Source organism: Stigmatopora argus, chromosome 11 (genome assembly GCF_051989625.1).
Source record: "Stigmatopora argus isolate UIUO_Sarg chromosome 11, RoL_Sarg_1.0, whole genome shotgun sequence".
Classification (NCBI taxonomy): Eukaryota; Metazoa; Chordata; class Actinopteri; order Syngnathiformes; family Syngnathidae; genus Stigmatopora; species Stigmatopora argus.
In genome coordinates this window covers 16,153,048-16,297,226 of record NC_135397.1, presented here as the reverse complement: position 1 = coordinate 16,297,226, position 144,179 = coordinate 16,153,048, and the positions used below count along the sequence as shown (strand labels likewise).

General features: G+C 42.6%; 2 protein-coding genes across 3 annotated transcripts in view; one reads left to right on the top strand and one right to left on the bottom strand.

The window, feature by feature from the left end:
* The window catches only part of ncapd3 (non-SMC condensin II complex, subunit D3), a 61,723-nt gene extending 16,813 nt beyond the window's left edge, over positions 1-44,910 (top strand). The window contains exons 14-35 of the mRNA XM_077612751.1: positions 1-52; positions 1,731-1,865; positions 1,986-2,206; positions 8,085-8,276; positions 8,368-8,465; positions 8,702-8,811; positions 8,888-8,995; positions 12,144-12,258; positions 12,627-12,722; positions 12,810-13,048; positions 16,533-16,612; positions 18,845-18,982; positions 19,119-19,252; positions 24,055-24,257; positions 27,358-27,468; positions 27,619-27,786; positions 33,080-33,192; positions 40,078-40,145; positions 41,918-41,965; positions 42,205-42,267; positions 42,867-42,915; positions 44,597-44,910. The exon at positions 1-52 is cut by the window's left edge and continues 22 nt beyond it. Coding sequence (XP_077468877.1) covers positions 1-52; positions 1,731-1,865; positions 1,986-2,206; positions 8,085-8,276; positions 8,368-8,465; positions 8,702-8,811; positions 8,888-8,995; positions 12,144-12,258; positions 12,627-12,722; positions 12,810-13,048; positions 16,533-16,612; positions 18,845-18,982; positions 19,119-19,252; positions 24,055-24,257; positions 27,358-27,468; positions 27,619-27,786; positions 33,080-33,192; positions 40,078-40,145; positions 41,918-41,965; positions 42,205-42,267; positions 42,867-42,915; positions 44,597-44,669 — 2,614 coding nt within the window. The 3' untranslated portion in view covers positions 44,670-44,910. The remainder of the gene's footprint in view (positions 53-1,730; positions 1,866-1,985; positions 2,207-8,084; positions 8,277-8,367; positions 8,466-8,701; positions 8,812-8,887; positions 8,996-12,143; positions 12,259-12,626; positions 12,723-12,809; positions 13,049-16,532; positions 16,613-18,844; positions 18,983-19,118; positions 19,253-24,054; positions 24,258-27,357; positions 27,469-27,618; positions 27,787-33,079; positions 33,193-40,077; positions 40,146-41,917; positions 41,966-42,204; positions 42,268-42,866; positions 42,916-44,596) is intronic.
* Positions 44,911-68,294: 23,384 nt separating this feature from the next.
* On the bottom strand, positions 68,295-138,206 carry prkg2l (protein kinase cGMP-dependent 2, like). Of its 2 annotated transcripts, XM_077613105.1 has the most exons (21): positions 138,111-138,183; positions 137,682-137,793; positions 137,424-137,608; positions 131,410-131,766; positions 127,566-127,732; positions 126,753-126,866; positions 125,717-125,822; positions 124,629-124,692; positions 124,449-124,526; positions 118,995-119,089; positions 116,886-116,954; positions 116,006-116,104; positions 115,707-115,854; positions 114,575-114,711; positions 113,998-114,087; positions 106,690-106,831; positions 106,457-106,620; positions 87,206-87,328; positions 83,615-83,677; positions 71,217-71,283; positions 68,295-70,367 (listed from the first exon to the last, which is right to left on the bottom strand). In XM_077613105.1, exons 3-21 carry the CDS (start codon positions 137,504-137,506, stop codon positions 70,272-70,274), a joined length of 2,262 nt encoding a protein of 753 aa, XP_077469231.1. In that variant the 5' UTR covers positions 137,507-137,608; positions 137,682-137,793; positions 138,111-138,183; the 3' UTR covers positions 68,295-70,271. The 2 variants fall into 2 exon arrangements, with proteins under 2 accessions (XP_077469231.1, XP_077469230.1); XM_077613104.1 differs by lacking the exons at positions 68,295-70,367; positions 137,682-137,793 and having other exon boundaries at positions 70,684-71,283; positions 138,111-138,206.
* Between the last annotated feature and the right edge of the window lie 5,973 nt (positions 138,207-144,179).

Genomic DNA, 144,179 nt, shown 5'->3' with positions numbered 1-144,179 from the left:
TTTGCGACGTGTGCAAGACTCCAAGGCCAATGTTCGCAAAACAGCACTGCAGGTATTTGGAGGTGATCATTCCATGCTCGATATTCAACTTCATTTGTATGAAGCTTGGGCAATAAATAAACTTGATAAAATATTTGTTTTCTTTGAAGCAGTTTGAGACCAGTAATCAAACAACTTGTTTTGAGATTTGTATGTCTTTTAGACTAAAAAAGTGGGGGGAAGGAGCAAAAAAATCTAAATAGATTTTTTGGGTGAAATCCAGTATTCTATTACAGGCTGAAGGCCATTTCCCCTCAACTGCATTGTTCCTAAATTACAGCTAAAGAGTCTTCAATTAATGATCAGCCTGATACAAAAAGGAAAAAAATCAGACGACAAGGATTGATGGATGCATGGTCATTCATTCATTATCCGTAACTTGCATCGTCATAAGGGTTGCGGGGGATTGCTTATCCCAGCTGACTACGAAAGGCAGACTACACCCTAGACTGGTTGCCAGTCAGCTGTAAGGCACAGAGATAGGCAAACATACGCACTCATAATCATATCAACACCGAGTGTGAATCGATCCCATGGTTGCCTGCATTGAAGACAAGTGAGTGTACCGTATTTATTCGAGTATAATGCGCAAAACTTTGTACCAAAAAACTGAAGCAAAGTTCAGGTGTGCGTTATACACGAATCCCGGTGAAACACTGCCCTTAGCCGGTGAAAAAGTCCCCTCTGCAGCCGTTATGTATAAAGGGAGACATAGAACCTGTCTTTTTCCACCAGATGGTGACAATCTACCTTCTTTTTCATAATATAGGGTTGTAAAAATAAAAATTAATTGTTCCAGTGAAACGAGTCTGCCCAGGGAGCGCTATCCTGGCTCAAGAAGAATGGAATCAATTGTTTGGTGAATCTGATGGTGATCAATCAGACTTTGAACATTTAATATTATGATGATGAATTAGGCTTTAAGGATTTAAAATTATAAATTCCATTTGATAATTGTGTTCATGTTGGTAGTAGTTTGTTTCACCAGGTTTCCATACCATATGTTGTGAATATGTTTTGTCATGGCGACATGTGTTCAGCATTTGCCTGTTACCAGTACTGGTGCAATCCTTGGTGTGAGCTGAGAAAAACCTAAAACAAAAATGTTATACCAAATTTTAGTCACAAATTATGGGTGCGCATTATACCCGAATAAATACCGTACTACTATAGCATCAGGTGGTTGATCGATGCATGGACATCTCCAAAATATATACAGTCATACCTCTACTTACGAAATTAATTGGTTCCAGAAATTTTTTCGTAACTTGAAAATTTCGTAAGTAGACACCTATAGAACGCACCGCTCCACCTGAAAGGGTGCCGTCCCAGTTGCAGGTGTATTCTGAATCATTGATTTTTACTATAAATAGGACAATGCCCGCGGCGGGCCGGATTTAAAATCCTAACGGGCCGTATATGGCGAACTGTCCGTCTGTCAAACGTCCGTCGGCGAAACGTCTTTAGGCGAATCATCCGGTCATGCATTTGCATATAAAAAGTTTTGTATCCTGAAAATTTCGTACCTACAGGCATCATCACTAAGTCGAGGTATGACTGTACCTGGGAAATATTAGTGACCTTACAGGGAATCTGCCCCTAGTAAAAAATTGAAATGTTATTTTGAGGCCATATTTTCTAGACCTACTTGGTATCAATGATTTATTTCCAGTCTTCATTCCCCTTTGCAGGTTCTTGTTGGTTTTCTCAAGCATGGTGTGATCCCCATGACCTGGGAAAACGTGTCTGTGCTCTCGGAGCACTGCAGAGACCCAGCTATATCTGTGAAGAAGAAAGCACTTGAGTGTTTTGGTGAGGTGCTCAATGTGAGTTCACCTTACCAGTTGAGCAACTCTCCAGACATTTAACAATTATGTATATGTAAAGCTTTGCATCATTTTGCTACAATGTAAGGTAGGTGTGTGACTGTCGATTTCCAAAACTAGGTCAAGTCAGATTATAGCCTTGTGCTAAAGGCATGGCTGGAAGGTGTGCTTCCAGCTGTGGTGGATTCAGAGACCTCTGTCAAAGAAAAGGCCCTGGAGGCTCTAGAAAACGTCTTGCTCAGTCAGGTCAAACCATATGCTGCATGCCGCCATCTGGATACTCGCCAGAGGCTAACCTGGAATTTGCTGAAATTGCTCTGTCACGAGTGTCGGAACCTTAGGTTTGTCTTTCCATCATCAGAATGATCACATTCTACTTATTGCCTGTTGTTGTTCGCATTTAAAATTGTTTTTAAATGAGTGAAAATGTTTTTTTTCCTTTTTTGGTCTACAATGTTTATCTAGACATTGTTTTTAGTGATTGACCAATGTATGTATGTATGTGTATATATATATATATATATATATATATATATATATATATATATATATATATATATATATATATATATATATATATATATATATATATATATATATATATATATGTATGTGTGTGTATATATATATATATATGTGTGTATATATATATATATATATATATATATATATATATATATATATATATATATATATATATATATATATACAGTTGTGGTCAAAAGTGTACATACACTTGTGAAGAACATAATGTCATGGCTCTCTTGAGTTTCCAGTTTTTTCTACAACTCTGATTTTTCTCTGATAGAGTGATTGGAACAGATACTTCTTTGTCACAAAAAACATTCATGAAGTTCGGTTCCTTTATGACTTTATTATGGGTGAACAGAAAAAAGTGATCAAATCTGCTGGATCAAAAATATACATACAGCAGCGCTAATATTTGCTAACATGTCCCTTGGCCATTTTCACTTCAATCAGGCGCTTTTGGTAGCAACCCACAATTTTCTGGCAAGCTTCTGGTTGAGTCTTTGACAAATCCTCTTGACAGAATTGGTGCAGTTCAGTTAAATTTGATGGTTTTCTGACATGGACTTGTTTCTTCAGCATTGTCAACAAGTTCTCAATGGGTTTTAAGTCAGGACTTTGGGAAGGCCATTCGAAAACCTTAATTCTAGCCTGATTTAGCCATTCCATTACCACTTTTGATGTGTGTTTGGGGTCATTGTCCTGTTGGAACACCCAACGGCGCCCAAGACCCAATCTTCGGGCTGATGACTTTAGGTTATCTTGAAGAATTTGAAGGTAATCCTCCTTCATTATCCCATTTACTCTCTATAAAGCACCAATTCCATTAGTAGCAAAACAGCCCCACAGCATAATACTATCACCACCGTGCTTGACGGTACGCATGGTGTACTTGGGGTTAAAGGCCTCACCTTTTCTCCTCCAAACATATTGCTGCGCATTGTGGCCAAACACCTCGATTTTTGTTTCGTCTGACCACAGAACTTTCCTCCAGAAGGTCTTATCTTTGTCCATGTGATCAGCAGCAAACTTCAGTTGAGCCTTAAGGTGCCGCTTTTGGAGCAAGGGCTTCCTTCTTGCACGGCAGCCTCTCAGTCCATGGAGATCCAAAACATGCTTGACTGTGGACACTGACACCTGTGTTCCAGCAGCTTCTAATTCTTGGCAGATCTGCTTTTTGGTGATTCTCGGTTGAATCTTCACCCTCCTGACCAATTTTCTCACAGCAGCAGGTGATAGCTTGCGTTTTCTTCCTGATCGTGGCAGTGACAAAACAGTGCCATGCACTTTATACATACAAACAAGCGCCAAGAAAATCCAATGGCCTGATCTCGAACTGGATTTTCGGAAGGAGTACTCTTTGAGGGAGAGGATTCGTTGGCGCAACCTTGTAGCAGAGCTGGCAGCGAGGCGGCAGAAGGGCGAAAGAGGTCTGTGCATCCGCAACGGCCAACTAGCCCTGACAAGCTACATCCACCCGCCACTGAAGGTGACCACAGAGACTCAAAACAACTGGGTGACGGTGAGGGAACAAGGGATGGCGGTGGTCCACCCCTAGTCATCATCTACACCAACGCGTGCAGTTTGATCGCCAAGTTCAGTGACCTCTTCAGTATTGTATCAGGACTCAAGCCTGATTTGATCGTCATTACTGAAACTTGGCTAAGCTCTGAAGTGCACGACGCTGAGATAAACCTGATGGGCTACATCCCCTTCCGGTGCGACAGGCGAGACAGACGTGGTGGTGGAGTTATCATCTATGCTAAGGGCGAGCTAAAGCCCTCCCTTTGTCCTCTCCCTCCCGCTGCTCAACAGACCGACTTCTTTGAGGTTGTGCGATGCAATGTAACTGTGGGCGGAGTCTGTCTGCCTATCTTGGGAGTCTACCGATCTCCGCAAGCTACCGCCGAAGACGACAACCACGTAATCAGTGCAATTCGCTCGGTCTCATCACACCAGGACTGCCTTATTGTTGGCGACTTCAACGCACCATCAATAGACTGGAGCGATGTCGTCTGCTCATCAGCCGACCGGTTCGACCAGGCACTCCTCGACACAGTTGATAACTGCTTTTTAACACAGCATGTTGCAGCTCCGACACGCTTCCGCAGTAACCAACGCCCGTCTCTTCTGGACCTGGTACTCACGTGCTACCCGTCGTCGGTATCGTCTCTCATCATCCTCCCGCCGCTCTCCATGTCTGACCATGCGGTGCTCAAGTTCAACTGGCACGCAACAATTCCGGCCTTACAGAGCGTGATGCTTCCGAAGAGAAGGTTTGCTACCCTGAATCATCACGCACTGGAGGAGGCTTCCGAGGCTGTTGACTGGGCTTCCTTCATGGAGATCACTTCAGTCGGCGAGCTGTGGGCATTGTTCAAACAATCCATACTCCGGGTGACTGAGCGCTCAGTACCATTGTCGATGCCACGGCACCAGAAGCACAAACCCTGGGCGACGCAAAAGGTGAAGCGGGAACGGACTCTCAGAGACGTTGCTTGGCGCGAATTCCAGGAACGAGGCACGGCAGCTGCATTTGAGGTCTATAAGCAGCAACGAAATAGGGCAGTGTTCACTGAAAGGCAAGAGCGGAGCAAGTATGAGCTGAGGTTGGCGCAGTCATCTCGTGCAAACCCCAAGCGCTTCTTCGCCCATGTTCAAGCCAACAAACGTCTGCACAATCAAGTGGTTAAACTCAGGGATGCTGATGGAGTCGGTGTCACGGATGCAGAGGGGCAAAGCTCTCTTTTTGCTAGGGTGTTCGCAGGCATTTACAAAGCCGATGATGGGCGACCAGCACCCCCATTTGCTCGGGATGTTCCCCCAATGCCTGCAGTTGCCATTACACCTCCTGAAGTCTACCGAGCCTTGATGTGTCTGGACGCCACTAAAAGCCATGGTCCGGATGGTATTCACCCGAGGGTCCTCCAGGCACTCGCTCCGACCATAGCACTTCCCCTCGCATATCTCTTCACACTGTCCTTGCAATCAGGTGAAGTCCCCGAAGACTGGAGACGGGCCGTCATCTGCCCTATCTACAAGAAAGGAGACCGAGAGGACCCGTTGAATTACCGACCGGTCTCCCTCACTTCAGTAATCTGCAAAATGTTAGAATCAATTATCAAAACGTCCATGATGGCCCATCTCCAGATCACAGCGGCGATCTCCGATAGTCAGCATGGATTCGTGTCCAACAGATCCTGCCTCACCAACTTGCTGATGATGGAGGAATGGGTCACTCAATTAATGGACGATCGACAAATTGCCGACCTGGTCTTCCTGGACTTCGCCAAGGCGTTTGACTCGGTCAACCATCGCTTGCTACTCCGCAAGTTGGAAGCGTATGCGATTCACCCAGCGGTCGTGAGGTGGATTGATGCGTTTTTGGCTGGCCGCACCTTTCAAGTACAAGTCAATGGCATACTTTCAGAGACTCACAACGCCCCCAGCGGTGTCCCCCAAGGCTCCGTTCTTGGACCACTGCTGTTCGTGGTGTTTGTAAACGACCTGCCAGAGCACATCTCCCAGCGGGTTCTCCTCTTCGCCGATGATGTGAAGCTCGTTGCTCCCCGGAGCGACTACGAGGACCTGCGTAGGTGCCTTCATCATGTGTGGAGTTGGTCGAACCTGTGGGACCTGCGGCTCAATATCACGAAATGCAGTCATCTGGCTATTGGGGCTCCTCCTGATTCACCTCTTGACTTTGAACCGGGACGCCTGGAACTGGAACAAACTCAACGGTGCAAAGATCTGGGCATCATTGTCGACGACACGTTCAAACCAACGGCCCAATGCATCCAAGCAGCCAACAAAGCTCGCGGAGTTCTGTTCCTAATGTTCCGGTCCTTTGCCGTCATCACAGCAGACATCTTCCTTCCGTTGTATGTTTCCCTGGTGAGGCCCATTCTCGAGTATGGGATCCAAGCCGCATCACCGTACCTCGCCAAGGACATCCAGCATCTGGAGCGGGTCCAGAGGCTTGCAACGAGGATGGTCCGCGGCCTCAGGCTATTGTCCTACGAGGAAAGATGCCAGCGACTCAACCTGCCGACCCTTGAGGCTAGGCGTCTGCGAGGGGACCTAATACTGGCCTACAACATCCTCCACGGCATCTACAGCGTGCCCCGCGACCTCTTCTTCACGCCCGCACCTGATCGTGGTCTGAGGGGTCATCCGTGGAAGCTGTACCCTCGCGGGTTCCGGTTGAATCGGCGGAAGGCGGCTTTTTCAGTGCGCATCGCCGGTCCTTGGAACCGGCTTCCGCAGGGTGTGGTCGAGAAGCCGACGGTCGCCCAGTTCAAGCGGGCTCTGGATGACTTTTTGGCCGTGAACCAGTGACTACACCGCGTTTGTTGCACATTTCTTGTGTCTTGTTACATGGCCCTTAGCCTAGTGCTTTTTTTTTTTGCCAAATAAATTGAATTGAATTGAATTGAAAAAAACAATTGTTTCCACTGTTGCTCTTGGGACCTGCAGCTGCTTTGAAATGGCTCCAAGTGACTTTCCTGACTTGTTCAAGTCAAGGAAGGATTCACTTTTTCAGAGTCATGTTGAGCTCCTTTGACTTTCCCATTGTAACGTTTGTGGGCGTTTGCATCCAATTAGCGCTATTTAAATGGCCTTAAGAGAAGTCACCAGCTGTAGTCACTCATAATCACTCACAAGAAGTTAAGAGGCCATGCTATGAAGCTCATTTCACTGACACAACTTTCTAAGTCACCAAAATTGCTAATTCGTGTTGCTGTATGCATATTTTTGACCCAGCAGATTTGATCACCTTTTCTGTTAACCCATAATAAAGTCATAAAAGAACCAAACTTCATGAATGTTTTTTTTGTGACAAAGAAGTATCTGTTTCAATCACTCTATCAGAGAAAATCAGAGTTGTAGAAATAACTGGAAACTCAACAGAGCCATGAAATTATGTTCTTCACAAGTGTATGTAAACTTTTGACCACAACTGTAGATATTGCATGTTCTCCCCTGCTTGGGTTTCCTCTGGGTACTCCGTTTTCCTCCCACATCCCAAAAAGATGCATTGTAGGCTGATTGGACACTCTAAAATTGCCCCTAGGTATGGGTCTGAGTGTGCATGATTGTCCTTCTCCTTGTGCCCTGCGATCGGCTGGCCACCGATACAGGGTGTCCCCCGCCTCTGGCCCGGAGTCAGCTGGGATAGGCTCCAGCACCCCCCGCGACCCTTGATGGATTGGTTCTAATCTTCAAATTTAACTCAAATGAACTTGGATTCCTATACACACACACACACTTAAAAAAGTTTTAATCTTAGGTTACACAAAATTTAAACCTTCTTGTGCAATAACCAAGGCAAAGAGGTTAATGTATTCCACTGCGGCTTTCGAGGCAAACTTTCTGCTTCTCCATATGTATTGGCGAGCCAGCTCAGTCACGCGTACACTACTCATGGTTTTTCGATTATTTTGTGCTTAATATCGATGGTCATCATACGCCTTTTCTTCGCACTACCCTTCATTGCACCGGCTTGTTTTGGACCCATTGTGTTTCCCTAAATTCTGCACTGACTAACGCAAAAAAACATGGAAAAATACAGCGATAATCGAGGGATTACTGTACGTCAAATGTCTAAATATCCGCCCCGATAATCCATTATCGGTTGATCACAAATTGTTTGGCTTTAATGTCTTTCAAATTTTATCTTTTGTGCTCTAGCTACTATTTCAGTCAGGCCATCACCATCTGGACAAAACAAAATAAATTTGATGCAACATTTATAACAAACTTGATTTCACACACTGAGGCGGATCATAGTTCTGGAGCTTGGCTGTTCCTTTCCAAGGTAGTGACTGCATCACCCCAAATTCCTTATGGAAAAATCCTGGATGCCTGGGACAACATGGTCAGGTGTGGTGGGCTACGTGTAATTACTAAATTTGTTGTTACCCTGTCTTTATGAATTGTGAGACTGCAGATTGTTTTTTGTTTTTTTCCTTAGTTCAAAAGATGTGAGTGTGACAACCTGTTGTAACATGATACGTGTCATTGGAGATATTTCTTCGCACTTGAATGAAGACACAAAGGATAGGATTGTTGGTGGGTGATCGTTTACAACACTGCTGTCAAAACCAATTGCACAATTGGTTGCATTTATGTGCTGTTTGCTTCAATTCATTGTATAAACTGTCTGCATGTATTTGTCCGAACAAAATCGAGGACTCTCTAGGACCATTGTGGAATTTGTTTGAAACCAGGGGTTTACAGTGATGGTACATGTAACAATTCCTTTGATTTTTTGTTGTGACTGACTCAATTGTTCTGTTTGTATGCAGATGATCTTATAAGTTGGTTAAAATCCTTTACGATGTCTCTCGAGGTTATAAGTGCTGCGATAGATACACTTTGCCAATTTGGCAGCAGTGACGATGTCAAACAGACTCAGGTGGGAGATGCTACCATTTTTAAATTTGAAACCAGATACCTACAAAATTTTTTGCATAACTTTTGTTCCTATTTAGGTTTTCCTGAATCAATACTGCGGTGAACTAATGTCAGTATGTGAGGAATATCTAGCTGGTGTCTTCCTGAGTGAAAATGGAATGCAAAATATCCATGAAGAACTAATGGTGACAAGTTCTTCTCATTTTTTACACATGCAAGCATGTATATTATAGTAATATTTCAGTTCACTATTCGGTGGCCTGAAACTACCTACTGTTATACCTTGAGATATGAGCTTAATGTGGTCCGGGACTGAGCTCGTATGTCGATTTACTCGTATCTCAATTCAACGTTTCCCATAGAAATGAACTGAATACAAGTTAATTAGTTCCCACCCAGCTCAATCACGCGCACACTAATAATTTTCATTTATTTCGTGCTTAATCTCGATTGTTATCATGCGCCCTTTCTTCGCACTATTCATTGCAGTGGCTTGCTTTGCACCCATTGTGCTTCCCTTAATTCTGCACTGACAAACGCAAAAAAACCACAGGAAAATCGAATGCTCGGCCCTAGTTCTCATCTTTGGGAGAGGAAGATGCGGCGAGAAAGACGGTGCACTGAAATCATAAGCAGCCTCTCGCGTGTTGGCCACCTGGCTCTTTCATATGCTCGTATCTCAAAATTTGCCTCGTATCTTAAGGCAAATATTAGTTCGGAATTTTTCTCATATTTCAAATTCCTCATATGTTGGGGTACTCGTATGTCAAGGTATTACTGTACAGTAGTACCTATACTTGCGAATGTATCTACATACGGAATATGAGGCGGGGATTTTTTGCACGGCAACGCACTCGTAACATAACATAAACTGACTTTCAGATGCAGCTAAAAGGAACCTATCGTGGGTTGTTTGCTTTTGTATTCCTTCAAAATATTCCGAAAATGATGCACACAAATGTCCTTACAACAGAATAACGCACTACCACTTGCCAAATTGCCCGGGAATTAGTACTCACGTATTAGCGATGGGATGAAAAAACACTGAAAAAATGCAACACTCCTTCCAGTGCTCGTAGAGACATTACACGAGGGAGTTGGGACCAGAAAGACAGTGCCCATTATGTTCTTATGAGCAGCCTCTCGCGTCTGCCGTATGCTCGGATATCAAAATTGGTTTCGTATCTCAAGATAAATATTTGCCCAAAATTTTACTCGTATCTCAAATTGCTCGTATGTCAGGGCTTTCGTCTGTCAATGTACTACTGTATATGGTAGCGGCAACTGGCGGAGTATGAATGAGCATGACTGTCAGACCAAAAGCTTCCTTTCTGGGCACTTTTTCATTTTGTTACGGGACTACAAACAGAAATGCTTAGCTGGTGAGATCCTGAGTCATGTTTTTTCAGTTTTTCTTAGTGCGTGCTTATTGCAGCTTTGTTCTTTGCTTTTCATTATGGACCCAACAATGTTCAGTCAAAAGTCAAAAGAAGAGGCGTGCCATTATCAAAGTGTTCAGGAATTTTGCTATCGTCCAGTTTTTACAAAGAATGCCTTGTGCATTTTTGGAAAATTATGAAAAGTTTTCAAAGGCAATCATCATTTGATCGATAGATCACCAATAATTTTAAGGTGTTAAGTGTTGTGTGTTTACTCAGCCGCCAAATGTTTGTCTCCTTCGCTGTCACCTACCCACAGGCCCTTCCACCCCAATGGAAAGTGTCTATTACGTCTTAATTTCAATGGCTCAATTAATAATTTTCCTCTCCTTTGTTTTCTCTGTGTTTTGCAAATTTCATACAGAACTGTGACACTTTTTAAAAGGATTTTGGGTGTATAGTATTGGTGATCTTTCAATGGGTTGGAACAAATTAAAGCTTCTACGTGTAAAATGCGTCCCTACTTATGAATAAACCTACCGTATTTTCACGACTATTTGGCGCATCGTATTTTACGCCGCAGTTTCAGTAACGAGTGCTATTTCTGTATTTTAGACACAAAGCACGCACTGTTTCATTACACGCATATATTATATGTTATATATGGATGAACATCGAAACGCAATAGCGCTCGCTACCGGAAGCAGCTTATTTCCGGGTTCCGGTGCGCAGTGACTGCTGGGAAATATAGTTCTTGCGCGCTACACCCACACGCTACAAACACGCTTTAAAAAGGCAACGGAAGCAAAACTAAGTTCGGTAGTGCTTTATTTGGACATTTTACAATTTATTCAAGTCATCATCACCTTCAAATCCCTCAAACTCCTCATCTTCTGTGTCAGAATTGAACAATTGCCCAAACGAGCCTTCCAAATAGCCGCCCCCCCCCCCCCCCCCCTCTTCGTTCTCAGAGTCACCGTCATTTCCATGTGGCTCCTTAGAAATTATGCCGGCTTTGGCAAAAGCTCGAACAACCGTGCAAGCAGACGCGTTCGCCCAGCCGGCAACGATCCATTGACAAATTGTAGCGTAAGAAGCCCGGCGCTGCCTGCCACTTTTCGTGAAGCTGTGTTCGCCAGCGATCATCCACTGCTCCCACGCCGCTCGTAACTTTGATTTGAAAGCCCGGTTGATGCCGATGTCCAGCGGCTGTAATTCTTTGGTCAAGCCTCCGGGAATGACGGCAAGCTCTGAGTTCATTTTCATGATCTGGTTTTTAACTGTTGCTGTGAGATGAGCACGCATGGAGTCGCAAATCAAAACAGACGGCGAGCCGTGAAAAAATCCATCTGGTCGCTTGACATATACGTCACGAAGCCAGTCTCGCATTTTCTCCTCATCCACCCAGCCCTTTGGATTCACCTTCACGATGACGCCGGCTGGAAACTTGTCTTTAGGCAGAGTCTTTCGCTTGAAGATCACCATTGGTGGTAGCTTCTGCCCATTAGCATGGCAAGCGAGAACGACAGTAAAAGCCGACTTCTCGTGCCCCGTTGTTCGTATCGCCACCGTGCTGGTCCCCTTCCTCTCGACAGTGTGGTTCATCGGGATGTCAAAAGTCAGCGGCACCTCGTCCATGTTGGTTATGTGGTTTGGCTGTATAATTTTGTCGGCTGTATAAGTTTGTCGGCGCCGCCGCGAGCGTTCCCGCTCGGCGCTCACACAGGGCGCTCTATATTATAAGGCGCCCTGTCTATTTTGGAGAATTTTTTTGACTTTTATGCGCGCCTTATAGTCGTGAAAATACGGTAGTTACAAAAACACTTCTGGAACAAATTTATTTCGTAAGTAGTGGTACAACTGCTTACCAGTAATTAACTGAAATGGTGCACTGGTAGTTTAGTCATTAATTTGGTCATTTCGAGACATACTTGTGAATTGATGTGTCTTTCAGGTGAAACACCTTCACACCTTTGGTAATGCTTCGCTCAACTGTCCTTCTAGAGTGACCAAAAGAATGGTTTTCCTTCTGGAATCTGTCCTCACCACACATTTAGACAAACTCCCAGGTATACTATGGATATGTTGAATTTAATGGCCAAAAGCGAAAACCTAAACACTGTTATTTGTACTAAGTTCAGTTTTTCTTCTTATTATCTATGTTTAGACTGGTTTGCCATTACAGCCCTTGTATTCACTTCAACTCGATACAATCATAATACAAGCTGACGTTTAACCCTTTCTAATAAATTTATATGAAAATATTTTAGACTCTTCCTGCACACTGCAGCATAAAATTTTTCGGCATATAAAGCATGGCCTTCATTAAGGAACTCTATTTTGCATTGTAAAATTAGTTGAATCATGGGTTAAAAAATAGAACAGTCTTTAGATTCTCTGAAAAGCAAACTTGAGCCTCTGCCTTCATCACTGACAGATTGTCAAGATGAGCTTCTAGCCTCACTGCCTGTCTCTCAGTTCAAAGAAACCGCAATGCCAACCAAAGTCCGAGCACATGGTGTCATTACCCTGGGTAAGCAAACTCTTGTACCCTATTCTTGATTTGCAAATACAATTCTGAGGTGTGACTCTTTCTTTAATGTTGTCTCGCTGTATTTAGCTAAACTGTGTCTGCACAATGATGAACTGGTCCAGAAGTGCCTTCCTGTATTCGCCAGGGAGCTAGAGATTGGCAAAGAAGTCACTGTGCGCAACAATCTTGTGGTGATAATGTGTGATCTATGTGTTCGTTACACGAACATAGTACAACACTACATCCCCAACCTATCTACCTGTCTTGGAGACAATGAAACAGTCATTAGGGAGCAGACTCTTATCATGTTGACCAACCTCCTACAGGTAGGTAGAGACAGGTTCTGCATGAATGAATATTATTTGAAGTTTAGTACAGATATGAAAAGTTTAGTAAATTTATTTTTTTGTGGAAAAACTAAAGACAAAGGACCACAATGGTCAGTTAATTATAATCCAGCTACAATGGTGTAAAGTACTTCCCCTCCTATTTCTCCCAAGTTTTGGGTTGTATGTGTATTCACATTTTATTTCTTAAGTTGTATTGCACTTGATTCCAAGGGCACGCATCACACAGGCGCACGCACGCATGCACACGCACGCATGCACACGCACATGCACACACACACGCACACACACACACACACACACGCACACAGTGGTAACTACTTATGAAAGTGATTGGTTCCAGAAGTGGTTTCGGATCTTGAGTAGTCATAAGTAGAGATGCATTTTACATGTAAAAGAGCTAGTCTTTTGCAAGGTCCCAATGCTACCAACTAAATCCTTTTAAAAACAAAGTAGTATACCAATTTTGTATGAACTATGTGAGAAAAATACAAAAAGAGAAAAAAGTACGAAAGTTTCAGGGTACAAATTTTTTAATATGCAAATGAGTGACTCGAGATACAAAAAAGATCCAAGTTACAAAATCCCCCAAAAAGTAAATGCATTTCCTTATCCGTTATTTTATTTTGAATTCCCCTAATTAAGCAATTAAAAATTGTACAAATGCAACGTGGCGTATATTTTCACACACACACAAAGTCTAAAATGTACTAGAAAGTGGGCGGCTGTCGGCCATGGTAGAACAGGCTCTTGCCGGCATCTGGCGGGCAAACACGGGTATTACATATATGATTGCCGCGGAGGGAGATATTTCAGCAGCGCAGGGCACATTTTCACATGGTTTGTTTTAAGACATTAATAAATCATTTCCTCATAATTTTCTCTCATTTTTGTGTTTCCTCACATCTTTCATACAAAATCTGGACACTTTGACCAGTTTTAAAGGGTTTAGTTCAGGGGTCCCCAAACTTTTTCCTGTGAGGGCCACATAACTTTTCCCTTCTCTGATGGGGGGGCCGGTGTCAGTTTGTAACAGAAAAAGTGTGACAATCGTAGGGGAGCTTAAAAAATGTATTGTTTTCCAGAAAGCCACACATAACCAAATAACCCTTTCCAGGTTCTTTACAGAAAAAAAAGTCAGGAAACAAATAACACTATTAATGAAATAAATAATAAAAAATGCGAGGTGCCATTTCCATTCTGGGTCGATCAGCTCTGGGACCGTTTTGTGTTTTAAATGAAGAAATGCGTTAATTTCGGGTAGCAGCTCGTAAAAACGCCTCAAAACTGCCCCGGCTCAGCCATCGGACCTCTGTGTAGTACAGCACATCTCCGTGCGTAGACTCCAGTTCAGACAGGAATTCTTGGAACTGCCTGTGTTTAAGTCCCTTTGCTCTGATGAAGTTTATGCACGACACCACAACCTTCATTACAGAATCCCACGTCAACACTTTGCAGCACAGTGCTTGCTGGTGAATTAGGCAGTGGACTCGTAGCACGGCGGTGAGACCCCTTTTTTCCAACTCCCGGTTCATGCGTCCTATTAGACCGCAAGTTTCGCCCACCATGCTAGGAGCCCCGTCAGTCGTGATGTTAGCTAGCTTTGACCAGTTCAGATCCAACTTCTCCATGGTTTGGCACACTGTCAAAAATATCCTCTCCCGTTGTAGTACCTTTGAGACTTCGGAGGGCTGCCAGCTCCTCGCATATCTCAAAGTGCGCTAACTCCACGAATAAAAATGAGCAGTTGCGCTGTGTCTTGCGCGTCCGTGCTTTCATCCAGTGCTAATGAAAAAAACGCAAATTCTTTTGTCTTCTGCTGCAGCTGGACATATACATTACTCCCGATTTCTTCAACGTGTCTGGTGATTGTACTCGCCGACAGACTTACGGCGCTAAATGCATCTTTCTTCTCGGGACACACCTCCCCCGCGACAGCATCCATACATTTCTTAACAAACTCTCCGTCAGTGAAAGGCTTACCGCTGCTTGCTATCAGTTTAGCAACCCGAAAGCTGGCCCGAACGGATGCCTGGTTCAGCTGACCCTGGCGTACAAATGTATTCTGCTGAGATAGTAGTCCACTTTTTAGCTTTGAGAGTTTGTCTGCTCGTATTTGGCCTTGCAAGCTATCGTACTTGTCTTTGTGACGGGATTCATAGTGTCGGCGAAGATTGTATTCTTTGAATACCGCCACCGTCTCTTGACAGATGAGACAAACAGCCTTTTCTTTGCATTGAACAAAAAAAATAATCGTTTGTCCACTGCAGGTTAAGTACCCTGCATTCTGAATCATTTTTTCTCTTACCTAACTTTTTCGCCATTATTCCGTTCTGTCTTTGACAGGATTTTTTTTTCTGGAGGCCAAATAGGAAAAAAATCCGATAGCGTCTCTGGTATTGTTCAGGGGGCCGGGCCAAATGTGCTGATGGGCCGTATCCGGCCCACGGCCCGTAGTTTGGTGACCACTGGTTTAGTTGGTTGTCGTGTGAGGGCCGTGGAACCAATTAGAGAATTTACATATAAAGTACACCTCTACTTACGAAATTTTCAAGTTACGAAAGAAGTCCTTTAACCAATTAATTTTGTAAGTAGAAGAACGACTGTATTCTGCTTGATATCCTATCAAAAGTTCGCCGCTCATGGCAATATTAATGCTGCTATTAAACTTTTTCCAAAGACCATGTAAGTTCACGACTGTTCGCTGCCGCCATCTTGGTCTCCAAATATTAAAATATTGCCTATGGCTTTTCCGAGCATTAGCTGGGTAAAAATACTTACATACGGATTGTTTTTTGCATCCAGTGCCTGAAAGAAAAAATAATACGAAATTGAGGAGTTTGTGGACAATAGTGTAAATAAATTCTTAACGAAATAACTCCAACTCATTTGATGGCATTGACGATGATAGACGGTGGTCTGTTTGCCGCCAGCCTCCCAGCTCAAATAGGCATCTAGCACCATCAATGGAAGACTATGCATTAAATGACTTGATTTGTTTTGTAATACTAATGGTATTTATTTGTTAATAAATTATAGACATTTTAAAATATTAATTAATAAATATTTATGAATATTTTGCTTATTGCACATTAAATTAAATTTAAACAATATTACACACCATACATTTTGAACGATTTATATATAAACTAACACCCAAGGCAGGTTCAAATCAGCACTAAATCTAAACTACTACTTTTATTAATTGTGATGTAGTAAAGTAACGTTATTTGTAATGTTCATATGTAGAGCCACCACTGCATATTTAAAAAAAAAATCACTGATTTGAAGATCAATTTTGGCTCCACTGTCCGAGGGGACCAAGGACCAGAGAGACAATGTAACCAACTCCTCATATACCTTGTTTTCCCTTTGCTGATCGGACGTTCTGGATGCTTGACTGTAAAATGATAATTATTGTGCTACTTATTGATGATCACAATCCTTTTACTGGTATTTTTAGGAGGAATTTGTGAAATGGAAGGGTTCTCTTTTCTTCCGATTCATGGTCGCGTTGGTTGATCCTGTCCCAGCCATTGCCAGGTAAATTATTTTCTTCCCATCTTTTACATTTACATGGCTAAAAAATGTCTCAACGTTGTGTAGAATCATTCAATCAAACATGTTAAGCCAATCAATCTGGCCATTCATTTACACAAGAAAAAAGTTGCCTGCAATATGAAATTGTATTTTATTTTTTTAAATAAGAGGGACCTAATTAGAGCTTCAGAACACTTTTTGATTTACTTTTCCACTAGACTTTGCCCCTTGTTCCTAAAATACGGGGTAATGTTGCCTCTTGTTCTGGTTATCTTTAAATGTGTTCGATGAGGTCTTCATCAGTCGTGTTCACCTCCTCCGCCGTCATCTCCGAAAATACTTCGGTGGCTACGGACCGAGCCAGCACTACTGCCTGATCAACAGCAGAGGCCTTACTCTCCTCAGGGGTGAACCCCTTAAATTCCTGTGACTTTTTGTGGCCACAAACTTTTCCAGCTGGAAATTAAGGTCTGCTCCTTCATGTCCCCAATCGGCCTCTGGATGTTCAACAGACATGTGGTGCTGGTGGTCTGATTGGACCGGTCAATTAATGAAACCAGTCCCTGCATTGTGGATTTTGTATACCGGGCTTTAAATGCACGAATGACCCCCTGATCCATTTTGGATGAGTGAAGTGTTGGGGGGCAGGAACTGCAATTGAACCCCATCGCATATGGGTTGGGTGTTATGTCCCCCGGCACAGTCCAATAAGAGGAGGACTTTGAAGGGCAGCCCCTTTTTTGGCGAGGTCCAGCTTGACGTTTGGGACGAAGCAGTAATGAAATCACTAATAATGGAGACCTCTCGCCACCCAAGCTATTCTTTTGCTCATCCAGTACACAGGCATTATTGTTCTGTTCTTGTTTTTCAAAGCGTAGGGACGGTTAAACTTATAAAAAACCATGAAGCCAGCGGCATTTCCACACAAGATCAGTGTCAGGCGATCCTTGTGAACTTTGTTACCTGGTGCTTTAAGTTCATCTTTGAATAAAAATGTGCGGTAAGGCATCCACTTCCAGAAAAGGCCAGTCTCGTCAATGTTAAAAACTTGCTCCGGAAGATAACCTTTGTCGCTAATTATTTTAGGAAACACTTCCCCAACGTACCTTTTTGCTGCTTTGTGGTCTGCAGATGAAGCTTCTCCGTGGAGCGAACCACTGTGTAAACCATGCCTCCTTTTGAATTTTTCGAACCAACCCTTGCTTGCTGAAAATTCACGAGGCTCACTCGCGCCACTGGTGCTGGGCTGAGGCTCGCATTCTTCGTCAGGAGCAAAGCTATCATACAAGTTTTTGGCCTTGGTTTGGATGATGTTGGTATCCAGAGGAAGGTTTTTCGCCCTACATTCCGAGACCCAGACTGAGAGGGCATTCACTTTTTCAGCAACCGTCATCATCTTCCGGTTTTTATTTGCATCAGTTGATGCCTTGGGTCATCCTGAACGCTTGGTAGCCATTTTTAGTTGTGTAGTTGTAATTGTAAAATCCAAACAAAGAAAGCTGGAATTCACTCTTCGTACGCCATGCTAAACGCTATACGCAGGAAACAGAAAACACCGACTCGGGTGTTCAGAGAGGCATTTATACTTTGTTTTTTTTCTTTTGGTTTCTTCTTGGTATGGTCAGAACCAATCACTGCAGCGCAGATTAGGGGGTGGTACCTTGACTTCCGCCATTTGCCACCGCCATTTTCGCCGCCATTTTCATCTGTTTTCCGGCTGCAAACTTTTTTAATTTTTTATAATTAATTTTAAAAATCGCAAAGTAGTGAATTCGCGATAAGTGAAGTCGCGATAATTGAGGGATTACTGTATGTGCATGCATGTGGCTTGGATCTTTAGCCAAGTAAACACATTTATAAAAGTGAAAAACGATGAGGACCGAAGTGTCAGGAAGCCTCTTGGAGCGTCTGTGGTGGTGTGCTCAGTCTTCGCTTAGGTGCGGGTACTCCGAGGCGCCCTGGCACCTCTTTGTTTAGACTAAACAAGGGTTTCAGGAGCAAAGCTTATACTTCGTTGCAAGTATGATGATAATAATGTGCACCTAGCTAAAGGTGAGCAAAGCGTTCTTAAATAGCAAGGCCAAGCTTATACTTCATTGCAGGCAAATGTATAATACAATAAAAATAAATAACTTGGCAATTACATTTTAATATACCTCGTTCCGGGCATGATTGAATAAGCTGAAACATCCAGTTGAGAATAAGAAAATAACACCAGTTAATTTTCTTTCACAGTCTGTGTGAATATTGCCTTCTCCACTTATTGCTGCAGAAAACCCCAGAAATGTTTAGCCAACATTTCATTGAGTGTATCTACCACTTCAACTCGTACAATGGACACAAAGCCTACAACAAGTTCCCTCAAACTGAAAGGTGGTAGTATGATGATAACCTGTCAAGAAAAATACATTAACTTCTAGTTCATTACTTAAAAAAAATCTTTATAAATTGACTGGTCTCTGCTCTTTACGCTAGTCTGTTCATCCTTCCATTTCTCAAATATTTCCAGAGAAAAGGTTAGGTTCTCCCTAAAAGGGCCTCAGCACCGTGAGAAACGTTTCAGGATTTACCGATTTCTGCTACAACACTTCACTGATGCTCAGCGCTTCAACATCTCCCACAGGATAAGTCAACATGTATTGGGTAAGCATTGAAAGGCAATTTCACATGCAACTTATAAACCAATAAAAAATAATAATAATTCTTGAAAAACAACACAAGGCCCTGTTTCATCCATAAATAAATGTATTTGCGTTCTTGTTAATAAAAAAATGATCTAACACATTGTGACACATTGCCCATTGACTTAATATTAATTAACCTGCAAGGTCAATTTCAATTTTTTTTTCTAAATACGTGAAAAGTTTTTGGAAATGTGTGCTGAAAACATTTGCGCAAGTTAGTGCTGAATCTGGGAGTTATAGGCATAAACTATTTTGGTCTCTTATTTGACATTTTTGTTTTAGTTGGGGTTTAAAACGCAAGCTATTGATTAAGCCTGTCGCGATATTCAATAAATCAGTTGATCGCATGTTAAATAAAAATTATAGATTGACCGATTATCGACGTCGATATTTGGACATTTGACGCAAATTGGTATCTGCCTTTCTTTAATCTGCCCGGCCAAAATGAAATCAATTAAAAACTGCATCTCCCTCGTGTAAAGATCTGTACGAGCACTGGCCGCAGCATTGCATTTTCTTCCATGGGTGGTGTACGCGTGACGGCGCTGGCTCGCCAATCCGAGAGTTTTTCAACAATATGCACCATCCTGAAGCAAAAGGATGCTATTAAGGATGTCAAGCCTTCTAAAGACTAACCATAATTTCCAAGCTGCGCAGTAACATAATGCGATAGAGAGCTTTCTTTTAACATGGATAAAAGATAAACAGCTAGCGTGAGGTAGCGTGACCAAGTCGATAGTATGCGAAAAAGCAGAATTGACATGGATTTAAAAACAAACCAAGCATCTGAAAAAGGGGAGCCTTCAACACCACCAGAACTCTTCATTTACGTTAAATTTATGTTTACGTATGTCACGTTACGAACGCATTGCCGTCCAATCAGTCTCGCGCTCTCTCGCTCTCTCGCACTCTCTCGCGCTCTCTCGCACTCTCTCGCGCTCTCTCGCACTCTCTCGCACTCTCTCGCACTCTCTCGCGCTCTCTTGCGCTCTCTCGCGCTCTCTCGCACTCTCTCGCACTCTCTCGCGCTCTCTCCCGCTCTCTCCCGCTCGCTCTCTCGCTCTCTCTCGCAAAGATTGCTGTACAGTGGAGCCGCGTCCCCAAGAGTGCCGAAACCACCGACGGGTCCTTCCGTCCACGACGTGGGCTGAAAAAAGTGACTCGGACCAAAACCAAAGCAATGACGTAGATTCCCTTTGTCTCATGTTGAAAAGACGGAAAGCTGTGAAAGTCCATTTAGTATAGTTACTGTGTAACATTGTCCACGTTAAGATTAGCTTCTTTCTTGCTAGCTCGATGTTGCCTTGCTCTCTTGTGCTCTCTCTCGTGCTCTCTCTCGCGCTCTCTCTCGCGCTCTCTCTCGCACTCTCTCTCGCGCTCTCTCGCTCTCGCGCTCTCTCGCTCTCGCGCTCTCTCGCTCTCGCGCTCTCTCGCTCGCTCTCTCGCGCACTCTCGCGCTCTCGCGCTCTCGCGCTCTCGCGCTCTCGCGCTCTCTCGCTCTCGCGCTCTCTCGCTCTCGCGCTCTCTCGCTCTCGCGCTCTCTCGCTCTCGCGCTCTCTCGCTCTCGCGCTCTCGCGCTCTCGCGCTCTCGCGCTCTCTCGCTCTCGCGCTCTCTCGCTCTCTCGCTCTCGCGCGCTCTCTCGCTCTCTCGCTCTCGCGCACTCGCGCACTCGCGCGCTCTCGCGCGCTCTCTCGCTCTCGCGCGCGCTCGCGCGCTCTCGCACGCTCTCTCGCTCTCGCACGCTCTCTCGCTCTCGCGCGCTCTCGCTCTCGCGCGCTCTCGCGCGCTCTCTCGCTCTCGCGCGCTCTCTCGCTCTCGCGCGCTCTCTCGCTCTCGCGCGCTCTCTCGCTCTCGCGCGCTCTCTCGCTCTCGCGCGCTCTCTCGCTCTCGCTCTCGCGCGCTCTCTCGCTCTCGCGCGCTCTCTCGCTCTCGCGCGCTCTCTCGCGCGCTCTCTCGCTCTCGCGCGCTCTCTCGCGCTCTCTCGCTCTCGCGCGCTCTCTCGCTCTCGCGCGCTCTCTCGCGCGCTCTCTCGCTCTCGCGCGCTCTCGCGCGCTCTCTCGCTCTCGCGCGCTCTCTCGCGCGCTCTCTCGCTCTCGCGCGCTCTCTCGCTCTCTCGCTCGCTCTCTCGCTCTCGCGCGCGCTCTCGCTCTCGCGCGCTCTCTCGCTCTCGCGCGCTCTCTCGTTCTCGCGCGCTCTCGCGCGCTCTCTCGCTCTCGCGCTCTCTCTCGCTCTCGCGCTCTCTCGCTCTCGCGCTCTCTCACTCCCTCTCTCTCTCCCTCTCTCTCTCCCTCTCTCTCTCCCTCTCTCTCTCCCTCTCTCTCCCTCTCTCTCTCCCTCTCTCTCTCCCTCTCTCTCCCTCTCTCTCTCCCTCTCTCTCCCTCTCTCTCTCCCTCTCTCTCTCCCTCTCTCTCTCTCTCTCCCTCTCTCTCTCTCCCTCTCTCTCTCTCTCCCTCTCTCTCTCGCTCTCACGCTCGCGCTCTCACGCTCGCGCTCTCACGCTCGCGCTCTCTCGCTCGCTCTCTCTCGCTCTCTCCCGCTCTCTCCCGCTCTCTCCCGCTCTCTCTCTCTCTCTCGCTCACTCTCTCGCTCTCTCTCGCTCTCTCTCTCGCTCTCTCTCGCTCACTCTCTCTCGCTCACTCTCTCTCTCGCTCACTCTCTCTCTCACTCACTCTCTCGCTCTCTCGCTCTCAACAATTCATTCCAAATCGCCACGTAACTCGTGCGACGCTGCTTGCCCAAACTACTATGTTGACCATCCGTTAGCAATCCGTTAGCAAAGCTTTTAAATTGTGTTCGATCCATGGCTTCAGTCCATTTTCCAAGTGTTCACACCCGCATTCTGTTGTCATTCACGTCAGGCATTTCCTCTGTATAGCTCTAATATGCTGTTTCTTTGAGTATTGAGTGTTTTTGAGGGTTAAAAATGCTGCGAGCACACGGAAGTCAGATCCCTTGCCACGTCCTTGAACGTCCGCTGGGTTGATCGAATAAAACCAGTCACTCAAGCGGTCAGGGCCATACAAAAATTGAATTTAGTGCACAGACAAGGAGCAACGACCGATTGGGCGCATCGACCATTTTAGAGAAAATTTTAGACTTTTAAGTGCAACCTATGGTGTGAAAATACAAAAGTTCCTCTCGCTTTATATAAATAAATTAAAAAAACAGGTTAATGGGAGTCTTTTGTCCAAATCCTCCTGCACAGAACCAGACCTTTAAATGCAGCCCCATTTGAGCGAGGTACAGCTTTGCGTTCAGGATGAAACATTTTGTGAGGGCTGTTGTGATCCAGGCTTTCCGGTTAAACTGCCCATAACGCTCTTCTCCTGGTCAGAATTGAACCATGCATCGATGGATGTGTGACGGGAATGATGTTTTTATTTCCTCCAAGTATGATAATACCGTGAAAAACTGAAACGACATAAATATTACAGCACAAAATTGTTATTTACAACAAAGGAATCTTCTAAACAAATAGACAACTACAATTTTCTTACCGTGTACGCTTTCTGACTTGAATTAGGAGCTGCTAAGCCCTAACCAAATTGTTCCACGAGTCCTCTTTCAATTGTAACAAGTCAGAACAAAGCACGCCCTTCTCAACAGCCCTCTGTGTTGTTCACATGACCACTCTTTCATGTCCTGACGTCATTTCTAAGCTCAAAATTGTACTACACGGTTTACATTATGAAATATAAAGAAAGAAAAGGAACAAAATTCACATATAACTCAAAACATTGGATGAATACAATACACAAAAATATCAATGGAACACCTAAATTGGCACACCCTCTCAGGGACAGCTACACCGGTTGCTCATTCAGTAAACAGTCAGCAAGGCTTTTTTCTTGTTTTTAAAGCATGAGGATGGTCGAATTTGTAGATTAAGCCAGCCAGCAGCATCCCCACACATGATGGGTGTCAGGCGATCCGTGTGAAACCCAGCGCCTTTAGTTCATCTTTTGAATAAGAATGTCCGTGAAGGCATCCCCTTCCAAAAACGCCCAGTCTCATCCATGTTTAAAAACTTGCTCCAGGAGATAACCAACCTTTCTCTTGAATTATCTGAGGGAACTCAAATCAGCACCGAGGGAAAAAAATTGTGGGCAGCGGGCGGCGAACGTCATTTTTATCCGAAAATAGAGCTTTCTGAGCGGCCGGCAGACTCTGTGAGGGTGGGTTTTTATAAGAAATGCGAGCCCCGAGCGACGTTACAGCGGACGCTGCGGTCCTAAACCGAACACAGAGCTCGCTTAGCGGACTCCGGGACCCTCATGGTAAAATGAAAATTTGCATTCTAAACATTTTGGGCCAAGTTAATTATATCACTTTAAGTGGTACACCCTTACTGACAGATAAAAATTCGGAACATACAGTACATCATAATTATTGCTCTATGTATTACTAAGATAACCTGAAATCCAACCAACTGCTGGCTCTGGAATTTCTGACATAAAAAAAATCCAAGCTTTAAATTTGTTCCATGTCGAAAGCTTTTGACAGGTAAATAACAACCAGCACAATCCCATTTGCTATCCAGTTTAACTAAGATCTCGTTGTCTACGTTCATAAATTTGTTCTATCCTGAGGTCAGACTAAATGTGCCGATAGTGAATATAAAAAAAATAATACACCCATGTTTCACTCCTTTTTGTGAAAATAAAAAAGGGGCAAAATTATTTTAAAACTTTTGCAACCTGTGCAACTTGTCTTGGCGATGTGCTCCATCACAAGCCTTATTTTGCATTTTTGTATTCCAGCGTGCTTTGCAGATGAGGAGCTGCCTCTTGATGCAGATGGTTCTGACATTTTATCGGAGACCTTCCACATACTTACCCTTAAGGAGATGAAGCTGCAGGCCATGTTTCAACCACTTACTTCCGGGGACGAGCAAGAAGAGGCAAACATGGCCACTATGGCAAAAGTCGTTCTTCAGACTGCTCAAAATAAGGTGGCCTCTCAGGTGATAGAGTGATGCAAAAAGACTTGTTTGACTGTACAGTCGTACCTCTACTTATGAAATTAATTGGATCCAGAACTTTTTTCGTAAATTGAAATTTTGGTAAGTAGAGCAGTACTTTATTCTCTAAATCAGGGGTCCCCAAACTTTTTCCTGTGAGGGCCACATAACTTTTCCCTTCTCTGATGGGGGGCCGGTGTCAGTTTGTAACAGAAAAAGTGTGACGATCGTAGGGGAGCTTAAAAAAAATATTGTTTTCCAGAAGGCCACACATAACCAAATAACCCTTTCCAGGTTCTTTACAGAAAAAAAGTCAGGAAACAAATAATAACACTATTAATGAAATAAATAATAACTAAATAACCCTCTCTGAGTTCTTCACAGAAAAAAACAGGAAATAATTAACACTATTTATGAAATAAATAATAACTAAATAACTCTCTCTGGGTTCTTCATAGAAAAAAAAAGCCATGGAACATTAACTTTCTGTTGTGCCATGCACAATCTTCTCCCTTTGCTCTGAAGTTTATGCACGACACCACAACCGTCATTACAGAATCGCACGTCAACATTTTGCAGCACAGTGCTTGCTGGTGAATTCGGCAGTGGACTCGTAGTGGGGCGGTGAGACCCCTTTTTTCCAACTCCCGGTTCATGCGTCCCATTATTAGACCGCGAGTTTCGGCCACCATTACGATCGACCAGATGTCTCGGTAACAATGCTCGTGCATGCAACGGTGGACGTGCCCGCATGCATCAAAGGGAAACACTCTCCCTGCGCGTGTCACCAAAGAAGCAATGCGAAGCCCCGCTTCACTGGGATGATTTGTGGGCTCAGCAGGGGTGCAATGAACCAAACACAAGATTAAAACGTCCCAGTCTTCAAGGCCAAATTGGAAAAAAATCCGATATTATCTCTGCATTGTTCAGAGGGCCGGTCCAAATGTGCCGGCGGGCCGTAGTTTGGTGACCCCTGCTCTAAATCGTTCCACGGTCTTCACAAAACTACCAACTAAACCCATAAAAAATTATAAAGGTGTCCCAATTTTGTAGGAAAGGTGTGAAGACACAAAAATGAGATAATGATCATAGAATTATTTAATAAGCCATGAAAATGAATAAACATGCAAAATCTATTTGTGTTGAAGTGCATGTGCAGGACTCTCAGGAAGCTAACGTTAGGCAACAGAGGCAGAGAGCACAAGACATGAACACACATCTAATAAACATAAAATTAAGAACTCAAAACAATATTACATTGAACTTTCAATCTTTTTCATTAGCGTTTTTTGATTTCTTGGCATCAAATTTTTCACCCATTTAATTTATCGCCACTGCTTCTTAACTGTTTGGATTTAAGTTCCCCTTCGGTGGTGCTTGTTGACAGACGTTTTGAGAAAAATCAATCTAAACACGATTGCCTTTGATGACTTTTAATTTTGTAATTAAAATGTACAAGACAAACGTCAAAGTGGGCGATCGCAACACTTTCAGGATGTTTTTTCCACTAAGTCGGAAAGTTCGTGAAAATTTTCCCGTTTTTTTGTGCTGTTGGAATGATGGCTGCTTCCTCCTCAGCCGCCTTCTCGTTGAATTCCTCGTGTATTGTCGAGCGTTGCATTACCGTATTTACTCGTGTATAAGTCGCCCCTAATTCTTAATTTTCACCTCCATAGTCATGGTTTTAATAGGGAGTACAAATTTGTTACTTTGAAGGGTAAAGCACATGATTAGGATCAATATTATAAGTAAGTTAATATGCCTGTCTTTGTAAATGCAAAATATCAAATTATTCAATTTGAAAATGGAAAAGTATCTTGATGGGAACCTGATGCTTTCTAATTACAGAAATTACAATTTTCTTACCAGAAGTTTAAGATGTTGTGGCAGTCATATTGCTTCTTTTGTCAAAATATCTCAATTCTTTCGATGTTTCATATTACTCCAATAGTTGTCACTTTCGAACAAGAAATAAAACGAAAAAAAAGTGGAATTTTGTTTTATTTCAAAATCAAGGCTACTCGCGTCTGGCCAGTCGGAGCACGTTTAATTCAGTTTAGAAACATGGAGGGTTGTTGTGAGACAGCCAATGAGAGCCCAGTAGAGTAGGAAAATTGTCAAGCAAGAACCAGTGGATCCTCAAAAATGTCATATTACTGTATTTTCACACCTATAGGGCGCACGTAAAAATCGAAAATTTTCTCTGAAATGGACCGGGTGCCCAATCAGGAGGTGTGCCTTATTAACGCACTTCTTGCCGACATGCTACTTAGTGAGATCAACCCAGCGGACGTTCACCCTAAACATAGCCTCTCCGCGTATTTCAAGCATTACGGTAAATCCATTCCAAACATCCTAGACGAGTGGCAAGGCAGGTGCCTTCTGTGTGCTCGTAGCGCTTAACCCTCCATACAAAGGCGGGCAGACAGCGTCGCACGAGTTACGAGACGATTTGGAATGGATTGTCGATGCCTGGGCCAAAGTGCCGGCAAGCACTGTAGTTTGAGCTTTCGTCAAAGCTGGAATCACTATTACGAAACCCCACGGCGACAAGTCTGACCCTGACAATGAGCTGGAAACCAGCATTGTTGGCAAACTCGCCCACATTGATAAACACTTTGTCGTATACAGAAGATAAGGACTTAAGACAGATTTTTAGATGTCTGAATACTTAGACTTATATTTTCGTGAATACACTGTCAATAAAATAAATTCACTCAGTTTTGCTCCTGTTGCCTTTTTAAAACATACACTAGCATGCATGCTAACGTGTGTGTCATGCTAGCACAACCATTGCAGCGCATCCTTTGAAACGAAGCACCTTTTTGTATTGACAAAAAACTGAAAATACACCCGCAACTGAGATGGCCCTTGGGGCGGGTGCGTCCGTCCTACAGGTGTGAAAATACGGTAAAATATTTTTTTCCGTATCTTGACGCACTCATTTGCATCCCAAAAGGTTTCGTAACCTGAAAACTTTGTACGCAGAGGCATTCGTAAGTAGAGGTATGACTGTACTGCTTTTTACCTACCAGCAAACAGTATTGTCAGGTTAAGTTTAGCTTGCATAACACCATTAAACTTTTTTTTCTTGGGTCTTCAGGTTAAAAAGAAGGCTTTCATAGAGAACACAGTTCCCCTAATTATAAACTTAAAGCACTTACTAGAGCAAAAACAGTCCCCTGTCCTCAAAGATCTCACAGCATACCTACAGGTCAGTACATTTGAAATCCCAATTCTTATTAAAAGCTACTGCTTATTCAGTCTAATGTCGGTCATTAACACAACAATAAAATCCACAATGCCACATGGCATCATTTGTTAAAGGCACTGCACTTGTGAGGTGTTATGCAATTTGTTTTAGGTGACAATGCAGGACTACCGTAATGAAGTACAAGAGTTTTTTGCTGGAGATGACCAACTAGCAGCAGAAGTCGAGTTTGCCCTGAAGGAAGCCGAAAAGCCTCGCATTATGGAGAAGCAGATGGACAACTGTAACCTGAAAGCAAACCAGAAAATACTTTTTTCTCAGGTATAAGTGCCGCTTGAATAGCTAATGATATGAGTCACAGTCCTTATATGGGCTCACCACCTTTGTGGGGGGGCCAAAGAGGTCGGGTGCATCGACAGTTGGGCGGCAGCCAAAAGAGTAATCTTTGGCATCTGATCCCCGGCTGCAGAAACTGGCTCTTGGGACGTGGAATGTCACCTCTCTGGTTGGGAAAGAGGCTGAGTTAATGTGTGAGGTTGAGAAATTCCGGTTCGACACAGCTTGGGTTCCGGTACCACTGCTCTCGAGGGGGGTTGGTCACTCTTCCACTTTGGAGTTGCTCATGGTGAGAGGCACCGAGCGGGTGTGGGCATACTTGTTGCCCCTCGGCTCAGTGCCTGTACATTGGGGTTTTCCCCGGTGGACGAGAGGTAGCATCCCTCCGTCTTTGGTTGAGGGGACAGGACCTAACTGTTGTTTGTGCGTATGCACCTGACAGCAGTTCAGAGTACCCACCCTTTTTGGAGTCCTTGGAAGGGGTGCTAGAAAGTGCTCCTTGGGGGACTCCTCAATTCAATGACAGTGAGACCTGGAGGGGAAACGCCTGGCGGAGTGCCATGTCAGAAGGAGTTTTCATGCCCACCTCGGACAGAGTTTCTCTAATTTCCGGGAAGAGGCGGGGGACATTGAGTCTGAGTGGACCATCTTCTGCGCTTCTATTGCTGAGGCGTCAGACCGGAGCTGTGGCCGCAAGGTGGTCGGTGCCTGTCGTGGCGGCAATCCCAGAACGCGCTGGTGGACACCGGCGGTAAGGGATCCGGAGGCAGCTCACGGGTACCGAGTGGCCAAGCGGCATGCTGCTCTGGTGGTCTCCGAGGCATGGGAGGAGTTCGGTGAGGCCATGGAGAACGACTTCCGGGTGGCTTCAAGGAAATTTTGGTCCACCATCCGAAGTCTCAGAAGGGGGAAGCAGTGCACCATCAGCACAGTGTATAGTAGGGATGGGGCGCTCCTGACCTCGACACGGGATGTTGTGAATCGGTGGGCCGAATACTTTGAAGACCTCAATTCCATCGACGCACCTTCCCATCAGGGGTGGACTCTCTTATCTCTGGGGTTGAAGTCACCAAGGTGGTTAAAAAGCTCCTCGGTGGCAAGGCTCCGGGGGTGGATGAGATCCACCCGGAGTTTCTAAAGGCTCTGGATGTTGTAGGGCTGTTTTGGTTGACACTCCTCTGTAACATCGCATGGACATCGGGGACAGTGCGTCTGGATTGGCAGACCGGGGTGGTGATTCCCCTTTTTAAAAAGGGGGACCGGAGAGTATGTTCCAAATATCGGGGAATCACACTCCTCAGCCTCCCCAGGAAGGTCTATTCTCGGGTACTGGAAAGGAGGGTCCGCCGGGAGGTCGAATCTCGGATTCAGGAGGAGGAGTGTGGTTTTCATTCTGGCAATGGAACAGTGGATCAGCTCTATACCCTCAACAGCGTCCTCACCCATCCAGTCTACGTTTGCTTTGTAGACTTGGAGAAGGCGTTCGACCGTGTCCCTCGGGTAGTCTTGTGGGGGGTACTCCGGGAGTATGGGGTTTTGGAACCCCTGTTACGCGGGGTCCGGTCCCTTTATGACCGGTGTCAGAGTCTGTTTCGCGTAGCCAGCAGTAAGTCGGTTACGTTTCCAGTGGACTCCGAAAGGGCCTCCCTATGTCACTGATTCTTTTCATCACTTTTATGGACAGAATATCTAGGCGCAGCTGTGGCGTTGAGGGGGTCCGGTTTGGTGGCCTCAGTATTGCGTCCGTGCTTTTTGCAGATGATGTGGTTCTGTTGGCTTGATCAAGCCAAGATCTCCAACTCTCGCTGGAACGATTCGCAACCAAGTGTGAGGCGGTCGGGATGAGAATCAGCACCTCCGAATCTAAGACCATGGTCCGAAGTCTGAGAAAGGTGGCATGCCCTCCCGGGTCAGGGATCAGGTCTTTCCCCAGTTGGAGGAGTTTAAGTACCTTGGGGTCTTGTCCTCAAGTGAGGGAAGAATGGAACGAGAGATCAACGTCTTCCCCACGACTGACCAGTGCAGGGTCTGCAGTGATGCGGACCCTGCACTAGTCTGTTGTGTGGAAGAAGGAGCTAAGTGAAAGGGTGAGGCTCTATTTGCCGGTCGTTACGTTTCTACTCTCATCTATGGTCACGAGCTGTGGGTCGTGACCGAAAATGAGATCCCGAATACAAGAGGCTGAAATGAGTTTCCTCCGTAGGATGTCCGGACTCTCTCTTAGAGATAGTGAGAAGCTTGGCCATCCGGGAGGGGCTTGAAGTAGAGTCGCTGCTCCTCCGGATCGAGAGGAGCCAGATGAGTTGGCTCGGGCATCTGGTTAGGATGTCCCCTATATGCCTCCCCCGGGAGGTGTTCCGGGCACGTCCCACTGGTAGGAGGACACGGGGCCGACCTCGGACACATTTGGGAGACTTTGTCTCCCGGTTGGCCCGGGAACGCCTTGGGATACTCCAGGAAGAGCTGGATGAAGTGGCTGGGCCTCCCTGCTGAAGCTGCTTCCCCCGCGACCCGACTTCGGTTAAAGCGGGAGAGGATGAGAGGAGATGACATGAGTCACAGTACTTTATTTTCTGGATCAGTCAGTTTACAAGTTACTTTGCATTGAATTCCAGAATATCACGAGTGAGATTGATTAAAACTAATGAATTCGATTTTAATCGCTTTTGTAAGTCAGTCCGCTCTGATAATGAGCAGATTTCAAACTAACACAATGAAAATATTCATCTAATTTGGCACAGTGTCCTATGTTGATATCTTCCATCTTTATAACCACCCTAACGATTGCCTGGCGATCGATTTAGGTTTACCCAAAGTCAGCTGAGATAAGTGCTACACAAGATGGATAGCTTGCTAAATAAAGCATTACCATTCTACTTCCCCAATGAATGTGATAATTGTCCATTCAATATTTACTTAAGATTCTTGTGCAAGCCATAATGAATAATATGCTACCAGTTGGCCCGCAGGCCACAGTTTGGACACCTCTGTTTTAAATCCAAGATGTTTTGAAGCATGGTCCAACGCGCCAGTTCTTCCTGACCTATTTCCTACCCTTTCAACAATAACATTGCATGTGAAGCACAATCTAAATCCACAGGTCTCCGTATTAACTCGCCGCCATCTGCTTATCTGCTGCCAATTGCAGGGCGTCCCACACTCTGTCAGCTTACAGTCACTCTCAAATGACAATAAAGGTCTTGACACACCTACCTGCCAGCGGTCTATCAGAGCCAAGAGTTTGAATATACAGTGGTACCTCGAGATACGAGCTTAATGCGTTCCGGGACTGAGCTCGTATGTCGATTTACTCGTAACTCAAATGAACGTTTCCCATTGAAATGAATTAAAAACAAATTAATTTGTTCCAACCCTCTGAAAAAACACCAAAAACAGGATATTGGATTGGAAAAACATTTGTATTTGTTCTAATTCGCCATCTATTAACAAAGTAACAAACAACTAGTGGTTTAATAGTACTAAAATGTGTTTAATAGTACTAAAATTAGACAGATCTCGCTGATGGGAGAGAGAGAGGGACAGAGTGAGAGGGGGGAGAGAGACAGAGACTTTTTGCACGGCAACGTGCGCGTAACATGACAAACACATAAATGAACTTGATTACGATGCAGACACTCAAAAATAAGTTTAATCCAACCTTACACTAAACTTAATTCAAATGTTGTTTTAGATTTTTATACCTTTCTTCTTTTTCTTCCGGGTTCGCTCTATTTGCCTATCGAGGGTTATTTGCGTTTGTCTTCCCTTCAAAATATTCCGAAAATTATGCACACAAATGTCCTCACAATAGGATAACGCACGGCCACTTCCCAACTTGCCCGGGAAGTAGTACTCCACTCGTATTAGCGAACAAGCTCCGTCATTCGCACTGACTAACGGAAAAAAAACACTGAAAAAAATGCAACGCTCCGCCCAGTGCTCGTAGAGACATTACACGAGTGAGTTGCGACCAGAAGGACAGAGCCCATGATGTTCTTATGAGCAGCCTCTCGCGTCCGCTGTATGCTCATATATCAACATTTGTCTCGTATCTCAAGATAAATATTTGCTCAAAATTTTACTCGTATGTCAAATTGCTCGTATGTCGGGGCACTCGTATGTCGAGGTACAGACACTCCCCTACTTACGAACGAGTTAGGTTCCGAGCGATTGTTCATAAGTTGAATTTGTTTGTAAGTTGCTCAGTGCTATATTTTGTATTATAATTTATGTTTAAGGCCTATATAAGTATATTGAAGGTTTATATAAGTGCATTTGTATGTTTAAGGCTTGTATAAGTAACACACATTGGTTTGTACTGAAAAAAAACATTTAATAACATTGAGAGAATACATACAGTACTGTATACATACATTAGAGAGAGATTTACTAGAAACTGGCCGAAAGAAGCTATCTAATGACAATTGCAGTTTTCTTTTTTTCATTATAAATGATGCGGTAGCACTGTATGGCATCATTCAATTGATTTGCAAACTTTGTGCAACGTTCAATATTTGGGTCCTGCTGCTCGATCTTTGTTTATAAATGGTACTGACGGTCGAACGATTCAAGTTGTATTCACGTGCAACGCTCACCACTTTCTGACGCGCATCAAGCTTCGTTATTATTGCCACTCATTTCAAATGAAATGGCTTGCCTCTTCCTTGCACCTCCCTCAATAGAAGCCTTTCGCTTTTCACCAACCATATTCAATAATGGATGCACGAGATATTTAATGATAAAAATGAAAAAGGTTCTTTGCGCACTGGAGATACGTTCACGCACTTCCGCACTGCAACGAAGTGAGCAGAAGAATGTAGATGCTGGATGAGCTGAGCTGTCACAGCGCCAGGCGTCGGTATTAGCGGCAGAAAGAAGCACTACTCGGAAAAAGGCGCGCAATACAAAATTGAACTTAAGAACATTTTTCGACATAAACGCAATTTGCAGACATGTTCGTATGTACCGTTGTTCGTAACTCGAATGTTCGTAAGTAGGGGAGCGTCTGTATTACTGTAAGCTGCAAGCTAACAGTTAGGGCCAAGCTAAGACAACCATTAGAGTTCACTTTTTCATTGAAAAAAGAATGTGCATATCAATCACAAATATGCTTTTCATTTCTTTTGGTAAGCGTCATTTTTAAGTGTGACAACCCCCCTTCCCTTGCCTTTGCTCCTGGTTGTTTTTCTTGTACACATCCACCATGAAAAGGTTGTGCAGAAAATGTGCCAACTGTTTGCAGCCATCTTTTATTTATTTATTGGTTATCTTCTGGCAGGCTTCTATCCATTCCTCTCCTGTTAGGCCAAGGACTATGCATTCTATCAACTTCGCCACCCCACAGCCACTGCATCAAAATCACCGACTTGGAAGACATGTCTATAGTGAGAGGTATGCTTGCGTAATTTGTTTCTGTAATTTTACTGCTTTATTTTTGTGTCACTGTCTTAACCATTTTTGACTTCCCCCAAAAAATGAATAAGTTCTGTCAAACGATTAGAATATTAATCCCATGCGGTCCATAGTTAACTTGCATTTCATCCTTTTTAATACAAAAAATATTATGGACGTGGTCCTTCACTAAGCAAACCAACCACCCACCCTACATTCATTTTTTTTATGCAATCTATAAAAGTTTTTATTTTCACATCTTTCGTGATCCTTCTCTTTGCAGCTTCAACTTTCGCGGCTTCGCGACATCTGATTTTTTTCTGGGGGGGAAAGTTCATAAAAATGTCAAAATCCACACTGAAACTCGCAAGTGAAAGCACTTTCCTGTCTTCCGGTTGCCGCTAAGAAATGGTGGAAGACAGAGGACTGTCACTCAAATCAGCACCGAGGAAAAAAAATGGCAGCGGGTGGTGGCCATGATTTTGAAAATAAAGCTTTCTGAGCAACCGGGAACCACTGTAAGGGTGGATTTTTATTAGAGATGCGAGCCCTGTGCGACCTTACGCTGTGTGCTTATTTGAAAATAGAACTTGCTCGGTGAATTGCGTACTCTGCCACCTGGCTGTCTCGTATGCTTGTATCTCAAATCTGTCTCGTATCTCAAGGCAAATATTTGCTCAGAATTTTCCTCGCATCTCAAATTTCTCGTATGTTGGGGCACACGCGTGTCAAGGTATAACTGTATGTATATATGTGCAGTGGGGCAAATAAGTATTTAGTCAACTACAAATAGTGCTAGTTATCTTACTTGAAAACATTAGAGGCCTGTAATTGTCAACATGGGTAAACCTCAACCATGAGAGACAGAATGTGGAAAAAAAGGAAAATCACATTGTTTGATTTAAAAAAAAAAAAAAATTGCAAATCATGGTGGAAAATAAGTATTAGGTCAATACTAAAAGCTCATCTCTATACTTTATGTACCCTTTGTTGGCAATAATGGAGGCCAAACGTTTTCTGTAACTCTTCACAAGCTTTTCACACACTGTTGCTGGTTGTTAGGTTTATCATTATTATAAATGTGTATCAATATTATTATATTATATGTGCTTGCAACGAAGAGTTATTGACATTAATACAAAGGGCATTTTAATACATCTCTTGCAAAAGTAATGACTGTGGTTCGCATCAAGAGAACTGTGCATCAAGATGGTTCACATCGAACTGTGGATTGCTTTGGGAAGCATCAAGATGGTTCACATCGAACGGTGGATTGCTTTGGGAAGCATCGGCTTCTCAGGATGGCTCACAACAAGAACTGTGGATTATTTTGGGAAGCATCATCTTCTCAGGATGGTTCACATCAAAACTCTCTTGGGAAGATTCAATAGACCTGCAATTGTTTTGAGAACTGAGATAAATTGTTATGAGACTCTAAAAATGTTTAGACTTCTGTGGGGCATGATGTTAAAATCTTATGAATAAGTTAGCGAGAGAGACATCGAGTTATTAGAATGATCTTTACCGGACACGCGGGTGGATGCATTCTCTTGCAAGAATTAAAGGATGTGACTTCAGATGCCTCTTTTATTGAAAGGTGAATTTGGAAATACCTAAGGATAAACTTATCATTTTTGGTCCTTCGAGCCGGATACTTTTTTCTTTTGTAAAAACACTTTCCCCAAAGAATGGTGATTGAGAGAGATGTTATCTCCGATCGCATTTTCCCTCGTCTGGTCGTTTGTTTTAACCTTTTGTAAGAAGGTTTAGTCTCAATTGAAACGTTTGAACCATTGAAACCATATGGAGACAATAAAAACAATATACAAAGTTATTTCCAATTAATATTGGAGTGGTTGCATTTTATTGGGTCAGAAAGTTTATCTTACCCGTCTCCTCAAACGTTTCAACTGAGGGTACCTTCTTACAATGCAAAAGGTGGCTCCGCATCCCTTTCTCGGTATGCTGGTGCTTCTTCTTTATACTGCAGGTTGAGCACCACCGTTGGTCCAGTCCGTTTCCTGTTGAGAAGCACAGTTTCCTTCTGCTAACCCAATTTGAATGCGTTTTCTTGAAGATTTTTCCAGTTCCATTTGTGCAGTGAATAATGGCGATGTATGGTCTACTAAATAGGATTTCCCTATGTTGTTGTCCTGTTGAACTTGTTATGTAGGCAGTGATTTCATAACGAGATATGGAACCTTCTGTCCATCCAGCCAACAATTTTGTTAACACAATTTGGGTGCCATTATCACTATAAATCTTTGGAATTTCAAATTGTGCACTGATATTCCGAGCACAGGTTGAGCATGCTCTGCCACCAACTTAACCCTATAAGTTGTGTAGTGGCACCGTACCGAGGCCACCTTCCCCCTGTCGAGACAAAGGACTTCCCATGACTCAAGCTAGCTTTGTCAAAAGCAGCTCACCCAAGTAAGCTGAGGTACCAATTTGTTTTTTGTTTTTACCTCAGTGATCCCAAATTTCACATTTCGCAGAGCAGATTATTTGTTTCTCCACGTTAAGTTTCAAATGTGGAGTATTGCTGCTGCATTCCTGTCAAAAATTTCATTTGGTGATTTTTTTTTTCTTTCTTTTTGTTTTTGTTTTTGTACTAACCTGCCGCCGCCATCCCCGAAAGGCTTATTGGCGATTTCAGAAATCAATATCAAATTTCCAAATCCTTTTCCACCTTGATATTTGATTGATAGATTATATCTTGGTGGCTAGCCAATCAAAAACACAAAAAGATCATCCACGCTCACACTCATAATCAAGGGTTCAACCAGTCTAGCATCCATAATTTTGGTTTGTTGGAGTAAACTGGAGTACCCAGAGAAAACCCACGAATTCTCGAGGACACCAGGAATACCCCACACTGGAAGGTCTGGATCCACCCCGCTTCCATTAGTAGATCCTCGAACCGCAAAGTTGATGCGTTATTTACTAGTCTTTCAATTTGGGTCGTTTACCCATACATCAGTGGCCCGTAAATTTTCATCACAGGTGTAAACCACCATCCCCAGTGGGGCTTCTTGGTAGTTCACCCCCTTTGCTGCCCTATCAGCAATAATCATTCCAGAAGGAACTGGGCAATTAATGTATAATATTCGCGTGCCACACATCTACAAGTAGAAATTTGTTTTGGAAGTTCAATTGCCGCCGTTCGTGGGTGGATGTATTCTCTTCTTGCAAGAATTAAATGGTGTGACTTCTGATGCCTCTTTTATTGAAAAGTGCATTTGGAAATACCTAAGGATAAACTTATCACTGGTATTTTGGCCCATTCCTCCATACAGATCTCTAGAGCAGTGATGTTTTAGAGCTGTTGTTGGGCAACATGGACTTTCAACCCCCTCCACAGATTTTCTATGGACTTGAGATCTGGAGACTGGTAGGCCACTCCACGACCTTGAAATGTTTCTTACGAAGCCACTCCTTTGTTGACCTGGCTGTGTGTTTGGAATAATTGTCATGCTGAAAGACCCAGCCATGTCTCATCTTCAATGTCTTTGCTGATGGAAGGAGATTTTCACTCAAAAGTTCTCCATACTTGGCCCCATTCATTCTTTCCTTTACACAGATCAGTCGTTCTGGTCCCTTTGCAAAAAACAGCCCCAAAGCATGATGTTTCCACCCCAATGCTTCACAGTGGGTATGGTGTTCTTCAGATGCAATTCAGTATTCTTTCTCCTCCACACACGAGAACCTGTGTTTCTACCAAAAAGTTCTATTTTGGTTTCATCTGACCAAAACACATTCTCCCAGTCCTCTTCTGGATAATCCAAATGCTCTCTAGCGAACCGCAGACGGACCTGGATGTGTACTGGCTTCAGCAGGGGGACACATCTGGCAGTGCAGGATTTGAGTCCCTGGTGGCGAATTGTTTTACTGATAGTAGCCTTTGTTACTGTGGTCCCAGCTCTCTGTAGGTCATTCACTAGGTCCCCCCGTGTGGTTCTCGGATTTTTGCTCACCGTTCTTGTTATCATTTTGACGCCACGGGGTGAGATCTTGCATGTAGCCCCAGATCGAGGGAGATTATCAGTGGTCTTTTATGTCTTCCATTTTCTAATAATTGCTCCCACAGTTGATATCTTTACGCCAAGCGTTTTACCTATTGCAGATTCAGTCTTCCCAGCCTGGTGCAGGTCTACATTTTGTCACTGGTGTCCTTTGACAGCTCTTTGGTCTTGGCCATAGTGGCGTTTGAGTGGGAGAGATTTAGGTTGTGGACAGGAGTCTTTTATACTGATGAGTTAAAATAGATGCTATTAATACAGGTAACAAGTGGAGTCCTCGTTAGAAGAAGTTAGACCTCTTGACAGCCAGAAATCTTGCATGTTTGTAGGTGACCAAATACTTATTTTGCACTCTAATTTGGAAATAAATCATTTAAAAATCAAACAATGTCATTTTCAGTTTATTTTTCTTCCACATTCTGTCTCTCATGGTTGAGGTTTACCCATGTTGACAATTACAAGCCTCTCTAATCTCTTCAAGTAGGAGAACTTGCACAATTGGTGGTTGACTAAATACTTGTTTGCCCCACTGTATATATGCTTGTGTGTGCCTGAGTGTGTACAAATGTGTATGTATATACAGTATCCCCCCTGATTTCTGCAATTTTTCATGTCTTTTATGGGTTAAAAAAAGAAAGATGCTTTCTTGCTATGTAAAGTAGTCACTCTTAAGCTTGGATAATAGCAGAAATGTATTGTATCCTCAAAAGAACTCAAAACAAAACACAGCAATGACTATGAAATGCGGCCAACGAAAGTGAGTACTGTGATCCTTCACAACTTCCGTTGCTTAAGTACATCACAGATTTGTTTTCTTAAGTATATAGATAAACTACATAAAAATGTCAAAATTCACACACTCAAGCGGAAGTCAGATGAAAAATGGTGGAAGTCAGGGCACCGCTCCTTCGGTGCTGAAATGGTTGGCACTCAGCCCCAAAGAACAAACGTTAAGCGAGTTACACTACGTCTTGCCATTTCCTGTTTTGTTGCGAGGGAATTTCACTTCGCGTACATCACCTGTGGAGAAAGATTTTTTTTTAGTCGCCGTTGAAAATACCTTCTAATGACTGACGTTCCTTGATATGCTAAAGGCGTAGCACACCATTGCGGCATAAATGAATATACTGCGGCGTTCTTTTATACATAATTCAACTGGTGTTAATGCGCTCCGCCGTGCAATTAAGAGGAGACACAGGAAGTGAACGCACTTCCACTCTGGAAATGCATGCGTGTTGTGGCGATCTGTATGCTGCGAATATATGAAAAAAAAATTCTCGGGAGATGAAGAGCTCCGATTTTTTAGCGGTTTGTCTCTACGCCCAGGTTGCCGTGCTGCACGTTGCAGCGACCGTTCTTCTCCACAAAGTTCTGCCGCTTTTGCTTGGCCCCACAGGCCGCTATTCACCGCCCAAAAGCTTGCACCCAAGGCGCGGAACTGCTAGTTCTCGTGTTGACTAAGACACCCCGAGTAATAAAAAATGAACCAGCATTGTGAGGGATTTGGGCCGTAGATACGGCCGAGACGCTGGCATAACAATAGGACATCAACACACTGCATTGAGGCACTCAGAAGGTGACTGATGACAACATGGTCACAACCTTTCAATTTGGCAATTGTCTTGACAGTGTCAAGACACCAACAGCAGCAATATTTGTACAAGAAAAATACTTCTAGAATCTGATGAAGAGGACTTGGACTAAAGCTCTAATAACCAGTTTTTTAAATCAATATCAAGTAGCGAGAAACTATTTAAGATTTTCTGGTGCTCTAACACTATAAAAAGAAATTAAAAATGAAACCTGAAGAAAATTTAGATGGGAATCTTTATTTTTATAAATTTGTCTTCAAAACTGCTGTGCAAAATGAAATAAAATAACAACAATGATCAACTGAAGAAATCACCTTTGGCAAGCAGACTATTTTCAGCCTCACAAAAAGAAACTATGTATGTAAATTAACCCTCCATGTGGCCATTTAAAAAAATGGATGAACTTAACCCAAGTTTTAACTAACGTTTGATTTTTGTAATGTTTTGATAACATTTGCATAAAATGGGGAAATGTCTTGATATCCACTAAGAAAACAATTCCAGGCTATCCTCAAATGAGAAGAGTGGGTTAAAACCGGTTAAGGAAATTTTCAATAAGGCTACCTTCTGTGGACAGGTTTTTAAGAGGGATTTTAAAAAGAAAGCAATCCTTTGTCACTTTGTTTAGAAGAGGATGGGATAGGATGTGGAGCGCTGTCGGGGGGTTAGTCAATCTGTGTGCCTCACGTACATTCATAATTACAGATAAAGTACACGACAGGGTTAGTTCACTTGGATCTTTTAGTGGGTAAGTTCGGTGTTGTCCTGCATCTCATCACTCATTGTTGTAGTCCTTTTGCTTTCATGCTCTGTGTTAGCCACTCTATTGATAACTTCTAATTGATTAGCTGTTCCTCACCATCTTCATCTACTGAACGTTTGTCTGGAACGAGCGTTCACCTTGCATCTGCGGCCCCGTTCTTTGTGGTGTTTGGGTGGTGTAATTGCAGTTTATATTTTAGTCGATTTTTTTTCACAAATTGTTATCATTTTTGACAAAAAATATTTGATGATAATTATCACTATCATTTTATCGCTCAGGTCTACTTTATAGGGTTTAGTTGGTAAAATTGGGAAGGTTAAATGAATTCGGGCTATTACACGTTAAATGCGTTTCTACCTACGAAAAATTCAAGTTACGCAAGCACCTCTGGAACCAATTTAATTTTGCCTACCTGCCATCTCATTAATCGGTGATGCTTCAAATTCATTGATATGTCTGAAAACAAGTATGAATAAATTGTTAATGAAAAGGAAATGTGTGTTTACAGCCGTATGTGTGTCTGGCCAAGAATCAAGTCAAACCAGCAGTCAAACTCTCTCACTTGCGAAGGAAAAGGTATTGGTGTTTTTTTATATTGTAACATTTCATCAACACTTTTGACCTATTTCAGTCTCAATTGCTTTGTTTTGCTGAAAAAGGTTAGAATATTTTATGTTGTCCTATCCTATATTGCCTTTCTTATTGGCTTCATGTTCTACCACAAGTCAGGATACTAGGCTAGGATACAAGTCATACATTTGAATCATTCATTTTGTCAACATATATGTGTAGTCTATTTAAAAGATTGGAGAAAGCTAGTGTATCCTAATGTTGCTTCACACACATGATGAATCATCATGCAGCATGTGCATATTACTGCAATCATTTTGAATAATGACAGTACGAAAGAGGACAAGGGCTTGAAGTCACAGTTCTTTGAAGACAGAATTCTCACTTCAAAATTGACAATCCTGCCAATTATTTTTTATTCATTCGCCTTAATTCTATTCTATACGACACATGCGGACAGTCTCTACTCCAGTCTCTGTACCAATAACATGTTCCCACCAAAATCTTTATCGTTTCTCTCTATGGTTCACTTCAACATGCTCTAGTTTCTTGAGACCAAGACTTCGCTTTTGGCTCTATCCTCAATCATTTTAGAATTGCCCCTAAACTGTCAGGTTGGCCAGCAAATGAGAATGTCCTGTTTTCCTGTTTTTATTCCCCCAAATTGGGCAATAAATAGGCAGGTACACTGTATTTCCTCCGTGTCACTTTCACCATAGATTTAAAAAAAACGCAAAGTAACACCCTGAACACCTTGCTTAACATAATGTACTTTTTTCACACTCTAGAAAACCTAGGTATACAGTGGTACCTCGAGATACGAGCTTAATGCGTTCCGGGACTGAGCTCGTATGTCGATTTACTCGTAACTCAAATGAACGTTTCCCATAGAAATGAACTAAAAACAAATTAATTTGTTCCATCCCTCTGAAAAAACACCAGAAACATATTGGATTGGAAAAACATTTTTATTTGTTCTAATTCTAAATCTATTAACAAAGTAACAAATAACTAGTCGTTTAACAGTGCTAAAATGTGTTTAATAGTACTAAAATTAGACGGATTTCGCTGAGGGGAGAGGGAGAGAGGGACAGAGAGGGGGGAGAGACTTTTTGCACGGCAACGCGCTCGTAAAATGACAAGCAAATTTAAATGAACTTGGATTACGATGCAGACACACTCAAAAAATAAGTATACTAAACTTAATTCTAATTTTGTTTTACATTTTTTCCTTTCTTCTCCCGGGTTGGCTGTATTTGGCCCGCCTCCACCCTGACTTTCAGATGCAACCTATGGAGGGTTGTTTGCTTTTGTCTTCCCTTCAAAATATTCCGAAAATGATACACACAAATGTCCTCACAATAGGATAACGCACAACCACTTGCCAACTTCCCCGGGAAGTAGTAATTCTCTCGTATTAGCGAACAAGCATTCGCACTGACAAACGGGAAAAAAAACACAGAAAAAATGTAACGCTCCGCCCAGTGCTCGTAGAGACCTCACAAGAGGGAGTTGCGATCAGAAAGACAGTGGCCATGATGTTCTAATGAGCAGCCTCTCGCGTCCGCTGTATGCTCGTATATCAAAATTTGTCTCGTATCTCAAGATAAATATTTACTCAAATTTTACTCGTATCTCAAATTGCTCGGATGTCGGGGCACTCGTATGTCGACTTTTTTACTGTACAAGATATTGACACATTACCTGTATGTTTCCCCCAAGTATTCATAAACATGAACTTCACATATGCGTGTATCACTATGGTTTTCTTTTTTCAGTAATCTCTCAAGTTGGTGTGAGTAACAGAGCCATCAGTACACCCAATGGTATGTCACTCAAACCAGGTTTACGCGGCTTTCAACAAGGCCCAAATTTGAAAAAGCATAATTTCTTTATTTCTTTAAAAAATATATATATATAGCTATAGAACATCATGTTAAAATAAACTAATTTAGGCTGCAGTCTTTTTATTGTGAAAAAAAGACAGCTATGAAAATTTGAAGAATGTTGTTTCACCCTGTATTAATTTACAATATTCGTTCAGTTTGTCCACTTTTTTCCCCAGGTGATGGCGTGAATTTAACTTTTGAGGAGGGAGTCAGTTGTATTTACAGCGATAAAGCAGCAAGTATGAATTTTCTCTTACACGTACTATTCCTAAATTATATATTGACAAAAACTTGTAGCTAATAAGTCTTAAACACGTCATGTGCTAATGAATAAATGTTTATTCTTTCTTCCCAACCACTGTAGTGATTGCATGTGTCAAGCAACGTTGTCTTGAATATAAGTGCTGTTTCGGTCCAATTCTCGGTATATAATCAGGGCTCATTTTAATCCAAAAAAATAAAAACATGATTTGTCATTTACAGTAGCAATCCCTAGCCAATCTGGTCGGGGCAAGAGATTATCTGATGGGATCTTGCCTTTTGTGATTTTCAGTATCTCTGGAATCTAATAGACTCTTAACAAATTGCAACTTGTGTGTGAGTTAATCTTTATTTCAAGGGTACACATCTTAAAACGCTAAGGCAAATTATAAGAATGTATAATTAATCTGATTTCCCTGGGCAACATTTAGGGTCCTTATGGATTTCCAGGGAAACCTAAATTTCCGATGCCCTTAAAATCTAACCTAAATTGTAGATTGTTTCATTTCCCCTTATAGCATGTCAATTACTTTGGTTTGCATGAACATAGGTAAATAAAATTTGTGTTCCCTGACAGGTTCACGTGAGTCGAGCATTCTTCAAGTACGGTCAGGCGACGAGCATAGGTATGTTTATCCTTCTTTGCTTGCTTTCTTGGCTTTATCTGAGGTTGGGTCATGGAGGCAGGAACTCGGGCAGGGAATCCCAGACTTCCCTCTCTTCAGCAACTTTGTCTAACTCCTCCAGGGGCACCCTAAGGTGTTCCCAAGCCAACCGGTCAACATAGTCTCCCTACCATGTTCTGGGTTGTCCTTAAGGGCATATCCTAGTGTAAGGTGCCAATGAGGCGGCCAAAAGGCATCCTAATCAGATGCCCGAGCAACCTTATGTGGCTCCTCTCAATGTGGAGGAGTAACAGCTCTACTCTGAGCCACTCCAACATGGCAGGGATTCTGGCTCTTATCTATAAGGGAGAGCTCGGACTCACCGCTGAGGAAACTCATTTCGGCCCCTTTTATCTGTTTCTTTCGGTTTCAAACTTAAACTACCGTATTTTCTCGCATATAAACAAGAAATTGAAAAATTAAACGATTTTAAGGCAATTTTAAGAGTGCGGCTTATACACGGAGCGGCTTATATGCGAAAAAATACGGTACTTGAGCATCGGTGTGGGTAGGAAGATAACTAGAGTCATCAAATCTGCAGAGACTGCACCATTGGGACAAAAAACAGGACCCACAGCTGCCCTTGAGAACCGATTTGGCATCCTGGACTTTGTTCCAACCAATCCAGCATAGACAAATTAACAAATGTGGTTTCTGCGGGAACAGGACGCACCTGACTGCAATCTTCTGATATCACTTAAAGGACCACAGATGGGCAAAAAGGAATCCTCTTGATGGGTTGGAACAAAAACCCGCACCCACTGCTGCTCTGTGGAATAGTTTTCCCACCATGAACCCTAACACTTTCGATACTCCTGACCTATTCGTAGATAGCTTTAAAAATTATTGTCATGCTGTTACATTCCGGTGTGACTACGGTGCATGGAATGGTTGAATAGAGTTGCACGACAAAGTTTCTCACTCGCACACTTTATTTCTCTTCAGTACAGGTTAGTCACATGCACATCAGATGGTTCATGTATGGTATTGTGCTTGCTTCTACCTCTGGCATAGACAGCATTTTGGTGTCCAGGCAGAGTTGTGAAAACCTTGCAATACCCAGAAATAGAACAAATCTCGTGATGCAAACGTATACATACAACTGAGAATACTTTAAAATCAATCAAGTCCCTTAAAAAAATTCTATTACTACTGAAGAACTATGAATAAGTACAAACTGTTTTGGAAAGTTTTCAGTTCTTTTTGGATGCTTGTTTGAGCAGTCAAGCCCCTCTACCATTATAGCATTTTAAAAAGAGGATCCTGTAACATTGCCTTAAGGTTACTGTCATGTACAAGGTGCAAAAGTAAATTCAGCCAAATCCATCCGAGCGACACAAAATGGGCCACCACCCAGTCTGCCATTTCAGAAGAACTTTCCTCATTGTTTACGGGATGTTACTGAAAAGTTTCAACCAAGACAGTTCTAATAACTTTCAGAGCCATGAGGAACTCCGGGCAAATCTGATCGATCTTCTCTGTGCCACTGGTGAAATTTTTAAACAAACTTAGAAGCCCCCCACCGTCCCATTTAAAAAATAAAATAAATAAATAAAACAATAAAAATAATAATAATAATAAAACTACAATTCAGGCACATTGATTATTCTCATGAAATATCTTAAGCTTTTCTGTTTTACAGACCTCCTAAACCAAGACAGTGGAACGTCGATTCTCCTCTGCGTCTTAAAGAGAGAGCTCGTATGAGTGTTTAGTCCGCATTTGGTTGGAGATCTGGGTATGCATTGTCCTTCCCCTACTTTTGTTAATTTTGCATTTAATTTTGGATTTCTTTTTATTTACCTGCTATGTGACAATAGTTACGTTCTGAATTGTATTATTATTCACTCAAAAACAGTATTTGTTTTGCTTAACCCTCACACCCTTTTCTCGGTTGATTCTTCTGAAACTATAATTTCTTTAAAACGAAACAATAAAATGTGTATTTTACCTTGATACTATTTCAAATTTATTTGTCATTTTTTCCATATCTAGCACAGGGGGGGTAAACATGGGTGCCGGCCAAAATTAATGCACCTCTTTGCTTCTCATCATATTTTGTATATACCGCTTCATGTTTCTCTTATTTTTATTCTTCAAACACACTCAAATTCATCAGAGCCCATTAAAAACAAATAATTATATTCAAATAGATATTAATAATGTAAAACAAGTTTTTCAACAATATGCACCACCCTGAAGCAGAAGGACGCTATTAAGGATATCATAATTTTCAAGCTCTGCAGTGACATTCATAACGAGATGGAAAGCCTTTTTTTAATATGAATAAAAGATAAACAGTTAGCAGGAGATAGCGTGACGGAGTCAATAATATGCGAAAAAGCCAGCGGAATTTGTATGAATTTAAAAGCAAAGGAGGCATCTGAAAACAGGGAGCCTTCAACACCACCAGAACCCTTCATTTAAGTTAAATTTATGTTTACGTATGTTATGTTACGAGCGCATCCGTTAAGTCTCTCTCTCTCTCTCTCTCTCTCTCTCTCTCTCTCTCGCATAACATAACAAACAAATTTAAATGAACTTGGATTATGATGCAGACACACTCAAAAATAAATTTAATCTAACCTTACACTAACCTTAATTCTAATTTGATTTAAATTTTGATACCTTTCTTCTCCCGGGTTGACTCTATTTGCTCCGCCTCCACCCTGACTTTCAGATGCAACCTATCGGGGGATGTTTGCTTTTGTATTCCCTTCAAAATATTCCGAAAATGATGCACACAAATGTCCTCACAATAGGATAACGCACGACCACTTGCCAATGAGAAGTAGTATATACGCCATTTGCACTGACTAACGGGGGAAAAACACTGAAATAATGCAACGCTCCGCCCAGTGCTCGTAGAGACATTACACGACGGAGTTGCGACCAGAGAGACATTACCACGAGGGAGTTGCGGGGAGAGAGACAGTTCCCATGATGATCTTATGAGCAGCCTCTCGCGTCCGCTGTCTGCTCGTATATCAAAATTTGTCTCGTATCTTAAGAGAAATATTTGCTCAAAATTTTACTCGAATCTCAAATTACTCGTATGTCGGGGTACTCGTATGTCGAGGCGTGACCGGACGATTCACTGAAAGACGTTTGGTCGACGGACGTTTGGGCGACGGACAGTTCGCCGGAAAGGACGTTTGGGCGACGGACAGTTCGCCGAACGGACGTTTGGGCGACCGGACAGTTCGCCGAACGGATGTTTGGGCTACCGGACAGTTCGCCGAAAGGACATTTCGCCGCCATTGACGGTAGACTAATAACAGAAATAGCATCTGCACCTCAGTCAACATGAATCGGACGTCTACCGCAGTCAATGGCAGCTTATTGATAGTGTTAAAGGGGTAGGCAAACTTTTTGACTTGCGGGTCAGAATGGATACTAAAATTTGACAGCATTTGGACACCAATGTAATTTATCAAAGCTGGGGATTGAAATATAAGAAAAAAGACAATTGAAGGTGAAAAGTTATTTTTAAATTTACTTTCAACATTAAGAACATATTCAACGAACGAGAGCAGTCTTTAAATTGAGAGTGATGAGCGGTACGGGAAATGAATGAGGTCAAAGAGAGCAGTCTTTAAATTAAGAGTGATGAGCGATAAGGGAAATGAATGAGGTCATTGATTTTTACTATAATTTGGACAACGCCGGCACGGACCGGATTAAAAATCCTAACGGGTCGTATATGGCCTGCGGGCCGAGGTGGAAAAACATGTACACACGATCCTGGGGCGGGGCGAGCGTGCGAATCCCGCGGTGGCGAAACGTCCGTTCGGCGAACTGTTCGGTCGCCCAAACGTCCGTTCGGCAAATTGTTCGGTCGCCCAAACGTCCGTTCGGCGAACTGTCCGGTCGCCCAAACGTCCGTTCGGCGAACTGTCCGGTCGCCCAAACGTCCGTTCGGCGAACTGTCCGGTCGCCCAAACGTCCATTCGGCGAACTGTCCGGCCACCCAAACGTCCGTTCGGCGAACTGTCCGTCGCCCAAACGTCCGTCGACCAAACATCTTTCGGCGAATCGTCCGAGTACTATGTCGAGGTACCACTGTAGTATGTTCAGGGATGCTCACACCCTTTTAGCATGTAAGCAACTAAAGGAATGATGAAATCTATGAAATCTTTGCATGTACAGTGGTAATTCTACTTACGAAATAAACTGGTTCCAGACGTTTTTCGTAACTTGGATTTTTTGCGAGTGGAGGCATATTTTCCATTGAAACCATGTTAATATTTGTAGAGGACCACTGTTGCAGGCATTGATTGTGGCATCTGCATCAGGTTCATTGCATATTTTACAAGATGTTTCTGCATTTTTTAAGGGTTCCTAACTAAAGACAGCTTTTCGCTTATTCCTTCCAGTTTGCTTTCGGAGCCCCAAATGCACGGTATTGGATGATTCCCTTTCGGCAAATCCAACAAATCTAATCAACATTCTAACATCACAAGTAAAGTCAAATTTTAGTCAAAATTACCAATACCCGCAACACTAGGCTTGGGCCATTTTGATTTTTAAAAGTATTTTTGTTCTGTTGTGCAATACACATAAAACAACTCCCTCCTTACACTATGAGAAGTAATGATTAATAAAACCTGCAGAAATTTTGACAGGTGTCTTTTTTAATAAATTTTATTTTTATAAATTTGCCTTCACACCAAAAGTTGCTGTGCAATATGAAATTAATAATTGTTTTTCCCCAAGATGGCGCCGTCAGGCGGCAGCCGGTGCAGTAGCTCTGTCCACTCTTAGTTTTTCGTGTTTTACAGCCTTTCTATCTTTTATTACATTTTAATATTTCTTAATACATTCCTTATTACTTTACTTTGTACTTTTTACTTTAATGTTTTTACAACTTTCTTTGTTCTGTTAGCCTGGCTTCTTTCTGCTACTTCTTTTTTGGAACCATTCAGCCATGCCTACGCTGTCAAACAAATGGGATTAGCTGTGAACAATACGCAGCAGAAGGAGCAACACCTCAATGCCGTTGGAAATCCGGAGCTTGGATTGGATAACTTTATTCATCCCGTATTCGGGAAATTTCATTGTGACAGTAGCAAGAAAAGGCATAGTTATAAGTTAGACAGTACAGTCAAAGGCCGCAGAACAACAAAGCAAAAGCAAAAAGCACAAAGTACAAAGCAAATCAAAGTCAATGGGATCATTAAGAATCACCAAATCATTAAGACAGAAAAGCAGCAAAAACACAAAACGAGCTACGAGTTTCAGTAGCAAAAACGGATAGACTCAAAAAGACGTAAAGTTGGACAAAAAACTGGAACCACACACAGGAAGTCTTCCACGAGATGGGGAACTTCTGCAGACTGTGACCGAGGTAGAGAATATGCAGAGTCACTCTTCCAAGCTTATCCGCACAGTTCCTCAGTAGTCTGGAGCTGAAGAAAACAGCAGCAGGGCAGAACTCCTCGACTCCGTTGCTGGTAAGCGCCGACAGCTCTTCCATCTTATCCCACGATGGAATGGTTGGTCAGAAGCGTTGCCTCTCCTCCCGGCACTTTTGTCCAGCTCCGAAACTCCAGCGGCACCGAGGTGTTGCTCCTTCTGCTGCGTATTGTAACAGCTAGTCCCTTGTGTGTGACAGCATAGGCATGGCTGAATGGTTCCAAAAAAGAAGTAGCCAAAAGAAGCCAGGCTAACAGAACAAGGAAAGTTGTAAAAACATTAAAGTAAAAAGTACAAAGTAAAGTAAAAAGGGATGTATTAAGAAATATTAAAATGTAATTAAAAAAAAGATAGAAGGGCTGTAAAACACGAAAAACAAGTGTACAGAGCTACTCCCACTGGCTCCCGTGTGAACGGTGCCATCTTGGAACCAGACCAACCATTCAATCTATTATTATGGAGAAAGTGAGATCCCTCCCCGATAAGATGGAAAAGCTGTCGGCGCTTACCAGGCCGGAAACAGAGTCAGAGTTGTACTCTGCTACTGTTGATTCTTCAGCTCCAGACTACTGAGGGACTGTGGATAATTTTGGAAGTGACTGCATATTTTCAGCCTCGGTCACATTCTGCAGAAGTTCCCCATCTTGTGGAAGACTTCCTGTGTGTAGTTCCAGTTTTATCTAACTCTACAACGTCTTTTCTTGTGTCTATCCGTTTTTGCTACTGCAACCAAGATGGCGCCGCTCAAGTGGCAGCCGGTGGCTCGTTTTGTGTTTTTGCTGCTTTTCTGTCTTTTTTTTTTTTATTGCATTTTGGTATTTAGTTTTTTTACCTAGGTCAACAATGTCTTGTGTCTGTTTTGCTACTGCAACCAAGAAATACGGGATGAAATAAAGTTCTAACCTGACCGAATATAATCAACTGAAGACATGACCACAAGCAGACTATTTTCAGCCTCACAAAAAGCAACATTGTAAATTTACCTTACGTGGCCATTAAAAATGTTAAGTTGGATGAACTTAACCCAAGTTAACAAGTTTTAGATTTTTGCAACTTTTTCCATAGCATTTGCATAAAATGGGGAAACTCCTTGATATCAAGTTTAAAAAAAAGAATTACAGACTGTCCTCAAATGAGGAGAGTCAGTCAATTGGTTAAGGAAATTCACAATAGGGCTAATAATTGTGCACAGGTAATTAAGAGGCATTAAAAAAACAACAATGGGGAGACTTCCCTTGAGTCCTTGGTGGGTCAGCTTGGTGTTGTCCTGCATCTCATAATCGCTCATTTTGGCTGTGTTATAGTTCTTTCATGCTCTGTGTCAGTGATTCTATTGCTAACCATGCTATTTGCCGTTTGTTCCTCACCATCTTTGTCTACTGAACGTTGGTCTGGAACTGGTGTTCATGCCTCATCAGCGCCCCCGTTCTTTGTGGTGTTTTGGTGCTGTAATTGCAGTGTATATTTATCAAATTTGATCAAATGTTTATTATTGTTAACAAAATTATTTAGATTATTAGATCATCCTTATCTTTTTATTGCCAAGGCCTACGTCAAATCCAGATGGTATAGGTAATGCAGTAAAATTAAAGCCAAAATTCCCAATTTTTATTTTTTTTGTCTGCCACAACTATTAATTATTTTAATGTGTATATCAGAGGTGTATTTTAAAGAAAATATATCCATCAACTAGTCTGTTGTGCCATTTGGCACAGACATGGTATATGAGGAGTACTTGCATACAGTGCCTTGTGAAATTATTCGGCCCCCTTTAATTTTTCAACCTTTTGACAGATTTCAGGCTTCAAACAAAGATATACTACATATATTTATATTTTTTTGGGCATGAATCAACAAGTGGAACACATGAAGAGTGCCTTTAATTCTAAGATTTCATGTTAGCATTGTGACTTTCAATGCTACATACCCTTATTTTGAAACGCTTGAAGTTGGTGTTTCTAAAAACACAAAATAGCAGTACTGTGATCAACCATCATTTTTATCTGAAAATAGAGCTTTCTGAGTGGCCGGGAGCCTCTTTGGGGGTAGATTTTTATCAGAAATACGAGCCCCATGTGGCCTTACAGTGGACGCCGTGGCGCTTATGAGTAAATAGAGCTTGCTCAGCAAACTGGACAGCCGAGAGGGTCGGTGAAAGTGGATTTTTTTCAAAAATCCGAGCTCCAGGGGATTTCACGAGGGACGGCGTGGTCTCATCTCATTTTCTTAACTGCTTTATCCTCATTAGGGTCGTGGGGGGTGCTGGAATCTATAAAAAAATGGACATCATTAAGAAAGGGTGGTCAACGCCGAACCTAGCAAGCCTGTTACAGCCAGGAAAAGAGTGTGCGCGCCACTTTCAGTGCGCTAACTTAGCTGCACAAGCAAATATATTGTTGTGTTGATATAAGCAATTTTCAAGACGGACTATGCCGGAAATCTGACAGGACAGGGTCGACTTTCATCATTAGCTTCAATGGCGAAAGAAAAGAAGGAAGAAAGAAAGGAGGATGGATATTGTGTACAGGTAAAAAGTATTTTTGGTGAGTATAATACAGTGGCGGGCCGTCAGGGCCTTCAAGGCCTTCTCTGCTGGTCTAAGAAATATCTGAATCATATTATATTTTGTCCATCAATACTTATTATTCCAAATGGTCTGTTAGCTTCCTTTCATTGCTTTTCCCCCTGGTTGCACTGCTTCCAGATGTGTGTTTTCATATTGAAGCATTTAACCAATCACATTTCAGCCATTATTTGTTGCCAGATCAGATCTGCCTCAAAGCCTTCACAATCAGTTCTGTGGGCTCTGCTGCATTAAACAAGACTGTTGCTTTTAACCAATCAGATTTCGAGTTGGCAACCCCACAATGCTTTTTCGCAGCCATTGGCATTTTGCTGGCTGGGATACGTCATTGCTTTCACCAACTATGATTGGCTAGTAGGTGGGCCAAAGCCATAGTGAGGCAGCCAGAGATCGCAAACCCCACCCACAATGGCCGACAGAGGCAAAAACAAATGGATTCTGTTGCAGATTTGCTCACAAAGCTATTTTCCAGACGGACTTTACCAGAAAAAAATTGACATCATTAAGAAAGGGCAGTCAACTCCGAAGCTAGCAAGCCTGTTACAGCCGGGAAAATGGTGTGTGCGCCACTTTCAGTGCGCTAACTTAGCTGCACAAGCAAATATATTGTTGTGTTGATTTAAAGCCATTTTCAAAACGGACTATGCCGGAATTATGACAGGACAGGCTCGACTTTCATCATTAGCTTTGATGGCGATAGGAAAGAAGGAAGAAAGAAAGGAGGATGGATATTGTGTACAGTTAAAAAGGATTTTTGGTGAGTATAATATGGCTATATTCCTAAATAATATTTCAATTGTGGGCCCGGTTCTGATATCTGAAAAGCTCCAGTGTTTGTATTTAAGCTCCAGTGTTTGTATTTAATCACTAAATGCTGCTAGGATGTGGATTTTACCCCAGTTTAATTTTTGCCGTTTCGCCATTGACGTCCATCGCTGTCTTTTTCCGAGGAAATCACCCCATGGTCTGGTTGTAATGTCTCAAAAGCTCCAGTATTTGTATTCAATCAATAAATGCTGCTAGGAAGTGGATTTTACCTAATTTTAGTGCATTTTTTTGTCATTTCACGTATGGACGTATCGACGTTCATCGCTGTCTTTTTACCGGGGAAATGATACTCCGGGCCCGGTTCTGATGTCTAAAAAGTTCCAGTATTTGTATTTAATCAATAAATGCTGTTTTCGGCTGGATTTTACCCCATTTTCGGGCAATGTTTGCCCGTACGCCATTGACGTTCATTGCTGTCTTTTCCCGGGAAAATCACCCCCTGGCCTGGTTTTAATGTCTGAAAAGATCCAGTATTTGTATTTAATCATGAAATGCTGTGCTGCTAGGAAGTGGATTTTACCCCATTTTTGTGCATTGATTTATTGATTATTTTTTTGTGTCGCAGCTCTAGCTATATATATATATATATATATATATATATATATATATATATATATACATAGAGAAAGAGACATTTGGCGGACGGCAACGCGCTCGTAATATAAACGTTAAATATAACTTAAATGAACTTCGATTACTATACAGTTTTATTCTTACGTTACACTAAATTTAAACCTTGTGCGATAACCGAGGCATAGATGTTAATGTATTCAACAGCGGCTTTCGAGTCGGATCTTCCTCATCCTCCAAGTTTTCCACTGGTGTCTTTTTCAGATGCTTGCTTTGCTTTCAAGTCCATGTAGATTTTTGCTGGCTTTCTCGAGTCGGTCATTCTATCTCCAGTAAAAAAAATGCAAATTATATGGCCCGGTGCTCCTGGATATCTTTATGCCAGCGAGATGCAGTGAGAAAGACAGCGATACTGTTCTCATAAGCAGCCTTTCGCATGGCCGCATCGGGAACCATCTCGTATGCTTGTATCTCAAATTTATCACGTATGTCAAGGAAAATAAATGCTCGGAATTTTCCCCGTATCTCAAATTTCTCGTATGTTGGGACACTCGTATTTCAAGGTTACTACTCTACTGATTTTTTTCGTATGTGATTTGTTAGGTGTGTGGTCAGTAGGATAAATGATGCACATCACAAGTTTTATAGCTTTAGGGTGCCTTATAAGTGTCAGTCACTGTCCTAAGTGTGGGTTACAAACTATTTTCCACAGTTCCAAGTAAAAGTTTATCCAGACGGTATTAATTTCCTGCCTTTTCTCTTTTTAAAATGTACCCTTTCTTGGCCCAAAAGCTTTTACTGTGACTCCTCCTCCACCCTGTCACTTACTCATTGCTGCATTCCTCTTCCTTTACTATCTCACTCCTTCGGGCAGACTGCCAATCCTCCTCTTCCTTTAACTTGTATGAACACAACTGCTGCTGTTCTTCTTCTTCTTCTTTTTCACCTCAGGCGCCTGAGGATTGCCCTCAGCAGTGCTAGGGCTGCCACTGGAACACGGATAAGTTCATCCAGGGAGTTGCCCAAGCCGCGATGGTAGCGTTCGGTCATTAAGGCCGGACAGCGGAGCCATAAGTGTTCAGACGACTCTGTTTCCTCGTCGCACAGGCGGCAGCGATCCGAGTCGGATTTCCCCACAAGGTGGAGCCAACGGCGGAGCAGGGGGTGGTGTCCACTGCGGAAACGAATCAGGTCTGTGCGGTCTCCTTTCGATAGGGCAAGTTCTTCCTCTGTGACTTTTGTAGTGTAGGTCTGCAGAAGGCGGGGGTGGGAGAGGGGGGGGGAGCGATCTTCACGTTGGATGATGGCACGTCTTGTGGCTGCGTCCGGGGGGGTATTGGTTTGGTCATCTAACGAGCCAAGTTTAGCTAGGGCATCAGCCAGGTCGTTTCCGCATATGTTGCAGTGGCCCGGGATCCACAGTAGCTGCAGTCGCTTAGGCGGAGGGAAAAGGGCGATGTCACCCTGAAGTCTCCGAATGGCGGGGTCTTGCGTATGGGGGTTTCCCATGGCTTGGACCAGCGATTTGCAGTCACTGAGGATAATTGATGTCTGCCAGTCTGCTGTTTCCCTCAGCCAGGAGAGTGCCTCGGTCAGTGCCACTTTTTCAGAGTGGTAGGAGCTGCTGCGGCTGCCAGTGGCACCATGCCATTGGTGGATGATTGCAGTCTCCTTAATGACGACAAAACCTGCACCACCGTCCGCAGTGCCTTCTTTGGTGGATCCATCTGTGAAGATCTGTAGGTCCGGTTTACCCATGCTTCTGATGAGCTCTTCTGCCTTACCTCTTTGGGTGATGGTCGGCATGTGTTTAGAGACTGCGGTAAAGGCGGTTTGAATGGGGGGGGGGGGTAATAGCCAGGGTGGGCAGGGATGGGAAGAGTATGTGCAAGGGGTATGGAGTTCGAGAGCGGTAAGACGGGGAAGGGTCGATGATCGCCAGTCTGGCTTCTTTTGCAAACGCATTTTAACGTTTTCATGTAGGAGGCGGTGTCGGGGATCAGAAGGAGGCAGCTGGTTCCAGGCATCCGCCTTAAGAAGTGCTTGTAACTTGAGGCGGGATGAGAGGGGTGTGAGATGTGCCTCATGTAGGACTGCTTCGGTGGGGGTAGACCTGAGGTGGTGGGTTATGGCGCGGGCTGCTTCCAGTTGGGCGGTTTCAAGGGATTTGAGGTGAGTTTGGGCCAGCCAGGGGGCCCATGCCGGTGCTGCGTACTCCGCAAGACTTCTCTGGGTGGCAATATACACCGTTCTAAGGTCGTTTGGTTGCCAACCCCAGGATGTGCCACTGAGTTTGCGGAGGAGGTTCGTTCTTTTGGACATGGTTTGGCGGACCTTTTTCGCTTGCTCTGCAAACGTGAGTTGTCGGTCAAAAGATACGCCAAGAAAAGTGGGGGTGGGGTTATGCTTGAGGGTGGCGCCATTTATTAAGATCTTTGGTTGCCATTTGGCCTCAGCTGAGTCCAGGCTAAAAAATGACGCCTCACACTTGGTGGTGTTAAGGTTTAGGTGTGCCTCGGAACTCCACCTCCAGACTTTTTCCACCTCCGCTTGAAGTCTGCTTTCCACCTCCTCTTTGTTCCTACCCCGACAAGCAAGAGCCAGATCGTCTGCATAGGCGCTGACCAGGGTGGAGTCGTTGAACTTGTCGAGGAGGTCATTAATGTAGATGATGAATAAGAGGGGTGACAGGACCGAGCCTTGGGGGAGCCCTTCTTTGAAGGTTCTGGTCCTGCCGATGGTATTGTTGATCCTGACCCTGGCTGTGCGATTTGTGAGCCAGTTGGCGATCCATCTGATGAAGCGGTAGGGGACCCCCAGGTCTGCCATTTTTTGTAAGAGACCTGTTCTCCATACCTGGTCGAATGCCTTGCTGAAGTCAAAGAATGTTGCAAGCGTGCGTTGCCGTTGAGTCGACTGGAAGCCATCAGAGATGAACTGCGACAGTCGCAGGGCCTGGTCCGTTGTGCTTCTTCCCTTTCGAAAACCGGCTTGCCAGTGGCTGAGAAGCTGTTTATCTTCCAACCACCAGGCGAGACGGTTCACGATGAGCCTTTCCATTGTTTTGCTAAGCGTAGAGGTGAGGGCGATGGGTCTGTAGTTCCCAACGTCCTTTGGTGACTTCCCTTTTTTGAGGAAAGGGATGATGGTGGCCACTCGCCAAGCTTGTGGACACCAGCCCTCTAGCCAGCTGGTGTTGATGATATGGAGTAGTTCGGGAAGGATGTTTGCCGGAAGATTTTTTAGAAGGTCCGGGGCTATGTCGTCGGGTCCAGCTGCCTTACCCGCTTTAAGTTGGGACAGCGCTGTCTGCAGTTCAGCATCGGTGAACGGGAGCTCGAGGACTTGTCGCGGTGAGCCGAGCAGTCTGCGGGTAGCTGTACGTAGAGAACGCACTGCTCGTCTGCTCCGCTTGTCACTCTTGCGTCCGCTGACCGAGGCATATTCCCTGATAAATGCTGTTGCTTTGGCTCGGTCACTCACGTACTCCTTGTTCTTGTAGACCAGGGACTCGCCAGATTGTTGTGTTTTGGTGCCTGAGAGGGATTTTACTAAGGACCAGGCTTGTCCCGTAGATCTTGTCTCGGCGATCTTGGTGAGGTGTAAGCGCCATGCGTTCCTTTTCGCTTCAGTGGTTTTTTGTTTGATCTGTTGACAGAGTGCTATCCATTCTTTCCTATTTTGTTGGAGGTCTCGACGTAGTCGATTCCTTTCGCGGATGAGGTCCTTCAGGTCCTGTGTCAACCATGGGAGCTCCTTCTGGCGGATAACTTTGACCGGTATTGTAAGTGCTGCTGCCTCTTTCATGTGTTGCACTAAGAGGGAGAGTTTTTCCGGGGCTGTGGCTGCTGCGAAGATTACGGGTAGGCGATCCATGAGGATGGTACGATACCTCTTCCAGTCAGCTTTCGAGAAGTTGGGTCGTACTCTTCTTTGTTGGCATTCGACACGGAGAGCACGGTTCCACCTAATCAGAATCGGTCTGTGGTCGGAGGTCATCTCGTCGATGGGTTCCCATTGCAGATGTTCGGCCGTGGTGGGGTCAGTGATCGTTAGGTCGGGGGCACTCATGCCTGCTCCTTGTTGGTATCTGGCAGTCCGTGTCCACACGCCGTCATTAAGGAGAGTTAGGTCATGGTCATCGACCCATTGATGGATTGCGTTACCCCTGGGATCTGTCTTGGCAAGTATATCCCAGGTCGGGTGGTGTGCGTTGAAATCCCCGCAGATCAGGCCATGCTCCGTGGGGAGCGAGTTTAACCAGGAGAAATCTTGGGGGGCAGGACAATAATCCGATGTCGCCGGGGGGATGTAGGCGTTGACCAGTGAGAGGTGCCGCCTGCGGGCGATGGGAATGTGGATATGCTGGAGTTCGAGGGGGCCTGATGGGGACGCTGGAAGGATGGAGTAGGGGATGCCGCATCTCAGGTAGACAAGGAGACCCCCGCCTCGTCGCTGTTTTGTGCCTGAGCCCTCACGGTCTTGGCGAATCACGTTATAACCGTCGAGCTGAGGCGTCGGGTCTTCGAGTCCCAGTTTTGTTTCCTGGAGGAGGAGGATGTCAATTTTTAGACGTGCCGTCACCTCTTTCAGTTAGGTAGTCTTGGTCGCCAGGTAGTCACAGTTCCATTGAAGGATGGTGAGACCGGCTTTCCGTGCCTCCGGTAGATCGGCAATCCTATCTGTGGGTTGTTGAGGGTGGGAGGGTTTCAGGTTCAGACAGCTCTGGCAGCACCAGTTATTGTTCCTGCGAAGTATGGTTAAAGCGTGTCTGGTTTCAGGGGCACATTTGAGGTGGAATCCACGTTTGCAGGATCTACATGTCAGGGGAGAGCGTGAAACGATTAATTTGTTATTACAGGTGGGGCAGTTTGCGTTTATAGGTTGGTGTGTTGTTATGGCTGTTTGGTGTGTGGAGGATTGTTGTGTCGGGGGTGGTGAGCAGGTCGGGCATAGCCAGTTTGCATTAGTTTGGGAGCGAGGTAGTCCAGAGCAAGAGCGGTGGGATTTGTTGGGGCAGTTCGAGCAGGGGATGGGGGAGATGGTAGGGGAGGAGATTTTGCAGACACAGCATTTTTCTTTCGGTCCCACGTAGGCTGTGCGCGGAAGTGACGGCACGACGGCATTTCCGGAACAGGATCCGCAGAGAAAGCCTTGATGACTCTTTATCTGGGTTCGGGTCAGGCCGCTACAGGTCCTGTGGAAATTTCGTCGGCAAGCGTTGCAGACCAGTGGGGTGAAGTCACGACGGATCGTCTTAGAGCATCCCGGGCAGGTAGGTCCCGGGTTCTCCTCGACGTCGCCTGCCCTTAGGAGGAGTAACCGGAGGTGTGGGGCAGGGCGGACATCTCCGGCTGGATGAAAAACATAGGGTGCCATGTTCCTGGGTGGCAGCTCTGGGTGGTTGTGTTGGATTCGCAGGCCGCGGCGGGCGGCCTCTCGGGAGACACCTCGTGAAGGTTCCAACTGTTGTCTCCCTACTGCTGCTGTTAGAGATGGCCCCCTTTATTTTCCTCACATGTAGAACCCGAAAACATCTACACATATGCTGACGTGGGCCTTATGACCACACACAAGGACTAGGCAATTGCTATTTAATACAGTGGACTGCATTTTCTTCCATTTTGAGACGAAAGAAACTTTACAACATGATGAATCTTTCTTTTTCTTTTTTTTAACAATGACAAAGTGAAGTTTCAGGAACAGGGACAACATGAGTATTCAGAAGAAAGAGTGGTCTGATAATCAATTGGCAGAAGTCATTCTCCTTTTTGGCTCCTTGGAGGAGATGTACAATCAACTTCTTCCTGTTGGTTTAGACATGATCTATAATATTCATGTTGGTGCGTTGCGTGCTCAGTTTCCATTTCTAGTGTTTACTGAATTCCTCTTCTGGTCAGTCAGAATAGTTTTTCTTTGAATTCCTGTTGGAATAATGATTAATACCCTTAAATCATTATTAGTAATATTTAATTAAAATTGGAAGACATCTTTCAATATATCTGGTTACAACTTGCAAGGAGGATACTCGTAACGCCGCTTCCTTCACAAGCATTCTGACGTGCAGTATACTTTTCATCGTATTTAGTCGCGACAAACGGAAAACATTTCACGTAATCTGATTCAAAACAATTGCATAAGACAGTAGAATAACACAGAAGTAAGCATTATAAGGTAAACCAAGCAGCCGTATTTTTTAAACAATAATGCGATAATCGCCATTGTTAGGTTTATCCAATTGTAGGTTTATCCTTAGGTTTTTCCAATTGAGCTTTCAATAAAAAAGGCATCTGTAGTCACAATCACCATTTAATTCTTGCAAGAAGAGAATACATCCCGCCGCTCGTCCGATCAAGATTATTCTAACGAGTGGCATTATGTCCTGCCCATTTAAGGCCTCAAATCAAAACAATTACAAGGTTATCGACTCGATCCAATTGCGTAAGCAAGAAACAAAACAATTCCATAATCAAGCAAACCTAGCGTCAACCTAGCGTCACAAATTAAAACAATATGCTTGATAGCCATCCGCTGAACCAACAACAATTTAAGCGTCCTTCACAGATCTTCATTGCGAACTTGCATCTGGGGAAAGGGTTGAGGCGTATCTTCCAGTAATCAGTCCTCGGAGCAAGGACTCTGTGTATTGTTTTATATCTTTGCGAACTTGTATCTCTCGCTGGACCCAGCTGTCCTGGAGAGCGACCTTGGCGTAAGCGTTTGTCTTCACATATTAATTCAACTCTAACATAAAAGCGATCAACACATATATATATATTGTTTAATATAGTTGCACATTTAGGATGAGCATTACTATTCCTAATAAGCAAATATATTGATTAATATAGTAAGCATGTATATTATAAGGCTTTATATTCATTGCAAACACATTTATAATAATAATTACTCCAACAGCCATCTGCCAGAGTCCAGTCCAAACACGGTACGAGTTTCTTGCAGATACACAGGGTTTGTTGCCATTATAGTCCTGAAAACAATGAACTGGCCTTGAGCGCAGCTGTGGGGGAAAGTGTCCTCAGGCGTGGTCCCAACATAAATCATGAATTAATTTATAGCCTTATTACTTATTAAAATGCTTACAAAACATATAGAAACATCCCATAATAAATCCAACAATTCCTTTTCTGGATAGTCTCAGGTATTAATTTTGCATTTGCATGAGATTAGTGTTGGAATGTGCCCGTCATCTTGCGAAGTGAACAATATAATGTCAATTCTGCTCCCTCATATTACTGAAGAATAATATCCCTGAGTGACATCTTATTGAGGCACTGACATTAATTTGAATTGGTCATGATGTTGACAACAGTTCATACATTGCAGTGTTTTTCAAAATTCATACGTGAAAGGAGTACCTATCTGCAGCTCGTGTTTTTTTTCTGTCAATCCATCATCACATTACAGTCAGATTGTATGTTTGAAATAACATATGAATGAAACGTATGGAAAGTGTGAATTTGTTTGTTTTGAGCCAGATCTAGCCCCATAGAGGTTTTATGTTTTTTCCCCTTGGTATTCCTAGTGTCAGCTTGCTGCACAGTCCATGTATAAGCTTCACTTGCATTCAGGTCATTTCCAGTATTAGCGTTCACACCTGCATTCAAGAATCCCATAATTTCCTTGCACAAAAATACATATCTTATTCCAACATTCAAAGAGCATTCGACTGTACAGTAATACCTTGAGATGCGAGCTTAATGCGTTCCGGGACCGAGCTCGTATGTCGATTTACTCGTATCTCAAATCAACGTTTCCTATAGAAATAAACTAAATACAAGTGAATTCATTCCCACCCTCTGAACCGACTACATCACTTTTTCTGTTAACCCATAATAAAGTCATAAAAGAACCAAACTTCATGAATGATTTTTGTGACAAAGAAGTATCTGTTCCAATCACTCTATCAGAGAAAAAATAGAGTTGTAGAAATAACTGGAAACTCAAGATAGCCATGAAATTATGTTCTTCACAAGTGTATGTAAACTTTTGACCACAACTGTACATACTAGTTTTAAAGTGTAGTTATGCACCTGTATAAACATCACACTTTGCTGAAAAACCAGCATGAGCAGAATTCCCTTAAAAATGTCTTGTTTATTATTAATCAAATTTATCTCATTTACATTTCCTAATTACAGCCCAGTGTTCTGATAAACTCAGTTTTGATAGCTACAACTGTGACAAAACACAGTATTTTTACCGTGGTGCAGTGGTTCACTCGCCTGACTTAGGTGTGGGCAAGCGCGGGCTCGATTCCCGCTGGTGGCGGTAAGATTGTGAGTGCATATGGTCTTTTGGCTCTCTGTGTGCCCTATGGGGCTAACTGGTGACCAGTCTAGGGTGTATATTGGAAAAACAAACAACAAACTTACCCTTTCAAACGACATGCACTGACAGATACAACAATTGTATTGCTCAGAAGGAAAGATCTGAATGAACAAAATCAATGCATGTGTGAAAGTTTTTGCTGTCAGACAAACGAGAAACTGTAACACATTTTAAAAAGTAATGTCACATTTTGCAGGTCATTAATCTAAGAAACTCAACACTGTGTCTGGAGGCAATATCCTGCAATTTACCTCTCAGGCCAGAAAAATATATTGTGTGGCCCAAACACAAATTTTTGAAGAAACAATTGGTTGGAGCTGGAGGGGGACTTTCCCCCCCAAATTGGAGAAGCAACCATTGAAAATAAGCTCACTCTTCTTTGATCTTTTGTCATTGATGGGTAGTCGTTTTTATAAATAGAATATCCCCACCTATTGAATAAGGTTGTTGTGCCAACTCCAACATGAAATCATTTGAGGGCCAAAATTCAGCTCTCATATACTTTGGTATCTGTGCACATAGTGCAGGGGTAGGATGAGCAGTTGGACTGGTGATGAGGTGGGATCCAGGCCCGGGCCTCTTGAGAGTCCATTGAACTGTTGATCTGTTGAGGGGTCTGCGAAAGTGTGGGCTCAGGGAAAATTTTCACTTAGTACCTCCAACCTACTGCTGTTTGCTGGTCCACTTACATTTGTTCCACCACTGATATAGCGCACATTTTGCCTTCCCTTTTATCCTTATTATAACCATTGATTACTTATTGTATTATAATAACTTATCAGCAACAATTTTCCCAAATACATGTCAGTTTGACTTGATGTTGGCTACATATTTAAGAAAAGCAAAAAAACTTTTTAATCCTTTGTTTTTGTAAAACTGTATTTCCACAATGAAGGAAGTCCATGTATTGTGTGGTTTACTAGCAATTAAAATAAACACCTAGTTGTACACCAATTATCCTCCAGACAGGTCTTTCTTTGATCTTGTCATCGCTCTCACATGACACAAGCTATGACCACTATAACCACAACATATAATTACAAATAGCTAATTCTCCAGAACATGTCTAAGCCTTTGTTGCTCATTGTCTTAAAATGTCTTTGTCATTTCGTGCTCTAAAAACGTCATGCTCTATCATTTTTGTTGTTGTTGTGGTGATTCACTTCAGTGCTTTTAAAGTCAGGCCTATTCTGGTGCACATGTAGGTAATAATAGGGATAATGTTTTGCCCAAGCCTAAAAACCAATAAAGCATTTAGCTGCACGAGAAGATGAAGGGAAAAATGCTCGGTAGGTGTTGAACTCCAGAAACGCAGTTTCTTTGACATGCAGGATACATTGAAGTAATGTACCTGTATCAATGAAATGAGTATAAAGAACTAGACAGAGGTTGGAGAATGGCGATATAAAAGCAGAATGGGTAGGTGCCTTCGAGGACCGGAGATGGTGACACCTGATTTAGAGAGAGCGAATGGTTAGCCCATCGGCCTCACACTTCTGAGATCGAGTGTTCAATCCCAGGTGGGTTCCATACTTCCTGTGTAGAGTTGAGTGCCAGGGTAATCCAGTTTCCTCCCACATCCCAAAACATGCATTGAAGGCTGTTTGTACACTCTAAATTGGCCCTAGGTACGAGTGTGAGTATGAATGGTTGTCCGCCTCCTAGTGCCCTGTGATTGGCTGGCCACCAATTCAGGGTCTAAATGAATAAATGGAAGTGGTAAAATAAAATGATTTGGTTCCCCCAAACCATCATCAATCTATTGTATTTTTTTTAAAACTAATTACAGTTCTACTCCCTATGTCTGGCAGCTATCAAATGCTTTAGAAAGGATTTTAGCAGAACCATCTCTCCTCCACTTACCTGTGTTTGCACATAAGCTGCTCACATCTTAGGAGTTTGTGTGATGCATACAACTCAGTGGCGGGCGGTGCATTTTCTGGTAGCGCCTTCAACGTATCAATCCAACCCTCAAAAACTATTTTATGGCTATAAAACCTCTACTGCAGCTACAGCTGCGACACATAAAAAAGAATCAATAAATTAATGCACAAAAATGGGGTAAAATCCACTTCCTAGCAGCATTTCATGATTAAATACAAATACTGGAGCTTTTCAGACATTAAAACCAGGCCATGGGGTGATTTTCCCAGGAAAAGACAGCGATGAACGTCAATGGCGTACGGGCAAACATTGCCCGAAAATGGGGTAAAATCCAGCCAAAAACAGCATTTATTGATTAAATACAAATACTGGAGCTTTTTAGACATCTGAACCGGGCCCGGAGTATCATTTCCCTGGTAAAAAGACAGCGATGAACGTCGATACGTCCATACGTGAAATGACAAAAAATGCACTAAAATTAGGTAAAATCCACTTCCTAGCATCATTTATTGATTGAATACAAATACTGGAGCTTTTGAGACATTACAACCAGGCCAGGGGGGTGATTTTTCCCGGGAAAAGACAGCGATGGACGTCAATGGTGAAACGCCAAAAATTAAACTGAAGTAAAATCCACTTCCTAGGAGCATTTTGTGATTAAATACAAACACTGGAGCTTAAATACAAACACTGGAGCTTTTCAGATATCAGAACTTGGCCCACAATTGAAATATTATTTAGGAATATAGCCATATTTTACTCACCAAAAATCCCTTTTAGACAATATCCATCCTCCTTTCTTTCTTCCTTCTTTCCTATCGCCATCGAAGCTAATGATGAAAGTCGAGCCTGTCCTGTCATATTTCTGGCATAGTCCGTTTTGAAAATGGCTTTAAATCAAAACAACAATATACTATTTGCTTGTGGAGCTAAGTTAGCGCGCTGAAAGTGCCCCACACACCATTTTCCCGGCTGTAACAGGCTTGCTAGCTTCGGAGTTGACCGCCCTTTCTTAATGATGTTCCAATATTTCTTCATTTTTTTCTGGAAAAGTCCGTCTGGAAAATAGCTTTGTGAGCAAACAGAATCAATTTGTTTTTGCTTCTGCTTCTGTCGGCATTAGTGGGTGGAGTTTGCGATCTCTGCTGCCTGGGTACTGCTTTGGCCCGCCTACAAGCCAATCATAGTTTGTGAAAGCAATTACATGTCCCAGCCAGCAAAATGCTAACGCCTATGAAAAATCATTGTGGGGTTGCCAACTCGAAATCTGATTGGTTAAAAGCAACAGTCTAGTTCAGGGGTCTCAAACTTGCGGCCCGCGGGCCAACTGCGGCCCGCGGGACGATAATTTGCGGCCCCCGTCTTAATATGAAAGATCGATTTTTTTTTATTTTTTTTTTTATTTTTTTTTTTTTTTTAAACCCTTTCCCCATGATGGCGCCGTTTAAGTGGCAGCCAGTGGCAGTAGCTCTGTCCACTCATGTTTTTCTTGTTTTACAGCATGTTTTACATGAAAAATTAGAGGGAACATTGACATGCACCTGCTTGTGGCAGGTGTGATACTGGTGTGCCGATAGCGAGCAATGATGATGTCGTGACCGGATGATTCGCCTAAAGACGTTTCGCCGACGGACGTTTGACAGACGGACAGGTCGTACTAGTATTTGTTAGTTTAATGATTAAATACAAATACTAGTATTTGTATTTAATCATTAAACGCTGTTTTGAGCTGGATTTGACCGAATTTGAGAGCATTTTGAGCCGTTTGGCGAATGGACGTCTATAGACGTTTTTTTGCCTCCATCGCGATATCATCCAGTATTTGTATTTAATCATTAAATGCTGTTTTAGGATGGATTTGACCCGATTGCTGTCATTTTATGGCTCGGTTCTGCTACATCTGCCTGCCCAAGAGTGCTTATTCCCGGACTGCCATTGATGGTAGACGAACATTGATTTTTACTATAATTTGGACAACACCGGCGGCGGGCCGGATTAAAAATCCTAACCGGCCGTATATGGCCCGCGGGCCGAGGTTGAAAAACTTGTACACACACGATCCGGCGGGGCGAGCGTTCGAATCCCGTTTCGGCGAAACCTCCGTTCGGCCGAATGAACGTTCGGTGGAACGTCCATTCGGCGACCTGCCCGTCTGTCAAACGTCCGTCGGCGAAACGTCTTTAGGCGAATCATCCGAGTACCGATGATGTCGCTCACACTGGTACTCAGTGCGCTCAGGGAGGTTGTCTTTCTGCTCAGACCAACAAAAAATTAGAGGGAACTTTGGTTCGGAGCTGAATGAACCAATCACGGTGAGGTATACGGCTCTGGAGGGCGGGACATCGGCCGGGCTGTCCAGTGCCTCGCTCACTCACTCATTCATTCCTCCAATCAGCTGGGCGGAGGAGAAGCCGTGAGGCCGATCACTCCGCTCGGCGCGCACACTCCTCCGCTGCTCTCAGCATAGAACTGAATGAGGCGCTATGATCCGTGATCCAGCCTGTGTCAGTGTCTGTAGCCATCTCCGCGATTGAAACGGAGAGCGAAAGTGCACATGCGCCACAAACCCGCGCGACTGAATGTGAAAGATCAACCCGAGACTCATTCCAAGTGGAAAAACATATTACAGAGCCCCAGAGATGTCTCTTTCAAAGCCTGCCGTGAAGAGAAAGGTCGGTGATGAGCACAGACAGTTTCAAGAAAAGTGGGGAGTGCAATATTTCTTTGTTGAACACAGGGGCACCCCGACGTGTCTCATTTACACTGAAAAAGTTGCGGTGCACAAGGAATACAATTTGAAACGTAATTGTACTATGAGACATGCTGAGGAGTACGAAAAATACCAGGGAGATGAGAGAGCCAACCAGGTTGCCAGTCTTAAAACACGTCTTCTGAGGCAACAGGATCTCTTCAAGAAGGCTACCAAAGACAGTAATGCAGCAGTCAAAGCTAGCTACGCCATTTGTGAGTTGATTGATCCTGTGCTAAGTGATCCCAAATGGCTCATGGACTTGGCTTTTCTTGTTGATATCCCACATGAGCTTAATGTACTGAACAAGAAGCTACAAGGCCAGGGGCAACTTGTCAGTGCTGCCTATGACAACGTGAGAGCATTCTGCACTAAACTTGTGTTATGGAAAGCCCAGCTCTCTCAGACATACCCTTTGCCATTTCCCAGCATGCAGGCTCTCGTGGATGCAGGCACACCATTCAGTGGTGAGAAGTATATTGAGGCCATTTCGAAGCTACAGGAGGAATTTGATCACAGATTTGCAGACTTCAAGACACACAAAGCCACATTTCAAATTTTTGCGGACCCCTTCTCCTTTGATGTGCAAGATGCCCCTCCTGAGCTTCAAATGGAGCTCATTGACCTGCAGTGCAACTCTGCACTCAAAGCCAAGTTCAGGGAGGTGAGTGGAGAAGCAGACAAGCTTGGGCAATTTTTGAGAGAGTTGACCCCCAGCTTCCCTGAACTTTCCCGAAGGTTCAAGCGGACCATGTGCCTTTTTGGGAGCACATACTTGTGTGAGAAGCTCTTCTCCACCTTGAACTTCAATAAGTCCAAGTACAGGTCCAGACTTACTGATGAGCATCTTCAAGCTCTACTGAGGGTCTCCACTGCTTCCTCCCTCACGCCAAATGTGACTATGTGAGAAGAAGCGCTGCCAGGTCTCTAGCAGCAAGGAGTAGGCAAAAGAAGCCGTGTTCAGAATATTTCATGTTCAATGTTCCATTCAAGTTCAGAAAGTTAAAGGTTAAAGAGCTGTTAATACAGACATTTGAAACGGAATAAAAATAATTCATTTTCTCTACTTAGCCAGCCAGTGTATATCTACTGTATGCTCATTAGTATTATTTGGTTTTATATTACTGATTGATTTATTTTTTATTCATCTTTAAGTTAATTTATTTAATTCATTATTTTTTGTTAAAAAATAAAGATATTTGATAACGTTGGAAAGTTTTATCAGTGCTTTTCTTGTGGAAATCCTGATGCGGCCCAGTCTCACCCAGACTCGGCCTCTAGCGGCCCCCAGGTAAATTGAGTTCGAGACCCCTGGTCTAGTTTAATGCAGCAGAGCCCACAAGAACTGATTGTGAATGCTTTGAGGCAGATCTGATCTGGCAACAAATAATGGCTGAAATGTGATTGGTTAAATGCTTCAATATGAAAACACACATCTGGAAGCAGTGCAACCAGGGGGAAAAGCAATGAAAGGAAGCTAACAGACCATTTGGAATAATAAGTACGTATTGATGGACAAAATATAATATGATTCAGATATTTCTTAGGCCAGCAGAGAAGGCCTTTAAGGCCCTGACGGCCCGCCACTGATACAACTATAAATTTTAAATTTTTAGTCTTAGACAGGTACCCTGGTATCATAAAGTGTACAAAGATTTATATGTAAATACAATAGAAAACCATGATCATCTACAGCATAACTGTCAACGTATACGTTTTTCCAGTGGCGGTCCGTGCATTTTCTCGTAGCGTCTTCAACGGGTAAAATCCACTTCCTAGCAGCATTTAATGATTAAATACAAATACTGGAGCTTTTCAGACATTACAACCGAGCTGGGGGTGATTTTCCTGGGAAAAGACAGCGATGAACGTCAATGGCGTACCGGCAAACATTGCCCGAAAATGGGGTAAAAACAGCATTTATTGATTAAATACAAATACTGGAGCTTTTTAGACATCAGAACCGGGCCAGGATTATGATTTCCCCGACAGCGATGAACGTCGATACGTCCATACGCGAAATGGCAAAAATTGCACTAAATGGGGTAAAATCCACTTCCTAGCAGCATTTATTGATTAAATACAAATACTGGAGCTTTTGAGACATTACAACCGGGCCAGGGGGGTGATTTCCCCGGGAAAAGACAGCGATGGACGTCAATGGCAAAAATTGCACTAAAATGAGGTAAAATCCACTTCCTAGCAGCATTTAGTGATTAAATACAAACACTGGAGCTTTTCAGATATCAGAAACAGGGCACGATTGAAATATTATTTAGGAATATAGCCATATCTTACTCACCAAAAATCCTTTTTAACTGTACACAATATCCATCCTCCTTTTTTTCTTCCTTCTTTTCTATCGCCATCGAAGCTAATGCTGAAAGTCGAGCCTGTCCTGTCGTATTTCTGGCATAGTCCGTCTTGAAAATGGCTTTAAATCAACACAACAATATACTTGCTTGTGCAGCTAGCTACAGATACAGTTTGGTAGCTATGGCTAATCACTAGCCAATCATAGTTGGTGAAAGCGATCACGTATCCCTACGTCTGCGACAATGCATTGTGGTGTTGCCAACTCGAAATCTGATTGGTTAAAGCAACAGTCTCAGCGACACTTGTTTAATGCAGCAGAGCCCACAGAACTGATTGTGAAGGCCTTGAGGCAGATTTCTGACCCTGGCAACAAATAATGGCTGAAATGCGATTGGTTAAATGCTTCAATATGAAAATACACATCTGAAAGTAGTGAAACTAGGGGGAAAAGCAATGAAAGGAAGCTAACAGACCATTTGGAATTATTTAATAAGTATAAAGTGTGATATAAGTGTGATGGACAAAATATAATATATGATTCAGATATTTCTTAGGCCAGCAGTGAAGGCCCTGACGGCCCGCCACTGGGTATCATGTAATATATGTTTAAAATGTTATTGTTTGGAAGGGTTGGATTTCAAAAGTTGTGTCATAGTCTAACAGTTGAAATAGAATATGTTTTTGCTCTGGTCAGAGATTGGAAGGTGAGAGGCATTCACTCAAGTAAATCCTCACAAAAAAGTCGATACAAAAAATTGTGAATGTCATAGGTTTTATCTCTCTTCAAGAACAGTATAAATATTGTTTTCAGTTGAATTAAAATAATATAAATGGGTTTAAATATATTGATTGAACTGTAGATCAAATTTACCCAAAACTCGTTTGAAGCATGGGGTGCTTCATCTTGGAGTTTTGTCATGAATGGTTTTTCTCTTCGCTATCAGATGGATGATTATGACACATGGGACACAGTCAAGCAACTGGTGAAAAGAAAGAGTATAAAGAACAAGAGCAAACTGGTATTAGCCAAAACCCCACTAAAACATCCTGTCCTCAGCTCTACAGGTGAGCAATAAAATGCTCCATGCTTTGCTGCTTAGTGAAGGAACATTAACCACATCTTTCCAAAAGATTGCTGACCAGACATGGATTATATAGCCAGTTTTGTGACCTTGATCTTGTGTTTCACAATAAATAAAAAATAAATTGAGGCTTGTATATCTGTCTGTCTACAAAAACTCACCGGCATTCTTCTAATTGTACTCATGATAATACATTTTTACTCTCTCACGCGCTCTCTCTCTCTCACACACTCTCTCTCTCACACACTCTCTCTAACACTCTTTCTCTCTCTCTCTCTCGCTCTCTCTCTCTCTCTCTTTCGCTCTCTCTCTCACTCTCTCTCTGTCTCTCTCTCACACACACACACACACACACACACTCTCTCTCTCACACTCTCTCTCGCTCTCTCTCTTTCTTTCTCTCTCTCTCGCTTTCTCTCTTTCTCTCGCTTTCTCTCTCTCTCTCAAACACTCTCTCTCACACTCTCTCACACGCTCTCTCTCTCACACTCTCTCACTCTCTTTCTCTCTCTCTTTCTCTCTCTCTCTGACAGCTGGGATTAGCTCCAGCACTCCCCCTCAGCCAATTGCTCCCCTTATTAATGATTGCAATTCCCGTTAGCAAGCGATAATAAACCGTACAAAATCGAAAATTTTCCCCAAAGTTGACGTAGTGCCCAATCAGTCAGTGTGCCTTTTGTATGCGTGAGTGTCTGGGTACATTGCTTGCTGACGCGCTAAATTTAAAGAAAAAAAGGTGGACGTGTGAAAGGGGAATGCGCGTGCGCATATAATGCTTAAGCATGACAATATTCGCAGTCGACGATGACGTTTTCGTCTGCTACCAGTGACCGAGACGATACGAATTAGAGCCAAAATGAGTAAAACGAGAGCGGTTTTACAAACCACGTACTTAAAAAAAAAATCCCGTACAGAAGTTGTTATACAGCGTACACAATTTGAAATGATAAAAAAATTCATATAATACGGGAAAAACGTACACGTTGACAGGTATGTGTTAATGATATGAAGTTTTGCATTAAAAAATCTTCCGGGTCTTGTGTGCCAGGCTTTCTTCCAAAACAGAAAAATGTAATGATTAGACTTGCCAGAATAATACAGTATATTAAGTTATAATGTAAAACAAATCTCATAAATGTCTTCATTGGTAACCCCGTACAAGCTTCAGTTATACTTGCCACACAGATTAGCATCAGAAAAATGTATGAACAAAAATAGGGCAAATAGACAAAGGGTTGGATAACTAACCTGGTATAAGGCATTTTCTTATGAAACATGCCTTGTTACTTGAAGGTTAAAAAAGGTTTAAATAATGGATGTTGGATGGATATGGTGGTAGTGTGTTTGTATGTGGTTTTGATATTTTCATTCATCTTAAGAATGAAAAAGCATCCCTGAGTAAGATACTGAACCCTAATGATCCTGATGCTGTGTACTCATAACCTATATGAGACAGTTTTGTGCTTTGAGCACCTGGAAGGTAGAATACAAGTATTGTGAAAGTGAAACCACCATTAGCAAAACCATTTTGTATTAAGAATCAGAAGTCTTTATCCCAGCCAGAAGTCTCATCAGGAGTTATTTCTCTGTCTGGAGGAAAGATGTCGAAGTGACTGTGATCCATCGGGCTGTTCAGCTGCAGAAACAAAATGATTCATCAAATGACAGCTGACACGATCACTTACACCTTTTCCCAGGTTGGCGGCTCTCCCAGTTAGAGTACATAGGTAGTATATTTAGTATTATGATAGCTCTTGTCATGATCACTTCCCCATAATTAGTTCAGTGAATGAGATTGGAGGATTTAAAATAAGGCATTGTTTGTTCTCAAGTTCAAAAACATGACCCCAGTTTTTAAAGATGAATGCCCAGATCAAAAGTAGTGTGTCATATATGTTGCAAGAAAACTATTATTCAAGGACTCACTTAACCATATTTATCATCTCTCATGTACGTCTTGTATTGAGGTTGTCACGCGTCGACAGGAATGCTTGGAGTTGGACTCTAATTGCAAGGCCATTACTATTCCAGCCTAGAGGAGCATCTTGTTTCTAAGTCTTTCAGGGACACACAATAAATGGCTACAACACCGCTGACAGCCTGCTAAAAATCTGTGGATAAAATAGCTGACATAGTCAACAAAATATGCTAAAATGAATGCTTGGCCACCACTAACCAATCTTTTAACAAATGATTATTAAAGCCTGCATAAGTACAGGATGGCCTACTCTACAGAAATATAGGGAATGCTGTATGATGACAACAAAGCCATGACAAGAGCAGGATGCTGTTGACGGAAATCACAATTTGACCTTAATTCTAATGGGCCTATTTGGAATCTCATCAAAAAGTAGGAGGATTAAAAAAAATCTTGTATGAATTTGGAGCTCAGTACATCACCAGCCCCAGGCCTATGTTTGGAGAAAATTGCTTCAGACTGTTGTTCTTTTTCTATGCAGTGACTTGACTTTGCAAAAAATTTCACCTCTCTCTTCAAAGGAGACAAGAGCTTCTGGGACCGCAATCCCTCCCAGTTGAAACCCTGGAACCATCTGTAGGCACAGGTCACATGATCCAAATTTGAATTGAGCTATAATTGTGCTGAGCACGCAGTAAGTTTCAACACTGCAATCTCAATATTCAAAATTTGAAGGCAAGCCAAGGCCAATTCATATGCATAGCACAATTCAAGCTAATTTAGCAGTATGATAAACAAAAACAGTCAAATAAAATAGACCATTCAAAAAACAAAACCACATCAAAGCTGCATTAAAAAGCTCAAACAGACATTTTAGATAAAAACTACATTGCAGCGTTTGAGCGAGAAAACCCCCAATTCTGAGCAGCCCTGAGGTTTTGTGGAGTTTGTGTATACATTTATGTAGCATAAAACTGAAAACTTATTCTACATGTTGGGTCCTGACTTGAGGGAATTGGATTGGATTGGATAACTTTATTCATCCCGTATTCGGGAAATTTCGTTGTTCCAGTGGCAAGAGGGTGAGGATGCAGGAATAGGAAAGGCATTTTAGACATAAATAGATAGGTAATAAGTAGGTCAAGAAATAAATACATGAATAAATATATAATTAAATAAGTGTGTTGCTTAGCACATATATACATACATACATACACATAAATGTACATGCATGCATACGGTAGGTCTTAACACACAGCCATTTTTTTGTTAAAGAGCCTGACAGCTGATGGGAGGAAGGATCTGCGGAAGCGCTCCTTCCTGCAATGAGGGTGCCGCAGTCTATTGCTAAAGGAGCTTCGGAGGGACTCCACAGACTCATGCAGGGGGTGGGAGGTGCTGTCCATGATGGACATCATCCTGGTCAGCATCCTCCGCTCTCCCACAGACCTGCTCCAGATGACCATCAAGGGAGGTGAGCTGAGACACGTCTCATTACCAACAAAGGGCACCCAAATGAATAGTTGCGGCAAGATTCTTCATCTGTCCATGATGAAAGAATTGACTTAACGAGCAGCTGTTACAGGTCCTCTATGTTAGGCTAGAGCAGGGCTGGGGATTGTGATTGACCAGTTGATCGCCAAGGTACTATTGGTAGATCACGTCTAAATGTGGTGCTGACAGCCATTCATTTCTGCGCCCTTTGTTGGTAATGAGACGCGTCTCAGCTGCCTTCTCTCTGAACTCAGCGTTGAGTGACTTTCCAACTGTTTTATGGTTCTAGTAATTCAGTCCTGATTCCATGACATAAAGGACGGTTCAGTCCTAGGACACCAGATGCCAGAATTTGAGCCGCATGGCCACCTGTACGTCAAATTCATATCTAGTGAGGGTTTTATACTGACAAGCCTCCCTTGTGTCAGACTTTTAATGGACATAATTCATATTCAGAGATGCATCTCATCTTTTTGCAGATGATGTAATTCTCATCAAGACCTGATCTTGATCTCTCACTGAAGCAGTTCATTTGGATGAGAATCAACATTTCCAAATCTGAGACCATGGTCCTCAGTTGGTAAAAGGTAGAATACCATGTCTGGGACTAAGTCCCTCCTCAAGTGGAGGAATCAAAGTACTTCATGGTCTTCTTCACAAGTGCGAGAAGAATAGAGCAAGTGATCTACACGAAGATCTGTATCGGTCCCTTGTAGTGAAGGACTTGAGTCCTAAAGCAAAGCTTTATATTAATATTTTATATTAAGGATGTGGAGTGCTCTAACAAAACTTTTGATAAAACGTGGCAAGGGTATCAAGAAAATAACAATGACTTAGAATCAAATAATTAAACTACATCTGACTGGAAGACATGGGGAAACGACGATCATGGCATGGTAACTTGGCATGATGCAAACAAAGCAGATGATCTGACAAGGACTCACAAACACACAGGGTTTAAATAGACAGAGAGGGGTTGATTACAAAGTACACACACCTGGGCTCACGAGCAATGTTCCCTCTAAGCTGCGCGCGTGCGCAATTGCGCACTACTCTCGTCTTCTCCGCGCACAATTATTTATTTATTTATTTTTTTTTTATTTTCCCCATGATGGCACCATTCACGCGGTAGCCAGTGGCAGTAGCTCTGTCCACTCTTATGATTTTCGTTTTTTACAGCCCTTCTATTTTTTAATTACATTTTAATATTTCTTAATACATTCCTTTTTATTTTACTGTGCAAACAGAAGAACAAGCGGGTGAAATCGGGTGAGAACTGTCTAAATCTGCTGTGTGTGTGGTTGTGCGTGCGTGCGTGTGTGTCTAGTGTGTGATCGTTTGTCTTCAACCTACACAATGGACTATAGTAAATGGAAATGAGCCCTTGGCTACAATCTTACATATATATATATTCATTAACATGAATATAAATATGTTCATTAATATGTGCTATCTCTTATTAAATAAATCCAAGCAAAATCATGAAAAAATATTGCATATAAATGGGAACTTGACTATCTCAAGTGACACGTTCAGAAGAAAAGTCATTTGAACGAGAATGAGAAGTGAGAAGGACAAATGTGTAAAATAAGGTAAAATTTAAGTGGATTTGTGCATATTCTAATGGCATTTATAAAGATGTTTTATTCATAGATATTTTTATTCATTTTCTGAACCGCTTTATCCACTTTATCACTCGCGGGGGGGTGCTGGAGCCTATCCCTGCTGACTTTGGGCCATGGGCGGGAGACACCCTGTATCGGTGGCCAGCCGATCGCAGGGCACAAGGAGACGGACAGCCATGCACACCGATACCTAGGGGCAATTTTAGAGTGTCCAATCAGCCTACAATGCATCTTTTTGGGATGTGGGAGGAAAACGAAGTACTCAGAGAAAACCCACGCATGCCCAGGGAGAATATGCAAATTCAACACAGGTGGACTGACCTGGATTTGAACCCAGGACCCCAGAGCTGTGAGGCCGATGCACGAACCACTCATCCGCCGGGCCGCCCATTCATAGATATTAATCATTACATTTCATTATTACTAAATCATTTATGTGTAGTAGACATGCACCTGCTCATGGCAGGTGTGATACTGGTGTGTGCCCATAGCGAGCAATGATGATGTTGCTCACACTGGTACTCAGTGTGCTCAGGGAGGTTCTTTCTGCCCAGACAAACAAAAAATTAGAGGGAACATTGCTCACGAGGGAAGGGAAACCATGAGTGACACAATAGGCAAAAGCATACAAACCATCCCAAAACCCCAACTACACATAACACTTACATTTGGTAATGAGATATGAGTCAAGACTGAAAGAACAAGACCCCTGTCCTGAATACAAGCAGCTGAAACAAGGTTCCTACGCAGGGTGTTCGGGCTCTCCTTTAGTAATAGTAATAAAGTTCGGGTTCTTCCTCCTGTAGCTGAATGAGCAGAGTGTGCTGATTCTTACTACCATACGACCTGTATCAAAATAAATAAAGAGACCCCCTGGCTGGCAAGGATTTTCAAGGGAGGATTGCACAGAATCAAAAAAGTTATTGCATAACCACACACTACTCTTGATAAATAAATACACATCCATAGTCTATGTGCACATTCTTGTTTTTTTTTCTTCTTTTTTTATTTCATAATTTTCCTGTCTCCCCGTCAGTAATTAAAACGTCAACGTGTTTGGAGGCAAACCGTGATTTTCAAGAGGCGAGCCAAAGAAAGCGGTTAGGGGCCAATTGACCATGACGTAAATGAAGCGTACGGTCCAAAGTTTGCCCTTTTACATTCATCCCACGACCCCAGAGCTGTGAGGCCGACTTGCTAACCACTCGCGCCGACGGGCCGCCCTGGTACCGCTACTTATGAAATTAATTCATCGAAGAAGTGGTTCTGTATCTAGAGATGCATTTTTTATGCAAAAGCTAACATTCGTTCCAACGTTCTAAAATCCCCATTACTACCCCCAAAACTCTTTGAAAGTGCAAAACTGAAAAAAGTAAGAAAATGATTTATTAAACCATTAAACAATGATAGCTAGAACACTTTCATAACAGAGCTCTTTTCACTCACACTGGGAATAACACCGGTGAAAATGATGACAGGGAAAGAATCAAGCTGCATTAAGAAAAACTGAAAATAATGTTGGAACCCCATGATGAATGAGGTTCAAAGGCACATGAATCAGTAACTCATCGCAGGAGTGTCTTCGCCCTGGTTCCAGTAAAAGATGAAAAAGTGCCTGCAAAGGGGACTTTTGCCTGGACGATGCTCTGCCGGTAACCACCGTTTTTGGGTTGGGCTTCTTTGTGAGACAGCCCCTCCACAGCAAAGAGAGACCAGCATGGATATCCAATTGGAGACCAACTCTATCACCACAATTTCAAAATTAAATACATGACGCTTCAACAGGATGTTTTAAACATATCAAATTTCACGTTTCATAAATTTATTTCGTATGGAGAGACAAAATTTTCCTGGGGTTAGGTAAAGGCTTATGAAACCTGAATACTTCGTATGTAGGGACATTCATGAATACAAGTACCGTATTTTCGGTACTCGGACGATTCGCCGAAAGACGTTTCGCCGACGGACAGTTCGCCGAATGGACGTTTGGCCGAACGGACGTTTCGCCGAATGGACGTTTCGCCAAAACGGGATTCGCGCGCTCGCCCCACCCCCGGATCGTGTGTGTACATGAGAAGAGGCAACGCTTCTGACCAACCATTCCATCGTGGGATAAGATGGAAGAGCTGTCGGCGCTTACCAGCAACGGAGTCAAGGTGCCCTACTCTGCTACTGTTGTCTTCAGCTCCAGACTACTGAGGAACTGTGCGGATAAGCTTGGAAGAGTGACTCTGCATATTCTCTACCTCGGTCACAGTCTGCAGAAGTTCCCCATCTTGTGGAAGACTTCCTGTGTGTGATTCCAGTTTTTGTTTCCATTTTCCAGTTTCCATTTACTTTGATTTGCTTTGTACTTTTTGCTTTTGCTTTGTTGTTGTGCGGCCTTTGCGACTGTACTGTCTAACTTATAACTATGCCTTTTCTTGCTACTGTCACAATGAAATTTCCCGAATACAGACGCTCCCCTACTTACGAACGAGTTAGGTTCCGAGCGATTGTTCATAAGTTGAATTTGTTTGTAAGTTGATTAAGTGCTATATTTTGTATTATAATTTATGTTTAAGGCCTATATAAGTATATTGAAGGTTTATATAAGTGCATTTGTATGTTTAAGGCTTGTATAAGTAACACACATTGGTTTGTACTGAAAAAAACATCTAATAAAATGGAGAGAATATGTACAGTACTGTATAGAGAGAGAGAGATTTATGTATTAGAAACTGGCCGAAAGAAGCGAGCTAACGACGATTGCACAGTTTTCTTCTTTTTTTCATCATAAATGATGCGGTAGCACTGTATGGCATCATTCAATTGATTTGCAAACTTTGTGCAACGTTCAATATTTGGGTCCTGCTGCTCGATCTTTCTGTTTATAAATGGTACTGACGGTCGAAAGATCAAGTTGTATGCCCGTGAAACGCTCACCACTCTCATGCGCATCAAGCTTCGTTATTATTGCCACTCGTTTCAAATGAAATGGCTTGCCTCTTCCTTGCAACTCCCTCAATAGAAGCATTTCGCTTTTTACCAACCATATTCAATAATGGATGCATGAGATATTTAATGATACAAATGAAAAAGGTTCTTTGCCCACTGGAGATACGTTCACGCACTTCCACATTGCAACGAAGAAGGTAGATGCTGGGTGAGCTGAGCCCTCACAGCGCCAGGCGTATTAGCGGCGGAAAGAAGCACTACTCGTGTAATAACTTTGCAGTTTATATAACTGTTAATATATCCATAACAGCAATAGACGGCGGAGCCAGGGTAAAACACGTGTAGCTCTTTATTGCCACTATCCAACAACACACACACACACACAAACCGGACACACAACACCACTACGTCCGGGTTACGCTGTGCTACCCCACGGCTCCAGGTGGCGTGGTTAAACACACTTCCATAACCCGAGGCAACCATCATTATCAATACACTACACTCCCCCCCTTTAACTATGAAGCTCCTATTTAGACCCAGCACTCAACTCCAACAACCATCCCCGCCTCATTAACTCTTCATAATTTTACTTCTCAACTTGTAACCAAATTATTACTGCTAACACAACCACCAGACCCAATATTCCAGTCTTTGACACTTCAATCTCAGGAACTCTTTTCACATTTTTGTATGAACAGGAACTCTTTTATTTTAGGAACGACGTTCCTCACAACTGACCGATCACAAATTCAGTCGCTTCGGAGGTGCTCTATCTCTCACTGGGTATCTGCGCTCACACACCTCTGGGGAACTGACTGCTCGGTTGTCAGGTGTAACTGTCTTGTCACAGGCCACTGAGCTTGGCGAAGATGTTACACGTGTCTCTACAGGTGAGTACGGGCTACCACCTACTGCTCCAGGTGTGCCTTTCCCCCCCACATCTGCGTGAACCACCACAGGGTACTTGTTTGTGATGTCCAGCTGCTCATCCGGAAGCTCCAATGTCTCTGGTCTGGACGGTTGGTTGTACAGCAGATGATCAATGTGGATCGAGCGTCGGCTCACACCATTCCACACCAGGTAGGTGACTGGTCCGAGTCTCTTTTCCACTGTTCCTTTTGTCCACCTCTCCTTCCCTCCACGGAAATTCCGGATCAGAACTGAGTCATCCTCAGACAGATGTCTCAGCTTGGAGGTGGTTCTATCATGATAGTGTTTCTGCTTCTCTTGTTTTGCTTCCACCACTCGAGCGAGATCTGGTTTCAGTAAGCTGAACCTGGTCCTGATTTGACGTTTTAAAAACAGTTCCGCTGGTGCACATCCTGTAACAGTGTGCGGTGTACTCCTGTGTGCTATCAGGAAGTTAGCTAGCCTGTGCTGCATAGTTATTGTGACCTTTTGTTTCTTCTCCTCGAGTACTTGTTTCAGCAGTGATGCTTTCACTGTCTGAACTGCTCGCTCTGCCGCTCCATTGGAAGCGGGATGGTAAGCTGGTACCAAAGTTTGTTTTATTCCGTTGCTCAGCAGGAATGTCTTGTACTCCTGCGAAGTGAATTGAGGTCCGTTGTCAGAAACAATCTCCTCAGGAAGCCCGTAGGAAGAAAAAATGTTCCGCAACACCTCAATCATTTTGGCTGCTGTGGTTGTTGCCATGGCGATGACCTCCAGCCATTTTGAATGACTGTCCACTAGTACTAAAAAGTGGTGTTGGTCTTTCTCTGCAAAGTCAATATGTATTCTCTGCCAAACTCTAGTCGGCCATTTCCAGACGTGTAGAGGTGCGGTTGCAGGTAGTTTCCTCACACTCTGACAGGCGTCACATTGTTGTACTGTATGTTCTATGTCACTGTCCAACTGCGGCCACCACAAATAGCTCCTGGCCAAGGCCTTCATCCTGCACCCTCCCGGGTGTCCTAGGTGAAGATCATGCAGTAGTCGCTCTCTGTGTGCTGGTGGAATGATAACTCGAATTCCCCACAATATGCAACCTTGTTCCACCGACAGTTCATTTTTCCTGGAAAAGTATGGTTTCAGTCTCTCGTCCTTGTTTTGACTTGGCCATCCAGACCGAGTCAGCTCCAGTACTTTGCATAGGACTGGGTCCTTGAGAGTGCTCTGTGCAATCTCTGTAGCTTGCACGGGAAGCTCATCTACTACTGAGAAATAGAAGATGCTGTTTTCCTCCACGGTGTTATCCTTCCCCTTCCCCGGCAGTCTAGATAACGCATCTGCGTTGCCATTTTCTGCTGACGATCTGTACTCTATACTGTAGTCACTTCCTCCGTCTTCATCTTCCTCTCCAAAGTCGTTGTCTTGGTCATCACTACCAAAGTCATCTGCTGAATCATTTTTGGTTTTGGGGAGTTTTTCCTCGGAGTCCTCACTTTCATCCTGTGAATCCTTGGAGCGCTTGTGCTTTTGCTCACGGGGTACTGCACGCACTTTCTTGGGCTTTGAGTCACCATACTCCTCACCTGCATCATTACCGCCCCTTGCTGGTATAACTGAGAAGATGCGTGCCCAGTCCAGTTTGAAGTTTTTGAGCCAGTTACGGCCAAGTAGGGCTGGTCTGTCACCTTTTACGATCACTAATGGTAGCTTCCCACTCTGGGTCCCATATTTTACCTTGGCCGTCACTTGTCCCATCCAAGGAATGTTCTCTCCGGAAAAAGTTGACAGCTGCACTTTACTTACTTCCAAAGGCAGATGAGAGAGATGCTTCTTATACACAATTTCCGAAACCAGTGTTACAGCCGCTCCTGTGTCCAGTTGCATCTCGAGAGGAGTTCCTTCTAATATGACCTGTACTGTCATTTCCTTCCTCCAATTCCCGACAGCATTTGTGGGATACACGGCATTCAAGCGATATGACTCCCACAGTTCATCATCTGCACTTCCTGTTGTCTCATTTTTATTTCCTTTTACATACTGTGTGTGTCCTTGCCAATTTTTAGTTTTACACATCCTTGCTATGTGTCCTCCTTTTGAACACTTGTAACATGTCTCTCCTTTATACCTGCATTCCTGAGCGGTGTGGTTGCTTAGTCCACATCTGTAACAGGGTTGATGATTTTCTCTTCTCTGTGGTCTGAATTTTCCACTTGTGGTTTTACTTTTCCAATCGCTGGTGGCTGGTTGGTATTTCCACGCACTTTTGCTTGTCTTTTCCTGGTCAATCTTATTTAATGTGGCAGGTTCTTCCATTTTGCTAGCGAACTCCAACGTACTCTTTGATGCCATCTCCATGGACAACGACAGTTCACATGTTTTTTTAAATGTTAGATCTTGCTCCGTGAGTAATCTTCTCTGAATAGCTTCCACTCTCAATCCACAAACAAATCTGTCTCTCATTGCTTCATCCAACTGGAGACCAAATTCGCAGTGGCTGGATAGCTGCTTCAACGCCACGATATACTCCGACACAGACTCGTTCTCTCTCTGATTCCTCTTTTGAAACTTGAATCGCTCCGCGATCACCAGCGGTTTCGGGTTGTAATGAGATGCTAATCTTCCACTTAGCACCTCATATGAGAGGCTACTAGGCTTCGCTGGTATGCAAAGGCCCTTCAACAGTCCGTAGGCCTCTGCACCTATTATAGACAGGAACACGTTGGCTTTTTTACCTTCCTCCACTTTGTTGATGATCATCCATTGCTCAAAAAGTTCCAAATAAGATTCAAAATCTTCTTTAAGTGCCTCGTATTCGCCGAGATTTCCCAGGAATCTGGCCATGATGCAGCGCCGCCGTTAGCTTAGCACTCGTGCTAATGCTAGTCTGCAAAGTCACGTTACCTCCTTGTAACGCCTTAATCTCCTCGTCCGAAACTTTTAATCCCTACCGCCTGGAAAGGGATCCCATCCTCGTCGCCACTGTAATAACTTTGCAGTTTATATAACTGTTAATATATCCATAACAGCAATAGACGGCGGCGCCAGGGTAAAACACGTGTAGCTCTTTATTGCCACTATCCAACAACACACACACACACAAACCGGACACACAACACCACTACGTCCGGGTTACGCTGTGCTACCCCACGGCTCCAGGTGGCGTGGTTAAACACACTTCCATAACCCGAGGCAACCATCATTATCAATACACTACAACTCGGAAAAAATACAAAATTGGACTTACGAACATTTTTCGACTTAAACGCAATTTGCAGACATGTTCGTATGTACCGTTGTTCGTAAGTTGAATGTTCGTAAGTAGGGGAGCGTCTGTACAGGATGAATAAAGTTATCCAATCCAATTTATGCCATCATGACAACTAAACCCTCCAAGTCCATTGTGCAACTTTTGGAGCCTAAAACATCTGCAAACACCACGGTAAAGAGATTATTCAACATTTTTGAATTCAAATATTATTTTCCAAAATATGTTAGACTCCTCCAATTGAAATAGAAAATGCATTGGAGTTTGACTTGACTGAGAGGATGCTAACCAAATTATCCTTATTAAAATTTCCAAATGACCCTAAAGGTGACATTGTTGGGAGACCCAAAGGCTTTAGATTGGTCTCCAATCAAGCCAAATGCCGGCCTTGGTATTGTTTTACCTGAGCTCCCCTACACTCCTGGACAAGCCTGGACCCTCAAACTGGATGGTGTACAGTGACCGTAAAAATCTTATAAGGGTCCGAATTTAACTCCTGAACATTTATTGTGTTGCAAATCTACTTAAATGAAGGCTCCCTGTAATTTCTGAATTTCTTGTTTTGCCCTAGTACAAAATACATGTTTTCAATGATGAAGTGTAATATTTTCTTTGTTCAGTTTTTTTTGCAAAATATTCAATAAAATATATTTCCCCATCAATTTCTTTGCACTGTGGAATCATTTCTTGCAGCCGTGAGAACAAATGAAGACAAAGTAGTAGTTGTTTAATTGATAACTCTTTGGAGTTCGAGATGCGCAGAAATATACCTGTTAAATATACCCGGAAGATGTGGGATAAGACAGGTGTGGATCTCGTCAAGTTGTGCAGGTTTGTTTTTATTCTTTTGTGCCTCAAATTGACAATCCTGCTACTTTACAGTGGAGGCCATCTTAAAATGTACTGCCCCCCGCTGGACATATTTCTAAATACAAGTACGTACTACAATGTGCTGCCAATGTTTTATTTTTTTATTTTATCCTTGCGTTTAAAGTAGTAGCCATTTTGACACGCAATGGAATTTATCAAAGCTGGGGATTGATGTCTATTTACTCCCAAATGACCCATTATTAAACTTGCATCCAGAGGATAAATAAAGATCAATATTCTTATTTATGTACACATACACACTCTTTTGCTTGGAGCTACGTGCCTGGCACTGAGAAAAAACAACACTAGAAGACTTGTGTGAAATTCTAAGTGCCTTGAACAGACTAGAGGGCTTAGAGAACAATACCTGAAAATGCCATGGAACACACTTTTACTTCTAGTGATGTGTGCCAATAAGAACAATATTTTAATTTTAAATAATTTCCAATTATTTTAGGAAATATATATTCAAAATGATTTGCTGAGAACCTTAATTCAAAGATTAATCTCAACGTTTTCTATGCTGGTGTAAATTTTCTGGAGTAGGATTTCTGGATTTACAATTTCATTACAGTACTTACTGTTAATACTACTTTCTTCACCACTACTATTTTCTACTATTTCTTCTGTCACGTACTGTTCTGCGTGTGTTTGGCCGTGAATAAACGCCCTTGTTATTCCTAAATGAATGTTATCTGTAATGGGCCGTATATGGCCCGCGGGCCGGGGTTGAAAAACATGTACACACATGATCTGGGGGCGGGGCGAGCGCGCGAATCCCGTTCTGGCGAAACGTCCGTTCGGTGAAACGTCCGTTCGGCCAAACGTCCATTCAGCGAATTGTCCGTCGGCCAAACGTCCGTCGGCGAAACGTCTTTCGGCGAATCGTCCGGTCACGGTATTTTCTCGCATTTGCCCCGTATTTGTCGCGAAAATATGATGACTGAATCGAGGGTACGGCGTATACGCGCACAAATTAGACTTGACATGTACGAAACTCCATGTTGACAAGGACAAAACGCCATAATGCAAGATACGGCCGATAGTCATTTATTTCAAAATAGAGAAAAAGATAACAGATAAAACGCTTGACAAAATTTATCTTGATGTCTATGAATGAAATTCAAGAAAAATAATAAACCTCATAAAACGTGAAAAAACTCACGTTACTCATTTTTTCCTCCGTGTGAGCGCATGTCCACTTTTCGGCTCGTGTGTCACTCCTCGCTTCCCGATTCCTCTCGTTGTCCAGCTGGGCGTCATTGACAATCAGTTCCGGTCCGGTTTATTTCAACCTCACATGATTGTGTTGTCTTTGTAGGATCATCTAATTTACGCTGCCTAGTTTCCACGTTGCATGTTTCCAAGTTCCCTCGTGTCTTTTCTGTCAGGTTTGATTTTGTCGTTGTTATTTTCTAAGACTCCTGCTTCAGTGATTAAAGTGTTGTTTGAGCATTCCATCGTCCATTGCCTGCTTCCTTGCATTTGGTCCACTCCACGTTTCCACGCCACGACGTCGCCAAAGACATAACAGTGACTTCCTTTTTGAATTTGTCTATGTGCAGGGAACACCCTTTGGGAATCTGCAATCCGCAGATGATCCTTTCGGTTTATACAGTATCTAAGAATTACCACGTGCAATGATTTCTCTTAAGATTTTCCCTTCAAAGTAACACATTTGTACTCCCTATTAATACCCTGACTATGTGAAGGTGAAAATTGTGAATAAAGGTGCGTCTTATTAGAGAAATTGTAAAATTCAAAGATTTTAAGGCAATTTAATAGGTGTGGCTTATACGCGGAGGCGGATAATATGCGAGAAAATACGGTACCACTGTGCCGTAAATTATCACTAACAGTGAGTAAATTCGAAATATACTTACTTGTGTTTCTTGATATCAATGATTCCATTCTTTTTGTTCCCCACCCTATCCACTGGATTAATCCTAAGTATGAGAAAGCAAGATATATAGTTGTCGTCAAAAGTTTACATACACTTGTGGAGAACATAATGTCATGGCTCTCTTGAGTTTCCAGTTATTTCTACAACTCAGATTTTTCTCTGATAGAGTGATTGGAACAGATACTTCTTCGTCACAAAAAAACATTCATGAAGTTTGGTTCTTTTATGACTTTATTATGGGTTAACAGAAAAAGGGATCAAATCTGCTGGGTCAAAAATATACATACAGCAACACAAATGAGCAATTTGGGTGACTTGGAAAGTTGTGTCAGTGAAATGAGCTTCATAGCATGGCCTCTTAACTTCTTGTGAGTGATTATGAGTGAATACAGCTGGTGACTTCTCTGAGGCCATTTAAATAGGGCTTATTGGATGCAAACGCCGACAAACGCTACAATGGGAAAGTCGAAGGAGCTCAGCATGGATCTGAAAAAGCAAATCCTTGACTTGAACAAGTCAGGAAAGTCACTTGGAGCCATTTCAAAGCAGCTGCAGGTCCCAAGAGCAACAGTGCAAACAATTGTTTGTAAGTATAAAGTGCATAGCACAGTTTTGTCATTGCCATGATCAGGAAGAAAACGCAAGCTATCACCTGCTGCTGAGAGAAAATTGGTCAGGAGGGTGAAGATTCAACCGAGAATCACCAAAAAGCAGATCTGCCAAGAATTAGAAGCTGCTGGAACACAGGTGTCAGTGTCCACAGTCAAGCCTGTTTTGCATCTCTATGGACTGAGAGGCTGCCATGCAAGAAGGAAGCCCTTGCTCCAAAAGCGGCACCATAAGGCTCGACTTAAGTTTGCTGCTGATCACATGGACAAAGATAAGACCTTCTGGAGGAAAGTTCTGTGGTCAGACGAAACAAAAATTGAGCTGTTTGGCCACAACCCCCAGCAATATGTTTGGGGGAGAAAACGTGAGGCCTTTAACCCCAAGTACACCATGCCTACCATCAAGCACGGTGGTGGAAGTATTATGCTGTGGGGCTGTCTTGCTGCCAATGGAACTGGTGCTTTACAGAGAGTAAATGGGATAATGAAGAAGGAGGATTACCTTCAAATTATTCAAGATAACCTAAAGTCATCAGGCCGAAGATTGGGTCTTGGGTGCAGTTGGGTGTTCCAACAGGACAATGACCCCAAACACACATCAAAAGTGGTAATGGAATGGCTAAATCAGGCTAGAATTAAGGTTTTCGAATGGCCTTCCCAAAGTCCTGACTTAAACCCCATTGAGAACTTGTGGACAATGCTGAAGAAACAAGTCCATGTCAGAAAGCCATCAAATTTAACTGAACTGCACCAATTCTGTCAAGAGGAGTTGTCAAAGATCAACCAGAAGCTTGTGGATGGCTATCAAAAGCGCCTAATTGAAGTGAAAATGGCCAAGGGACATGTTACCAAATATTAGCGCTGCTGTATGTATATTTTTGACCCAGCAGATTTGATCACTTTTTTTTTCTGTTCACCCATAATAAAGTCATAAAAGAACCAAACTTCATGAATGTTTTTTGTGACAAAGAAGTATCTGTTCATCTGCATTCTTACCTCTTGCTACTGTGACAAGGAAATTTCCCAAATACGGGATGAATAAAGTTATCCAATCTAATCCAATCACTCTATAGAGAAAAATCAGAGTTGTAGAAATAACTGGAAACTCAAGAGAGCCATGACATTATGTTCTTCACAAGTGTATGTAAACTTTTGACCACAACTGTACATAGTTTGTCTTATAATTCACCAGATGTGAAACAATTAATACAGACACATACAAGGCCATGTAAAATTAGATTAGATTAGTTTAAACGTTATTCATCCTCTTTCCCTCCCCCCCCCCCTCTCTCTCTCTCTCTCTCTCTCTGTGTCTCTCTCTATCTGTCTCTCTCTCTGTCTCTCTCTCTCTCTCTCTCTGTCTCTCTCTGTCTCTCTCTGTCTCTCTCTGTCTCTCTCTGTCTCTCTCTGTCTCTCTCTGTCTCTCTCTGTCTCTCTCTGTCTCTCTCTGTCTCTCTCTGTCTCTCTCTGTCTCTCTCTCTCTGTCTTTCTCTGTCTCTCTCTGTCTCTCTCTGTCTCTCTCTGTCTCTCTCTGTCTCTCTCTGTCTCTCTCTGTCTCTCTCTGTCTCTCTCTGTCTCTCTCTGTCTCTCTCCTTCTCTCTCTCTCTCCTTCTCTCTCTCTCTCCTTCTCTCTCTCTCTCCTTCTCTCTCTCTCTCTCTCTCTCTCTCTCTCTCTCTCTCTCTCTCTCTCTCTCTCTCTCTCCTTCTCTGTCTCTCTCCTTCTCTCTCGCTCTTTCTCTCTGTCTCTCTCTCTCTCTCTGTCTCTGTCTCTGTCTGTCTCTCTCTCTCTCTGTCTCTCTCTCTCTCTCTGTCTCTCTCTCTGTCTCGCTCTCTGTCTCGCTCTCTGTCTCTCTCTCTCTCTCTCTCCCTCTCTCTCTCTCTCTCTCTATCTCTCTCTCTCTCTATCTCTCTATCTCTCTCTATCTCTCTCTATCTCTCTCTATCTCTCTCTATCTCTCTCTATCTCTCTCTATCTCTCTCTATCTCTACCTATCTCTCTATCTCTCTATCTCTCTATCTCTCTATCTCTCTATCAATCTATCTCTCTATCTCTCTATCAATCTATCTCTCTATCAATCTATCTCTCTATCAATCTAAATATATGTTGTTTATGAAGGGCGGATGAGACATGCGTAGGTGCAGCATCTCATCTCATTTTCTGAACCGTTTCATCCTCACTAGGGTTGCGGGGGGTGTTGGAGCTTAGCCCAGCTGACTTCGGCGCAGAGGCGGGGGACACCCTGAATTGGAGACCAGCCAATCGCAGGGCACAAGGAGACAAACAACCACTCACGCTCACACTTATACCTAGGTGCAATTTAGTGCAATAGTGTGCAATCAGCCTACCTAGAATGTGATTGAACACCCCAAATCTTCCCTAGATATGAGGGGTGTGCATGAATGGTTTTTTGTTTCCTTGTGCCTTGTGATTGGCTGGTAACCGATTCAGGGTGTAACCTGTCTACTTTTCATAATTGGCTGGGATAAACTCCAGCACCCCTGCAACTGTTGTGGGAATAAGCAACTCGGAATATGAATGAATGTTGTTGACCATTTAAAAATTTAAACAATGACCGAGACAATACAAATCAGCTCCTTTCATTCATTCATCTTCAGTACCGCTTATTCATGCAAGGGTCGCGGGTGTACTGGATCTCCGCCAACCACTGGCAGCAGGCAGGTGACACCCCGAATTGTTTGAAAGCCAATTACAAGGCACAAAACGTCTCCTTGTGCCCTGCGATTTGCTGGCCACCAATTCAGGGTGTCGCTGGCCTGTTTCCCATAGTTAGATGGGTGACCTTTGTGAGGATATGCACCACAGAAAATGAATGAATAATTGATGAGTAATTGTATTTTTTATACCTGTAAATCAAACTGGAAATTCTTTCAAAATGCTGATAGTGAAAAGTGATTCCTTTAAATAATGACTGTGTTATTTATTACCCCATCCGGGTTCATACTTGCAGAGTCTCCTGATGAGGTCATCTGGACGCTTGCCGATTGTCTTTGGGAAGTCAACCTTCTCAATGCCATATAGGACCATTGTATAGATTTTTATGGGGTCTGATCCAGCAAATGGAGGACTGTGGAAAAAATGTCTGTTTATTGCAAAAATGCCTCTTTCGATTTAGAAAATAGAAAAAAAAAGTCTCTTGTAGATGTTCTGTATATTATGTTAAGCTATATTTTAAAGTTAATTTATGTTGTATAATATCCTGTTTTATTTTAGTGGGTTCATGTGTTTCCCTGTGTATACTCTATGGCAGTCTTGTCTCCCCCAATCACCTGAGTGCCCACATCTGTGTCTTTATATAACCCTCTATTTCACTGTCCTTCATTGCGTTATTTTGGTGAAAGAAGCTGTCGGAAGCTAAGTCACCACGAATATATTTCCCTTTTTTTTTCTTGTTTTGTTATTTTGCCCTGGATTTACATGTTTTAGGTAACGTGTTTTTGTTGTATCTATTAGCCGGCCAGACTAATAAACTTTTGTCCATGACCTGCCTCTAACCCTTGTCTCTTTGTGTCCAAATGTGTGTTTCCTCATCGCATTATACAATGCACCACACAGCACTGTTAACCATATCCAATGTTGATTCACTAAGGATTATTGTCATTATGCATTAGGGCTAAAATGTTGAAGGAGCCATATTGGACGAAAAAATATATATATCTGGGGCAGCAAAATATTAAAAGCATTCTAATGAAGGCAACAATACTGTATGTATCTATATTAGTCTACAATAAAAATGACTAAGTTGGCTACAAATACATCATGAGCATTCATGATTAAATCTTTATTTTCCCCGTAGTGCATTATGTAGAGAAGGATGCACCACGTGATTGCTCTGTTGGATGATGCCGCTTTGAGTTTTACTTCATTACAACATTAATGAATTATGTTTCATTGCTTTGATGAAATTTTAGAAATGCAATCAATTAATCCGATTTGTATTTTGAAGATTCGTCCGCCTCATAGTTCTGAGATCGAGGGTTCAATCACTGGTGGGTTCTAAACTTCCAGTGTGGAATTTGCATGTTCTCACCATATTTGCATGGGTTTTCTCTGTGTAACTCCAATTTGTTCTGTGCAGTTCACGGTGTGTACCACCTACTGCCCACAGTGAGGATAGGCTCAAGCACCCTTACGACCTTTGTGAGGATAAATTGTAAGGAAAATGAACGAAATAAAGAAAATTTTAAATGAATAATGAACTATAAGTAAATACATGTTCAAATAAAAAATATTAAGCCGCCTCGTGGGGTAGAGGTTCATGGGGAGTGCGGATGGTCGTTGGTCTCTCTGTGTGCCCTATGACTGACTGGCGACCAGTCTAGGGTGTAGTCTGCCTTTCGCCCGACGAAAGCTGGGTTAGGTTACAGGAACCCCCGTATCCCTTTTGAGGATGAGCGGTATGGAAGATGAATGACTGAATGAATAAAAAATATTCACTCATTATCATTCATTCATTTTCTGAACCCTGTATCCACTTAAGGGTCACGGGGTAAAAATAAAATGAATATAAATATTGTAATAATAATAATTCATCCTTGCAAGGGTTGCAGGAGTTCCTGAAGCCTATCCTAGTGAACTTCGAACGAAAGGCTTACTACACCCTAGACTGGTCACCAGTCAGCAGTAGGGCACACAGAGAGACAGACAACCAATTGCACGTGCCACTTATACCACCACCAAGGGGGAATCAATCACACGCTTGCCCGTCCCAAAGTCAGGTGAGTGAACTCCTACACCACCAGGTGGCACAATATTGATACATTCATTCATTCTTGTTCTGAATCGCTTTATCCTCACTAGGTTTGCCGGAGATGCTGGAGCCTATCCCAGCTGACTTCGGGCCAGAGGCGGGGGCACCCTGAATCGGTGACCAGCCGATCGCAGGGCACAAGGAGACAGACAACCATTCACTCTCGCACCCACACGTAGGGGCAATCAACCGAGTACCTGGAGAAAACTCACGCAGGCCCGGAAGAACATGCAAAATCCACACAGGTGGACTGATTGGATTTGAACCCAGGACCCCAGAGCTGTGATGCTGACGTGCTAACCACTCAAGTCCCCGGGCCGCATAATGTTGAAATAAATGAATAAAAATAAATAAATATTGGAATAAATTGGTTGAAATTATCTAATTTCTTCTCATTTTCTGAACCACTTTATCCTCATTAGGGTCGCGGGGCGTGCTGGAGCCTATCCCAGCTGACTCCGGGCCAGAGGCGGGGGACACCCTGAATCGGTGGCCAGCCGATTGCAGGGCACAAGGAGATGGACAACCTTGTGCACTCACACACATCCATACCTAGGGGTAATTTAGAGTGTCCAAATAGCCTACAATTTTTACCGTTTTTGGAATCAGGGAGGAAACTGGAATACCTGGAGGAAACCCATGCAGGCCCGGCAAGAATATATATATATATATATATATATATATATATATATATATATATATATATATATATATATATATATAAATTATTTTGAAAAATGTGTTAGATGAGAAAGGAAAATTTCAGTTACACGCATAGCACAGCAAACGTGTATACAAATATGTACAGGTATGATACAGAAGTTCAGCACTTCAAATCAATCAAGCAAAATGTACAGATATGATATGAGAAGCAATTCAGCAGTTCAACTCAATCAAGCCAAAGCGTCAGAATAAATCAAATTTGATATGGGACTTGAGATGGGAAATACCGCCATCGCGTGTCCAAGCATGATTACTACCTGCTACACTACTTTGGGTTTTTAGTGGCATCAGCAGACATTGTAACTGCTGAGCTTTGTCATTGGCCCAGACAAAAGGGTAGATCACATAAAGTTGGCTCCTTCAAAAGTAGATTTTTGACAAAAAAGTTTAAGCAACACTGATTTTGAGGATTATGTCAAAATGGAGGGCGGCCCGGTGGGGCGAGTGGTTAGCGTGTTGGCCTCACAGCTCTGGGGTCCTGGGTTCAAATCCAAGTCACGCCCATCTGTGTGGAGTTTGCATGTTCTGCGTGGGTTTCCTCCGGGTACTCCAGTTTCCTCCCACATTCCAAAAACATGCATGGTAGCAATGTTCCCTGTATTCAGGACAGGGGTCTTGTTCTTTCAGTCTTGACTCATATCTCATTACCAAATGTAAGTGTTATGTGTAGTTGGGGTTTTGGGATGGTTTGTATGCTTTTGCCTATTGTGTCACTCATGGTTTCCCTTCCCTCGTGAGCAATGTTCCCTCTAATTTTTTGTTTGTCTGGGCAGAAAGACAACCTCCCTGAGCACACTGAGTACCAGTGTAAGCAACATCATCATTGCTCGCTATGGGCACACACCAGTATCACACCTGCCATAAGCAGGTGCATGTCTACTACACATAAATGATTTAGTAATAATAAAATGTAATGATTAATATCTATGAATAGGCGGCCCGGCGGATGAGTGGTTCGCGCGTCGGCCTCACAGCTCTGGGGTCCTGGGTTCAAATCCAGGTCGGTCCGCCTGTGTTGAATTGTATGTATGTATCTCCGGTGTACAAAGAACCTTTTTCATTTGTATCATTAAATATCTCATGCATCCAATATTGAATATGCTTGGTAAAAAGCTAAAGGCTTCTATTGAGGGAGTTGCAAGGAAGAGGCAAGCCATTTAATTTGAAACGAGTGACAATAATAACGAAGCTTGATGCGCGTGAGAGTGGTGAGCATTTCACGGGCATTGAATCGTTCGACCGTCAGTACCATTTATAAACAGAAAGATCGAGCAGCAGGACCCAAATATTGAACGTTGCACAAAGTTTGCAAATCAATTGAATGATGCCATACAGTGCTACCGCATCATTTATGATGGAAAAAAAGAAGAAAACTGTGCAATCGTCATTAGGTCGCTTCTTTTGGCCAGTTTCTAATACATAAATCTCTCTCTCTCTCTACAGTACTGTACATATTCTCTCCATTTTATTAAATGTTTTTTTTTTCAGTACAAACCAATGCGTGTTACTTATACAAGCCTTAAACATACAAATGCACTTATATGAACCTTCAATATACTTATATCGGCCTTAAACATAAATTATAATACAAAATATAGCACTGAATCAACTTACAAACAAATTCAACTTATGAACAATCGCTCGGAACCAATTGCGTTCGTAAGTAGGGGAGCGTCTGTATATATATATATATATATATATATATATATATATATATATCAGTGGCGCGCCGTCAGGGCCTTCAAGGCCTTCTCTGCTGGCTTAAGAAATATCTGAATCATATTATATTTTGTCCATCAATACTTATTATTCCAAAGGGTCTGTTAGCTTCCTTTCATTGCTTTTCCCCCTGGTTGCACTGCTTCCAGATGTGTGTTTTCATATTGAAGCATTTAACCAATCACATTTCAGCCATTATTTGTTGCCAGATCAGATCTGCCTCAAAGCCTTCACAATCAGTTCTTGCGGGCTCTGCTGCATTAAACTAGACTGTGCTTTTAACCAATCAGATTTCGAGTTGGCAACACCACAATGATTTTTCATAGGTGTTAGCATTTTGCTGGCTGGGACATGTCATTGCTTTCACAAACTATGATTGGCTAGTAGGCGGGCCAAAGCAGCCAGAGATCGCAAACTCCACCCACATGGCCGACAGTGGCAAAAACAAATGAATTCTGTTGCAGATTTCTCTCACAAAGCTATTTTCCAGACGGACTTTTCCAGAAAAAAAATGGACATCATTAAGAAAGGGCGGTCAACTCCGAAGCTAGCAAGCCTGTTACAGCCTGGAATATGGTGTGTGAGGCACTTTCAGTGTGCTAACTTAGCTCCACAAGCAAATAGTATAGTGTTGTTTTGATGTAAAGCCATTTTCAAAACCGACTATGCCAGAAATATGACAGGACAGGCTCGACTTTCATCATTAGCTTCGATGGCGATAGGAAAGAAGGAAAAAAGAAAGGAGGATGGATATTGTGTAAAAAGGATTTTTGGTGAGTAAAATATGGCCATATTCCTAAATAATATTTCAATTGTGGGCCAAGTTCTGATATCTGAAAAGCGCCAGTGTTTGTATTTAAGCTCCAGTGTTTGTATTTAATCACAAAATTCTGCTAGGAAGTGGATTTTACCCCAGTTTAATTTTTGGCGTTTCACCATTGATGTCCATCGCTGTCTTTTCCCGGGAAAAATCACCCCCTGGCCTGGTTGTAATGTCTCAAAAGCTCCAGTATTTGTATTCAATCAATAAATGATGCTAGGAAGTGGATTTTACCTAATTTTAGTATTTTAGTGCATTTTTTGTCATTTCACGTATGGACGTATCGACGTTCATCGCTGTCTTTTTACGGGCCCGGTTCTGATGTCTAAAAAGCTCCAGTATTTGGATTTAATCAATAAATGCTGTTTTCGGCTGGTTTTTACCCCATTTTCGGGCAATGTTTGCCCGTACGCCATTGACGTTCATCGCTGTCTTTTCCCGCGAAAATCACCCCCTGGCCTGGTTTTAATGTCTGAAAAGCTCCAGTATTTGTATTTAATCATGAAATGCTGCTAGGAAGTGGATTTTACCCCATTTTTGTGCATTAATTTATTGATTATTTTGTATGTGTTGCAGCTGTAGCTGCAGTAGAGGTTTTATAGCCATAAAATAGTTTTTGAGGGTTGGATTGATACGTTGAAGGCGCTACCAGAAAATGCACCGCCCGCCACTGATATATATATATATATATATATATATATATATATATATATATATATATATATATATATATATATATATATACACAGACGCTCTCCTACTCACGAACGAGTTAGGTTCCGAGCGATTGTTCATAAGTTGAATTTGTTTGTAAGTTGATTCAGTGCTATATTTTGTATTATAATTTATGTTTAAGGCCTATATAAGTATATTGAAGGTTTATATAAGTGCATTTGTATGTTTAAGGCTTGTATAAGTAACACGCATTGGTTTGTACTGAAAAAAGCATTTAATAAAATGGAGAGAATATGTACAGTGTGGAGTATGGAATGTATTCTTATGCTTTTTATTAGTCAATAGGTTTATTTAGTTTAGTCACTAGAATAGAATTTTGCATGACCTAGCGGAAATTTCCGTCCGTGACACCTATGAGTTGGGGGCGCGTCATCTACCATGACACTCCCATTTCTTTGTTCAGTTTCCCGCCTAAAGTCTGTACCTATGTCACATGACCTTTGTCAATAAAACTAGTCGACCTGCTGGGGGGATTCAGGGAGTTCAAACTAGTCAGGCTGGAGGATAGACGCGCTCCTGCCGCTGGCTGCTCTGACCCCCTCCTTCAGCTGAAGCTAGATAAAACTCATCATGGCCGACTCTGTGTGCTTCCTCTAATTCGAAGTTATTGAATGTTTATCGATTAGATCCAACATTTTCTGGTGCCTTAGAAACCCGGGAGATTCATTTCTGAATTTTCGGACCACGGTGGACTGAAAGCCGAGAATACTGACGTCAGCTACTCTTACTTTAAAAGAGAGGGCATTTCGGTTGATCGTGGCCCGCTTGAAGAACGAACCCCCATCGAAAAGGAGGAGGCACAGAGACGGTAAGGGGCTGTTTAAAATTAATATTTAGGACAAGGCTGGTGGGAATCCCGTTTTTCCAATCGTGAGAAAGTCGAAGAAAAACGCCTCATAAATCGGGGATAAATGCATATCGTTGGGGAGTATGTATGTCAAAAAAGAAGGTAATACACAAGGTATGCGGCGGACGTACACTTCGGCCATAAGTGACGTTCGTAAGGCAAGCTGGTGACGCGGCTTTAACCTAGGGGGTGAAATAGTCCCTCGGTAAAGGATTTCTGGAGATTGTCAAAAATAAAGCTTCCAAAAATACTGCACCCGATGAGTAAGAAAGCGCTAGATTAAAAAGTATAGTACTACTATTATATAAACCAGAAGCGTTTGTTAAGAACCGGAAGTAGGCCGTGACGCGCTTTAAGACGCGCTCGGTACGCGCTTGGTATGCGCTCAGTATGCGCTCATGAATCGAGAGGATTGAAGAGAATAACGGTTAAAAAGACGGCGTAGACGGATAAATAGGATAATAAAAGATAAGTATTAAAGAGATAATAAATTAGATGGGACGTCCCTAAAGAATCGCCGTAAAATATCGCCTTAAATGTGTTAATAGCGTAACATGTGACCATTGTTTTAAAAAAAAACGTTCAAACAAAGGGACGTGAAGTAAGAAGATGTGGAATTCATGCTGAGAGATTTTCCTGATCATTGAAGAATGAAACAAAAACATGGTTAACATGCTTGTGAAGATTCTGGACAGAAAGGATGAGGAGCTGCTTTAGGTGGTTGTCTTTCCTCAAGAAACTTTCTATCTTCATGGAGAACAAGAATTATATGTTTTTCACAAGTTCAGGTAATAGTCACACATTTCAAAATTGGGGCCCTCCCTATGAAGATCATTGAACATGAGCTCAAGAGGTACGGCCTTTGGCAAGATGAGCTACAAAGGGAGAGAGAAGGGGGAATGAGCACATGTAAGACAGAACAAAGGACGAAAATGGCCGAATAATGTGGAGCCAGGCAAGAAGCCCACTTTACGGCCAGGCCCCCTTCACAGAAGCGGACACCCCTCACCCGACAAGCCAAGCACACCCGGTGCAAACAAAAAGAGGGGGGGGGGGGCTCGCCCATAGCTCTTACTGCCCATTTCACACCTGGACCCAGGAGAGAGCCCACACCAGCCCAGCCCAAGGCCCCCTCCCCCTGCACAAAGAGAGAGAGGAACCACAGCATGCAAATGCCACTGCAGGTTTGAACCTAAATCACTTGAGTCCGATTGTCTCCCCACGGAGGGGGAGGGAAGGAGAGAGAGACAGAGAGATGACAGTGTTGTAATATATTAGTGACAAATTATGGGTCCTTTATTAAACACTGATATTTATTTATATTAGGAAATGCCTAGTGAAAGGTTATTTTCCCTAAATTTTAATTGAGGTAACAGTGAGCACAGAAAATGGCTGTTATTTTAAATAAAACCGCCTTCTTAGAGCGGATAGGAATTCAGCCAGAGCTTTAACTATTGGTTTTAGCAATATGAGAGTGATTTGCGATTTAGACTTAAGTATTAAGAATCATCCAAATTATTAATGATATCAAACAAGAGAACAATGCAGAAATGGCATTTATCCAAATTATTAGGTAAATTTAGATAAAATAATTCATTTAGGATAGGCATGATTTCCCTGGGACGGAAGAGGCATGGAATGTTTTTAAGTGCACAAAAAGCATTCCTTGTTTTGCCCGGAACAAGTGAAATATGCTTTGGCGTGGTTCATTTTAATGACTATTAGAATATTAATGATATACGAATTGCATTAGCATCAAACAGTTGATGTCAACCAAATGACGTTAACCTATTTCTTTTGAGAATGATTAGGCTGATAAGACAGCAAAATGGAGGTAAGCTGCCAAAAAGCCCAGACGTGGGATGGCGCTCTTCACCAGTAATGAAAAATTGCAGGCCACTGATTTCTGAAAATGAGTAAGCGTGAATGATTGTTTGTTTGTCTTTTTGTGTTTCTAATTGGCCGACCATCAAGATATAATCAATTAGGTATCAAGGTGGAAAATGATTTAGCAAATTGGAATCGATTTCGGAATTTGCCAATAAGCCGTTTCACGGATGGCAACGACAAATTATGGAAAAATATTTTGTCCAAGGAATTTTTTAATGGAAAAAGCAGCAGTACTCCAAATGTGAAAATTGAAGTGGAGAAACAAATCTGCTATGCAAAATTTAGGAGCACTGAAAAGACAGTGCTTGATACCAAATTCCAAAGTACTATTGATTTGTTGTGATAATGGCATCCAAATTGTGTTAACAGATTAATTGACTGGATTGACAAAAGTTTCCATATTTCGTTCGGAAGAAAAAAAAAATATGGAAATCCAATTTAGTGGAATGTACCAAACGCCATTATTAACTACACGATTGGAATTGGAGGATGAGGTTAATCATATGTCTGCATAAAAGAAAAAACTTTAAAGAAACGCATTAATTTTGGGGTTGGCAGAGGGAGATTGCATTTCTCAACAGGAAACATGATGAGCAACCCAGGATGAGAGTGCAAATGTTCCTGACCAAACCAGCAGACATGAAAATAGCGGATCCATTTTGTGCTCTGTAAGAAGGTTCTCTCAGTTGAAACGAATTAGAGGAGACAGGTAAGATAAACTTTTTGACGTAATCAGACGAAATGGCAAGCACTCAAATATTGATTGGAAAGATTATTGCTCGGGGAGCAATGCTGTAAGCCATGAGGAACTTTTTATATTGGTTTTATTGTCTCCATAAAAAAAGTGAAAGCGTTTCAATTGAGACCAAACCTTCTTACAGATAGTTAAAGTAAACAATTGAGACTAGATCTTCTTACAGATTTTTAAAGTAAACAATTAGAGAGAAAATAAACTACAATGGATAGAAATGTTACTAGATTTTAATTTTATGCCTGACTATTGAGAAATATTGATTAAGAAAGTTTTATAGGAGCTGATTGACAAACTCCAATGGAATGTTACATTTGATAAAAAGACTACTAGTTTGGGATATTTTGAATTTCAAAAAACTGAGTTCATATGCAACGCGATACACATTGTTAATTGAATTGGGACTTGATTGGTATGCATTTTAAAAGTAATGGGCTTTAATTGCTCTAAAAGACACAGTTATGCTAAAAATGTTGACCCTGACAAACAAGGGGTGGTTACATTTTAGTGGGTTCAATTCTATTTAGAATTATAAATGTGTGCATTTTGTTTCTGAATATTAATTGATGTGAATCTAAACTGTTACAGAGAACGGGAAAGCTGTTTTCCTGAGGAAAAAGCAGCCTGGTTTGCTTTTTGTATTTTTCCTATTCTTAGTATGATTAGTTAATTTGTGTAATTGTAGGAAAGAGGAAAAAACAAATATGGGTTTTGATCTTAACAAGGAAACAGTGTTCAAAATAGAATATCAGCTAGCATGTTTAATTTTGACTGATAAGGTATTTAAATTTTCACAAACATAATGATGAATGTTAAGCACGTGTTAAAGACAACGACAGAACACAGCAGCATACACAACAACAAAACTGAGCCGATCTCAAGAACAGTCAGCAGACGAACTGTACACAGCTAAAGGCCTACAGTGCCCACCAAAAATGTACTCCAAAATTGAGCCATGGACAATGTCTCAACAGGGGGGAGATATGGACATCGAAATACCTACTTTTAAAATTTTTGTAGGAACTGTTTAATTTGTTACAGATATAATGTGCAAGATGACCTCAGGCCCAAACGAGGCCAATGTCCAAGAGTGTGGGACTGGTAGAGCAAACAAATAGTACGATAAAACCAAGGCTTAAGAAAACCATGGAAGAGACTAAGGAAGGAGAGAAACTTATCCAAAGAACATGTAAGCTGCCGTGATCTTTTTGTATATCTTGCAGGAGGTGGTGAAGCCAGGTGACTGGATCCTGATCTGAGTCATAAAAGGAAGTCCTGGTTCTCTCCACGATGGGAAGACCCATTCGTGGCCCAACTCACCAACCTCCACAGCAGCAAAGATCACTGAAAAGTCAAAGTCGATTCATCAGGTCAAGGTCGTTCGAGACAGGTGACTCTGAGTGGACTAAGTCGGACGGAGTCAAAACCCTTGTCCGTGAAGAAACTCATCTGACGTCTACTCACCTGCCACGAGCACCCCTCACTTAACCCTGACCTCCCATAGACTTTGCACCTCTATACAGAAGCCACAGTGAAAGCTGTTGCCACCCACATCACAGTGACTGGACTGTCAGTGACTGCACTGTTAGTGACAACCTGGGCGTATCTGAACGCCCCGCCCACAGAGACTCGAGTTGGAAAACAAGTGCAGGAAACGTCCTGCCTCATCACTGGAAAGGCAGAGCCAAGCGGTCCGCTCTTGGATGGGGACCCAACCTACATCAACATCGGGGTTCCCCGCAGCATACCAGATGAGTATAAGCTCGCTGACCAAATTGCACGTTCATCCCGAACAACACAGCAGCTGACGGGAGTTTAACCAAGGCCCTGGAGGGTCTTCGATCCCTCAACAGCAAGATGAAAGAACAATCTGGAGAAATACTATGGAGAAGATGTGTGGTATAATTTCATGGTGTTCCAGAAGAAACTGATTGTTGCAAATGAAAGTTGTGTGTAGCCGTATACCCATTTCCACAGGTATCCTGACAACCTGAATTCACTGGGTCTAGACGCCACACTTAAATCTGCAGTGGTGCAGATGAGATGCATTCCTTTTAAGGGGAGTGAACATAATAGTAAGAGATCAAAATCAGTGCAAAATCAGTGCAATTCAAACCACATGATGCAATCTGGGGTAGTGATGTTCCTGGTGACCATAAGTTGTGGTCCGCCCCCCCAGAAAATCATACAGTTGCTATTTTCCCAACTTGGGGTGGATAAAGTTATGCTTCGTGTAAAGACATTGAACTGTTACATGAGTGCTCATTAACCAAACTGTCAAAGCCCTTAGGGATGTTGCGGGACGGAGGATGGAGGTGTGTGTGCCATGATGGGAGAACACTGCTGCACCTTCATCCCAGACGAAACCAGTCAATGCTGTTTAAATTTGCAACTCCCTCATTTGCGATTTTGTTTCTGTTCTGTATTTTTTCTATGTGTGTAATCCCCTGTATCAAAGTTATGATTTGAAACACTATCCAGCACACGCTGGTAGCTTACAGTGACATACAGTATCACCGCATGGCAAACCATACTGGAGATTATTGCGCTTTCGAAGTGTGACGGGTCCCACGATGTCGAGCCGTCCGGGTAATTGTACTTGTCTTGACTTAAAAAATTGTGTTCGCTCATTAAGAGGGACGCAGAGGAATTTTTCTCGAATGACGCTAAATACCTCGAGTTTTTCGCCTCTGCCTTGACAAGTGATTTTATTATTTTCCATACCCTGTTGAAAGTAACTGTTGATGATATTTGTATTCTAGAACCTGGATGGGAGGGATATAAATTGATGTCTAATGAAAATTCTTTCATAGTAACTACAGGGGGGAAATGTGGAGTATGGAATGTATTCTTATGCTTTTTATTAGTCAATAGGTTTATTTAGTTTAGTCACTAGAATAGAATTTTGCATGACCTAGCGGAAATTTCCGTCCGTGACACCTATGAGTTGGGGGCGCGTCATCTACCATGACACTCCCATTTCTTTGTTCAGTTTCCCGCCTAAAGTCTGTACCTATGTCACATGACCTTTGTCAATAAAACTAGTCGACCTGCTGGGGGGATTCAGGGAGTTCAAACTAGTCAGGCTGGAGGATAGACGCGCTCCTGCCGCTGGCTGCTCTGACCCCCTCCTTCAGCTGAAGCTAGATAAAAGTCATCATGGCCGACTCTGTGTGCTTCCTCTAATTCGAAGTTATTGAATGTTTATCGATTAGATCCAACATACAGTACTGTATAGAGAGAGCGAGAGAGAGAGAGAGAGAGAGAGAGAGAGAGATTTATGTATTAGAAACTGGCCGAAAGAAGCGATCTAATGACGATTGCACAGTTTTCTTCTTTTTTTCATCATAAATGATGCGGTAGCACTGTATGGCATCATTCAATTGATTTGCAAACTTTGTGCAACGTTCAATATTTGGGTCCTGCTGCTCGATCTTTCTGTTTATAAATGGTACTGACGGTCGAATGATTCAAGTTGTTATATGTGCAGCGCTCACCACTCTCACGCGCATCAAGCTTCGTTATTATTGCCACTCGTTTCAAATGAAATGGCTTGCCTCTTCCTTGCAACTCCCTCAATAGAAGCCGTTCACTTTTTACCAACCATATTCAATAATGGATGCACGAGATATTTAATGATACAAATGAAAAAGGTTCTTTGCGCACTGGAGATACGTCACGCACTTCCGCATTGCAACGAAGAAGGTAGATGCTGGGTGAGCTGAGCCCTCACAGCGCCAGGCGTATTAGCGGGGGAAAGAAGCACTACTCGGAAAAAAATACAAAATTGGACTTACGAACATTTTTCGACTTAAACGCAATTTGCAGACATGTTCGTATGTACTGTTGTTCGTAAGTTGAATGTTCGTAAGTAGGGGAGCGTCTGTGTATATATATATATATATATATATATATATATAAGATTGTAGCCAAGGGCTAATTTCCATTTACTATAGTCCATTGTGTAGGTTAAAGACAAACGATCACACATACTAGACGCACACGCACGCACACAAGCACACAACCACACATTAAGCAGATTTAGAAAGTTCTCACCCGATTTCACCGCTTGTTCTTCTGTTTGCACAGTGAAGTAAAAAGGAACGTATTAAGAAATATCAAAATGTAATTAAAAAAATAGAAGGGCTGTAAAACACGAAAAACATAAGAGTGGACAGAGCTACTGCCACTGGCTACTGCGTGAACAGCGCCATCATGGGGGAGAAAAAAAAATTGTGCGCTCCATATGATTGCTGTGCGCGGAGAAGACGAGAGTAGTGCGCAATTGCGCACGCGCACAGCTTAGAGGGAACATTGCATGGTAGGCTGATTGAACACTCCAAATTGCCCCTAGGTATGAGTGTGAGTGTGTATGGTTGTCCGTCTCCTTGTGCCCTGCGATCGGCTGGCCACCGATTCAGGGTGTCCCCCGCCTTTGGCCTGGAGTCAGCTGGGATAGGCTCCAGCAAAAGCGGTTCAGTAAATGAGATGAGATGTCGAAATGGAATTCTCTTTCATTGGCTAACCATAGTCGAAAACCGCATTAAAATCGGACGTAAAATGTGGAAATGGCGTCCAATCCGTATGAAATGGCTGTTTTCGGAAATGTCCAAAATCGAGGGTTTTTATCAATTTTTAGCAAGACGACACGAATGACCTGGAAAATGATGCACATGCAATGTTGTCATGGTGCTTTTACAAAACAGAGTGGTTTTAATCTGAAAGTTTCGCAAATACTGAAAAAAAATGGCCCAAAGTTGCACTTTTCTGACCTAAAAAATGCAACACCCAACCTCCAAATAGATTTTCTGAAAAACTGGAGTCCAAATTCGATTATCGGCCACGGTGCATCTCTAGAGACGTAAATTTGCCAACTTTTGGTGAAAACCGCATTCAAATTGGACTTACGGTCTTGTCTCCATTTTACTTAGACCTTACGGACACACATACACACATTCTCAGAAATAGTATAATATATGTATATGTATATATCAGTGGCGGGCCGTGCATTTCACACCTAGGCCTTCAGTAGTGCTGTGTGTGAATCCAACCCTCAATGAGTATTTTATGGCTATAAAACCTTTAATGCAGCTACAGCTGCGACACATAAAAAAGAATCAATAATAACCTAGAAAATTGAAATATTATTTAGGAAAATAGACATTTTACTCACCAAAAATTCTTTTTATTTATACACAAAATCCATCCTCCTGTCTTTCCTCAAGAAGATTTCAATTACTCTGTCGTACAGATTACACGTGGGTTTCAGGTCCATCAAGAAGTTCTTTTCTATCGCCATCAAAGCTAGTGCAGTCTAGTCTGTCCTGCTGTATTTCTGGCATAAGTTTTGATTCTGTTTCGGGCGGAAAATATCCGTTCGACAGAAGCCCCACGGGGATGGTCACTGTCAAACCCACTAATGTGCACAGCCGCCCCATGCTCTCACTCAAATTTTTCTGCTGAAAGAAGTCAAAGAGATGAGTGGGAGATTTTCCTGTTTAATCATCCATGGTATACATTACAATCAGTTCTGTTCTTAGCCGAGGCAGATCGAAAAGTGTATCGTGGCTCTGTGTTAAGATGGAGAAGGCTGCATGTGGTTTTCTGGTATTCCTGAAACTTCCGCGGGTCGAGGAGGGAGAGAAACATAAGTCTTTCGTGTTCTTGAAATCTGGTCCGCGTCTGGCAAATAATAATGTCCAGAATCCTCTCGTGGAGTTGGTGGTAGTGCGCGCGAGAATCTTGCGATTGACCTCTTCGTGCGCTTGGAGCACTGCGTTCAGTGGCCTCGTAGATTTCCTCATATCGGCTCCTCTCGCGCTCAACTGTGTCACAAAACTCCTTTACTCTTGCAAGACAAAACTGTACATCCAGTTTGTTGTTCTGTAGTATTGTAAAAAGCACATCTGAATGCTCAAAAATGCCATTAAATGTGTGAAGCAAAAAACAAAATTCAAAATCATCCAGATGTGCTTTAAATCCATCAGCACACCGCACAGACTCATTCACCATTACAGAGACAAACAGTACTTTTGTTTCCCTTCTGATCTCTTCCTCCATCACTTCAGCAATAGCAGTGATCAGGTTGTTTTGTATTTTGCCCGACGTGCCACTAAACACTTTATTAGTGGAGAGGTGGTAATGTAAATCCATGTTTCTCTCAGCAATGAGAGAAATAAGTTCCACATAATTTCCTTTGTTTGGGGATGCAGCGCTTTCATGGTGTCCACAAAATGAAAGTTTACACAGTCTATCAAACTTTTTAAGATATCCCTATTTTTCTTTACCTTTTCGTTGTGGCGCTCCGTTTCCCTGTGCACTTGTTCGCTGAACTGTAACTCCACTCGGGTTTCCCCACAAGTTTGGAGAGCACCGTTGCTTGTAAGTGTCTGGCAGTGCTTTGGTGTCTCGTTGCTGCTTTAGTTAAACAAGTGAAATTTGCAAATCCAGTGTTGCTCCAAACACCATGTTGATCGGTGGCAAATAACAAGCACTCCCAGCAATACAATTTGCAGTGTTCCTCGGAGCCCGTGAGCCAGGGGTAGCGCTCGTAGTTAGCGAACTGAAAGTGGCGGACAAAACCTTTTCCCGGTTGTAACAGCCTTGCTAGCTTCGGAGCTGACCACCCTTTCTTTCCGCACCAACTGGGAACTCTTTGAACACGACAACCTCCAGGACTATACGGACGCTGTACTTTCCTATATCAAAAACTGGATGGACGACGTCACTAGAAATAAACAAATACGGGTTTTTCCTAACCAAAAACCCTGGATGACCAAGGAGACACAGGCACTCAGCAAATGCCGTAACACCGCTTTCAGATCAGGGGACAAGATGAAATATAGAGCTGCCAGAGCTGAGCTGAAAAGAGGCATTAAAAAGGCCAAGGCAGAATATACTAAGAAAATTGAGGAGCACTTCACAGAAAATAACCCAAAGAAGATGTGGCAGGGAATACGACATATTACCAACTATAAAAACAATAATATGTCTGTTAACGCAGATGCCTCACTAGCGGAGGAACTGAACCGTTTCTTTGCCCGCTTTGAGACTGACAAATCAGACCCAGTCTCAACACCCCCGCCACTACCCTGCAGCAATACACTGAAGTTCCAGGAACAGGAAGTGAGACTGGAAATGCGGTCTGTGAATACCAGGAAGGCTGCTGGACCTGATGGAGTACCTGGGAAGGTGCTCAAAGCCTGTGCTGACCAGCTGGCTGGAATCTTCACAAAAATCTTCAATTGTTCCCTGCAACAATCCATCATTCCATCCTGCCTGAAATCTGCCACCATTATCCCTGTCCCCAAAAAGCCAACCATTGACAGCATGAATGATTATAGGCCTGTTGCTCTCATGCCTGGGATCATGAAGTGCTTTGAAAAGTTGATAGCTATCACCATTGCTCTACATACAGCATTGAGCCACCTGGAACACCATGGGAATTACGTGAGGATGCTTTTCATTGACTATAGCTCAGCCTTCAACACCATGAAACCGGACATTCTGACTGACAAACTCTCCCACCTCGGACTATCCTCCTCCATCTGCTGTTGGATAAAGAACTTCCTAACCAACCGACCACAAACTGTTAGACTTGGTTCCCACCTTTCTTCCTCCATTACACTGAGCACTGGCTCCCCTCAAGGCTGTGCACTGAGTCCTCTTCTGTACTCCCTGTACACTTATGACTGTACACCGACCCACCAGTCTAACTACATCATCAAATTTGCTGATGACAGCACTGTAGTCGGACTCATCTCAGAAGGGGATGAGGCGGCCTATAGAGACGAGGTCAACAAACTGTCTTCGTGGTGCTCGATGAACAACCTCACACCGAACAACACAAAAACTAAAGAAATAATCCTGGACTTCCACAAACAGAGCACAGATCTGGCCCCACTCCTCATAAATGGAGTTCGTGTAGACAGGGTCCAGTCCTTTAAATTCCTGGGGGTCCACGTCACGGACAAGCTCTCCTGGTCCATAAACACCACGGCAGTAGTGAAGAAGGCCCAGAAACGACTCCATTTCCTGAGGGTACTCAGGAGGAACAACTTGGACACTAAGCTTCTGGTAACCTTCTATAAAGCCACTGTGGAGAGCATCCTGGCATACGGCATCACAGTGTGGTACGCTGGAAGCACGGCAGCAGACAAAAAGGCCATGCAGAGAGTGATCAACACTGCCCAGAGGATCGTCGGCTGCTCTCTGCCCTCAACGGAAGATATTGCCAGCCCTCGTTACCTCAGCAGAGCCGGGAACATTGTTGGGGACCCGGACCACCCTGGTCACGACCTGTTCCAGCTGCTTCACTCTGGCAGGCGCTACCGGTCTCACAAGGCACGGACAAAGAGGCTTAAGGACAGCTTCTTTCCCACAGCCATCAGGACTCTAAATTGCAGTAGCACGACACACAATCCCCTCTGTGTAACAACTTCGGGGTGAGGAAACATGAAGGACGTTGGGCGGCGATCTGCCTCCTGCTGGCTGACTGAAGGTAAGTAGGCAGACAGTGGGAGGTAAGTGATCCATTTTATTCTTTGTTGGCATCGGTGAGGCAAACCTTTTCGCAGTCGCCGGGAGTTGGTTGTGCTCGGGAGGTGATGCGATGTATCCATCACGGCAGAATGCCAGCAAGTCTGAAACTATCACTTGGTTGGGCTCTTGCCTGAGAAAAGCGCACTTTGTGGAGAAGCACTTTCAATTTCGTCATACGCAGCTGGGTATGATGACAATTAGGCTTTTGTCTAGCCAATGATGATGACAAGCCTAAGTCTGATTTTATTTATTTTTTTATTTAATGATGTCCAATTTTTCTGGAAAAGTCCGTCTGGAAAATGGCTTTGTCAGCAAATCTGCAACCAAATCCATTTGTTTTCCTCCGTCGGCCATTGTGGGTGGAGTTTCTGGCTGGCTCACTCTGGCTTTGGCCCGCCTACTCTATCACTAGCCAATCATAGTTGGTGAAAGCGATGACGTATCCTACGCCTATGAGAAGGCAATGACGTATCCCTACGCCTGCGAGAAGGCAATGATGTATCCCTACGCCTGCGAGAAGGCAAAGACGTATCCCTACGCCTGCGAGAAGGCAATGACGTATCCCTACGCCGGCGAGAAGACAATCACGTATCCCTACGCCTGCGTGAAGGCAATGACGTATCCCTACGCCTGAGAGAAGGCAATGACGTATCCCTACGCCTGCGAGAAGGCAATGACGTATCCCTACGCCTGCGAGAAGGCCTTGGTGTCTCCAAATCGAATTCTGAATTCTGATTGGTTAAAGCAACAGTTTTATCGACGCTTGTTTTTTGCAGCAGAGCTTGCAGAACTGATTGTGAAGGCCTTGAGGCAGATTTCTGACCCTGGCAACAAATAATGGCTAAAATGTGATTGGTTAAATGCTTCAATACGAAAACACACATCTGGAAGCAGTGCAACCAGGGGGAAAGCAATGAAAGGAAGCTGACAGACAATTTGGAATTATTTAATAAGTATTCATGGGTAATATATAATTTACATCAGTCTGTAATTCAGATATTTCTTAGGCCAGCAGAGAAGGCCCTGAATGCCCTGACGGCACACCACTGGTATATATATATATATATATATATATATATATATATATATATATATATATATATATATATATATATATATATATATATATATATATATATATAAAGAATGTGACTGGACTTTTTTCCCCTTCAAACACAAGGAAGGAATTTTCTTGCAAAATGCTAACAATAAAGCATCCAAACCTTAAAACACACTCAGCAAATGGAGCAACTGAGGCTTCAGGATACGACTCAAAGAAATGTGGGGGACTAAATCCACACCCTTCAGGTTAAGAGATCAAAATTCTTTTATCAAAGTCCCTACCCCCCATTACATTAAAATCACAAACAAACAAAACTATAATGAAAGCAGATGACAAAACAATTTATACTGGCTTACTTGCCAGTTAGAAGTTCAAATATGAGGATTCCCAAAGACCAGCAGTCAGCGCCAAAGTCATGCCCTTTGTTCATGATGACCTCTGGAGCCACATACTCTGGTGTTCCACAGAATGTCCAGGTCTTCTTTCCAAGACCAATCTTTTTCGCAAATCCAAAGTCTGCCTGGAGAAAAACAAATGAACAAACAGAGAACATGTCATTTCTGAAAATAAAATTGAACCCAAAACCTACCATTTTGATATAACCTTTGGCATCAAGAAGAAGGTTTTCGGGTTTGAGGTCCCGATAGATGATACCCATAGTGTGGAGGTATTCAAAGGCTTCTAAGACACAACCTATGCAAAATCTTGCAGTTGGGTCATCAAAACAGTTCCTGGAAAGACAAAAAAGACCAAAGTATCATTCATTTTCTGAATTGCTTATCCTCAGGGGTGCTGGAATATTTCCCTACCAAGCAGAGGACACCCCTAGTCTGTGGCCAGCCCAATCGCAGGGCACAAAGAGACAGACAACCATTCACGCTCACACTCACACATAGGGGCAATTTAGAGTGTTCAACCAGCCTATCATGCATGTTTTTGGGGTGTAATTTTCTTGGTGCAGTAGGTGCGGAAAACGGATAGCTTTTCAATGTAGTCCGCTGGAAGTTGCTGCGCCACGGTTGCCCTCGCTCTAATGGATAGTTGGTGCCGTTTCATAAAGCAAAAGCACCAAGACAGACCTCTTTGAAAATGTTCAATTTTCAATTCTTCCGCTGGCGCTTTTGCCCTCAGTCGAATGGTGACTGTGGAGACGTTTCTCCCAGCTGCTCTTAGACGAAGAATCCACCGCTCCAGTTGATCTTCCAAGCCGGGCCACCTTGCCTTGTTCCCACGGAAACTCAGCTTCCTCTTATTGACTTGGCGAAGCTCGTTCTCCTGCTTTCTCCATTTGCGAACCATAGATTTGTTGATGTTGAATTCCCTCGCTGCTGCTCTGTTCCCATGTTCCACTGCATAATTGATGGCTTGAAGCTTGAACTGAGCTTCGTAAGCGTGCCCCTTTGTATTATTCATTATTCGTTTTGCAATAAAGCACATGCCCACACTATAACCTGTCAACCTCTGCCGATAACTGCCCTTATAAATGATTATGATTCCCCTTACAAACCCCCAAAAAACCTTACAAACACCGTACGAGTTGTACGGTGTTTGTAAGGTTTTTTGGGGGTTTGTAAGGGGAATCATAATCATTTATAAGGGCAGTTATCGGCAGAGGTTGACAGGTATTCCAGTGGTACCTCGTCATACGACCGCTCGTCATACAAAATGCTCGTCTTACGGGGGAAATTTCGATCGAATAATTCGCCCATGATGCGGTCAAAATTTCGTGATGCGACCAAGCCAGGTGGCTATGGCATTTTTTTTTTGCATATCTTTCGTGTATAACAATATTTACGAGCACCGGATGAGTTATTCAGACCAGGAAACGCACAACGCGCATGCGCGGGGAAAAGAGGGCTTTCTGGGTAATGGAAGTATACTCGTGCTCACAACGCCGACAGGCAATGACACTCAGAATACAACTTTACCCACAATCAATACGTGGGTAAGCTCAGCTGCTGCATTTCCTGTTATTTTTATCTAATACGAGGAGTATTATATTACTTCTCGTTGGCTGCTCATAAGAACATCAGGGGCACTGGCTCGCAACAGCATCCCCGGGAGCAACTCTATCATAGGCGCCGTTCGAGGGGATGCGAACACAGATGCTACAAGCTAAAAGGAGCCGCTAGCCAGCGCCCCCAAAGCTCCCATGAGCAGCGGGGCGATCGCTGATAAAAGACTGCTGCTCGTTGGCTGCTCATAAGAACATCAGGGGCACTGGCTCGCAACAGCATCCCCGGTAGGAACTCTATCATAGGCGCCGTTCGAGGGGATGCGACCACAGATGCTACAAGCTAAAAGGAGCCGCTAGCCAGCGCCCCCGAAGCTCCCATGAGCAGCGGTGCGATCGCTGATAAGACTGCTGCTCGTTGGCAAGTGGTCGTGCTTGTCCGATTGTGAGGACATTTGTGTGCATCATTTTCGGAATATTTTGAAGGGAATAGTACGACAGCAAACAGCCCATCGATAGCAAACGTGAGGGTGGAGTGTTTGTTATGTTTACGAGTGCGTTGTGTGGAAAAAAAAACGAAGCCCCCCGCCCCTTTTGTGCCCCTCTCCCCTTGGCGAAATCCGCCCAATTTTACTCCTATTAAACACATTATTACTATCAAACCACTCGTTATTTATTACTTTGTCAATATATGGCGAATTATAAGAAATACAACATTTTTTTCAATCCAATATCCTGTTTTTGGTGTTTTTTTCAGAGAGTTGGAACGAATTAATTTGTTTCCCATTCATTTCAATGGGAAACTTCCGCTCGAGTTACGAGAATCTTGTCATACGAGCTCAGTCCCGGAACGGATTAAGCTCGTATCTCGAGGTACCACTGTATAGGTACCTTGTAGGGGCATTTTTTTAGCGTCTTCTCACACACACCCTTCGCAAGCCTTACCCCACCAACGTCCGCCTTTTCTATGCCTGGCTCCACCCACGTCCACCTTCTCTCTATATAACAGGCGTGTCGGCCAGAAGTGCTCTCAGTCAGGCTTTGGAGTTTGGAGCATACACAGGGCGCTCTGCATTATAAGGCGCCCTGTCTATTTTGGAGAAAATTTAAGACTTTTTAGTGTGCCTTATTGTCGTGAAAATATGGTACTTTGATTTCTTCCCATCTCTCCTTGGACACTCAAAATTTCCATAGGTGTGATTGTGAAAGTGGGGTGGCCAACTTTGGTCCTCGAGAGCCGCTCTCTGGCCTGTTTTCCATATCTCCCTCCTCTATCACACCTGAATCAAATGATTAACTCATCAGCCAGCTGTCCAGAAGCTTGATACTAATCCTGATTATTTGATTCAAGTGTGTTGGTGGAGGGAGATATGGAAAACAGACCGGATAGTGGCTCTCGTGGACCGGAGTTGGCCACCCATGGTGTAGTGGTTCACTCGCCTGACATCAGTGCAGGTAAGCGAGGGATCAATTCCCTTTTGGTGGCGGTGTGATTGTGAGTGCGAATAGTTGTCCGTCTCTATATGTGGCCTATGGCTGACTGGGGAGCAGTATAGAGTGCAGTCTGTCTTTCGCCCGAAGTCACCTGCGATAGGCTCAAGCACCACCCGCGATCCTTGCGGTGATAAGCTATTTGGAAGATTTATAAAGGAATTTTAATGTCACTTTATTTTGTATATTTACAACAATATTTCGTAAATTCAACTTATTTCTCTTAGAACCAAAAGACAATTGTTGCGCTATTAAAAAAATCTGTTTTGAAAAATGGGTTAGATGAGAAAGGAAAATTTCAGTTACAGGCATAGCACAGCAAACGTGTATACAATTATGTACAGGTATGCTACAGAAGAAGTTCAGCACTTCAAATCAATCAAGCAAAATGTACATATATTATATGGGAAGCAATTCAGCAGTTCAATTCAATCAAACCAACGCATCAGTAGGATACCAAAACAGCCCGAGCAGCTGTCGCTGATTCAGCCATTCAGCCAATGTGAATAGCACACAGTTCCTCACTCTCATCAGCCCGAGCAGCTGCCATAGCCTTAGCAGCTCTTCGCCAGCTACTTCTACGCTGAGCATAAGTCTGACCAGCCCCACTAGCTGAAGTAGCCGAAGACTTTTTATTACACCTGGCCAATGTTCCCTCTAATTTCTTGTTGGTCTGAGCAGAAAGACAACCTCCCTGAGCGCACTGAGTACCAGTGTGAGCGACATCATCGGTACTCGGATGATTCTCCTAAAGACGTTTCGCCGACAGACGTTTGACAGACGGGCAGGTCGCCGAATGGACGTTCCGCCGAACGTTCATTCGGCCGAACGGAGGTTTCACTGAAACGGGATTCGCGCGCTCGCCCCACCCCCGGATCGTGTGTGTACAAGTTTTTCAACCTCGGCCCGCAGGCCATATACGGCCCGCTAGGATTTTTAATCCGGCCCGCCGCCGGTGTTGTCCAAATTATAGTAAAAATCAATGTTGGTCTACCATCAATGGCAGCCCGGGAATAAGCACTCTTGGGCGGGCAGATGTAGCAGAACCGAGTCGTAAAATGACAGCAATCGGGTCAAATCCATCCTAAAACAGCATTTAATGATTAAATACAAATACTGGAGCTCTTTGGACATTAGAACTGAGCCCAGGGAAGTGAATTCCTCGTTAAAATGTCGCGATGATGTCGTGATGGAGGCAAAAAAACGTCCATATACGTCCATTCGCCAAACGGCTCAAAATGCTCTCAAATTCGGTCAAATCCAGCTGAAAACCGCATTTAATGATTAAATACAAATACTAGTATTTGTATTTAATTTGTATATGAATACAAATACTAGTATTTGTATTTAATCATTAAACTAACAAATACTAGTATTTGTATTTAATCATTAAACGCTGTTTGAACGAACGTTCATTAGGCGACCTGTCCGTCTGTCAAACGTCCGTCGGCGAAACATCTTTAGGCGAATCATCCGGTCACGACATCATCATTGCTCGCTATGGGCACACCAGTATCACACCTGCCACAAACAGGTGCATGTCAATGTTCCCTCTAATTTTTCATGTAAAACATGCTGTAAAACACGAAAAACATGAGTGGACAGAGCTACTGCCACTGGCTGCCACTTAAATGGCGCCATCATGGGTAAAGGGGTAAAAAAAAAAAAAAAAAAACATTTTTTTTTTACTGCGCGCCATATGATTGCTGCTGCGCAGAGAAGACGAGAGTAGTGCGCAATTGCGCACGCGCGCAGCTTAGAGGGAACATTGCACCTGGCCATACGAACCTCCCTATTTTCTGTGGGCTCCACACCTGACATTGCCCCTGCTAAGTCCACACACTCAGTAATAGGCATCTGAGCATACTCGGGGCTATGTAACCATGATATAGATGTAAAATCATGTGCTCCCGCCGAGGTAGAAGCCTCACCACCACTTTGGAATACAGAAGATTGTGCTGCCATCTTGTTGTGCTTCAATTGTTTACGCTTTTCCGAACTCTATGCGAAATGAGAACTCTTTTCTGGGCATAATTCATGAAAATGATGGCGCAAACGTGTATAAAGCATGCAAAAAAGGAATAATATATACAAAAGCAGGAGTATGCCTTTTCGGAATAAGTATGGAAAAGTGACGGTAAATTTCAAAAGAATCACTGACGAATTTTACCTGTTTAAGCAATGTTTGGGTGTTATTTTTGGTAAAATATTGTAAACCAAAGTGAAAATATGACAAAAATAAATACTCACACAAAGGCAGTGCTGTTGTGTAGTTCATGCAACTAACTTAATGTACCACAAGAGAGCAGCAAGCTAACATATTTCAGGTCAGGCATAGTCATCGATAATAGTACTTGCAAATGCTCAAAGCTTGAGTTTGCACACTTAGAGAAGGTAAAGAAATTCAATCACTCGTCTATTAGGATTTGACAGCCGTTTCTGGCCACCATAATGTCAACTCTCTACAATACAGGGTTTGGACAAATGCAGCGTGAGAATGTTAACATAAAACATCCACCCATCCATAAATCACGCTTTATCTATTCCTGCTCCCCGAAGCACGCTTTATAAGGATTAAAGATAATAAGTGGTGTATCAAAATCATGAATTTAAATGTTAAATCTAAACTCTAAATATAAATCCTAAATCTAAATTGTTATTCAAAATTTTAAATCCTTCATTCATTCATCTTCCATACTGCGCATCCTCCAAAGTGTTGCAGGGGTTGCTGGAGCCTAACCCAGCTGACTTTGAGTGAAAGTTAGACTACACCCTAGGTGTTAAATCTAAATTACAAGTTTAAAATCTAATCTAAATATTAAATTCATTTATTCATTTTCCATTCCAAGCCGCCTTGTCGTGTAGAGGTTCACTTGCCTGACTTCGGTGCGGGCAGGTGTGGGCTCAATTCCCGCTGATGGCGGTATGATTCTTAGTGTGGATAGTCGTTTGTCTCCCTGTGTGCCCTATGGCTGAATGGCGAGCAGTCTAGGGCAGGGTTGGGCAAACTTTTCGGCCCGGGGGCCACATTGACTTTAAAAATTTGACAGGCGGGCCGGGTCAGCACAAGATACGATACATATAAAAAACTGCATCCGTTAACAGTACATATGAAACATAAACAGAAAAAAAGGACTAAAGTATGAACGTACTCATCACTCATGTGGGATTTATGGGGTGCTTTCTTGGTTTTCATCAGACTAAAGGTCTGTTCACACACATGTAGAGCCAAATAACTCCAGAATCCTCTGTGCCATCTTCTGGATGTTTGTAAATTTGGCTGCACTTAATGAAGCCTAAAACTCAGAGACTTTCAGGGAGTTGAACTTGTCACATTGGAGATCAATCAGTTCCAACTGCAACTCCTCCAACTGCAACTCCTGTGGAACCGTTTCCGGGTCTTGTGAGAAAGGGCATGACACCAGCTGTCAATTTTTCCAAAATCACAAAACCGACGGCAGAAATGCTCATGCAGGTCATCCAATGATTTCCTGTATTTTGACCGTATAAAAAAATATATATAATAATTTGGACAACGTCGGCGGGCCGGATTAAAAGGCCTAACGGGCCGTATATGGCCCGCGGGCCGTAGTTTGCCCATGCCCTGTCTAGGGTGTAGTCTGCCTTTTGCCCAAAGTCAGCTGGGTTAGGCTACAGCAACCCCCGCAACTGTTTCGAGAATGCGCGGTAGCGAAGATGAATGAATATATATATACGTATATATGTGTACTTGCCTGACGAAGCGTGGGGTCGAAACATTTCGGTTAACAAAACTACCTAAAATGACACCATTGTCTGTTTTCTTCTTGTTTCGCTTCTGCTTTTTTCTTGTTTTTTAAAACATGAGGACAGTCAAACTCGTTGATTAGGGCTGGCTGTAATATGAAGCCAGCAGCATCCCCACACATGAAAAGCATCATGCAATCTATGTGAACCTACCCACTTTCAATTCATTTTTGAATAACAATGTCCGGGAAGGCATCCTCTTTCAAAAAACTTGTCGGTGCCTGCTACGGCCGGGGCCGGGTCGCGGGCAGACCTCGCTTACTGCCAGATCGCCGGCCGACCGGCCTGGAAATTAAACTTCCAATTCGCTCCTCCGCGCCGTCCAACCGTCAATTAGCCATCCAGGGATCTCTATTTTCAGATAAGTGCAACAACGTCAGCCCACTGCCCAGATTTAAATGGCCAACGTGCTCTATTTTCGGACAAGGCCGAATGCATTTGCCGTAACGTCGCCCGGAGCTTGCACTTTGAAAAATTTCTGGGACTTTCCACCATAAACATCACCATCACATAGGCAGCAGTTCATGATTCTAACTGATAAATTCATGGACTCCAAGTACCGTTTTTGGATTAGATATGGTACAAGTTCTGAATGCCATTTAACCCCATGAAACAGGCTTTTAGATACCGTGTTTCGATAAAAGAATATGTAATATATAAACTTACATGTCACGCAGCACAGTCCACAACTCTCCTCCAAGACACACCTCCAACAACATGTAAACATATTTCTTGTCACGAAATGTTCTGAATAACCTAGATTTGACCAAAAGAAAGAACCACCATTAGTTTGACAAGTAATCTAAGAGACTTAAAATCTGTAAAAAAAAATCAGTGAGGCGTTGAACTCAGTGTTTGGCTGAACTTATACATTTGAAAGTCTGTGTGCAAAAGGTTTTTGTTCCTTAAAGTCATTGTCACGATAAATTTTCAAACAGTGGTGGGATCCCAGAGAGCAGCATTCTGCAGCACACTCCTTAGCAACTCCACAGACAAACTATTCTGTAGAGCACCCACATTTTCAGCATTGAATGTCTCCCTGTCCGTCCATACACTCCACCCAGGAATATTTATTTATTGGTCACACACAGATCAACTTAAAGCAGAGGCTAAAGGTAGAGTGACATGGCCAAAAAATGACTCCCTTGTGTTAATTAAGGGGACAGTAGTTTAAAAAAAAATCTGTACCTTGATTTTCTCAAAGTTCTGGGTTTTCATAAATTCAATAGTGAAATGTGTTCACCTGATGATAAACGCCGAATTGGTTTGCTGAAGGATGTTCTTCTCTGAGTAAATGTGTTCTTGTTGTCTGGTGTCCACAACATGCTTCTTCTTAATACATTTCAGAGCAAATGTAGTGTCTTCATCCTTTAGCTTCACCTGAGATACAGCAATAAGGGTCAAAGAAAATTATTATTTCCCCCCAAATAATAAAAAACAAGACAGACAATATTAACAATCCATAACACCTGCAAAGTATGATTACCTCCTTCCTAAATTTGCTCAAAACTCCTGAATGCCTGCCATAATCACGAAATTCAAGTAATATCGATAAACCAGATTAGGCATTACATTATATAGACACTTCAAATGATCTCTCATATTTGGAAATTATAGTGACACACCACCAACTAGCAGAATATGATTTACTGCAAAAACACACACACGCACACGCACACACAAGATTCATTTTCTGTACCACTTATCCTCACTCGGGTTGCGGAAGGGGTAGATGGGGGGTATTGTTGGCATCTCAGTACTCCAGCATCTTCCAAAGATGAACCTTTTAACTGACTCTTGGCCATTGTCATGTGCTTCCCGCTGGTGTTGGTATGAATGGGAGTGTGGATGGTCGTTTGTCTCTCTATGTGCCCTACGACTGACTGGCGACCAGTCTAAGTTGTAGTATGCCTTTTGCCCGAAAACAGCTGGGTTAGGCTCCAGCAACCACCGCAACTCTTTCGAGGATGGTCAGTATGGAAGATGAATGAATGAATCTAAATCTGAAATTTTCAACATAAATTTTGCAATATGAATTTTTGTTTTGCTAACTGAATGTGAAAAAGGAAAACTGAATTAAACTTTTATATCCAATTTGAAATTAAATTATTCACATTCAGGTTTTAATGTAATGAACCAAATAAAAAAATACAATTTCAAATTACTACTGAGATTCACATTAAGGAATTCAGATTCAAGTGAAGTAATCAGATTGATTTTAACATTTTCAGATTAATTTTCTCTTGGCACAAATATCAGCCAATACAACATCCACTTTCATTACCTCACAAAACTCTGGAGTTAAGTGTTAGAAAACATTTTTCACAAAATGAGGCAAGTAAATATATGTGGGATTTCATTAAAATATAGATTACCAGCTCCACTCGTCCAAATCCTCCTATGCCAAGAGTCACCATCACCTCTAACTGCTGGAAAGGTTGATTATGTGGTATTTTGACAATCCTCTCCTTTAACCTTCTGAGCTCTTGGGCTTCTGCAGAATCAATCTGGGTTGAAAGTGGCCTAAAGAAAACAATACAACAGGTTGTAATGGAATATTTCCCTCCATGTACTGAAGGACCTGGATCGCGGGCTAGAATTACATTCTATTGCACAATTTTTGTTATCTAAAGATTGTTTGCTTTTACACATCAATAAATCCTCTTGTACTCACAGGGCATTACGTTTTTCATCACTCCTTGAGAGTTCCTCTACATATTCCTTCAGGTAAGCCTGAAGTTCTTCATAGGTTCCAACCATCTGGTTAAAGTTGCTGAAGAGCGGATTACAAATGTCATTAAAAAATCTGCACCATGGATACGAGTGTCAAAATACAGTATATCAACCACCTGCAACATTTCAAACCATTCCATCCACTATTAATCTGGTACTGCCTCTCATATTTTTCTTAATGGTAACATATTGAAGAAGCTTTCACCAGTTTCATGTGGAAAGCCTTGACTAGATTAACAAAGAAATTTCTTTACTGATGGATTATTCTATATTTTTTGTCCAAAGAATAGTCTTTTTTAAGGCTACACATACATAGTCATGAAATACCATTCACATTAGATTTATATTAATAAGGAAACATTTTTTCAACTCCATTCACCAATAGATTAGATTAGATTAGATTATAACTTTATTTCATTCCGTATTCGGGAAATTTCCTTGGTTGCAGTAGCAAGACAGACACACAAGACATTGTAGACCTAGATAAAAAACTGGAGCCACACACAGGAAGGCCACAAGGTGGGGACCTTCTGCAGACTGAGACTGAGTTTACTGCACAGTCCCTCAGTAGTCTGGAAGTTTTAAAGATCATCTTCCTTGCCTAGATCCTCCTAAACTGTCCTATCACCTGATCAGCAGCAGCAGAGAGACAACGTTTGCTCATAATTACCCCAGATCTAAAATTGTTGAGAGGACAGAAAAACAATTGTACCCCTAAACATTGAAACGCGAGCCCAATCCCTCTATTTTAGGTAGTGAATACTACACAGAGCACATATCATCATCAGGTAAATTTTCGGTTTAGCAGTTGGAGTACTCACTCTCTGTCAACCACTAGACAATGTGTGTCATTCTCATTGCAGATGATGTTGGCTGAACGAAGATCTTCACTGGAAAAATGTATCAACATATTGGTAAAACAGATTGAATCTTGAAATGAAAAATAGGACCACTGCATTTTATGGAGGACATCAGAGTAAATCTTAATTAGCACAGTGTCAACTCATCTCATCTGATTTTCTGAACAGCTTTGCCCTCATTAGGGTCGCGGAGGGTGCTGGACCCCTGCGGTTCCCCAAGACTGTTATTTCGTGTTTTGTATCCTAACACACTGTGATCTTTCTAATACGTATGTATGATTCAATCCAATTTAGTGTACTTGGCGAGAAATTAAAACTGAACAATTTGGCCAGCAGTATCTGATGGATGGTGTCAGATGATTTTCTGAGATCAATGAAAACAACACCAATGATACCACCAGTATCTAGCTTTGATTTCATGTTTTCAAGAACGAAGCAAACCGCCGTCTTAGTAGAATGATGTTTTCTAAAGCCAAATTGCATCCTGTTCAGGGTGTAAAGACTGCTGTTAATGCAATCTACAATTAGCAAAGCTGACTGTTAATGTCAGGCGAGCAATGCCACCATTTTGGAATGGATTGTGGTTGCTTGGGCTAACATGTCTGCTAGCACCATTGTTGGAGCTTTTGCAAAAAAACGTTTCTCTCTCGCGGCTAAGCGACATGTGGGAAATACTGCATGTACTGTAAGTATGTTGGATTTCGGTTCAATGGCGATGATTTACGACTTTCGATACTGCACATCTCCCATGTCGTTACACACAATAGACTCTGACAATGACGAAAAAGTATCTGGTGTGCTGGATGACAAATTTGCTCACTTGCCCTTTCTGTTCATTTTGGATACAGAAGATGAGAACTTTGATGGATTTGTGGATGATTTATCTAAGAGCGAAATGAGTAAATTTTTGCCTAAAGCATTTCAATAAAGCACAACTCTACTCAGTTTTGCTCCCGCTGCCTTTTTAAAATCAGGCTCAAATGCATACCAGTGTGTTAGTATGATAGCATATAGATTATGCTTCCGTATCCTGTTTTAGCGTGGTTACATGGAGAAATTGCCCCCGCAACTGAGACTGCCCCTTTTAAAACAGTCCACCATATCTTTGCAAAAATGCTGTACAGTGGTACCTCGACATTAGAGTGCCCCGACATACGAGCAATTTGAGATACGAGTAAAATTTTGAGCAAATATTTATCTTGAGATACGAGACAAATTTTGATATACAAGCAGACAGCGGACGCGAGAGGCTGCTCATAAGAACATCATGGGCACTGTCTTTCTGGTCGCAACGCCCTCGTGTAATGTCTCTGAGGTCGCAACTCCCTCGTGTAATGTCTCTGCGAGCACTGGGCGGAGCGTTGCATTTTTTCAGTGTTTTTTTTCCCCGTTGGTCAGTGTGAATAGCGTATATACTACTTCTCGTTGGCAAGTAGTTGTGCATTATCCTATTTGTGTGCATCATTTTGGGAATATTTTGAAGGGAATACAAAAGCAAACAACACTCGATAGGTTCCTTTTAGCTGTATCTGAAAGTCAGATTGGGAGAAGAAAGGTATTAAAATTTAGAACATAATTAGAATTAAGTTTAGTGTAAGGTTAGATTAAACTTATTTTTGAGTGTGTCTGCATCGTAATCCAAGTTCATTTAAATTTGTTTATGTTATGTTACGAGCGCGCTCCCGTGCAAAAAGTCTCCCCTATCTCTCTGTCCGTCTCTCTCCCCTCCACAAAATCAGGCTAATTTTAATAATATTAAACACATTTTAGTGCTATTAAACCACTAGTTATTTGTTACTTTGTTAATAGATGACAAATTAGAACAAATAAAAATGTTTTTCCAATCCAATATCCTGTTTTTGGTGTTTTTTCAGAGGGTTGGAACGAATTAATTTGTTTTTAGTTCATTTCATTAGTTTGAGTTACGAGAAAATCGACATACAAGCTCAGTCCCGGAACGCATTAAACTCGTATCTCGAGGTATCACTGTCTATTATTAGTATGAATTTTGATAAATGTCTCTAAAGGTGAAATCTAATAAACCATCAACGTAAAAATACGTTTATATACCTGATCAAAGCTTTCTCCCCAAAGTAGTCTCCAACTCCAAGGGTTTTGATTTCTTGAGGCTGAGTAAAACCTTCTGTGGTTTGTGTCACAATCACCTACCAATAACCAAAAGAACATTTTCCAAATTAGTGTTTGTCAACTAGCGGAACATTAGATGTGAAGAAAAACTTTCAGTTGTCTTCCAACTTTGCAATTGTACTCCAAACAAAATATTGAGCACTAAAAAAGTTATTAACTTATTTTGCAAATAGGTTAGTGATGAATGAATGTGACTGAGTTTGGTCTCCACTAATGACTGAGACAACATAGCTCCTATGACCTTAACAAACAGGTGAGGAACCAGAGCAAGTATAGCTCAGAAGACTTCTAATTGCTCTACATACAGCATTGAGCCACCTGGAACACCATGGGAATTACGTGATGATGCTTTTCATTGACTATAGCTCAGCCTTCAACACCATGAAACCGGACATTCTGACTGACAAACTCTCCCACCTCGGACTATCCTCCTCCATCTGCTGTTGGATAAAGAACTTCCTAACCAACCGACCACAAACTGTTAGACTTGGTTCCCACCTTTCTTCCTTCATTACACTGAGCACTGGCTCCCCTCAAGGCTGTGTACTGAGTCCTCTTCTGTACTCCCTGTACACTTATGACTGTACACCAACCCACCAGTCCAACTACATCATCACATTTGCTGATGACACCACTGTGGTCGGACTCATCTCAGAAGGGGATGAGGCGGCCTATAGAGACAAGGTCAACAAACTGTCTTCGTGGTGCTCGATGAACAACCTCACACTGAACAACACAAAAACTAAAGAAATAATCCTGGACTTCCGCAAACAGAGCACAGATCTGGCCCCACTCCTCATAAATGGAGTTCGTGTAGACAGGGTCCAGTCATTTAAATTCCTGGGGGTCCACGTCACGGACAAGCTCTCCTGGTCCACAAACACCACGGCAGTAGTGAAGAAGGCCCAGAAATGACTCCATTTCCTGAGGGTACTCAGGAGGAACAACTTGGACACTAAGCTTCTGGTAACCTTCTTTAAAGCCACTGTGGAGAGCATCCTGGCATACGGCATCACAGTGTGGTACGCTGGAAGCACGGCAGCAGACGAAAAGGCCATGCAGAGAGTGATCAACACTGCCCTGAGGATTGTCGGCTGCTCTCTGCCCTCACTGGAAGATATTGCCAGCCCTCGTTACCTCAGCAGAGCCGGGAACATTGTTGGGGACCCGGACCACCCTGGCCACGACCTGTTCCAGCTGCTTCCCTCTGGCAGGCGCTACCGGTCTCACAAGGCACGGACAAAGAGGCTTAAGGAGAGCTTCTTTCTCACAGCCATCAGGACTCTAAATTGCAGTAGCATGACACACAATCCCCTCTGTGTAACAACTTTGGGGTGAGGAAACATGAAGGACGTATGGCGGCGATCTGCCTCCTGCTGGCTGACTGAAGGTAAATAGGCAGACAGTGGGAGGTAAGTGATCCATTTTATTCTTTGTTGGCATCGGTGAGGCAAACCTTTTCGCAGTCGCCGGGAGTTGGTTGCGCTCGGGAGGTGATGCGATGTATCCATCACGGCAGAATGCCAGCAAGTCTGAAACTATCACTTGGTTGGGCTCTTGCCTGAGAAAAGCGCACTTTGTGGAGAAGCACTTTCAATTTCGTCATACGCAGCTGGGTATGATGACAATTAGGCTTTTGTCTAGTCAATGATGATGACAAGCCTAAGTCTGATTTTATTTAATTGTCAATGAACCAAATGATGATAAGCGCCTGGTAGCCGCATCTATACGCATGGGGTAGCTGGGATAGTCTTCCTTACCCCCAGCTGGGATAGTCTTCCTTACCCCCTGTGACATTTGGGAGGACAAAGGCGTTCCGAAAATGAATGAATGAATGTTAAGGCATAAGCGTATCCATATGTGCACTTGACACCAGGATACCCTAGGTCGCAGTTCAATGATTCATTGGACTTGTGGCCACATGTCCAGGCCACTTGGGGGAAGAAAGGGCAGAGCTCGGCTGTTAGGGGGAGATGGCGGTCCAACCCACCAGAATCAAACGTTTTGTGAAGGTCTGGCGGAAACGCCTGGTGGAGTCACCGTATGAACGAGTTTCAACACCATTCTCTGGCAGAGCAGGGGGAATTTATTATTATTACCTTTATTGATGAGGCTGGCGATAGAAGCTGCAAAATTAAGGGACTGGCAGAAAATATTGAGTGATTTCTCCATAGGGATTGACGAAAACGTAAAGGAATTTTTGACTGGAGTTGGCCATAGTAGTCAAGGAGTGGAAAAAATACAAAACGTTTCGCACAAGAAATTCACTCTGTGAGGTAGGGTTAGTTACTTAGTTAGTAAGTTAGTAAGTTTATATTTATTTTTAAACACATCTGTCAGGCTGTAACAGCATATAAGGCAAAACAAGTTTTAACAAGAATATGTGTCTTGATTCTAGTGTAAAAATATCTCAAATACAAAATAAAATAAAATCCCTCAGATGGCGCCATGGCGAGGTCCTGAAGAAACTAGCTGATGTGCTGGAGGGATGCCGACAGAGCAGCAAAAAATCACCACCAGCAGAGAACCACGCCAGCTTGGTCACAGAAGGGGGGATACACCAGGCCAAGAGAGACACTAAGGCCCATTTCCTATGGTCAGGAGTGGGACATGTGGGTTGACATCAACAGGTAGCTCCCCACAGAGATCATCACTAGAACTTGGCCTTCTTGCACTCGAAGGCGGCCTCAGTCACCCCCTCTTATGGTACTGTTAGTTCAATGAGATTCACTGCTCTTGCCTTGGAAGACCATACCACAATGTTTGGGCAGAGTGATGTAAGTGCAAGGAAATTGGCTGCAAGTGCACCATCTACCCAGTCGAGGTTGGCTGCCTGGGCTTTGTCGGGCTGTCAAAAACACGCCTCCTGAGGGACACAGGGGTGACAAGAGGCAACCCGAGGAAGGCAATAGAAGAGCGGCAGAGGAGACAGAGAAAGGCAGATTTTGGCTCTGGCTGAGAAGGAAGGACAGGAGCTGGGTAAACAACAACAAACCCAACAACGGCTGCAGGAGACAACAGCTATCAGCTGCAGGGGGTGACAGGGAGACGTCTCTGCTACTGCTCCACCACCAGGAGATGTTCCACGATTAAAGGAGGGAAAGGTCAATGAATGGTGGTTCCTGGCTGATGATCCTGCAGCTGGCCCGTGGGCACCGGTGGAGGTGCGATAGGCAGTAATGCCAAGCAGGAAAAAACATCTACCTTTACATCAACTCCATGGGTTCCAGGGCTATATTTTTGGTCTTACAAACCTTTGTAGTCACAACCCCCATCCACTCAGGGCACCCACCAACACCAGCCGAGTTCTTATTTCAGAAGCGGTCTCCACTTATGGGAGCGACAGCCGTACTCAACTTCAATCATGTAGACTCTATCAAGCGAAGCACACTAAAACTTGAAGACTTTTCCCTGTGGACATTAACTTTTTACAATGCCCATGTAAGTCCAGGAGTGCCAACTTGACAAATTTGGCCCATCTCTGTTCTGACAAGGCTACATTACTCACAGTTGTAACCCACTGTCTGCCTACGTAGAACAAGAATAATATAATAATAATAATAATAATAATAATAATAATAATAATCGGACATAGGCCCTGTCGTCATTATCACAACACAAAAGCCTACTTGTCATCACACGCAGAAACTGCGTGTGACGAAATTGATGGTGCTTCTCCCCAGTCCTTTAAATTCCTGGGGGTCCACGTCACGGACAAGCTCTCATGGTCTACAAACACCACGGCAGTGGTGAAGAAGGCTCAGAAACGACTCCATTTCCTCAGGGTACTTAGGAAGAACAACTTGGGCACCAATCTTCTGAGAACCTTCTATAGAACCACTGTAGAGAGCATCCTGGCGTACGGCATCACAGTGTGGTACGCTGGAAGCACGGCGGCAGACAAAAAGGCCATGCAGAAAGTGATTAACACTGCCCAGAGGATTGTCGGTTGCTCTCTGCCCTCACTTGAAGACATTGCCAGCCCTCGTTACCTCAGCAGAGCCAAGAACATCATAGGGGACCCTTACCACCCTGGTCACAATCTGTTCCAGCTTCATGGCCTTGAGGCAGCTAACGTGGCCGTTGGGGTGGACCCGGAGAGACCTGGGCAGGCAAAGGCGGAGAGAAACAGGGTTAATCACTTTGGAAATAGGGAAAGGACCTACAAACCTTGCCACAAGTTTCTTGGATTCCACCTGCAAAGGTAAGTGCTTGGAGGAAAGCCACACTCACTGCCCTGGCCTGTATCTGGACGCCGGGCACCGCCGGTCATCTGCCACAGTCATCATGTGACCAACACCCTGCATTAGGACCGGTGACACCTTTTGACCATGGCATGCGCCGACGGCACCCACACCTCACCCACGCAGCTGGGGAACATGCGAGGCTGGAAACCCAGGAGACAGTGGAAAGGAGAGAGACTACTCTAGGCAGAGAATTAGGGACGTACTCCGCCCACAACAAGTGTTCGCTCCAGGTCAACGAGCGCTGGGCCACAAGGCAGCGAAGGCCAGTCTCCAGTTCCTGGTTCATCCTCGGTATGTCTGTTGGACTCCAGGTGGAAGCCAGACGCCAGCCTGACCGCAGCCCCAATGAGTAACCAAAACTCTCTCCAAAACCAGGACGTGAACTGGGGTCCTCTGTCTAGGACACTGTCCTTGGAGATCCCATGGTAGCGTACCACATGACGAAGGACTGTTACGATCGCGCCGAGACGTCGTTGCGCGATCGGGGGGATGTGGACCCAGTAGCGGAGAAGCAGGAGGAGACGAGACGAGCTGTTCTCATGACAGTAACTTTAATGACTCAAAAGCTTTACAAAATAACAAGGGCTTGTACATCCCAAACCGAAACAAAACCGGAGCATGGGGAATAGGACCTTGTAGCGATGTATGCTGTAACACGTAGGATGTCACGCAGGACGATCCGACAATGGCTAACTACTTCCGTGGTGCTTAAATACGCACATCCGGAAGTAGTCCCGAATCACTCACAGCTGTTCCAACCTGACGGCAAGCCAGGAGGGACAAACGAGCCGCTCCTGACAAGGACAGCACGGGCCGTCTCCTTGGCCGAAGGCAACTTGGGTAATGGCACAAAGCGCACAATTTTTGAGAACCGGTCCACAACAGTCATTATAACGGCATAACAAAGGCAAGGACGGTTGTCGTGGCTCTTGACAATGTGACGCGCTGGCAAAGAACACTAACATAGGGCCAGGCTAACCACACCCACAGGTGTGGATACTTATGATAATTAAACAACAAGGCTGCCATGGTGAGCCTTGCAGGCAGGAACCCACCAAAATAAAACAATTACTTCTGCTGACCCTGGCGTGTAACAATATTTGGCAAACAAAAATGATTCTAATCTTACTTCTCCTTTTGCGATAATAAAGAATGTGTCCCCATCTTCACCCTCACGAATAATGTACTCTCCCTTTTCAAAATAGTCCTGCAAAGAGAAAACCCATATTAGTCTCACAGAGGAATCTTCGGAACACGATGATATCTTCTGTTTGAAATGTATTTCAATTGAGTAACTGTAAAGACTTACAACTTCAAGGCAATCAACAATCTTGGAAATCTTCTCTTCTGGCAGTTCTCTTAGTAGAGACACACTAGAAAAAGAATATGTTCGCAATTGATTAATCAAAAATGTAAAAAAATAGCCACCAGAGAGGCTATTTTTTTTACATTTTTGATATAGCTATGAAATTTCATTCTGATCTGCCCATGAGTCACTGGGAGAGTGGCCGAGTGGGCGAGTGGTTAGTGCGTCAGCCTCACAGATTTGTGGTCAAGTGTTTGATCCCAAATGGACCCTCTTTGAGTGGCGTTTGCATGGTCTCCCCGTGCTTGGGTGGGTTTTCTCTGGGTACTCCAGTTTCCCCCCACATTCCAAGCATGCATCCAGCCTTCCATGCATTCCATGCACGGGAGGCTGGTTGAACACTCTAAATATCCCCTAGATGAGTGTGAGCGTGAATGGTTGTCCGTCTCCTTGTTTCCTGTGATTGGCTAGGCACCAGTTCAGGGTGTCTCTCGCCTGGGGGCCTTAGTTGGCTGGGATAGACTCCAGCACCCCCCAAATGTTAGCATCACGTTCTCATTTCTGCTATTCTTTAATTATATCTTTTCATGAGACAACACGGAAGAAATAACACAGATACAATGTATTGTAGTTGTCGCTGTAGAGCTTGGATAATAACAGAAATGTATTGTATCTTCAAAAATACTGAAAACACCAGAACAAATGTGTGAAATGCTGGGAAGAAATGTGAGTACACCCCACGTGAAAACCCTAAACCTAGGCCGACATTTTGTGTTTTGTGTAGCCACCATTATTTTCCTGCACTGCCTTAACTCTCGTCAGCCTGGAGTTCACCAATGGCGTCCAATCCGTATGAAATGGCTGTTTTTGGAAGTGTCAAAAATAGATATTTTTTCGATTTTTAGCAAGACGACACGAATGACCTGGAAAATGATGCACGTGCTATATTGTCCTCGTCATGGTGCTTTCACAAAACAGAGTGGTTGTGATCTGAAAGTTTGCCAAATACTGAAAAAAATGGCGCAAAGTTGCACTTTTCCGACCTCAAAAATATATAATATTTTATGTATCAGATTGTTAGTGTTCTTTACCTGCGCAAAAAGTTGAAATACTCCTCGTTCTGGGCTTTTGTGGTTCGCATCATGATTGCTTGGAAAGTCTGGCGATCCAAAACCCATATGTGAGACTCTGTCATTGCTGTATAAATGTGATAGAGTTGTACAATTTGACTTCTAAAAACATCTCATTTTCTGAACCGCTTTGCCCTCACTAGGGAGCGGGGTGGGGGGTATTGCTGTAGCCTATCCCAGCTGACTTTGGGGCCAGAGGCGGGGGACACCCTGAATTGGTGGCGAGCCAATCGCAGGGCACAAGGACACTAACAACCATTCATGCTCATACCCATACCTAGTGGCAATTTAAATGTCCAATCAGCCTACCATGCATGTCTTTGGAACATGGGAGGAAACCGGAGTGCATGGAGAAAACCCATAGAGGCCCGGGGAGAACATGCAAATTCCACACAGGTGGACCGACCTGGATTTGAACCGGGTCCCCCACTGTGAGGCCGACGCGCTAACCACTCACATCACCGGGCCGCTCTTCTAAAAACATGTACCAGTAAATTCCACAAATTCTTGCATTTAGCAAGGCACAATTTACAAAATGATTTGACAAATATACGCAGGTATATAAAGCGGCCCGGCAGGTGAGTGGTTAGCACGTCAGCCTCACAGTTCTGGGGTCCTGGGTTCAAATCCAGGTCGGTCCTCCTGTATGGAGTTTGCTTGTCCGTGCCTGCGTGAGTTTTTTCCGGGTACTCTGGTCTCTTCCCATATTCCAAAAACATGCATGGTAGGCTGGTTGGACACTCTAAATTGCCCCTAGGTGTGAGCATGAATGTTTTCCGTCTCATTGTGCCCTGCGATTGGCTGGCCACAGATTTGGGGTGTCCCCCGCGTCCGGCCCGAAGTCAGCTGGCATTGGCTCCAGCACCCCACATGACCCTTGTGAGGATAAGCGGTTAAGAAAATGAATGAATGAATGAAAGGCAGGTATTTTAACAATATAAATCTGAAAAACATAGATTTTAGTAAAATACTAAGCAACAATAGTGTTGATGTTTACCTTTCACAGTGGCTGTTCTTTTGCAATTATACAGTATTGCCAATTCTCCAAACGCTGTTCCAGGATGCATCTCACTAAGCAGTTTGCCATTTTGGATGACTTCCAGCAAGCCGTCTGAAACATATAACATATGCTTAAATATTTGTCTTTTTGGAGGATTGTGATATGTAAAATTTTATTTGGTCCTTATTAAAAAGATGATTTCAAATATTAATTTGATGTAATTAACACTTGTTTGGCTAATTTTTTTATTGTGATATTATTATTAAAAAACTGTTAAACAAGATAGAATATTTAGTTGGGCAAACCAGAAGTGGAAGGGACAAAAAATACACAGTCACATACAAACATAGTGAGAACAAGGCAAAATTGTTCTGGAAATCTGTTCTCCAAATATTTCTGGACCTGATTATACAATATGGTAGTGGTATGTGTATCAGCCACGTAACACGTTTTGGAAAACTTCTAGTATTTATACCATGCTTAACCCGTTACTTTCTACTAATGAATTACCAGTGTTTGCCATCCACCACAGCTGTGTAAATGCCGATTCTTGGCACCACTACTCTCTCGCTCTCTCAAGGATTGCTTGGACTACCGCTCCTGCCAGTCACCAGCATCAATTACTTAAGCACATTGCCAAACCTGCTTGTCATCCAGGCTAAGGTCTGGTGTTCAACTTACTTTCATAAAAATGCTATCATTGATTGCCAAACTGTCACCTCTTTGCTCTCACAATGACCCATGTCATGTGTTCTTTAGGGGCAAACAGGTCCCCTTGGACTCCTATGTTGGTTATAGATATCAACCAACCTGTTAAAATATAGAGGTAATTTCCAGATTCACTCTCCTGGATGACAAGCTGTCCTTTAGTGTACACCTTCTCATACATACAGTCGACCATCTCTCGTGTGTGCTGCGGCTCCAATCTCTTAAGGAAATCATTGTTTGTCATGGCGTCATTCATTAGCTTTTTAATTCTGAAATGAAAAGATAATAGGAAAGGACAAAAAGTCACTGAGCTTGTATTGATACACATACAAAAACCGAGATGACAACATTCAAAAATACAATTGCCTCTGAAATACCTGAACTTGCCCCATTCAACTTCCACAGTTTGCGGCTCAAATCCAATCATACCTGTATACACACCTTTGTTTTCATTATTACTACTATTGTTTATTTTTATCTATAATCCTTATAAAGCGTGATTTATGGGTGGATGTGTGGGGGGGCGGGAGGTTGTATGTTAAGATTCTCTCGCAACGTTTGTCCAAACCGTGCAACATAGAGAGTTGAATTTATTTATGGTTTGAATTTCTTCAACTTCTCTAAGTGTGTAAACTCAATTTTTTATTTGCTAAAGCTTAAAGCAGAGTTGATGTATGAATCGTTTTTACATGATGTGCCCTAACACCAAGTGGCTGATTGGTCGTAAGGTAGGAAGCCTTTCCATGTCATTTACAAACGGCATTTTCGGAATAATTTTCACCAGTGAGTTTCCAGGTGCTCCCGGAACACTTTTTTTTCTGTCGTGACGGGAGCTATAAAACATCCACCCATCCATAAATCATGGTTTATCTATGGTGTGTGTGTGCACCTGGAAACTTGCTGGGGGAAATTCCTCTGAAAATGATGTTTGTAAATGACGTTGAAAAGCGTCCTACCTTACAACTACATTGGGTTAGCATGTCCAGCACCATCGTGCCTCGCCGAGTCTTTCCGTCACGACAGGAAAAAAAAGTGTTTCGGGGAGCATAGTCCACTTAGTCATTTGCGCTTTAAGTTAGTTGCATGAACTACGCAACAGCACCGCTATTTTGTCTCTCATCTCATCTCATTTTCTGAACCGCTTTATCCTCATTATGGTCGCAGGGGGTGCTGGAGCCTGTCCCAGCTAACTCCGGGCCTGAGGCAGAGGACACCCTGATTCGGTGGCCAGTCGATCGCAGGGCACAAGGAGACGGACAACCATGCACTCTCACACCCATACCTAGGGGCAATTTAGTGTCCAATCAGCCTACCTTGCATGTTTTTGGAATGCGGGAGGAAACCGGAGTACCCGGAGGAAACCCACACTGCCCCGGGGAGAACAAGCAAACTCCGCACAGATCGACATGACCTGGATTTGAACCCAGGACCCCAGAGCTGTGAGGCTGACACGCTAACCACTCGCACCACCGGGCCGCCCCCGCTATTTTGTGAGTTTTTATTTTCGTCATATTTTCACTTTGGTTTACAATGTTTTAACAAGAATATCACCCAAACATTGCCTAAATAGGGAACATTCATTATCCCTTCTTTTGAAATTGACCGTCAGTTTTCCTGACTTTTTCCTAAAAGGCATACTACTCCTGCTTCTGTATAATTGTATACACGTTTGCTGTGCTATGTGTGAAACTGAAATTTTCCTTTCTCATCTAACCCATTTTTCAAAAGAGAACATCTTTTGGTTCTGAACAAGCATGTGGGACCGGCAAAGCAGGGCCCTCCTGCTTGTAATAGCTATGCTGAATTCTGATTTTGTGAAAAATGAAGTGGTGGACTGTCAAGGCCTGCAAGGCCTTGTCTGATGGCCTAAAATATCTGAATCACAGACTGATGTTAATTATATTCCATAGTCCATGAATACTTTAAATACTTCCAAATTGTCTGCCAGCTTCCTTTCATTGTATTTCGCCTGGTTGCGCTGCTTCCAGATGTGTGTTTTCAAATTTAAGCATTTAACCAATCACATTTCAGCCATTATTTGTTGCTAGGGTCAGAAATCTACCTGGAGGCTTTCAGTCAGTTCTGTAGGCCCCATAGCATAAAATAGGTGTCGATAAATCTGTTGCGTTAACCAATCAGATTTCGAGTTGGCGACACCGAGGCCTTCTCGCAGGCGTAGGGAAACGTCATCGCTTTCACAAACTGTGATTGGTTAGTGATAGAGTGGACGAGCCAGAGCTAGCAAGCTGTATCTGTAGCGAGCTGCACAAGCATATCTATTGTTGTGTTGATTAAATAGCGGCTTTGTCAACCCAAAATGGCTGAATGAGGAGAAGAAATGGATTTGTTTGCAGATTTACTGTCAAAGCCCATTTCAAGATGGGCTTTTCAAGAAAAGCTTAAGATCATTTGTGTGGAGTTTCCATGTTCTCCCCGAGCCTGCGAGGGTTTTATCTGGCTGATTGGACACTCTAAATTGCTCCTAGCTATGAGTGTGATCGTGAATGGTTGTTTGTGTCCTTGTGCCCCGCGATTGGCTGGCCACCAATTCAGGGTGTCCCTCGCCTCTGGCCCGAAGTCAACTGGGATAGGGTCCAGCACCCCCCACGACCCTAGTGAGGATAAAGTCGTTCAGAAAAGGAGATGAGATGAGATTTTACAAAATGGTTTTTGAACTAAAAACACAACAGAAGAAACATTGGATTAAAAAAATGCAATAATTGATTTAAAAGGGGGAAAATCAGGAAAAATAATATAAATCTATAATTTTCATTTGATTTTGATCCTAAAAAAGAAAGTCGGCCCTCATCATTTACTTTCTCGGGCCGCACAAAATGATGCGGCGGGCCATATTTGGCCCCTGGGCCGCCACTTTGACACCTGTGCTCTATACCATGAAATCTACACTAAAGCACATCTCTGTGACATATACAAAAATATAGCTAATTATTATTGAAGGACATTTCTTGTCATTTCTAAACAAAAAAGAAAATATTCCTCATTGTTTCAATTTATTCCTACAACAGCCACACCAAATTATGCATGTGCAAAAAATAGGTCATTGTCATTGATAGCGTGTATGTGTGTATGAGTGAACAAAATAATTTGTTCATTACCACATCACACAGATGATGTATTCGTAATAAAAAGAAGCTGCTGAATGGATCAGAGTGTTGTGGGCAAGCAAAATGGCATGGGCTTTGTAATGAAATACAAAATGACTGCTTCTGCATTAAAATCCTGCAGGCTTTTGTTCTTTTAAGTCTCTTGATTAACAAGCTAAGAATGAAGGCTTACAATTCTGCATAAGTAGAGTAGGTAAGGTGCCTAGGTCTTTACATCTTAATGGAAAAGAAATTCTGTTTTGGTCATTGAAATGCAATCATAAATGGATGTATATATTTGACCATGATGATTCAATTTCTCTTAATGTAAAAAAGGTAAAAGCAGTGCACCATTAACACTGTTATAGTGGCCACGACTGTTCGTTGTCAGACAGTGTCAGACAACTGGATATTTAAATATTCTAAACCAACACACTTTTCACATGAGAAACAGAGTCTGGGAACTCTGAGGGAATCAGCTTTATTGCAGAATTTCTACGTTATTTATTTAACTAAATGAAGTATAGTTGTTTACAGTAATTCATATCAACTCCTAAAAAGGTAGGATTTACATTACGAGAATTCTTTTAACTTACTATAATAGCAAGACAAATGGTAAAATTTCTTTCCACAGCTAATGCCTAATACTTTTAGAAGGCTAACCCTTCAGTTAGTCCTGGTTGACCGAATCTTCCCTTTCTTATTCACTAAATTTCAATTCTATTAAACAATCAATTTCAAAACATTTTGAATTTAAGTGGAATCTTATGTTTTATACTGAACAGTGCCAATCCACTCTGAAGCTTTGTGCAAACTTACTCTGAAGCTTTGTGTCAACTTACTCTGAATCTTTGTGTATGGCCTTCACCACAGAAATGTGAGAAGGTATGAGCCCGCCACAGAAGTAGTCAGACGTAGGTTCAGCAGAGACACCTTCCTTGGCTTTAAGCCTTTGGTGGACCTCCACAGCAACATTTTTGAAATGACTGGGACCTTGGTTGATGACACTGAAGCGATGGTGGCACAGTCCTGGTGGTGAACATACCATGCTGCTGTTGTAGCCTAGAGCATCCTGAAGTTTGTCAATTTGGGAGACCTTGGCATCCAACTCCCTTTGCAGATGTTGCAACTGAAGTTCTTTAGATTCTAATACTTTATCTTTCTGTAGCAGCTCCAGTTCCAGGCAGTTTATTCTCATCCTGAGGTTGAGAATTGAAATTACTGAGTGGAATTACCGTTTTTATTCGAGTATAACGTGCACCCATGTATAACGCGCACCCATAATTTGTTACTAAAAATGTGTATAATTTTTTTTCAGTTTTTGTCAGCTCACAGCAAGGATTGCACCGGTACTGGTAACTGGCAAATGCTGAACACGTGTCGCCAATGACAAAATATTTATTCACAACATATGGTATGGAAACCTGGTAAAACAAACTATTACCAGTATGAACACAATTCTCAAATGGAATTTACAATTTTAAATCCTTAAAGTCTAATTCATCATCATAATATTTAAAAAATTTCAAACTGATTCATCATCATAATATTTTAAAATTTTCAAAGTCTGATTCATCATCATAATATATAAAATGTTTCAAAGTCTGATTCATCATCATAATATTTAAAAAATTTCAAAGTCTGATTCATCATCATAATATTTAAAAAAATTCAAAGTCTGATTTATCATCATAATATTTAAAAAAAATTCAAAGTCTGATTCATCATCATCATATTCACCAAACAATTGAGTCCATTCTTCTTGAGCGAAAATAGCTCTCCCTGGGTGGACTCATGTGAGCAGTTTCCCCGCTAACGTTTCCCTGGAGCATTTATTTTTACCCCTTTTACCCTATAAACTTGCCAATGGCTATTTGGAGAGGGATGTTTTTTGTAAAAGAAGGTTGATTATTGCCATCTGGCGGACAAAGACAGGTTTTACGTCTCCTTTTATAACAGCTGTGGTGAGGACTTTTTTTTACCGGCGGAGGGCAGTTTTTCCCCTGGGATTTGGTCATAAAAGTGAAGACCTCGTGTATAACGCGCAACTGAACATTGCTTCAGTTTTTTGGTAGTCGAATAAATACGGTATATTTTTATTACACTTGTGTACATAGTTTTTAGATTTGTTTTACGTCACGTAACTCGTGCGACGCTGCCTGCCCCAACTACTATGTTGGCCATCCGTTAGCAATCCGGTAGCAAAGCTGTTAAATTGACTTTGATCCATGGCTTCAGTCCATTTTCCAAGCGTTCATACCCGCATTGTGTTTTCATTCACGTCAGGCATTTTCCTCTGTATAGCCCAAATATGCTATCTTTGAGTATTGAGAGTGTTTTTGAGGGTTAAAAGCGCTGCGAGCAAACGGAAATCAAATGCCTTGCCACTCCCCCGGGATGTTTTGAATGGATTTACCGTAATGCTTGGAATGCGCGGGGAGGCTATTTTTAGGGTGAATGTCTGCTGGGTTGATTGCAATAAGTAGCGTGCTGGCAAGAAATAAAACCGGTCATTGAAGCAGTCAGGGCCATACAAAAATTGAATTTAGTGCACAGAGAAGGCGCACCGACCGATTGGGCGCATCGACCATTTTGTAGATTTTTTTTTACTTTTAAGTGCGCCCTATAGGTGTGAAATATGGTATATATATATATACAGTGGTACCTCGACATACGAGTGCCCCGACATACAAGCAATTTGAGATACGAGTAAAATTTCGGGTAAATATTTATCTTGAGATACAGTGGTACCTCGACATACGATCGTAATCCGTTCCGAGACTGAGTTCGTATGTCGAGCTTTTCGTAACTCGAGCGAACGTTTCCCATTGAAATGAATGGAAAACAAATTAATTCGTTCCAACCCTCTGAAAAAACACCAAAAACAGGATATTGGATTGGAAAAAAATCTTTTATTTCTTCTAATTCGCCATATATTGACAAAGTACCGTATTTTCACGACTATTTGGTGCATCGTATTTTACGCCGCAGTGTCAGTAACGAGTGCTATTTCTGTATTTTAGACACACAAAGCACGCACCATTTCATTAGACGCATATATATTATATATTATATATGGATGAACATTGAAACGCAATAGCGCTGGCTACCGGAAGCAACTTATTTACGGGTTCCGGTGCGCAGTGACTGCTGGGAAATATAGTTCTTGCGCGCAACACCCGCACGCTAAAAACACGCTTTAAAAAGGCAACGGAAGCAAAACTGAGTTCGGTTGTACTTTATTTAGACATTTTACAACTTACTCACATCATCATCACCCACAAATCCATCAAAGTCCTCATTTTCTGTGTCCGAATTAAACAATTGCCCAAATGAGTCTTTCAAAAGGCTGGGTCCTGCGGTTGTAGTTCTTAAGCCTCCGGGAATGACGGCAAGCTCCAAGTTATTATATATAATATATATACATAGTTCACAGTGTAGCTTTGAATGCTCTGTTGACGCCAACATTTAGCGGCAGGATTTCTTTTGTAAATACAGCCGAAATGACGGCCAGCACCAAATTAGTGTGGTCGCCAACATACTAACTGTATTGAAGAACTGGGTGTATTAAGAACTCTATATCCCAGCAGTCACTGTGCAGTACTTTATCTACGGGAAAATAGTAGAGTCGAGCTGCTTGCCGTAGTTAGTTGTATATATATATATATACATAGTTCACAGTCTAGCTTTGAATGCTCTGTTGACGCCAACATTTAGCGGCAGGATTTCTTTTGTAAATACAGCCGAAATGACGGCCAGCACCAAATTAGTGTGGTCGCCATCATACTAACTGTATTGAAGAACTGGGTGTATTAAGAACTCTATATCCCAGCAGTCACTGCACAGTACTTTATCTACGGGAAAATAGTAGAGTCGAGCTGCTTGGCGTAGTTAGTTGTATATATATATATATATATATATATATATATATATATATATATATATATATATATATATATATATATATATATATATATATATATATATATACATAGTTCACAGTCTAGCCTTGAATGCTCTGTTGACGCCAACATTTAGCGGCAGGATTTCTTTTGTAAATACAGCCGAAATGACGGCCAGCACCAAATTAGTGTAATACTAACTGTATTGAAGAACTGGGTGTATTAAGAACTCTATATCCCAGCAGTCACTGCGCAGTACTTTATCTACGGGAAAATAGTAGAGTCGGGGCTGGTTTCCGTAGTTGTCCTATCGACTGATTTATTTTATTTTATCGTGATAACAATTTTAGTATTGGTCCATATATAAAGCGCACTGGATTATACGGCGCCCTGTCTATTTTGGAGAATTTTTTTGACTTTTATGCGTGCCTTATAGGCGTGAAAATACGGTAATAAATAACGAGTGGTTTAATAGTAATAAAATGTGTTTAATAGATGTAAAATTACACGCATTTCGCGGAGGGGGGAGACAACGACACACATGGAGGCGGAAGGGGGGCTGTTCGGGGGGACTTTATCCACGACACTCGTAAACGAACAAACAAATTTAAATTAGCTTGGATAAATATATACAGACACTCAAACATATGTTTAATGTAACTTTACACAAAACTGAATTCTAGTTTTGTCTTAATCTTTTGTTACCTTCGTTTTCCGGGTTAGCGGTTTGCCACGCCTCCACCCTCACGATCGCTATCGATGGACTGTTTGCTGTTGTATTTCCTTCAAAATATTCCGAAAATGATGCACATAAATGTCCTCACAATAGGATAACGCATGACCACTTGCCAACGAGAAATAGTCTTGAAAGAACGATCGCGGGAGCTTCTTTCCTTAGAAAGAATAACAGGAAATGCAATATCTGAGCTTACCCACGTATTAATTGTGGGTAATGAAGTTTTATTCTGAGAAAGGGTGCCATTGCCTATGGGTGTTGTGTGCACAAGTATACTTCATTACCCAGAAAGCCCTCTTTTTGCCCGCGCATGTGCGTTGTGCGTTTCCTGGTCGAAACTCGTCTGAATAAATCGTTCAGTCGTCGTAGATATAGTAGTTATACACGAAAGAGATGCAGCAAAAAAGCTACAATGATAAACAGCCTCTCATGTCATGGCCACCTGGCTTGGTCGCATCTCGAAATTTTAATCGTATCGCGAGCGAATTGTTCGATCGAAATTTTCGTCGTACCACGAGCATGTCGTACCACGAGGTACCACTGTACGAGACAAATTTTGATACACGAGCATACAGCGGACGCGAGAGGCTGCTCATAAGACCATCATGGGCACTGTCTTTCTGGTCGTAACTCCCTCGTGTAATGTCTCTACGAGCACTGGGCGGAGCGTTGCATTTTTTTCAGTGTTTTTTCTTTCTTTCTGTTAGACAGTGCGAATGGCGGAGCGATCGCGAGGAGTATATACTATGAGAAGAGTATATACTACTTCTCGATGGCAAATGGTCGTGCATTATCCTATTGTGAAGACTTGTGTGCATCATTTTCGGAATATTTTGAAGGGAATACGAAAGCAAACAACCCTCGATAGGTTGCATCTGAAAGTCAGGGTGGAGGCGGGGCAAATACAGCCAACCCGGGAGAAGAAAGGTATAAAAATGTAAAACAAAATTTGAATTAAGTTTAGTGTAAGGATAGATTAAACTTATTTTTGAGTGTGTCTGCATTGTAATCCAAGTTCATTTAAATTTGTTTATGTTATGTCACGAGCGCATTGCCGTGCAAAAAGTCTCCCCCCTCTTTCCCCTCTCTCTGTCCGTCTCTCTCCACTCCGCGAAATCCGTCCAATTTTAGTACTATTAATAATAATAATAATAATAATCGGACATAGGCTTTGTCATCATCATTGACTCGACAAAAAGCCTAATTGTCATCATACCCAGCTGCGTATGACGAAATTGGTAGTGCTTCTCCACAAGGTGCGCTTTCCCGGCAAAAGGCCCAAATAAGTGATAATTTCAGACTCGTTGCCATTCTGCCGTGATGGATACATCACATCACCCCTCGAGCGCAACCAAATCCCGGCGACTGCAGAAAAAGTTTGCCTCGCAGATGCCAACAAAGAAGAAAAAAAAATTAACATGCGGTAAAATAAACACATTTTAGTAGCATTAAACCACTAGTTATTTGTTACTTTGTTAATAGATGGCAAATTAGAACAAATAAAAAAAAAATTCCAATCCAATATCCTGTTTTTGGTGTTTTTTCAGAGGGTTGGAACGAATTAATTTGTTTTTAGTTCATTTCTATGGGAAACGTTCATTTGAGTTACGAGTAAATCGACATACGAGCTTATTCCCGGAACAAATTAAGCTCGTATCTCGAGGTACCACTGTATATACACTATTATATATACATATTCCTATTTCTGAGAATGTGTGTGTGCGTTAGTGTGTTTGTCAGATAAAATCGGACAAAATGGAGACAACACCGTACATCCGATTTGAATCCGGTTTTGAACAAACAAGTGTAGATGTACAGCTCTAGCGTGTTTCCGTACTCGATTTTTGAATTTGGGCCCCAGTTTTAAAAAAAATCTATTTTTCACGATGAGGAGAAACGGGAAGCATTCATCAATTGCATCGCAGACATGCCCAAGAGACAGTTGCACTAACCTCTTACTGTGGTAAATCCGACTAAGGGAAAACAAATTTAAAAATATTCCAGCATGTTCGGACCCGGTTAGGACGCACGCATGTAGTCACAAATAGTTTGAAGAAATGTCTTAATGTGTTACATTATTTCCCTTTAATTTATTGCATGCAATTTATATATATATACACACACACATATATATATATATATATATATATATATATATATATATATATAGTGATATTTTGAAAAATCTCACAACATTAAGAACATTTACTTAACCAACCTCAAAATGTCGGTGTCGAAGTGTGGCAGGTCTGTGTCTATGTTTTCCACAGCCTGTGGGGCCTTTATTGAACCATTGCCCATGTCTGGACATTGGTCTGTCACCACAGGAATTGCTCTTAAACCATTATAATCACAAGTCTTTTGAAAAGACGCTCTCCAACTGGATGGCTGTGTCCGTTTATTCTGAAAATGGAATTAAAAATAAGCATTGTGCAGTTTCTTTTCAGATAAAAAAAAACAAAGAAAGGCTCTTAACCAGCCAGGGCTTTATCCATCAGTGGCTGCATTCATTCATTGACCACCGATTCAGGGTGTCCCCCGCCTCTGGCCCGGATTCAGCTGGGATAGGCTCCAGCACCCCCGTGACCCTGATGAGGATAAAGCGGTTCAGAAAAAGAGATGAGATGAGATGAGATATATATTTATATATATTCAACGTTCTGTATGTAAAAAAAGGCCATTACACATTATACTGATGGAACACAAGCAGGTTAAGGTAAAACAAAATTACAAATGTGAACTACTCTGAATTTCCAATTTAAATTAATTCATGCAAATGAAAATGTTTTTTATAGTGGCTTGATGCATCTATTAGTTCTCAAAGGATTTTACACATATCTACCACACTTGCCCTTGTAAATTAATTTTCACAAATTTAAAGTTTAAACAAATTAGCAGGTTTTACCTTTAGATTTTCTCTGGAAATTATTCAAATTGGTAATCCATGTTCCCTCTAGACCTCTCCATGCAACTGTAGCTTCTCTTTCAGTCGCCCGCAAACATAATGAGACTGCTTGCTGGGAGGGATCATTTTTTCATGTGCTCCCAAGGGTATTTCTGATCAAACGGAGGTCTGGCAGCCCCTGGTGGTCTTCAGCGACTTCACATTGTGTGTGTGCTCCACAACCAGTGTGCCGTGAGCGATGCTCAGGTGTGCCGCAGGAAATTACAAGACGGCACACATCGATTGAACAGTAACAACATTCATGTCGTAATATTATGAGATTAAAGTCATTTTGTTCTTTATTTTTATGTAAAGTAAACCAGAAGCTCTTTGGTTTTCCGGGGTTCAACTTTTGTTGATGTTAAGTCTGTGTGAGCACAAAACGGCAGTGGCCGTAATATTTTATCCAAAAATAGAGCTCTCTGAGTGGCCGGGAGCCCGTGTGAGGGTGGATTTTTATCATAAATGTGAGCCATGTGTGTTTATTTGAAAATTCAACTTGCTCGGCAAATTGGAGGGCAGAGAGCACCAGCGGAGTGGGATTTTTTTTTTTTTAGAAATGCGAGCCCTGTGGGCAACGTGACGCCGTGGCGCTTATTGTTTTTGAGAAATGCGAGCCTCAGGTGACATTACGGCGGATGGAATCGCCTTGTCCGAAAACAAAGCACTTTGGCCGGTGAGGATGGCGAGACGTCAGGACGGAGCAACATGGAAGTTGAAATTTCATTTAAGTCCGGGCAGTTGGCTGACGTAGTGCGCTTATTTGAAAATAAGATTTGCTAGGCGAATTGGACGGCAGAGAGCAGCAGCAAAGGGGGATTTTTGTTGAGAAATGCAAGCCCGGGGCCACGTTACACTGGATGGAATCGACCTCCCCCGAAAACAGAGCACTTTGGCTGTCGAGGGTAGTGGGATGCCAGGGTGGAAGTTGAGATTCCATTCGAGTCCGGGCAGTAGGCTGACATCTTTGCACGGCGGCGCATGCCGGCCGCCTCGGCCGGCCATCCGGTGGCACATGCCGGCAATCCGGCGGTGCATCCCGACGGCGAGCGAGGTCTGCCCCACGACCTGGCTACAGCCGCAAGAGGGAGAAACAAGTTTGGAAGCGGATTTCTTTCCGGACATTTTTATTTGTAATACATTTGATAAAAATGTACAGTCATGGCCAAATTTTTTGAGAATGACACAAATATAACATTTTCACAAAGTCTGTTCCTTCAGGGTTTTTTGTTGTTTGCCAGAAATGTCTATGGTATGATGACATACAATTAGAAGCATTTCACAAGTATCAAATGCTTTTATTGAGAATTACATGCGATAGGTCAATATTTGCAGTGTTGACCCTTTTCAAGACCTCCGCAATTCTCCCTGGCATGCTGTCAATTCTTGCATAAACAATGCATGGAGTTTGTCCGAATTTGTGGGTTTCTGATTGTCCGCCTGCTTCTTGAGGATTGACCACAAGTTCCCAGTGGGATTAAGATATGGAGAGTTTCCTGACCAAGGGCCCCAAATCTTAGTGTTTTCTTCCCTAAGCCATTTTGTTATGATCTTTGCTTTATGGCAAGGTGCTCCATCATTCAAGGAAAGGCATTCTTCATCACCAAATTGCCCCTGTATGATTGAGAGAAGTTGCTCTCGGAGGACGTTCTGGTACCATTCTTTGTTCATTGCTGTGTTTTAGGCAAGATTGTGAGTGAGCCCACTCAATTGACCAAAAAGCAACCCCACACACAAATGGTCTCAGGAGGCTTCACTGTTGGCATTATACAAGACCGATGGTAGTGCTCACCTCGTCTTCTCCAAACAAGCCTTCTTCCAGATGCCCCAAACAATCAGAAAGGGGATTCATCAGAGGAAATGACTATGCCGCAGTCCTCAGCAGTCCAGTCCTTGTAACTTTTGCAGAATATCAGTCTGTCCCTGATGTCTTTCCTGGAGAGAAATTTGCTGTCCTCCTTGACTCCAAAAGTATTCACTTTACTGAGCGTGCAGATGCACTCACACTTGCCTGCTCCCATTTCTGAACAAGCTCTGTATCTGTGATGGCCCGATCCAGCAGCTGAAACAACTTCAGGAGATGGTCCTGCCGCTTGCTGGACTTTCTTAGGTGCCCTGGTGCCTGTTTGGCATCATTTGAACCTCTCTCCCAACAATCCAGGGGAAATTTGGTGATGAAGAATGCCTTTTCCAGCATGATGGAGAGCCTTGCCATAAAACAACGGTCATAACAAAAGGGCTTAGGGAACAAAACATTAAGATTTTGGGCCGTTGGCCAGGAAACTCTTAATCCTATTGGGAACTTGTGATCAATCCTCAAGAGGTGGGCGGACAATCAGAAACCCACAAATTCTGACAAACTCCAAACATTGATTATGCAAGATGGATGGCCATAAATCAGGATTTGGTTCAGAGGTTTATTGAAAATCCTTGAAAAAGAAGGGTCAACACTGCAAATATTGACCTATTGCATGCAATTCTCAATAAGAGCTTTTGATACTTGTGTAATGGTTCTAATTGTATGTCATCATACCATACAAACATCTGGCAAACACCTAAAAACCATGAAGGAACAGACTTTGTGAAAATGTAACATATGTAACATTTGTGTCGTTCCCAAAACTTTCTGCCATGACTGTACAATGGTACCTTGAGATATGAGCTTAATGTGTTCCGGGACTGAGCTCTTATCTCGATTCACTCGTATCTCAAATCAAGGTTTACCATAGAAATGAACTAAAAACAAATTAATTCGTTCCAACCCTCTGAAAAAAAAAAAAAAACACCTAAAAATAGGATATTGGAATGGAAAAACATTTTTATTTGTTTTAATTTGCCATCTATTAATAGAGTAACAAATAACTAGTTGTTATGATGTTTAATAGTAATAAAATTAGACAAATTTCGCGGAGGGGAGAGAGAGAGGGAGGGAGAGAGAGAGAGAGAGAGAGAGAGAGAGAGAGAGACTTTTGGCACGGCAACACATTCGTAACATAACATAAACAAATTTAAATTAACTTGGATTACTATACAGACACACTCAAAAATAGGTTTAACCTAACCTTACAATAAACTTAATTTTTTTTTAAATTTTTTTAATTGTTTTTATACATTTCTTCTTGGCTCTATTTGCTCTGCCTCCACTCTGATTTTTAGCTGCAGTTTTAAAAGGAACCTATCGAGGGTTGTTTGCTTTTGTCTTCCCTTCAAAATATTCCGAAAATGATGCACACAAATATCCTCACAATAGGAAAACCCACGACCACTTGCCAACGGGAAGTAGTATACTCCTCTTGTATTGGCGTGCAAGATGCGCCACGCGTACACCATTCTGCACTGACTAACGGGGGGGAAAACACTGAGGAAATGCAACGCTCCGCCCAGTGCTTGTAGAGACATTTTCACAAGGGAGTTGCGGCGAGATGATGTTCTCATAAGCAGCCTCTCGCGGCTGTCTCGAATGCCCGTATATCAAAATTTGTCTCGTATCTCAAGGTAAATATTTGCTCGAAATTTTACTCGTATCTCATAATTGCTCACATGTCGGGGCACTCGTATGTCAAGGTATTACTGTACAAAGAAAAGAAAGGGCAGAATGCCGTTGGGGAATTGCGACAAGCGGTTCCAAGCGTCCGTCCTCTCTGCAAGTGAAAATCCAAAAGGGTGTCTTCCCTTGTTATTTCTGCATGGGATTATGGATATCTTCACAGCAAACCTGACACATACCATGAAAATTGGGGATTCCAGTGTGGGTATTTTCGAAACAGTAACGACATGAGCAATTGATGAAAACTCAGCAGTGTTTATTTCATGTCAATACTGAGGTGGAAACTTTTCATCAAGTAAAACATTTCGCCTGTAATCCCGCAATCTCTCTGTGTGACTTCCGACTCATTTTGCTATCACATAATGGAGAACAGAACAATCGTAGAACAAAATACAGGATTGGTGAATGTTGACAGTTTTTTTTTCATTCAATGGCAGATAAAGAAAATCATATTGGCAATCAATGATGACAGCTGCCATTCAGTGTATTAAAAAAAGTAGTACAAATAGTTTAGGAAAACAAAACACCATACAGTTATTACTCTTTACATTACCAGTTTTTTGACACCACACATATCGGCAATGTAGTCAATTGGATCATAAAGGTGTCTACCTTTTCTCACTGAATACCAAAGTGATCATCATCTCAAAGAAATGTTTACCTCTCAATTTACTGTTTATAGCACATACACTCCATAAACCTGCTTAAAACTGATTAATTTGTCAGATTTCAATCAACTGTGCATGCAACATTACAACAATGTAGGTATAATTCATACATAGAAGTATCAATAAAGAAAAATGAAGTACAAATATAGTTCGTACTTAATGAAAGCTTACCATTAGCATGCAAAATGTGTGCAGAATGCGTGCACCATATAATGCCCATCTTGTCCACAGTGTCAACTAATCTGAAAAGTCCGGTTTCAAATAAATGAATACAAATCTCTCTAGAATCATCATAATTTACTTTCATCAACATTTCTTTAAAATAATATACATCAGAACAGTTTGACTAAATCAATGCGAGCACTTCAGTTCAGTTTTTGTCTGGGTACTCCGGTCTACCCCCACATCCCAAAGCCATGCATGGTAGGCTGATTGAATAATTCATATTGGCCATAGGCATGTGGTTGATAGTCTCATTGTGTCCTTCTAATCATGGCTGGCAACCACCCAGGGCGTACCCTACTGCCCGTTGTTGGTTAGGATAGACTCCAGATAGACTCCCGACCCCCTTTTGCGAATATGTAGCTCAGATAATGAATGACTTAATATATTAGATTAAATTAAATAAACAATTTTAAAATCTCTAAGGCGATACATTTTCTGGCTTTCATGGCAGGGATCTCTAATTAGTGCATGTTAATAGGTTCATTTTTTCTTCAATAAGCGAAAACCATGCACTGTGAGGTTGAAATCAGGTGACTGACTTAGTTTGGTCACAGGAAAATAAATTCCTTACCCAACTGTGCTATGATGTGTGCCATTCTTTCTCTTTGTTGACCCTGAGCGGAAACTCAAATTTTCCATTTAAATTATTGACACAAATAAAATAAAGCAAAAATATGCTAAAAGAAAAGACACACACACACACACACACACACACAAACACACACACACACACACACACACACACACACACACACACACACACACACATGCGCACAGCCACACGCACATCTATTGTAGTGGTGGACAAAATACCCTAATACTAAAAGGAAAAATTTGGAAATCTGTGTCAATGTCCAAATGCTTCTGAGTCTAACTGTATGTGCAGTGTGTTGCCCCCTAATTAATACACGCACATTCATTCATTTATCTTCCGTATCACTTATCCACACACGAGTTATGATGGAGGCTATCGGGACACCCCAAATTGGTAGCCAGCCAATCGAAGTGAACAATGAAACAGACACCATCCACACTCACAACCACACCCCCACTGAGTGGGAATCGAACCCAGAGTACCCGTACTGAAGTCAGGCGGAAGAACCACTGCACCATCGCGCGGCATTAATACACACAGAGAAAAGAAAAACACTGATTAATAAGAACAGAACCAAAAAAATAAAGACAATTAAAAAAATTATAAAGAATTGACCAAAAACTTACACATACATTTAGCCAGTTATTCATTTCTTTTAAAAAAAAATACAAGTTACCAATTAATTTGTTGTAGAACTTGATTTTATGGAAATACATTTTAATTAAATGGGATTTGGGCAAGAACAATAAATTAAATTAAAAGGTGGAGATCAAGGACAAGATTTCATTAAACACCTTTTAAGAATTATGACTGTGAGCAAGACTTTCTGATAAAATATCAGTGAGCTCTGTAGATAACTGTTTTTAAGTTCATTTAACTTGTGCATTTCTATGTGGTTCAATGAGGTCTATGCATGCATTGGAAATCCAAAATGTTTGTCCAACAACAACTGAAAGAATATTGCCATGTTTTACCAAGGCAGTTGTCAATATGGA

Coding starts and splice junctions, on each gene's coding strand:
- prkg2l (XM_077613104.1), bottom strand. CDS start 137,506: ATGGGCAATGGTTCAATAAAGGCCCCACAGGCTGTGGAAAACATAGAC. Junction 116,955..118,994: donor GGGGAGAAAGCTTTGATCAG/GTATATAAACGT, acceptor ACATTTTTCCAG/TGAAGATCTTCGTTCAGCCA. Junction 116,105..116,885: donor TGTCTAGTGGTTGACAGAGA/GTGAGTACTCCA, acceptor TCCGCTCTTCAG/CAACTTTAACCAGATGGTTG.